The sequence below is a fragment of the Amblyomma mixtum genome, chromosome 3 (genome assembly GCF_055824585.1).
Source record: "Amblyomma mixtum isolate Tamu chromosome 3, ASM5582458v1, whole genome shotgun sequence".
In the NCBI taxonomy this organism is placed as follows: domain Eukaryota; kingdom Metazoa; phylum Arthropoda; class Arachnida; order Ixodida; family Ixodidae; genus Amblyomma; species Amblyomma mixtum.
Window position 1 is genome coordinate 221,870,613 of NC_143014.1, and position 119,362 is coordinate 221,989,974.

General features: G+C 48.6%; 1 protein-coding gene and 11 pseudogenes across 1 annotated transcript; 11 read left to right on the forward strand and 1 right to left on the reverse strand.

Annotated features, from left to right (window-relative positions):
- Positions 1 to 2,173: 2,173 nt before the first annotated feature.
- LOC149353770 (uncharacterized) lies at positions 2,174 to 9,259 on the reverse strand (annotated as a pseudogene).
- Positions 9,260 to 9,309: 50 nt separating this feature from the next.
- LOC149353771 (uncharacterized) lies at positions 9,310 to 10,479 on the forward strand (annotated as a pseudogene).
- Positions 10,480 to 11,658: 1,179 nt separating this feature from the next.
- Positions 11,659 to 13,283, forward strand: LOC149353772 (uncharacterized; annotated as a pseudogene).
- Positions 13,284 to 14,745: 1,462 nt separating this feature from the next.
- LOC149353773 (uncharacterized) lies at positions 14,746 to 16,091 on the forward strand (annotated as a pseudogene).
- A 2,238-nt stretch (positions 16,092 to 18,329) lies between these two features.
- On the forward strand, positions 18,330 to 21,690 carry LOC149353774 (uncharacterized; annotated as a pseudogene).
- Positions 21,691 to 23,153: 1,463 nt separating this feature from the next.
- On the forward strand, positions 23,154 to 32,672 carry LOC149353775 (uncharacterized; annotated as a pseudogene).
- A 4,792-nt stretch (positions 32,673 to 37,464) lies between these two features.
- Positions 37,465 to 38,277, forward strand: LOC149353776 (uncharacterized; annotated as a pseudogene).
- A 12,256-nt stretch (positions 38,278 to 50,533) lies between these two features.
- On the forward strand, positions 50,534 to 53,283 carry LOC149353777 (uncharacterized; annotated as a pseudogene).
- A 1,669-nt stretch (positions 53,284 to 54,952) lies between these two features.
- Positions 54,953 to 55,764, forward strand: LOC149353778 (uncharacterized; annotated as a pseudogene).
- A 22,467-nt stretch (positions 55,765 to 78,231) lies between these two features.
- On the forward strand, positions 78,232 to 82,044 carry LOC149353779 (uncharacterized; annotated as a pseudogene).
- Positions 82,045 to 86,119: 4,075 nt separating this feature from the next.
- Positions 86,120 to 94,078, forward strand: LOC149353780 (uncharacterized; annotated as a pseudogene).
- Positions 94,079 to 95,628: 1,550 nt separating this feature from the next.
- Positions 95,629 to 113,803, forward strand: LOC149353781 (uncharacterized). Its single transcript, XM_089575862.1, has 3 exons — positions 95,629 to 95,824; positions 103,705 to 103,767; positions 113,223 to 113,803. Exons 1-3 carry the CDS (start codon positions 95,629 to 95,631, stop codon positions 113,801 to 113,803), a joined length of 840 nt encoding a protein of 279 aa, XP_089431988.1.
- The last annotated feature ends 5,559 nt before the right edge of the window (positions 113,804 to 119,362 follow it).

Consider the following 119,362-nt stretch of genomic DNA (forward strand, 5'->3'; position numbering starts at 1 on the left):
GCACTCCGAGAAACCCTGTTCACTTCCATTTTGTCCGCTGTTTTCTGATTAAACATGCGTGCAATAGGGACTCATAAAAGATATAAAAAAGCCCGATCGGGGGCGAAGAGGTTCAGTGGTTACCAAATAACTGTTTTAGAACAAAAAAAAAGCGCTCCACGGCGAGTTGCGAGGCGCAAAGAGAATCGCAGCAACAATGAAGGTCAGTCTTTTATACCTTTCACACGACTGCTTATAGCTGCTTTAGTATTGGTCATGCTTAGTTCTGTGTGGGTGCATGTATAAGTGCTATTCGGAGTGCCTAATTTAATTGCTTTTGTTCTTAACGTCTGCTATAGCGCTTTATTGAGCTTTCTTTAGCACACGTGCTAAGAGAAGTACCTTTTAGCTAACTTTCTCTCGAACAGGGACATTGAAAATACGCATTGCATATTACGACTGCCGTCTCGAGGCAGCATGCAAATTGTTTTCGATAGTACTGAAATGTAATGGAAAAAAGAACACGGGACCTCATGTAAAAGTTGAGAATATTGACACTGTGGCCCCAAATCAAGAATTTTCTTCTTGTGTGGGAGTCGGAAACTCCACAGTTTGACCTAGATTATAGCAGTGGCCGGTATTCAGATTCATTTCTTTCTTATTATTTCTCCCAATCAGCCGAGTTATTGTCAAATATTCATTTGGAGTGTAGATAACAATATGCAGAAAATAGGGTATTCAATTAAATCCCTTGCAATCCAGTTGTGAAGGAAAACTGAGGAAAATGGAAAGAATTCAGACGAAGTTGCCGTTTTTTGAAGAGCTTCAAGCGGTTTTCGACAGCTCTCAGCCATCATGTTAGTAAAATTAGGATGGTAACCTCCGCAAAAGCGACTAACCCACCCAATCGCGCATCTTGCCCTACAATTTTGACACCACACATGAAACCGTCTCACATCGTTTAAAAAAAGAAACAAATTGGAGGGACGCCGCAGTCCTTTTCCTCGCGTGTCGAGCGGGAACCTCGTTAGAGCTCATACATTTATGAACCCTGGCGGTTCCAACGCGCTGGTCATGACGGTAAACCGAAGGGTCACTGCCGTGCAAGCTCCTTCTTGGAGGGGGGGGGGGGGGGGGGGGGTCTTTGTTGCGCCCCGTAAAAACTAACGCTGTCGGCCGCATTGCAACCTTCCCGAAATTTAAATTTAGAGACAGGCCACTTTTGACGGTGGGCGCGGCAGGGCAAAGCGGTCCGTCCATATGTGCCTGCCTCGCCACTCGTCGTTGTCTCCACAACCCATGCAGGCTTGCGCTAAACCTTGTCCCCGAGAACGCGCCGCTCTTTCTTGTAGGCAACCTTGTCCGGTCCAATCTGAGCGCGTCGAGCTGGCGTCTGAAGGGACGCGTTCGTCTCGTCGCGACTTCTTGCGGAGAACGGGATATCACGCTGTAGCCGGAGGTTTCTTGAAGGTGCAGTCGCGGGTCGAGGTTAGTTTTTCGACTGCGCACAAAGGTAGTGGCCCTGCCATTCCTCATAGTTTCTGACGATCTGTTGATCACCACCCACACTGTGGCGCCTGTCTCCACAACGGCTTTCGGCTTTGTGCCACAGTATGGCACCCACATACGCCCGTCTGTTACAAGCCACATAGCCCCGCACCGTCCTGCGCGTCGCATGCTGACCTATTCACCCCTCACAATATTTTTCTTTTTTCAACAAGTGATGTGTTTTCTCGCTAAGCACCACACTTGATATAATTTTTCTTAGTACACATTCCGGACGTTGAAGGGGTCCGCATTATTATCGGTTCTTCATTATGATGAAGTTTATTAACGAGCTGCAGTTGATAATAGTTCCCATCTCTTATCAACAGACAGTTCAGCCGCAGAAGTTTTATAATGGCGCACTCTTTGCGGTTCCTGCGCCTAAACTGACAGAAGTTCAAATTTCATGCATTCAGGTCAACAACTCACCAAGAAAAAATCCTCTTCTTCTCTAACTCATGCCTGGTTACGTGAATTTTGGCTAAAGAAAATTTCGGTGCATGTCAACCATGATATTAGGTAAGATCAAAAATGTCTTTTTATTGCCACTCCAGCTGCAGATCTTCGCCGCCGCTGCAGCCGCCGCCCTTCTTACCAGTTTTGGTTTTGCCGAAGACCCTGCAAAGAACAGTGTCAGCAGAAGGACGAGCTAAAAGACGTTTAGGCACGCGGAGGCTTCTAAGATGGCGACGTAGGACTCAGCGGCGTCGGTGTTCACGGCGCAGGCGTGGGCGCCGGGCTCGTCGCAGTCCGTTCGGCTGGAGCTGGCCTTGATGGAGTTGGTCTTGGGGCAGCTGACCTCGGGGCAGCTGGCATAACTGGTGCCGGTTACCGTGGCGCTGATCTCTGTGGTGCTGGTCTTGCCACAGCTGTGCTTGGAATCCCCGCCCTCATCGGCAGTGGAGTCGCGGATCCTGGAGTTGTGGGCCCCGGAGTTATTGGTACCCCAGGACTCGTGGGAGCCGGTCTTGGGATTGCCATAGGTGGCGGTTTACAGTCAGGATACGGCTCTTCTAATGGAGATACCACAACAAGGTGGTGCATCTGGCGGAGCTTCGCTGGCGGAGCTTCAAGCAGAAAATTTAACGCATACAGTAACAACCGCGCTTACAGCCACAGCTCGTGGTTTCCTTCTGGCGATATCCAGAGCGTCGGCTAAGGCCACAAGCAGGGTTCGTCCGGATTGGAAACACGGCGCGTCCGGACACGATGCCGGCTTCAGACAGTCCTCGTTCGGAAAGGGCGTTGGTTTGCATGGCTGAAGGCAAGAACGTCTAAGGACACAACACTCCCGCTCCAGTGGTGACAGAGGTATTGATCAAGTAGAGGAGAAACTGAGAGTTGGGTTATTATATTATTGATATGGTTTTGTCAGGAGCGCGAAGAGGAGGTCACATTTAGAGCGCAACTTTTAAGCACCCGTTCGTGTGTTCCGCATCGTAGTCGGCGTCGGCGTATTCGTCGGCGTTGTCGGCGTAAGCGGTTGTTCAAATGGCAGAGCGAAGCGCGACCTGGAAGGCGGCTGCCATGGAAAGATCCCGGATAGTGTCAGTGGGGGCAGCGATGGCACCTGCCAGCGGTGGCAGCTTACGTGTAAAGAGCTGCGCGCAAATTTTGGGCCTACCGACTATCGCAGTCATCTGCAATTTCTTTTTCGGGCACTTGAAAAGTGAGCAATGCAGCCGTGCTGCAACTTGCACTTTCGATTGCCGAAATTGGTTTTTCTGTTCATCATGCTGTAGTGCACACATTCAATTGCGTAATGAAGTATCTTTTTTTTTTGGGAACCTCCTCGTTCACTTAATATGCTAGTGGGCGAGCAAATCTTTAATAAATGGTTGTTACGTTTATCGCTGGGTTATTTATTAAAAACTAGTGCCCTGTAACAGGCAGCGCGCAGTGTATTCTTGATGTCCTTTTTTGAGAAAGAAATTTTCGGCAATCTGTTCTAGGGCGCCGTGCGTGGCCGCAGACTCTTCTTTCTTTCCTCTCAGGACCTTCTGGAATCCAGCTCGGCTTGCTGAAGACATTCTGCATCTAATCTCAGTCACTGGGATCTTTTGTTGTAGCGAATAAAGTTGCTTTTCGGCATCTACTTATTGTAGGTTGTCACATAAAATTGCTTCTGTAAATGATGGCGATAAAGCCTTCATTTATATATGTTGTTTTTTCATTGAAGCAGCTATTTCCAGCGGGGCACTTCAATTTCCTATTCCTTACCACGCACTATGTGACATTCAACTAAATTGAATGAAGTGGTACGGCGTTTAGTGTTAAAAACTATTAAATTTCGGAAACATCCTACTGGTTCATGACACGAAATGCAGGACGCTGGAATGATTTTCGTTATTGCCGCTATGTACTACGCCTTAGCGCTGTGCTTCGTGAACAAACCTGCCATCTGCCGCATTGCACTTTTCCCGAATTTTGCGGACCGGTCACTTTTGACTGAAGGCGCGGCAGAGGAAAGATATGTGCCTGCCTCTTCACTCGTCGTAGTCTCCACAATCCGTGCAGGCTTGCGCTGACGTTTGTCCACAGCGAACGCGGCGCCCTCTTGTAGGCAGCCATGTGCAGTATATTCTGAGCGCGTCTAGCTGGCATCACAAGGGACACGTGCGTCTCGTCACGACCTCTTTCGGATTACAGGATGCCACTGCTGCTATCGGCGGTTTCTTCAAAGTACGGTGTCAGGTCGAGGGTAGTTTTTGACTGCGCAGAAAGGTAATCTCCCTGACATCAGTTTTAGTTGGTGACGATCCGCCGCTCACCACCCGCACTGTTGCGCCTTTCTCCCTGACGGCTTTCGGCTTTGTCCAACGGTCTGGCGCCGACATACGCCTGTCTGTTACAAGCCACACATCCCCGCACCGTATTGCGCGTCGCATGCTGAGCTATTGACTCGTTACAATATTTTTCTTTTTCATCAAGGGAAGTGTTTTCTCACCCAGCACCACAGTTCTAATAATTTTTAAGTACATATTCCGGACGTTAAAGGGTTCTGCATTATAATCGGTTCTCCATTATGATAAAGTTTATTAAAGAGGTGCACTTGATAATATTTCCCATTTCTTGTCAGCAGACAAGAGTACTGTCTGTCGTAGCGGCGTCCGGCCGCTATCAGGGTGAGCGTTCCAACCCAACGAAGACGCACAGAGAAGAAGCGAGGTCCGTGTCAAAGCCCAGAGCGAAAGACACCCGTCTCTTTATTGCAGCCAATTATATACAGGCAATGACGTCACGATTCTCACGTGACTCGAACGCAGACGCATGTCAGCACATCCCCCTTTCTGGACAACATCAGAAATCCCGTTATCACATTTGAGACATTCACTACATCACAGGCAAATGTGTGCACTTCACAACCAGATAACTTTGTTCTGTTCAACAAAAAGAAACACTCCGCATGGCTCAACCCGAGAACGCGCACACACACAAAAGGTTACTCATCATATCCCCAGCGAACGGGAGGGCGAACTTCTCTTCCCGACCTGGTCACCGTGACTGGAGCCGAAGGCACCTGGCGTTCGGCTTTTGCCTCGGCCGGACAGCTGTTTACACTGGTAGGCGCATCCCTGACTGACACACCTGGCTCCTCCTGACCATGTTCATTGGGGAATTCATAACTTCCTTTTGCTTTCCCAATAATTGGCAAGCGGTTTAACATTCGTCGATTACGACGCAACAGAGCACCTTGTTCTGTGCGTACTACGAAGGACCGCGGGGTAGCTGCAGCACAAACTACAGTGGCCCTGGTTTTCAAGTCTTGAACCCACACAGGATCACCGACCTTCAACGGAATGAGATCCCTAGCACGATGACGTTTGTTGTAGTAACGCGCTTGCATTTTTTTATTTGAATGATCCTTAGCTGTAACATGTCATTCTACTCTGTGATGGGCCTCGCAGCTGAGGTGCCATCGGAACGCGAGTCCTTAGAGGTCGGCCAATCAGGACTTCTGCAGGATTGTAGCCCAGCACTCCTGGTGTCGCCCTGTATGCGACTCAGGGTTGCATTCCCGCCTATAATCTAAGTTTTCTGTGCGCGCCCTCTGTCCCTGTGACATAGTGGTCGATGGACACTTGACAGACTCATTTCTTTGCCGCTCTTTTTCCTTTTTTCCCCTTTGTTCCCCTCCCCAAGTGTAGGGTAGCCAACTGGGCATCGCCTGGTTAACCTCCCTGCCTTTCCGTCTTTTTCTCTCTCTCTCTCTCTGTATGCGAGAAGTGCGAGGTAGGGGTCTTTCGATTTAAGTAGAAGACGCTTGATTGTTTGTACCATTCTTTCCACTTCCCCATTAGCTTGCGGGAGCCTTGGGCTTACAGTCACGTGACTAAAACCATACTCAACAGCAAAAGTTTCAAACTCAGAGCATGAAAATTGCGGTCCATTATCTGTCACTACCGTTTCCGGAATGCCATGACGAGCAAAAATGCTCTTCATCCTTTCTATAACGGTTAGAGCTGTAGTTGAAGGCAGAAGCGCAATTTCCGGGTAGCGAGACATAATCGACCAGCACTAAATAGTGGCGATTATTGATAACGCACAAGTCAACACCAACTCTTTCCCATGCAAAATTCATAGCAGCCGTGGGCATCAACGGCTCTGCATTCTGAGTAGCACAACGCGCGCAAGTTTCACAATCTTTCACCTGCTGCGCAAGTTGTTCGCTAAGGCCTGGCCACCAAACCAACTCTTTAGCCAATGCTCATCTTCTAGAAATGCCTTGATGCCCGTCGTGCAACTTTTCGAGCACTTCTTTTCTCAGGGACTGAGGCACTATGAGTGTGGTTCCTTTTAAAAGCAACCCGTTGCCTTCAACTATAAAGGCGCGCTCTTTCCAATAAGGGGCGAGGTGAGAAGGAAGCCTCGGTTTTTCTGGCCAGCCTTCGCGACACAACAATCGGAGGGCTTTGCAAACTGCATCGGTTTCTTGAGCCTTTCTGACTCTTTTCAGGAAATTATCTCCGGTTTCCAGTCCCTCAATGCACGATTTTGCATAGGAAGAAACTTCAGACACAGTCAATTCTCCGGCTATCCGCTTGTCTCCAGTGATTGGCGCTCGCGAAAGAGCGTCGGCAGTGACTAAGTGTTTTCCCGGAACATAGACAACCTCAAAACGATAGCGCAAGAGCCGCAATCTGAACCGCTGAATTCTTGGCGGGACCGTATCAACGGGCATTTTTCCTAGTAAGGAAACAAGAGGCTTATGGTCCGTTTCGAAGAGTATGTCCAGAGCTCTGAGGTATTCATCGAATCTTTCGGCAGCCCAAGTCAAGGCTAACGCCTCCTTTTCGATCTGCGCATAGCGTTCCTCAGTTTTCGTGAGGGAACGCGAGGCGAACGCTACTGGGCGTCGCTCACCGTTCCGTTGCGTTTGAGACAGGACTGCGCCCAGGCCGAAAGACGAAGCGGCTGCCGACAGAATCGTGGGAAGGCGAGGGTCGTACAAAGCCGTGCATTTCGCGGAGCAGATAAGAGATTTCACACTTTCAAACGCAGCGTTCTGCGCTGGGCCCCATATCCAGGCCCTATATTTACGCAAAAGTTCGCGCAAAGGAGCTGTAGTGTGAGTAAGGTGCGGCAAGAAGCGCCCCAAATGGTTTGCCATGCCCAGAACGCTGCGCAATTCCGCTACATTGCTCGGTGGCTTCCTTTCTTTCACAGCATTTACCTTAGCTGGATCGGGTTGTACGCCTTCCTCACTCAGAACATGACCTAAAAAAGTGAGCCTTTTAACGTCGAAGACACACTTGCATTTGTTTAACGTAACGTTCGATTCTGCCAACCTGGTCATGACCAGGGTGAGCTCACGGGCTAGTTGGTTATTCATTATAATTTTTTCAACAGCGCATGCTACACAAGGACACAAGACGAGGAAAGGCACACACGAGCGCTGGTCATGACCTTTGCAAGTCTAGAATCATGTTGTTGCTTATTGTTTCCAAAGACTAAAATATCGTCTATTACGTTGACGACTCCAGGCATGCCTGCCAGGATTTCCGACATTCTTTTCTGGAAATACTCAGGTGCTGAAGTAATTCCGAAAGGCAACCTGGTGAAACAATACCGCCCGAACGGAGTAATGAAGGTAGTAAATTCCTCCGAAGCCTTGCTTAGGCCTACTTGATAGAAACCAGAATTTGAGTCCAGTTTAGAAAACAGTTTTGCACCGGCTATAGAACCTAGAGCTTGATCCACTGTGGGGAGGGCGAACTTCTCTCGCAGAACGCACTTATTCAGTTGGGTAAGGTCTACACAGATCCTGACATCCCCACTCGGCTTTACCACTGCTACAATGCCGGCACACCACTCCGTAGGCCCGTCAACGTTACGAATAACGCCCATTTGCTCCATTTTTTCGAGTTCAACGCGGACGCGTTCCCTGAGCAGAATTGGAATTCTGCGTGGAGCAGTTATAGCATACGGAACCGCGTCTGGGCGAAGCCGAATCTGATACTCTCCTGGCATTGCGCCCAGGTTACTGTAAACTTCGGGGCCTGGAACGCTACCGGTAGAACTCTTCTGCGCGACTGAATCGACAAACGTCACGGCACCTAGTGCCTCCAGAGCGGGCAAACCGAGAAGAACATGCCGTAGCGGGCTGACGACATAACATGTTTGGCGAGAACGTTTCCCCTTCCAAGCGATTTCTGCCTCGAATTTGCCCAAAACATAGAGGCGTGAGCCACTCGCGCCTGACAAAACCTCATTTGCTCTCGTTAATTTAACAGGGAGACTAGGAAAAGATGATGAAGCACGGTAACTTCGGCCCCGGTATCAACTTTTGCAAACACTGGAACAGAGTTAACACATTCTTGAATGTATCGCGCTTTTGCACCTGGCGTTCCAATATCTCCCACAAAAATTTGTCCCGTGTCCGCTTGCACAGAAGAAACTAGTACCTTGCGTTCGTTGCCCGTGGAAGTCTTTTTGATGCACGCTTTAGCAAAGTGTCCCTTTACGCCGCAGTAATTGCACTTCACTGTCCTCGCTGGGCAAAATGTTCGTGGATGCAGGGAGTTACCGCAGTAGAGGCAGCGCCCGTCATGACGCACTGAAGAGCTGGCGTTCCCGCGTTGAGGCTTTTTGCAGCGTCACACGGCGTCGACTGTTGCTGCGGAACCAACTGCCACATTTTCACAGGGAAGAGGTTCCCTCGAGACTTGGTTTGCCGTCAAGTTGCGAAGGAGTTCCTGCTGCTGCTGAACCGTCTCCTTAAGGCGTGCTTTTGCAAGGGCGGACGCAAGAGACCGCTTAGAGTCCATCTGTAGCGATTCTGAGAGTTTTTCGTCTGTCAGTCCGACGACGAACCTGTCTCTGATGAGTCGTTGCTTGGATTCGCCAAAATCGCAGCGGTCTGCTAAGACATGCAACGCCGTCATGAACTGGTCTACTGACTCACCGGGCATTTGATGTCGCTTGTGAAAGCAAGCGCTCTCGTTCACGACGTTGACCTCTTTTATGATATATATGTCGAACTTCTTCTTGACGACGTCGAACTTCTTCGAGTACTCGTCTGGAGACCGAAAGTGGCAAAAATATCCCGAGCTTGAGGTCTCATAGAGTAGAGAAGCGTTCGTGCCTGTGCTTCCTCTGAGCGTTCGTTGAGGCCCGATGCAACGCGATAGTCATCGAAATGCTGAATCCATGCCGGCCACTTCGATGTGTTGTCGAAGTCCAGCGGTGGTGGCTGTTGAAGGCCCGGAGAAGTGAAGATTTTGGCTCCGTCCATCTCTCGACGCTATGCTTCTCTCCCAGGTTCCAGCTTATACTTCTGACACCATGTCGTAGCGGCGTCCAGCCGCTATCGGGGTGAGCGTTCCAACCGAGCAGACACGCACAGAGAAGAAGCGAGGTCCGTGTCAAAGCCCAGAGCGAAAGACGCCCGTCTCTTTATTGCAGCCAAATATATACAGGCAATGACGTCACGGTTCTCACGTGACTCGAACGCAGACGCTTGTCAGCACACTGTCTCTGATGTTTTAAAATGACAGACCCTTTGCGGTTCCTGCGCCTGAACTGAAAGCACTTCAAACTTCCTGCATGCAGGTGAACAACACAGCAAGAAAAAACGCTTTTGTCTAACACATGCCTGGTCACATGATTTTCCGGCTAAAGAAAATTTCGGTGCATATACACCAAGATATTAGGCAAGATCTCAAATGGCTTTTTATGGCCACTCAGGCCGGAGATCCTCGCCGTCGCTGTAGTCACCGCATATATAACCAGTGGCGTTTTTGCCGAAGGTGCTGCCCAGAACAAGATCAGCAAGAAGGACGAGGTAAAAGACGTTTATTCACGCGGAGGCTTCCAAGATGGTGGCGTAGGATTCGGTGGTCTCGGTGTTGACGGCGCAGGCGTGGGCGCCGGGCTGGTCAGCGCCGGTCTGGCCGGTGATGGCCTTGGTGGAGTTGGTCACGGGGCAGCTGGTTTCGGAGGAGCTGGTACAGCTGGTTCCGGTTGCGGTGAAGCCAGTCTCGCTGGAGCTGGTCTCGGCGGTCATGGTCTTGACAGTACTGGGCTAGGAAGCCCCGGTCTCATCGGGAGAGGAGTCGCGGGTCCTGGAGTTGTAGGCCCCGGAGTCGTTGGCACCGCAGTACTCGTGGGAGCCTGTCCTGGCAGTGACATCTGTGGCGCTTTCAAGGCAGGATATGGCAGTTCTGCTGCAGCTACTCTGACAAGGTACAAGGGTGGTGCATCTGGGCACAACCAGGGATCCCGAGAGTTCTCTGGCAGAGCTTCAAGCAGCTACTTAACGCATACAGTAGCAACCGCGCTTACAGCCACAGCTCAGGATTCTCTTTTGGCGATAGCTAGTGCTTCGGCTAAGGCCACAAGCAGGGCTCGTCCGATTGAAACAACGGCGCGTCGGAACACAAGGCCGTCTTCGGGCAGTCCTCGTTCGGAAAGAGAGAAGCAGTTGGAGTTGGAGGCGTTGGTGTGCATGGCTGAAGGCAACAACTTCCTTAGGGCACCACAGCCACGCTTGAGTGGTGATTGAGGCATTGATCAAGTAGAGGAGGCACTGCGAGCTAAGTTCTTATATTACTGCTATGGTTTCCTCAGGAGCGCGCAGACAAGGTCACACTTAGAGCGCAGCTCTTAAGCGCCCGTTCCTGCGTTCCGCGTCGTAGTCGGCGTGGGCGTAGTCGTCGGCTTTCTCGGCGTAAGTGGCAGAGTGAAACGCGACCTGGAAGGCGGCTGCCCTGGGAAGATCCCGGATAGTGTCAGTGGTGGAAGCAGTGGCAGCTGTCAGCGTTGGCAGCTGGCGTGTAAAGAGCTGCGTGAAAATTTTGGACCTACCGACTATCGCAGTCATCTGCATTTTTTTTAGACTCTTGAAAAGTGAGCTTTGCAGCCCTGCTGGAACTTGCCTTTTCGATTGCAGAAATTGTTTTTTCTCTTCATCATGCTGTAGTCCGCACCACACTCTATTGCGCAATGAAGTATCTTTCTTCTGAAAACCTCGTCGTTCACTTTTATACGCTATTCGGCCACCAAAACATTAATATGTGGCCCTTGCGTTTACCGCAGGGTTACTTAATAAAAACTAGTGCCCTGTAGCAGGTAGCGCGCAGGGGTTTCTTGATGTCCTTTTTTGGCAAAAATTCTCGGCAATCTGTACTAGGGCGCCGTGCGTGACCGCAGACTCTTCCTTCTTTCCTCGCAGGACCTTCTGGAATCCAGCTCGGCTTGCTGATGACGTTCGGCATCTAAGCTCATTCAATGGGATCTTTTGTTGTAGCGAATAAAGTTGCTTTTCGGCTTCTACTTTTTGCAGCTTGTCACATAAAATTCCTTCTGTAAGTTCTGGTTATAGGGCACTTTTTTATCTGCTTTTTTTTTCATTGAAGCCCCTATTCCAGCACTGCATTTCTTTTTGGTATTCATTACCGCGCACAACGTGATGTTTAAGGAAAATAAATGGAGTTGTACGCAGTTGAGTGTTAAAAGTAGTAAATTTCGGAAAAATGCTATTGGTTCATGATACGAAATGTAAGACGCTGGAGTGATTTTTGTTATGGCCGCTATTTACTACGCCTTGCTGCTTTCCTTCGTGAAAAAAACCCGCTGTCTGCCGCATTGCACTCTTCACGAATTTCACGGACCGGCCACTTTTGACTGAGGGCGATGTGGAGGAAAGTGGTCCGTCCATATGTGCCTGCCTCGCCACTGTTTGCCGTCTCCACAAGCCGAGCAGGCTTGCGCTGTCCCTTGTCCCCGCGAACGCGGCACTCTCTTATAGGCAGCCTTTACGGTCTGATCTGAGCGCGTATAGATGTCGTCTGAAGGAGCACGTGCTTCTCGTCACGACTTCTATCTGAGGACAGGATGTTATCGCTGTTGCTCGCGGTTTCTTGAAGCTGCAGCGTCGGGTCGAGGGGAGTTTTTCGACTGCGCACAAAGGTAATGTCCCTGCCATTACTCTTGGTTTCTGACGATCCGTTCATCATCACCCGCACTGTAGTGCCTGTCTCCCCAACGGCTTTCCGCTTTGTCCCAGTCTGGCGCCCACTTATGCCTGTCTGTTACCAGCCACATACCCCGCAGCTCCCTGCGCGTGGCATGCTGACCTATACCGCTTACAATATTTTTCGTTTTTCAAAAAGTGGAGTGTTTTGTCGCCCAGCACCACATTTAATATAATTTTCCAAGTACACATTCCGGACGTTGAAGGGTTCAGCATTATTATCGGTTCTTCATTATGATGAAGTTTATTACACAGGTGCAGTTGTTAATATTCCGCACTTCTTATCAGCAGACAAGAGTACTGCCTCTGAAGTTTTATAATGACAGATCCGTTGCGGTTGCTGCGCCTAAACTGAAAGCAGTTGAAACCTCCTGCATTCAGGTGAACAACACTCCAAGAAAAAACTGCTCTTCTCTAACACATGCCTGGTCACGTGGTTTTCCGGCTAAAGAAAATTTCGGTGCATATTAACCACGATGTTAGCTAAGATATAAAATGTCTTTTTATTACCACTAAAGCCGGAGATCCTCGCCTTCGCTGTAGTCACCGCATTTATAACCAGTGGCGTTTTTTCCGAAGATGCTGCCCTGAACAAGGTCAGCAAGAAGGACGAGGTAAAAGACGTTCATTCACGCGGAGGCTTCCAAAATGGTGGCGTAGGATTCTGCGGGCTCGGTGTTCACGGCGCCGGCGTGGGCGCCGGGCTCGTCGGCGCCGGTCTAGCCGGTGATGGGCTTTGTGGAGTTGGTCATGGGGCCCCTGGTGTAGGGGGAGCTTGCGCAGCTGGTGCCGGTTGCGGTGAAGCCGGTCGTGCTGGAGCTGGTCTCAATGGTGCTGGTCATGACAGTGCTGGGCTAGGAAGCCCGGCTCTCATCGGCAGTGGAGTCGTGGGACCTGGAGTTGTACGCCCCGGAGTCGTTGGCACCGCAGGACTCGTGGGAGCCTGTCCTGGCAGTGGCATCGGTGGCGCTTTCCAGGCAGGATACGGCAGTTCTGCTGGAGCTACTCTGACAAGGTACAAGGGTGGTGCATCTGGGCACAACCAGGGATCGCGAGAGTTCGCTGGCAGAGCTTCAAGCAGCTACTTGACGCATACAGTAACAACCGCGCTTACAACCACAGCTCGGGATTCTCTTTTGGCGATACCTAGTGCTTCGGCTAAGGCCACAAGCAGGGCTGGTCCTATTGAAACAACGGCGCGTCCGAACACAAGGCGGTCTTCGGGCAGTCCTCGGTCGGAAAAGAAGCCGCAGTTGGAGTTGGAGGCGTTGGTGTGCATGGCTGAAGGCAAGAACTTCCTTAGGGCACCACATTCCCGCTTGAGTGGTGATTGAGGCATTGATCAAGTAGAGGAGGCACTGCGAGCTAAGTTCTTATATTACTGATATGGTTTTCTCAGGAGCGCGGGGATGAGGTCACACTTAGAGCGCAGCTCTTAAGCGCCCGTTCCTGCGTTCCGCGTCGTAGTCGGCGTGGGCGTAGTCGTCGGCTTTCTCGGCGTAAGTGGCAGAGCGAGACGCGACCTGGAAGGCGGCTGCCATGGGAAGATCCCGGATATTGTCAGTGTTGGAAGCGGTGGCAGCTGTCAGTGTTGGCAGCTGGTGTGTAAAGAGCTGAGTGCAAATTTTGGAAAGACCGACTATCGCAGTCATCTGCAATTTTTTTTTAGACTCTTGAAAAGTGAGCTGTGCAGCCGTGCTGGAACTTGCCTATTCGATTGCAGTAATTGGTTTTTCTGGTCATCATTCTGTAGTCTGCACCACACTCTATTGCGCAATGAAGTATTTTTCTTCTGAAAACCTCGTCGTTCACTTGTATACGCTATTCGGCCACCAAAACTTTAATATGTGGCCCTTGCGTTTATCGCAGGGTTATTTAATAAAAACTAGTGGCCTGTCGCAGGTAGCGCGCAGGGGTTTCTTGATGTCCTTTTTTGGCAAAGAAATTTTCGCCAATCTTTACTAGGGCGCCGTGCGTGACCGCAGACTCTTCCTTCTTTCCTCGCAGGACCTTCTGGAATCCAGCTCGGCTTGCTGATGACATTCGGCATCTAAGCTCATTCAATGGGATCTTTTGTTGTAGCGAATAAAGTTGCTTTTCGGCTTCTACTTTTTGCAGCTTGTCACATAAAATTCCTTCTGTAAGTTCTGGTTATAGGGCACTTTTTTATCAGTTTTTTTTTTCATTGAAGCCCCTATTCCAGCACTGCATTTCTTTTTGGTATTCATTACCGCGCACAACGTGATGTTTAAGGAAAATAAATGGAGTTGTACGCAGTTGAGTGTTAAAAGTAGTAAATTTCGGAAAAATGCTATTGGTTCATGATACGAAATGTAAGACGCTGGAGTGATTTTTGTTATGGCCGCTATTTACTACGCCTTGCTGCTTTCCTTCGTGAAAAAAACCCGCTGTCTGTCGCATTGCCCTCTTCACGAATTTCACGGACCGGCCACTTTTGACTGAGGGCGGTGTGGAGGAAAGTGGTCCGTCCATATGTGCCTGCCTCGCCACTGTTTGCCGTCTCCACAAGCCGAGCAGGCTTGCGCTGTCCCTTGTCCCTGCGAACGCGGCACTCTCTCATAGGCAGCCTTTACGGTCTGATCTGAGCGCGTATAGATGTCGTCTGAAGGAGCACGTGCTTCTCGTCACGACTTCTATCTGAGGACAGGATGTTACTGCTGTTGCTCGCGGTTTCTTGAAGCTGCAGCATCGGGTCGAGGGGAGTTTTTCGACTGCGCACAAAGGTAATGTCCCTGCCCTTACTCTTGGTTTCTGACGATCCGTTCATCATCACCCGCACTGTAGTGCCTGTCTCCCCAACAGCTTTCCGCTTTGTCCCAGTCTGGCACGCACTTATGCCTGTCTGTTACCAGCCACATACCCCGCAGCTCCCTGCGCGTGGCATGCTGACCTATACCGCTTACAATATTTTTCGTTTTCCAAAAAGTGGAGTATTTTGTCGCCCAGCACCACATTAAATATAATTTCCCCAGTACACAATCCGGACGTTGAAGGGTTCAGCATTATAATCGGTTCTTAATTATGATGAAGTTTATTAAACAGGTCCAGTTGATAATATTCCAAACTTCTTATCAGCAGACAAGAGTACTGCCTCTGAAGTTTTATAATGACAGATCCGTTGCGGTTGCTGCGCCTAAACTGAACGCAGTCGAAACCTCCTGCATTCAGGTGGACAACACTGCAAGAAAAAACTGCTCTTCTCTAACACATGCCTGGTCACGTGGTTTTCCGGCTCAAGAAAATTTCGGTGCATATTAACCACGACGTTAGGTAAGATATAAAATGTCTTTTTATTGCCACTCCAGCCGGAGATCCTCGCCGTCGCTGTAGTCAGCGCATTTATAACCAGTGGCGTTTTTTCCGAAGATGCTGCCCTGAACAAGGTCAGCAAGAAGGACGAGGTAAAAGACGTTTATTCACGCGGAGGCTTCCAAAATGGTGGCGTGGGACTCTGCGGGCTCGGTGTTCACGGCGCCGGCGTGGGCGCCGGGCTCGTCGGCACCGGTCTAGCCGGTGATGGGCTTAGTGGAGTTGGTCATGGGGCTCCTGGTGTAGGGGGAGCTTGCGCAGCTGGTGCCGATTGCGGTGAAGCCGGTCGCGCTGGAGCTGGTCTCGGTGGTGCTGGTCATGACAGTGCTGGGCTAGGAAGCCCGGCTCTCATCGGCAGTGGAGTCGTGGGAACTGGAGTTGTACGCCCCGGAGTCGTTGGCACCGCAGGACTCGTGGGAGCCTGTCCTGGCAGTGGCATCGATGGCGCTTTCCAGGCAGGATACGGCAGTTCTGCTGGAGCTACTCTGACAAGGTACAAGGGTGGTGCATCTGGGCACAACCAGGGATCGCGAGAGTTCGCTGGCAGAGCTTCAAGCAGCTACTTGACGCATACAGTAACAACCGCGCTTACAGCCACAGCTCGGGATTCTCTTTTGGCGATAGCTAGTGCTTCGGCTGAGGCCACAAGCAGGGCTGGTCCTATATAAACAATGGCGCGTTTGAACACAAGGCGGTCTTCGGGCAGTCCTCGGTCGGAAAGGAAGCCGCAGGTGGAGTTTATGGCGTTGGTGTGCATGGCTGAAGGCAACAACTTCCTTAGGGCACCACAGTCCCGCTTGAGTGGTGATTGAGGCATTGATCAAGTAGAGGAGGCAGTGCGAGCTAAGTTCTTATATTACTGATATGGTTTTCTCAGGAGCGCGGAGATGAGGTCACACTTAGAGCGCAACTCTTAAGCGCCCGTTCCTGCGTTCCGCGTCGTAGTCGGCGTGGGCGTAGTCGTCGGCTTTCTCGGCGTAAGTGGCAGAGCGAGACGCGACCTGGAAGGTGGCTGCCCTGGGATGATCCCGGATAGTGTCAGTGGTGGAAGCGGTGGCAGCTGTCAGCGTTGGCAGCTGGCGTGTAAAGAGCTGCGTGAAAATTTTGGACCTACCGACTATCGCAGTCATCTGCAATTTTTTTTGAGACTCTTGAAAAGTGAGCTTTGCAGCCCTGCTGGAACTTGCCTTTTCGATTGCAGAAATTGGCTTTTCTCTTCATCATGCTGTAGTCCGCACTACGCTCTATTGCGCAATGAAGTATCTTTTTTCTGAAAACCTCGTCGTTCACTTGTATACGCTATTCGGCCACCAAAACTTTAATATGTGGCCCTTGCGTTTATCGCAGGGTTATTTAATAAAAACTAGTGCCCTGTAGGAGGTAGCGCGCAGGGGTTTCTTGATGTCCTTTTTTGGCAAAGAAATTTTCGGCAATCTGTACTAGGGCGCCTAGCGTGACCGCAGACTCTTCCTTCTTTCCTCGCAGGACCTTCTGGAATCCAGCTCGGCTTGCTGAAGACATTCGACATCTAAGCTCATTCAATGGGATCTTTTGTTGTAGCGAATAAAGTGTCTTTTCGGCTTCTACTTTTTGCAGGTTGTCACATAAAATTCCTTCTTTAAATGCTGGTTACAAGGCCCCTTTTTTTCTGTTTTTTTTCATTGAAGCCCCTATTCCAGCGCTGCACTTCTTTTTGGTATTCATCACCGCGCACAACGTGATGTTTATGGAAAATAAATGAAGTTGTACGCAGTTGAGTGTTAAAAGTAGTAAATTTCCGAAAAATGCTATTGGTTCACGATACGAAATGTAAGAATTTTTGTTATGGCCGCTATTTACTACGCCTTGCTGCATTCATGCGTGAAAAAACCAGCTGTCTGCCGAATTGCACTCTTCACAAATTTCGCGGACCGGCCACTTTTGACTGAGGGCGATGTGGAGGAAAGTGGTCCGTCCATATGTGCCTGCCTCGCCACTGTTTGCCGTCTCCACAAGCCGAGCAGGCTTGCGCTGTCCCTTGTCCCCGCGAACGCGGCACTCTCTTATAGGCAGCCTTTACGGTCTGATCTGAGCGCGTATAGATGTCGTCTGAAGGAGCACGTGCTTCTCGTCACGACTTTTATCTGAGGACAGGATGTTACCGCTGTTGCTGGCGGTTTCTTGAAGCTGCGGTGTCGGGTCGAGGGGAGTTTTTCGACTGGGCACAAAGGTAATGTCCCTGCCATTACGCTTGGTTTCTGACGATCCGTTCATCATCACCCGCACTGTAGTGCCTGTCTCCCCAACGGCTTTCCGCTTTGTCCCAGTCTGGCGCGCACTTATGCCTGTCTGTTATCAGCCACATACCCCGCAGCTCCCTGCGCGTGGCATGCTGACCTATACCGCTTACAATATTTTTCGTTTTTCAAAAAGTGGAGTGTTTTGTCGCCCAGCACCACATTTAATATAATTTTCCCAGTACACATTCCGGACGTTGAAGGGTTCAGCATTATAATCGGTTCTTCATTATGATGAAGTTTATTAAACAGGTGCAGTTGATAATATTCCGCACTTCTTATCAGCAGACAAGAGTACTGCCTCTGAAGTTTTATAATGACAGATCCGTTGCGGTTGCTGCGCCTAAACTGAAAGCAGTTGAAACCTCCTGCATTCAGGTGAACAACACTGCAAGAAAAAACTGCTCTTCTCTAACACATGCCTGGTCACGTGGTTTTCGGGCTAAAGAAAATTTCGGTGCATATTAACCACGATGTTAGCTAAGATATAAAATGTCTTTTTATTGCCACTCCAGCCGGAGATCCTCGCCGTCGCTGTAGTCAGCGCAATTATAACCAGTGGCGTTTTTCCGAAGATGCTGCCCTGAACAAGGTCAGCAAGAAGGACGAGGTAAAAGACGTTTATACACGCGGAGGCATCCAAAATGGTGGCGTAGGACTCTGCGGGCTCGGTGTTCACGCCGCCGGCGTGGGCGCCGGGCTCGTCGGCGCCGCTCTAGCCGGTGATGGGCTTGGTGGAGTTGGTCATGCGGCCCCTGGTGTAGGCGCAGCTTGCGCAGCTGGTGCCGGTTGCGGTGAATCCGGTCGCGCTGGAGCTGGTCTTGGTGGTGCTGGTCATGACAGTGCTGGGCTAGGAAGCCCGGCTCTCATCGGCAGTGGAGTCGTGGGACCTGGAGTTGTACGCCCCGGAGTCGTTGGCACCACAGGACTCGTGGGAGCCGGTCCTGGCAGTGGCATCGGTGGCGCTTTCCAAGCAGGATACGGCAGTTCCGCTGGAGCTACTCTGACAAGGTACAAGGGTGGTGCATCTGGGCACATCCAGGGATCGCGAGAGTTCGCTGCCAGAGCATCAAGCAGCTACTTGACGCATACAGTAAAAACCGCGCTTACAGCCACAGCTCGGGATTCTCTTTTGGCGATAGCTAGTGCTTCGGCTAAGGCCACAAGCAGGGCTGGTCCTATTGAAACAACGGCGCGTCCGAACACAAGGCGGTCTTCGGGCAGTCCTCGGTCGGAAAGGAAGCCGCAGGTGGAGTTGATGGCGTTGGTGTGCATGGCTGAAGGCAACAACTTCCTTCGGGCACCACAGTCCCGCTTGAGTGGTGATTGAGGCATTGATCAAGTAGAGGAGGCACTGCGAGCTAAGTTCTTATATTACTGATATGGTTTTCTCAGGCGCGCGTAGACGAGGTCACACTTAGAGCGCAGCTCTTAAGCGCCTGTTCCTGCGTTCCACGTCGTAGTCGGCGTGGGCGTAGTCGTCGGCTTTCTCGGCGTAAGTGGCAGAGCGAGACGCGACCTGGAAGGCGGCTGCCCTGGGATGATCCCGGATAGTGTCAGTGGTGGAAGCGGTGGCAGCTGTCAGCGTTGGCAGCTGGCGTGTAAAGAGCTGCGTGAAAATTTTGGACCTACCGACTATCGCAGTCATCTGCATTTTTTTTAGACTCTTCAAAAGTGAGCATTGCAGCCCTGCTGGAACTTGCCTTTTTGATTGCGGAAATTGGTTTTTCTCTTCATCATGCTGTAGTCCGCACCAAACTCTATTGCGCAATGAAGTATCTTTCTTCTGAAAACCTCGTCGTGCACTTTTATACGCTATTCGGCCACCAAAACTTTAATATGTGGCCCTTGCGTTTATCGCAGGGTTATTTAATAAAAACTAGTGCCCTGTCGCAGGTAGCGCGCAGGGGTTTCTTGACGTCCTTTTTTGGCAAAGAAATTTTCGGCAATCTGTACTAGGGCGCCGTGCGTGACCGCAGACTCTTTCTTCTTTCCTCGCAGGACCTTCTGGAATCCAGCTCGGCTTGCTGAAGACATTCGGCATCTAAGCTCATTCAATGGGATCTTTTGTTGTAGCGAATAAAGTTGCTTTTCGGCTTCTACTTTTTGCAGGTTGTCACATAAATTTCCTTCTGTAAATGCTGGTTATAGGGCCCCTTTTTTTATCTTTTTTTTTCATTGAAGCCCCTATTCCAGCGCTGCACTTCTTTTTGGTATTCATTACCGCGCACAACGTGATGTTTAAGGAAAATAAATGAAGTTGTACGCAGTTGAGTGTTAAAAGTAGTAAATTTCCGAAAAATGCTATTGGTTCATGATACGAAATGTATGACGCTGGATTGATTTTTCTTATGGCCGCTATTTACTACGCCTTGCTGCTTTCCTTCGTGAAAAAAAACCCGCTGTCTGCCGAATTGCACTCTTCACGAATTTCACGGACCGGCCACTTTTGACTGAGGGCGATGTGGAGGAAAGTGGTCCGTCCATATGTGCCTGCCTCGCCACTGTTTGCCGTCTCCACAAGCCGAGCAGGCTTGCGCTGTCCCTTGTCCTCGCGAACGCGCCACTCTCTTATAGGCAGCCTTTACGGTCTGATCTGAGCGCGTATAGATGTCGTCTGAAGGAGCACGTGCTTCTCGTCACGACTTTTATCTGAGGACAGGATGTTACCGCTGTTGCTGGCGGTTTCTTGAAGCTGCGGTGTCGGGTCGAGGGGAGTTTTTCGACTGGGCACAAAGGTAATGTCCCTGCCATTACTCTTGGTTTCTGACGATCCGTTCATCATCACCCGCACTGTAGCGCCTGTCTCCCCAACGGCTTTCCGCTTTGTCCCAGTCTGGCGCGCACTTATGCCTGTCTGTTATCAGCCACATACTCCGCAGCTCCCTGCGCGTGGCATGCTGGCCTATACCGCTTACAATATTTTTCGTTTTTCAAAAAGTGGAGTGTTTTGTCGCCCAGCACCACATTCAATATAATTTTCCCAGTACACATTCCGGACGTTGAAGGGTTCAGCATTATAATCGGTTCTTCATTATGATGAAGTTTATTAAACAGGTGCAGTTGATAATAGCCCTCATTTCTTATCAGCAGACAAGAGTACTGCCTGTGAAGTTTTATAATGACAGATCCGTTGCGGTTGCTGCGCCTAAACTGAAAGGAGTTGAAACCTCCTGCATTCAGGTGAACAACACTGCAAGAAAAAACTGCTCTTCTCTAACACATGCCTGGTCACGTGGTTTTCCGGCTAAAGAAAATTTCGGTGCATATTAACCACGATGTTAGCTAAGATATAAAATGTCTTTTTATTGCCACTCCAGCCGGAGATCCTCGCCCTCGCTGTAGTCACCGCATTTATAACCAGAGGCGTTTTTTCCGAACATGCTGCCCTGAACAAGGTCAGCAAGAAGGACGAGGTAAAAGACGTTTATTCACGCGGAGGCTTCCAAAATGGTGGCGTAGGACTCTGCGGGCTCGGTGTTCACGGCGCCGGCGTGGGCGCCGGGCTCGTCGGCGCCGGTCTAGCCAGTGATGGGCTTTGTGGAGTTGGTCATGGGGCCCCTGGTGTAGGGGGAGCTTGCGCAGCTGGTTCCGGTTGCGGTGAAGCCGGTCGCATTGGAGCTGGTCTCGGTGGTGCTGGTCATGACAGTGCTGGGCTAGGAAGCCCGGCTCTCATCGGCAGTGGAGTCGTGGGACCTGGAGTTGTACGGCCCGAAGTCGTTGGCACCGCAGGACTCGTGGGAGCCTGTCCTGGCAGTGGCATCGGGGGCGCTTTCCATGCAGGATACGGCAGTTCTGCAGGAGCTACTCTGACAAGGTACAAGGGTGGTGCACCTGGGCACAACGAGGGATCGCGAGAGTTCGCTGGCAGAGCTTGAAGCAGCTACTTGATGCATACAGTAACAACCGCGCTTAGAGCCACAGCTCGGGATTCTCTTTTGCGATAGCTAGTGCTTCGGCTAAGGCCACAAGCAGGGCTGGTCCTATTGAAACAACGGCGCGTCCGAACACAAGGCGGTCTTCGGGCAGTCCTCGGTCGGAAAGGAAGCCGCAGTTGGAGTTGGAGGCGTTGGTGTGCATGGCTGAAGGCAAGAACTTCCTTAGGGCACCACATTCCCGCTTGAATGGTGATTGAGGCATTGATCAAGAAGAGGAGACACTGCGAGCTAAGTTCTTATATTATTGATATGGTCTTTTCAGGAGCGCAGAGACGAGGTCACACTTAGAGCGCAGCTCTTAAGCGCCCGTTCCTGCGTTCCGCGTCGTAGTCGGCGTGGGCGTAGTGGTCGGCTTTCTCGGCGTGCGTGGCAGAACGAAACACGACCTGGAAGGCGGCTTCCGTGGGAGGATCCCGGATATTGTTAGTGTTGGAAGCGGTGGCAGCTGTCGGTGTTGGCCGCTGGCGTGTAAAGAGCTGCGTGCAAATTTTGGACCTACCGACTATCGCAGTCATCTGCAATTTTTTTTTAGACTCTTGAAAAGTGAGCTGTGGAGCCGTGCTGGAACTTGCCTATTCGATTGCAGAAATTGGTTTTTCTGGTCATCATTCTGTAGTCTGCACCACACGTACTCTATTGCGCCATGAAGTATCTTTCTTCTGAAAACCTCGTCGTTCACTTGTATACGCTATTCGGCCACCAAAACTTTAATAAGTGGCCCATGCGTTTACCGCAGGGTTATTTAATAAAAACTAGTGCCCTGTAGCAGGTAGCGCGCAGGGGTTTCTTAATGTCCTTTTTTGGCAAAGAAATTTTCGGCAATCTGTACTAGGGCGCCGTGCGTGACCGCAGACTCTTCCTTCTTTCCTCGCAGGACCTTCGGGAATCCAGCTCGGCTTGCTGAAGACATTCGGCATCTAAGCTCATTCAATGGGATCTTTTGTTGTAGCGAATAAAGTTGCCTTTCGGCTTCTACTTTTTGCAGGTTGTCACATAAAATTCCTTCTGTGAATGCTTGTTAAAGGGCCTTTTTTTAATTGTTTTTTTCATTGAAGCCCCTTTTCCAGCGCTGCACTTCTTTTTGGTATTCATTACCGCGTACAACGTGATGTTTAAGGAAAATAAATGAAGTTGTACGCAATTGAGTGTTAAAAGTAGTAAATTTCCGAAAAATGCTATTGGTTCATGATACGAAATGTAAGACGCTGGAGTGATTTTTGTTATGGCCGCTATTTACTACGCCTTGCTGCTTTCCTGCGTGAAAAAAACCCGATGTCTGCCGCATTGCCCTCTTCACAAATTTCACGGACGGGCCACTTTTGACTGAGGGCGATGTGGAGGAAAGTTGTCCGTCCATATGTGCCTGCCTCGCCACTGTTTGCCGTCTCCACAAGCCGAGCAGGCTTGCGCTGTCCCTTGTCCCCGCGAACGCGGCACTCTCTTATAGGCAGCCTTTACGGTCTGATCTTAGCGCGTATAGATGTCGTCTGAAAGAGCACGTGCTTCTCGTCACGACTTCTATCTGAGGACAGGATGTTACCGCTGTTGCTGGCGGTTTCTTGAAGCTGCGGTGTCGGGTCGAGGGGAGTTTTTCGACTGCGCACAAAGGTAATGTCCCTGCCCTTACTCTTGGTTTCTGACGATCCGTTCATCATCATCCGCACTGTAGTGCCTGTCTCCCCAACAGCTTTCCGCTTTGTCGCAGTCTGCCGCGCACTTATGCCTGTCTGTTACCAGCCACATACCCCGCAGCTCCCTGCGCGTGGCATGCTGACCTATACCGCTTACAATATTTTTCGTTTTTCAAAAAGTGGAGTGTTTTGTCGCCCAGCACCACATTTAATATAATTTTCCCAGTACACAATCCGGACGTTGAAGGGTTCAGCATTATAATCGGTTCTTAATTATGATGAAGTTTATTAAACAGGTGCAGTTGATAATATTCCGCACTTCTTATCAGCAGACAAGAGTACTGCCTCTGAAGTTTTATAATGACAGATCCGTTGCGGTTGCTGCGCCTAAACATAAGCAGTTGAAACCTCCTGCATTCAGGTGGACAACACTGCAAGAAAAAACTGCTCTTCTCTAACACATGCCTGGTCACGTGGTTTTGCGGCTAAAGAAAATTTCGGTGCATATGAACCATGATGTTAGCTAAGATATAAAATGTCTTCGCCGTCGCTGTAGTCAGCGCATTTATAACCAGTGGCGTTTTTTCCGAAGATGCTGCCCTTAACAAGGTCAGCAAGAAGGACGAGGTAAAAGACGTTTATTCACGCGGAGGCTTCCAAAATGGTGGCGTAGGACTCTGCGGGCGCGGTGTTCACGGCGCCGGCGTGGGCGCCGGGCTCGTCGGCGCCGGTCTAGCCGGTGGTGGGCTTAGTGGATTTGGTCATGGGGCTCCTGGTGTAGGGGGAGCTTGCGCAGCTGGTGCCGGTTGCGGTGAAGCCGGTCGCGCTGGAGCTGGTCTCGGTGGTGCTGGTCATGACAGCGCTGGGCTAGGAAGCCCGGCTCTCATCGGCAGTGGAGTCGTGGGAACTGGAGTTGTACGCCCCGGAGTCGTTGGCACCGCAGAACTCGTGGGAGCCTGTCCTGGATGTGGCATCGGTGGCGCTTTCCAGGCAGGATACGGCAGTTCTGCTGGAGCTACACTGACAAGGTACAAGGGTGGTGTATCTGTGCACAACCAGGGATCGCGAGAGTTCGCTGGCAGAGCTTCTAGCAGCTACTTGACGCATACAGAAACAACCGAACTTACAGCCACAGCTCGGGATTCTCTTTCAGCGATAGCTAGTGCTTCGGCTAAGGCCACAAGCAGGGCTCGTCCGTTTGAAACAACGGCGCGTCCGAACACAAGGCGGTCATCGGGCAGACCTCGATCGGAAAGGAAGCCGCAGGTGGAGTTGATGGCGTTGGTGTGGATGGCTGAAGGCAACAACTTCCTTAGGGCATCACAGTCCCGCTTGAGTGGTGATTGAGGCATTGATCAAGTAGAGGAGGCACTGCGAGCTAAGTTCTTATATTACTGCTATGGTTTCCTCAGGAGCGCGGGGATGAGGTCATACTTAGAGCGCAGCTCTTAAGCGCCCGTTCCTCCGTTCCGCGTCGTAGTCCGCGTGGGCGTAGTTGTCGGCTTTCTCGGAGTAAGTGGCAGAGCGAAACGCGACCTGGAAGGCGGCTGCCCTGGGAAGATCCCGGATAGTGTCAGTGGTGGAAGCGGTGGCAGCTGTCAGCGTTGGCAGCTGGCGTGTAAAGAGCTGCGTGAAAATTTTGGAGCTATCGACTATCGCAGTCATCTGCAATTTTTTTTTAGACTCTTGAAAAGTGAGCTGTGCAGCCGTGCTGGAACTTGCCTATTCGATTGCAGAAATTGGTTTTTCTGGTCATCATTCTGTAGTCTGCACCACACTCTATTGCGCAATGAAGTATCTTTTTTCTGAAAACCTCGTCGTTCAATTGTATACGCTATTCGGCCACCAAAACTTTAATATGTGGTCCTTGCGTTTATCGCAGGGTTATTTAATAAAAACTAGTGCCCTGTCGCAGGTAGCGCGCAGGTGTTTCTTGATGTCCTTTTTTGACAAAGAAATTTTCGGCAATCTTTTCTAGGGCGCCGTGCGTGACCGCAGACTCTTCCTTCTTTCCTCGCGGCACCTTCTGGAATCGAGCTCGGCTTGCTGAAAACATTCTGCATCTGAGCACAGTCACTTGGATCTTTCGTTGTAGCGAATAAAGTTGCCTTTCTGCTTCTACTTTTTCCAGGTTGTCACATAAAATTGCTTCTGTAAATGCAGGTTATAGGGGATTTTTTTCTGTTTTTTTTCATTGAAGCCCCTATTTCCAGCGCTGCACTTTTTTTGCTATTCATGACCGTGCACAACGTGATGTTTAATTAAAATAAATGAAGTTGTACTCAGTTGAGTGTTAAAAGTAGTAAATTTCCGAAAAATGCTATTGGTTCATGATACGAAATGTAAGACGCTGGAGTGATATTTGTTATGGATGTTATTTACTACGCCTTGCTGCTTTCCTGCGTGAAAAAACCCGCTTTCTGCCGTATTGCTCTCTTCCCGAATTTTAAGGACCGGCCACTTGACTGATGGCGCGGCACAGGAAAGTGGTCCGTCCATATATGCTTCCCTCTCCACTCATCGTCGAGTCCATAATCCGTTAAGGCTTGCGCTGACTCTTGTTCCCGCGAACGCGCCGCTCTCTTGTAGGCAGCGTTGTCCGGTCTCATCTGAGCGCGTATAGCTGGCGTCGGAAGGGACACGTGCTTCTCGTCGCGACTTCTTTCGGATTGCAGGATGCGCTGCTGTTGCCGACGGTTCGTTGAAGGTACAGTGTCGGGTCGAGGGTAGTTTTTCGACTGCGCACAAAGGTAATGTTCCTGACATCACTCTTCGTTTCCGACTATCCGTTGATCATAACCCGCACTGTAGTGCCTCTCTCCCCAACGGCTCTCCGCTTTACCCACAGTCTGGCGCCCACGTATGACTCCCTGTTACTAGCCACATAGCCCCGCACCGTCCTCCGCATCGAAAGCTAATGTATTGACCTCTTACAATAGTTTTCTTTTTTGAACAAGTGAAGTATTTTCTCACCCAGCACCACACTTGAAAAATTTTCTGAGTACACATTCCGGACGTTGAAGGGGTCAGTATTATTACCGGTTCTCCATTATGATGAAGTTTATTAGAGAGGTGCAGTTGATAATAGCCCTCATCTCTTATCAGCAGGCAAGAGTACTGCCGCTGAAGTTTTATAATGACACACCCTTTGCACTTCCGGCGCCTAAACTGAAAGCAGTTCAAATTTCATGCACTCAGGTCAACAACGCAGCTAGAAAAAGTGCTCGTCTTCTCTAACTGGTGCCTAGTCACGTGAATTTTCGGTGAAAAAAATTTCGGTGCATATCAACCATGATATCAGCTAAGATCACAAATGTGTTTTTATTGCTACTCCAGGTGCAAATATTCTCTGTGGCTGTACTCACCACCCTTGTGGCCAGTAACGTTTTTGCCGGTGTTGTGCTAGCTTGCCGAATTTCTCCTTCTTGTTTTCTGTGCCTGCTCCTGTTATAGGGTGATTGGGGGCGGGACGACGGCTTAATGTCTACCTCTTCTCCCGGCCAAGGGTTTTCCCCTTGGTCGGCCTCTCTTCCACAGGACCAGCTCCCAATCGATGTCTTTTTTCGCAGTGGAGTAACCAGCATTCCTGTGGCTTTAGTTCCTGCTGATGGAGGCTCGATTCGTTTGAACAACCCGGAAGCAGTGCAGGTGGCCCTTCAGACTACATCGCCTCACTACATGCGAATCACAGAAGTGCGGCAGTTCGGCAGGGGTGGGATATTGTGCAGGTCACCGGACAAGGATTGTGTCGCCGACCTTTTGAAGTGTACCTTCTTCGCCAACCACCCGGTGAGCGCATTTATTCCGCCTCATCTAGCATGTTCCAAGGGCTTAGTCCGAGGTGTTGACTCTCGATTGAGCCCTTCGGAAACGCTGGAGAACCTCTCGTCTGCGGGCGTCATTGCGGTCCATCGTTGCAGCAGAATGGTAGAGGGGGTGAAAATACCTACAGAGTCCGTCATAGCCACTTTCGCAGGAGTAGTGTGCCCTTCAGAAATCAAAGTGTGGCCACTAGTGTTTCGAGTTGACGCATTTAACTCTCGTCCCCTTCAGTGTCAGAACTGTTGGAGATTTGGCCACAGCGCCAAAGCCTGCAAATCGGGCTCACGATGCTGTGCATGCGGCGAAAGCCATGCTAGAGAAGAATGCCCTGAACAGCAAGAAAAATGTTGCCTGTGTGGTGGTGCCCACTCTGCCAACTGTCCTGATTGTCCTGCACGAGCTCAAGAAGTGCAAGTTTTATAGATTATAGATAAACGTCGATGCACGCGACGAGAGGCCTTTGCCGCAGTCAAAGATAGAGCCTCATGTTATTCTAGTGCGGCTGCCAAATATCCACCTGCAATGGACGCCTTTTGGACACAAGCCATTACCGCTGCGGTTGAAAAAGCAGTGGCGAATGCAATGGAACGCATTGTGGAAACTGTATCCACGTGCATTTCACAGGTAGTAGCTACCCAGATGACTAATCTGCTGCAAGCGCACGCCGCTCCGCTCTTGTCCTCTATGGTTTCGGCTGCTCCTCCACCATCTGTAGACATCAATAGCGCTCTACAGGGCCAAAGTCAGCATGAGCGACAAATGACTCCTGAAAAACCTCTCCCGAACAGCGTTAAGGACGCATCCTCTGATGAATGTGTTGAGATGGAATTCGATACCCGCGCCCAAAAACGAAGTGGGTCTCCTTTGAGTGTTCCGGATCCATCTTGTCACCAGTCCAAGTCCAAGAAAAGTCATGCAAATCAAAATCCTAAGACCAGGATTCTCGAAGCGGCAGTTGCCGCTGCAGCACTCCCGCCAAGATAGGGTCGTTAAGTGTTCTCCAATGGAATTGCCGATCTATATCCTCAGCTTCAACAGATTTAATATGCCTATGCAATCAACTTCAACCGGATGTAATTGCGTTACAGGAAACATGGCTTACTACAGATATTAATTATCATCTTAAACATTTCCGTTCGTTCCGGCTAGACAGGTCTTCACGAGGGGGAGGGTTGTTGTTGCTGATTTCCTTAAAGTTTTGTCACAGGGCCTTGATTTCTTTTCAGTATGCGGACAGTCAGTGCGAAATACTTGCGGTTGATCTCAATATCCCAGGTCAACAGCCCTTTACTGTAGCTAACGCATATTTCCATTCAGGTGTGCATGACACTCGGCCCCTTGACTCATTGATGTCTAGCAGCAGATCTCAGGTTTTATTAGTTGGGGATTTTAATTCGCACCACGTGACGTGGGGGTTTAAAACAGATTGTTTCGGCTCTAGACTATTTGATTGGGTTTGCGACAACAACATAGTCTGCAACAACTCAGGAATCCCTACATTTGTACGTGATATGTGCCGGTCTGTGTTAGACTTAACTTTTTCCTCCCCAGGAGTCTCTGTCACGTCTTGGGCGCCTGTTGACTGCGCGACAAACAGTGATCATCTACCGATTAGTTTCAGGGTTGCGTGTAACTTAACTCTTCCCGAACGACAACAGCGCACCTTCATAAATTACAGTCGCTTTAAAGACACTCTCAAATCAGCTCTCACAAGCGATTCGGACCGAAACACCCCTACAAATTCCGAATGTAAAGCTACACATATATGCACAGTGTTGGAACGCGCAAGACAACAGTCTCAATTCATTGTCACAGGATCCAAGGATGCATTCACCAATAATTGGTGGAATGCAGAGTGCACGCGTGCCTATAGACGGCGGAAAGCAGCCTGGAAGAAACTCCTCCTAAATCAATGCCCGAAAAATTGGTTAGATTATAAGTATTTCGCAGCAACATTTAAGCGCACTATCTCCCGCGCGAAGGAGGAGTATATTACAAGTCATTATGATTTCCTTTCTCAGTCAGGGAATAAACGGGCCTTGTTTAATTTTATGAGGAGAAGGAAAGTGATTCCACCGGCTGTCAATATTGAATCCCTCGTTCAATCCCCTGCTGACATCGCTAAGGCCTTAGAGGGAATTGCGGGTGGCCTAGAACGTCGATTCACATCTGAACTTCATTCTCCACCTACATTCTCATGCATCTCAAGTGATTTCATTGAGGTCACTATGTCTGAGCTTTCGCAAATCGTTCTGCGCTTATCACCAGCGGCTCCTGGCCCCGATAAGGTCACTACATCTATGATTAAAATTTTGTTTACCGAATCTCCTGAAGATCTATTGGCTCTGGTTAACCATTCCCTTAAAGGTCCATGGATACCCCATGAGTGGCGTCTTGCGGAAATAGTTCCACTACTTAAAAAACAAGGGGAGGGTTTCACTTCTGACAACATACGCCCGATTTCATTAACATCGAATTTAGTGAAATTGGTGGAACGGGTCCTGCTTCGTCATATCATGTATTTCATTTCTGCAAATGATATCTTGAATCCTTGTCAAATTGGTTTCAGGCCGGGCTGTTCGATTTGGTGTGCTCATACTGACCTTGAGAGCCGTATTAAATTAGCTCGCAGCACTAAACAGTTTGCCGCGCTTGTCACTCTGGATATCAGTAAAGCCTACGACAGCGTCGAGTACTCGATGCTGTTACACAGATTACAGGTCCTTAATTTCCCAAACTATTTCGTAGCCTGGATCTTTGCTTTCCTGGAAAACAGAGAATTTTATTGCTGCCGAAATGGTGTTTCTTCAAGGAAATTTCGACAGACAAGAGGTGTACCGCAAGGCTCAGTTCTTTCCCCTGTTCTTTTTTACATTTTTCTAAGCTCCATTCCATGCATCCATAATGTGACAACTTACGTGTACGCTGACGACATCGCATTTTTTGCTTCTGCAAAAGATATTCACTCTCTGTATCAGATCTTGCAGGATTACCTCAATATTCTTGACAACTGGTTAGGAAGTATTCATCTGTCCCTCAATGTGAACAAATGCGCCTTGTTGGTCTTCCCGGTTTCTCATCCTGTACATATCTGCGTTGCTTATAGAAATCATATAATTCCTCAGGTTCAAACAGTGAAGTATCTTGGAGTGATATATGACTCTACTCTTTCCTGGCGGGCTCACATTGAGCGAGTTTCTGTAAAAGCAGTTCGGGCCATTGGCATCCTGCGTCGGCTTTGCAGCGCTAGGTCAGGGATGAGAAGGCACACACTTCTGCTGATCTATAAAATGTATGTCCGCCCAATTTTGGAGTTAGGATGTGTTTTGTTCTCAGGAGCTCCTGCCTATAAACTGCGACCGCTTGTGCTTTTGGAGCGTGAGGCGTTGCGCCTCTGCTTGGGACTTCCAAAGTATGTAGCTAATGTTGTCCTGCACCTTGAGGCGCGAATTCCATCTTTATTAGCCAGATTTCGCCTTTTAACAGTCCAAACCTTTTTAAAATTGTGCGACTCTCCTCTCCACACATATAATGTAATATTTCTTAGTCAACCCGCAGTCTTTTTAAATGCCACCTGGTCTCGTTTGCATACTCCGCAGATATGTTTCGTGCAATCTCTCCTCGATCCCTTAAACATTAAGCTCACAGATATCCATCCACTGCATAACATCTCACCTTCAGTCAAGATTGCATTTGATAACATTTTCCCATTGAATGCCAAGCTCCAGCCCTTTCCTCTCCTTCACGGTTTGTTACAGGACCACCTAAGGTCCTTTCCTTTTCATATTCTCATTGCTACCGATGCCTTGCAGGATCGTGAAAAGGCAGGTGTGGGCATTTTTTCACCTGCATTGGGATGGTCCTTTTCTCTCCGTTTCCCTGACTTCACTCCAATTTATCTGGCCGAATTATTAGCTGTCATTCTAGCCTTACGTAAATTAGATCCTGCCGTTTCCCAAGTCATGGTTATGACGGACTCTCTATCTATTTACTTTTCATTATCATCACCCTCTGAGTCTCGGGCATTACGCCTCTTTAAGCAGCTGATCCCGCTCCATCTAAATTCGGTGAGGTTGCTTTGGGTACCGGGTCATGTGGGCATTCAGTTAAATGAGGTTGCTGATTCATTAGCAAGGGCCTCTCTCTGTGGCCCAATAAATGCTGTCCTGCCAACCTGCGCATATACAGCTGCGGTGAGGTTTCGCAGTTACACAATATTTCAGGAATTTTCAGCCTCGGCGCTTACTTCATCTCCCGAATATAACCACCTTCTGCACCCTTGGAGCAGCAAAGACTGGAGTTCCCGCAGACTGGAGGTCTCTTTCACGCGTTTGCGATGCCGAGTTCCTCTGCTAAATTTCTACCTTCACAGATCTGGTCTGGCGGTTTCTCCACTGTGCCCATTTTGTGCCGAGCCTGAGAGAGTGGATCACTACCTGCTGTTCTGCCGCCGATTCTCTTCTTTGAGGAGGCGCCTATTAGAAATTCCGTTTCACCAGCTGGGTCTGCCTGTGACCACTGCGGTTGTTCTTTCCTTTGGCGCTACTTCGCTTGGACGAAGCAACAGGAGTGCGCGCTGTGCAGTTCAAAAATTTCTTGTAGGAACACAGCGACTCCCATGGTAATGTAAATTTTATTTATTTATTTTTCTATTTGTTTTCATTTTTCTGATTATCAAACAGTTCATTTATTATTATTATTATTATTATTATTATTATTATTATTATTATTATTATTATTATTATTATTATTATTATTATTATTATATCTCTTTTTTTTCTGTCTCTCTTTCAGTCAATACAAAATTGAACCATTCCATATGATGCATTCAAATTTGCACACAAAGCCGTCGTCCCATCTTCGATCTCCCATCTAACAGGACCCCTTTCGTTGCGTCGTCCAATTTGTCAGCATATACCCTATTAATTCTCCTTTTCCTCTAAAGCTCCTAATCATTCCAACAGTTCTCCGCCTGTGTCTTGGCCACTCCCCCGTAGTGGGTATGTGCCATTCTACTTGAGGCCAACCAACAAACCAAGGTCGTGGCGTAGGACTCGGAGGCGTCGGTGTTCTGGGCGCAAGCGTGGGCGCCGGTCTGGTCGGCCCCGGTCTGCCTGGAGCTAGCCTGGATGGAGTTCCTCCTGGAGCAGCTGCTCTCCGGGGAGCAGGCCGAGCTGGCGCCGGTTTCTGGGGAGATGGTATCGGTGGAGCCGATCTTGGTGGTGCTGGTCTTACCAGTGCTGGGCATGGAAGCCTCGCCCGCAACGGGAGTGATGTCGCGGGTCTTGGATTTGTGGGCCCTGGAGTGATCGTCGCACGAGTACTCGCAAGCGCCGGTCATTGAAGTGGCATCGGCGGTGGTTTCCACCCAGGATCTGCCTCTTCTGCTGAAGCTACCCTGACAAGGTACAAAGGTGGTGCATCTGGGCACGACCAGGGATCGGGAGCGTTGGCTGGTGGAGCTTCAAACCGCAACTTTAATGCCTACAGTCACAACCGCGTTTGCAGCCGCAGCTCCGGCTTCTCTTCTAGCGATAGCAAGAGCTTCGGCTAAGGCCACAAGCAGGGCTCGTCCGGACTAAACAACGGCGCGACCGGACACCACGCCAGCTTTGGGCAGTCCTCGATCGGAAAGGGAGCCGAAGTTGGTGTTGGTGGCGTTGGTGTGCATGGCTGAAGGCAAGAACTTCCTTAGGGGACAACAGTCCCACTTTTGTGGTGATATAGGCATTGATCAGGTAGAGGAGGCACTGAAAGCTAGGTTATTGTATTATTGATATAGTTTTGTCCGGAGCGCGGAGAGGAGGTCAAATTTTGAGTGGAGCTCTTAAGCGCGCATTCGTATGTTCCGCATTGTAGTCGGCGTCAGCGTTGTCGGCGTAGCCGGATGTTCATATGGCTAAGCGAAACACGATCCGAAAGATGGCTGCCATAGCAAGATCTCGCATAGTGTCAGCTATGGCAGCGATGGCAGCTGTCAGCGGTGGCAGCTGGCGTGTAAAAAGCTGCCTGGAAATTGTGGGACCTACCGACTATCGCAGTCATCTGCAATTTTTTTTTTGAGACGCTTGAAAAGTGAGCTTTCCAGCCCTGCTGCAACTTCCTTTTTCGATTGCAGAAATATGTTTTTCTCTTCATCATGCTGTAGTGCACACCAGACTCTATTGCGCAATGAAGTATCTTTTTTCTGAACACCTCCTCTTTCACTTGTATACGCTATTCGGCCACCAAAACTTTAATATGTGGTCCTTGCGTTTAACGCAAGCTATTTAATAAAACCTAGTGCCCTGTAGCAGGTAGCGCGCAGGGGTTTCTTGATGTCCTTTTTTGACAAAGAAATTTTCGGCAATTTGTTCTAGGGCGCCGTGCGTGACCGCAGACTTTTCCTTCATTCCTCGCCAGGACCTTCGGGAATCCAGCTCGGCTTCTGAAGACATTCTGCATCTAAGCTCATTCACTGGGATTTTTTGTTGTAGCGAATAAAGTTGCTTTTCGGCTTCTACTTTTGCAGGTTGTCACATAAAATTGCTTCTGTAAATGCTTGTTATAGGGCCTTTTTTATCTGTTTTTTTTTTTTCATTGAAGCCCCTATTCCAGCGCTGCACATCTTTTTGTTATTCATTACCGCGCACAACGTGATGTTTAAGGAAAATAAATGAAGTTGTACGCAGTTGAGTGTTAAAAGTAGTAAATTTCCGAAAAATGCTATTGGTTCATGATACGAAATGTAAGAATTTTTGTTTTGGCCGCTATTTACTACGCCTTGCTGCATTCATGCGTGAAAAAACCCGCTGTCTGCCGAATTGCACTCTTCACGAATTTCACGGACCGGCCACTTTTGACTGAGGGCGATGTGGAGGAAAGTGGTCCGTCCATATGTGCCTCCCTCGCCACTGTTTGCCGTCTCCATAAGCCGAGCAGGCTTGCGCTGTCCCTTGTCCCCGCGAACGCGGCACTCTCTTATAGGCAGCCTTTACGGTCTGATCTGAGCGCGTATAGATGTCTTCTGAAGGAGCACGTGCTTCTCGTCACGACTTTTATCTGAGGACAGGATGTTACCGCGGTTGCTGGCGGTTTCTTGAAGCTGCGGTGTCCGGAAGAGGGGAGTTTTTCGACTGGGCACAAAGGTAATGTCCCTGCCATTACTCTTGGTTTCTGACGATCCGTTCATCATCACCCGCACTGTAGTGCCTGTCTCCCCAACGGCTTTCCGCTTTGTCCCAGCCTGGCGCGCACTTATGCCTGTCTGTTATCAGACACATAACCCGCAGCTCCCTGCGCGTGGCATGCTGACCTATACCGCTTACAATATTTTTCGTTTTTCAAAAAGTTGAGTGTTTTGTCGCCCAGCACCACATTTAATATAATTTTCCCAGTACACATTCCGGACGTTGAAGGGTTCACCATTATAATCGGTTCTTCATTACGATGAAGTTTATGAAACAGGTGCAGTTGATAATATTCCGCACTTCTTATCAGCAGACAAGAGTACTGCCTCTGAAGTTTTATAATGACAGATCCGTTGCGTTTCTGCGCCTAAACTGAAAGCAGTTGAAACCTCCTGCATTCAGGTGAACAACACTGCAAGAAAAAACTGCTCTTCTCTAACACATGCCTGGTCACGTGGTTTTCCGGCTAAAGAAAATTTCGGTGCATATTAACCATGATGTTAGCTAAGATATAAAATGTCTTTTTATTGCCTCTCCAGCCGGAGATCCTCGCCGTCGCTGTAGTCAGCGCATTTATAACCAGTGGCGTTTTTTCCAAAGATGCTGCCCTGAACAAGGTCAGCAAGAAGGACGAGGTAAAAGACGTTTATTCACGCGGAGGCTTCCAAAATGGTGGCGTAGGACTCTGCGGGCTCGGTGTTCACGGCGCCGGCGTGGGCGCCGGGCTCGTCGGCGCCGGTCTAGCCGGTGATGGGCTTTGTGGAGTTGGTCATGGGGCCCCTGGTGTAGGGGGAGCTTGCGCAGCTGGTTCCGGTTGCGGTGAAGCCGGTCGCATTGGAGCTGGTCTCGGTGGTGCTGGTCATGACAGGGTCTGGGCTAGGAAGCCCGGCTCTCATCGGCAGTGGAGTCGTGGGACCTGGAGTTGTACGCCCCGGAGTCGTTGGCTCCGCAGGACTCGTGGGAGCCTGTCCTGGCAGTGGCATTGGTGGCGCTTTCGAGGCAGGATACGGCAGTTCTGCTGGAGCTACTCTGACAAGGTACAAGGGTGGTGCACCTGGGCACAACCAGGGACCGCGAGAGTTCGGTGGCAGAGCTTGAAGCAGCTACTTGACGCATACAGCAACAACCGCGCTTAGAGCCACAGCTCGGGATTCTCTTTTGCGATAGCTAGTGCTTCGGCTAAGGCCACAAGCAGGGCTGGTCCTATTGAAACAACGGCGCGTCCGAACACAAGGCGGTCTTCGGGCAGTCCTCGGTCGGAAAGGAAGCCGCAGTTGGAGTTGGAGCCGTTGGTGTGCATGGCTGAAGGCAAGAACTTCCTTAGGGCACCACATTCCTGCTTGAGTGGTGATTGAGGCATTGATCAAGAAGAGGAGACACTGCGAGCTAAGTTCTTATATTATTGATATGGTTTTTTCAGGAGCGCAGATACGAGGTCACACTTAGAGCGCAGCTCTTAAGCGCCCGTTCCTGCGTTCCGCGTCGTAGTCGGCGTGGGCGTAGTCGTCGGCTTTCTCGGCGTAAGTGGCAGAGCGAAACGCGACCTGGAAGGCGGCTGCCCTGGGAAGATCCCGGATAGTGTCAGTGGTGGAAGCGGTGGCAGCTGTCAGCGTTGGCAGCTGGCGTGTAAAGAGGTGCGTGGAAATTTTGGACCTATCGACTATCGCGGTCATCTGCAATTTTTTTTTGGACTCTTGAAAAGTTAGCTGTGCAGCCATGCTGGAACTTGCCTATTCGATTGCAGAAATTGGTTTTTCTGGTCATCATTCTGTAGTCTGCACCACACTCTATTGCGCAATGAAATATCTTTTTTCTGAAAACCTCGTCGTTCAATTGTATACGCTATTCGGCCACCAAAACTTTAATATGTGGTCCTGGCGTTTATCGCAGGGTTATTTAATAAAAACTAGTGCCCTGTCGCAGGTAGCGCGCAGGTGTTTCTTGATGTCCTTTTTTGACAAAGAAATTTTCGGCAATCTTTTCTAGGGCGCCGTGCGTGACCGCAGACTCTACCTTCTTTCCTCGCAGCACCTTCTGGAATCGAGCTCGGCTTGCTGAAGACATTCTGCATCTGAGCACAGTCACTGGGATCTTTTGTTGTAGCGAATAAAGTTGCCTTTCTGCTTCTACTTTTTCCAGGTTGTCACATAAAATTGCTTCTGTAAATGCAGGTTATAGGGGCTTTTTTTATCTGTTTTTTTTTATTGAAGCCCCTATTTCCAGCGCTGCACTTTTTTGCTATTCATGACCGTGCACAACGTGATGTGTAATTAAAATAAATGAAGTTGTACTCAGTTGAGTGTTAAAAGTAGTAAATTTCCGAAAAATGCTATTGGTTCATGATACGAAATGTAAGACGCTGGAGTGATTTTTGTTATGGATGTTATTTACTACGCCTTGCTGCTTTCCTGCGTGAAAAAACCCGCTTTCTGCCGTATTGCTCTCTTCCCGAATTTTAAGGATCGGCCACTTGACTGATGGCGCGGCACAGGAAAGTGGTCCGTCCATATATGCTTCCCTCTCCACTCATCTTCGAGTCCATAATCCGTGTAGGCTTGCGCTGACTCTTGTTCCCGCGAACGCGCCGCTCTCTTGTAAGCAGCGTTGTCCGGTCTCATCTGAGCGCGTACAGCTGGCGTCGGAAGGGACACGTGCTTCTCGTCGCGACTTCTTTCGGATTGCAGGATGCGCTGCTGTTGCCGACGGTTTCTTGAAGGTACAGTGTCGGGTCGAGGGTAGTTTTTCGACTGCGCACAAAGGTAATGTTCCTGACATCACTCTTCGTTTCCGACTATCCGTTGATCATAACCCGCACTGTAGTGCCTCTCTCCCCAACGGCTCTCCGCTTTACCCACAGTCTGGCGCCCACGTATGACTCCCTGTTACTAGCCACATAGCCCCGCACCGTCCTCCGCATCGCAAGCTAATGTATTGACCTCTTACATTAGTTTTCTTTTTTGAACAAGTGAAGTATTGTCTCACCCAGCACCACACTTGAAAAAATTTCTTAGTAGACATTCCGGACGTTGAAGGGGTCAGCATTATTATCGGTTCTCCATTATGATGAAGTTTATTAGAGAGGTGCAGTTGATAACAGCCCTCATCTCTTACCAGCAGGCAAGAGTACTGCCGCTGAACTTTTATAATGACACACCCTTTGCACTTCCGGCGCCTAAACTGAAAGCAGTTCAAATTTCATGCACTCGGGTCAACAACACAGCTAGAAAAAGTGCTCGTCTTCTCTAACTGGTGCCTAGTCACGTGAATTTTCGGTGAAGAAAATTTCGGTGCATATCAACCATGATATCAGCTAAGATCACAAATGTGTTTTTATTGCTACTCCAGGTGCAAATATTCTCTGTCGCTGTACTCACCACCCTTGTGGCCAGTAACGTTTTTGCCGAAGATGCTGTAAAAAACAAGGTCAGCAAGAAGGACGACGTAAAAGACGTTTAGGCGCGTGGAGGTATCCAAGGTCGTGGCGTAGGTCTCGGAGGCGTCGGTGTTCTGGGCGCAAGCGTGGGCGCCGGTCTGGTTGGCCCCGGTCTGCCTGGAGCTAGCCTGGATGGAGTTCCTCCTGGAGCAGCTGCTCTCCGGGGAGCAGGCCGAGCTGGCGCCGATTTCTGGGGAGATGTTATCGGTGGAGCCGATCTTGGTGGTGCTGGTCTTACCAGTGCTGGGCATGGAAGCCCCGCCCGCATCGGGAGTGATGTCGCGGGTCTTGGATTTGTGGGCCCTGGAGTGATCGTCACACGAGTACTCGCAAGCGCCGGTCTTTGAAGTGGCATCGGCGGTGGTTTCCACCCAGGATCTGCCTCTTCTGCTGAAGCTACCCTGACAAGGTACAAAGGTGGTGCATCTGGGCACGACCAGGGATCGGGAGCGTTCGCTGGTTGAGCTTCAAACCGCAACTTTAATGCCTACAGTCTCAACCGCGCTTGCAGCCGCAGTTCCGGCTTCTCTTCTAGCGATAGCAAGAGCTTCGGCTAAGGCCACAAGCAGGGCTCGTCCGGGCTAAACAACGGCGCGACTGGACACCACGCCAGCTTTGGGCAGTCCTCGATCGGAAAGGGAGCCGAAGTTGGTGTTGGTGGCGTTGGTGTGCATGGCTGAAGGCAAGAACTTCCTTAGGGGACAACAGTCCCACTTTTGTGGTGATATAGGCATTGATCAGGTAGAGGAGGAACTGAGAGCTAGGTTATTGTATTATTGAAATAGTTTTGTCCGGAGCGCGGAGAGGAGGTCAAATTTTGAGTGGAGCTCTGAAAGGGACACTGAGGAGAGCACTATTAATATTTTTTTTATAGTAAAATCCGATAGTTCGGCATGTCATGGCTTTGTTGCCACTTGGCCGGCAGCGAAAGATGCATTTATTTCTAAGAAATTTGGATTCGAAGTTGAAAAAGTTTTTCCCACCGCTCTGATTCAAACTTGGGATTCGTCTATGACGGCAGAGGACTAAGGGACGTGAAACATGACGTGCACATGATGTACGCAGACTCCGTGATTTCTGGCTGCCAGCAGTGCGGCCTAGCAGCAGCCGAAAGGAAAGCTACCGCCGGCCGCACGTTGAAGGCATCTATCGGCTATTGCGGCCCTCGCTACAGTCGCTTCGATTACGTTTGCACTGGCGTTTTGCCAGCGTTACGATGGATCTCGTTCTCGAAGTCGTCAACGAAGTTCTCGCAAATAGACACCTTTAGCATACCGTGTACCTTATTACCGCTAGCGGAATGCCGGGAGCCCGCCTACCGCCGGAAAACAGGCGCTGATTTGTCCCGATGCTTCAGGAGCGCGCGTAGCAGCCGGGCACGTGGCGCCATCTGGCGACGTCAAGGAGATTTGCGCATGCATTGGCTGCGCCTCAGTGATGCATGGTTTCTCGGTTCCTGGTGTTGCTAGAACCATTCGTTCTAGCAACACTGTTTTGTTCTATGATCTCATCACGCTTGTACTTGCGAGTTTGGCCTGTGGCGGCGATACCTGCATTTTGGTTCTTGCTCATTTCTACGTTACAAGAGCTTTGTTGTCAGTATGAGTGGCATTTTTGTAATCAGGAGCTGGTATTCTGTCGATACAAGCCAACTTCAATTTCTCCTCAGTGTCGCTTTAAGCGCGCATTCGTATGTTCCGCATCGTAGTCGGCGTCAGCGTTGTCGGCGTAGCCGGATGTTCATATGGCTGAGCGAAACGCGATCCGAAAGATGGCTGCCATAGCAAGATCTCGCATAGTGTCAGCTATGGCAGCGATGGCAGCTGTCAGCGGTGGCAGCTGGCGTGTAAAAAGCTGCCTGGAAATTGTGGGACCTACCGACTATCGCAGTCATCTGCAATTTTTTTTTTAGACTCTTGAAAAGTGAGCTTTCCAGCCCTGCTGCAACTTCCTTTTTCGATTGCAGAAATTTGTTTTTCTCTTCATCATGCTGTAGTGCACACCAGACTCTATTGCGCAATGAAGTATCTTTTTTTCTGAAAACCTCATCTTTCACTTTTATACGCTATTCGGCCACCAAAACTTTAATATGTGGTCCTTGCGTTTATCGCATGGTTATTTAATAAAACCTAGTGCCCTGTAGCAGGTAGCGCGCAGGGGTTTCTTGATGTCCTTTTTTGACAAAGAATATTCGGCAATTTGTTCTAGGGCGCCGTGCGTGACCGCAGACTTTTCCTTCATTCCTCGCAGGACCTTCTGGAATCCAGCTCGGCTTCTGAAGACATTCTGCATCTAACCTCATTCACTGGGATTTTTTGTTGTAGCGAATAAAGTTGCTTTTCGGCTTCTACTTTTGCAGGTTGTCACATAAAATTGCTTCTGTAAATGCTTGTTATAGGGCCTTTTTTATCTGATTTTTTTTCATTGAAGCCCCTATTCCAGCGCTGCACATCTTTTTGTTATTCATTACCGCGCACAACGTGATGTTTAAGTAAAATAAATGAAGTTGTTCGCAGTTGAATGTTAAAAGTAGTAAATTTCCGAAAAATGCTATTGGTTCAGGACACAAAATGTAAGACGCTGGAGTGATTTTTGTTATGGCCGCTATTTACTACGCCTTGCTGCTTTCCTGCGTGAAAAAACCCTCTGTCTGCCGCATTGCCCTCCTCACAAATTTCACGGACGGGCCACTTTTGACTGAGGGCGGTGTGGAGGAAAGTGGTCCGTCCATATGTGCCTGCCTCGCCACTGTTTGCCGTCTCCACAAGCCGAGCAGGCTTGCGCTGTCCCTTGTCCCCGCGAACGCGGCACTCTCTTATAGGCAGCCTTTACGGTCTTATCTGAGCACGTATAGATGTCGTCTGGAGGAGCACGTGCTTCTCGTCACGACTTCTGAGGACAGGATGTTACCGCTGTTGCTGGCGGTTTCTTGAAGCTGCGGTGTCGGGTCGAGGGGAGTTTTTCGACTGCGCACAAAGGTAATGTCTCTGCCACTACTCTTCGTTTCTGACGATCCGTTGATCATCATCCGCACTGTAGTGCCTGTCTCCCCAACGGCTTTCCGCTTTGTCCTGTTACCAGCCACATACCCCGCAGCTCCCTGCGCGTGGCATGCTGACCTATTGACTGGTTACAATATTTTTATTTTTTCAAAAAGTGGATCGTTTTGTCGCCCAGCACCACATTTAATATAATTTTCCCAGTACACATTCCGGACGTTCAAGGGTTCAGCATTATAATTGGTTCTCCATTATGAAGAAGTTTATTAAAGAGGTGCAGTTGATAATATTCCCCACTTATCAGCAGACAAGGGTACTGCCTCTGAAGCTTTATAATGACACACCCTTTGCGGTTCCGGCGCCTAAACTGAAAGCAGTTGAAACCTCCTGCATTCAGGTGAACAACACTGCAAGAAAAAACTGCTCTTCTCTAACACATGCCTGGTCACGTGGTTTTCCGGCTAAAGAAAATTTCGGTGGATATCAACCACGATGTTAGCTGAGATATAACATCTTTTTATTGCCACTCCAGCCGGAGATCCTCGCCGTCGCTGTAGTAACCGCATTTATAACCAGTGGCGTTTTTGCCGAAGGTGCTGAACTGAACAAGGGCAGCAAGAAAGACGAGGTAAAAGACGTTTATTCACGCGGAGGCTTCCAACATGGTGGCATAGGACTCTGCGGGCTCGGTGTTCACGGTGCAGGCGTGGGTGCCGGCCTCGTCGGCGCCGGTCTGGCCAGTGATGGGCTTGATGGAGTTGGTCATGGGGCCCCTGGCGTAGGGGGAGCTTGTGCAGCTGGTGCCATTGCGGTGAAGCCGGTCTCGCTAGAGCTGGTCGCGGTGGTGCTGGTCATGACAGTGCTGGGCTAGGAAGGCCGGCTCTCATCGGCAGTGGAGTTGTGGGACCTGGAGTTGTACGCCCCGGAGTCGTTTGCACCGCAGGACTCGTGGGAGCCTGTCCTGGCAGTGGCATCGGTGGCGCTTTCCAGGCAGGATACGGCAGTTCTGCTGGAGCTACTCTGACAAGGTACAAGGGTGGTGCATCTGGGCACAACCAGGGATCGCGAGAGTTCGCTGGCAGAGCTTCTAGCAGCTACTTGACGCATACAGAAACAACCGCGCTTACAGCCACAGCTCGGGATTCTCTTTTAGCGATAGCTAGTGCTTCGGCTAAGGCCACAAGCAGGGCTCGTCCGTTTGAAACAACGGCGCGTCCGAACACAAGGCGGTCATCGGGCAGACCTCGATCGGAAAGGAAGCCGCAGGTGGAGTTGATGGCGTTGGTGTGGATGGCTGAAGGCAACAACTTCCTTAGGGCACCACAGTCCCGCTTGAGTGGTGATTGAGGCATTGATCAAGTAGAGGAGGCACTGCGAGCTAAGTTCTTATATTACTGCTATGGTTTCCTCAGGAGCGCGGGGATGAGGTCACACTTAGAGCGCAGCTCTTAAGCGCCCGTTCCTGCGTTCCGCGTCGTAGTCGGCGTGGGCGTAGTCGTCGGCTTTCTCGGCGTAAGTGGCAGAGCGAGACGCGACCTGGAAGGCGGCTGCCCTGGGATGATCCCGGATAGTGTCAGTGGTGGAAGCGGTGGCAGCTGTCAGCGTTGGCAGCTGGCGTGTAAAGAGCTGCGTGAAAATTTTGGACCTACCGACTATCGCAGTCATCTGCAATTTTTTTTGATACTCTTGAAAAGTGAGCTGTGCAGCCGTGCTGGAACTTGCCTATTCGATTGCAGAAATTGATTTTTCTGGTCATCATTCTGTGTCTGCACCACACTCTATTGCGCAATGAAGTATCTTTTTTCTGAAAACCTCGTCGTTCAATTGAATACGCTATTCGGCTACCAAAACTTTAATATGTGGTCCTTGCGTTTATCGCAGGGTTATTTAATAAAAACTAGTGCTCTGTAGCAGGTAGCGCACAGGGGTTTATTGATGTCCTTTTTTGACAAAGAAATTTTCGGCAATCTCTTCTAGGGCGCCTTGCGTGACCGCAGACTCTTCCTTCTTTCCTCGCAGGACTTCTGGAATCGAGCTCGGCTTGCTGAAGACATTCTGCATCTGAGCTCAGTCACTGGGATCTTTTGTTGTAGCGAATAAAGTTGCCTTTCAGCTTCTACTTTTTGCAGGTTGTCCCATAAAATTGCTTCTGTAAATGAAGGTTATAGGGCCTTTTTTTATCTGTTTTTTTTTTCATTGAAGCGCCTATTTCCACCGCTGCACTTTTTTTGCTATTCATTACCGTGCACAACGTGATGTTTAAGTAAAACAAATGAAGTTGTACGCAGTTGATTGTTAAAAGTAGTAAATTTCCGAAAAATTCTATTGGTTCATGATACGAAATGTAAGACGCCGGAGTGATTTTTGTTATGGCCGATTTTTACTACGCCTTGTTGCTTTCCTGCGTGAAAAAACCCGCTGTCTGCCGTATTGCACTCTTCCCGAATTTTATGGACCGGCCACTTGACTGATGGCGAGGCAGTGGAAAGTGGTCCGTCCATATATGCTTGCCTCTCCACTCATCGTCGAGTCCTTAATCCGTGTAGGCTTGCGCTGACTCTTGTTCCCGCGAACGCGCCGTTCTCTTGTAGGCAGCCTTGTCCGGTGTCATCTGAGCGCGTATAGCTGGCGTCGGAAGGGACACGTGCTTCTCGTCGCGACTTCTTTCGGATTGCAGGATGCGCTGCTGTTCCCGACGGTTCCTTGAAGGTACAGTGTCGGGTCAAGGGTAGTTTTTCGACTGCGCACAACGGTAATGTTCCTGACATAACTCTTCGTTTCCGACGATCCGTTGATCATCACCCGCACTGTAGCGCCTCTCTCCCCAACGGCTCTCCGCTTTACCCACAGTCTGGCGCCCACCTATGCCGGCCTATTACTAGCCACAAAGCCCCGCACCATCCTCCGCATCGCATGCTGATGTATTGACCTCTTACAATATTTTTCTTTTTTGAACAAGTGAAGTATTTTCTCACCCAGCACCACAACTTGAAAAACTTTTCTTAGTACACGTTCTGGACGTTGAAGGGGTAAGCATTATTATCGGTTCTCCATTGTGATGAAGTTTATTAGAGAGGTGCAGCTGATAATAGCCCTCATCTCTTATCAGCAGGCAAGAGTACTGCCTCTGAAGTTTTATAATGACACACCCTTTGCGGTTCCGGCGCCTAAACTGAAAGGAGTTCAAATTTCATGCATTCAGGTCAACAACACAGCAAGGAAAAGTGCTCTTCTTCTCTAACTGAGGTTCGGTCACGTGAAGTTTCGGGTGAAGAAAATTTATGTGCATATAAACCATGATATTAGCTCAGATCACAACTGTCTTTTTATTGCTACTCCAGGTGCAAATATTCGCTGTCGTAGTAGTCACCGCCCTTGTGGCCAGTAACGTTTTTGCCGAACATGCTGTAAAAAACAAGGTCAGCAAGAAGGACGACGTAAAAGACGTTTAGGCGGGCGGAGGCATCCAAGGTGGTGGCCAGGACTCGGAGGCGTCGGTGTTCTGGGCGCAAGCGTGGGTGCCGGTCTGGTCGGCCCCGGTCTGCCTGGAGCTGGCCTCGGTGGAGCTCCTCCTGGGGCAGCTGCTCACCGGTTTCTGGGGCGATGGGATCGGTGGAGCCGAGCTTGGTGGTGCTGGTGTTACCAGTGCTGGGCATGGACGCCCCGCCCGCATCGGGAGTGAAGTCGCCGGTCTTGGAGTTGTGGGCCCTAGAGTGATCGGCACTCGAGTACTCGAAAGCGCCGGTCTTGGAAGTGGCATCGGCGGCGGTTTCCACCCAGGATCTGCCTCTTCTGCTGAAGCTACCCTGACAACGTACAAGGTTGGTGCATCTGGGCACGAGCAGGGATCGGGAGCGTTCGGTGGTGGAGCTTCAAACCGCAACTTTAATGCCTACAATCACAACCGAGCTTGCAGCCGCAGCTCCGGATTCTCTTCTAGCGATAGCAAGAGCTTCGGCTAAAGCCACAAGGAGGGCTCGTCCGGATTAAAAAACGGCGCGACCGGACACCACGCCGGCTTCGGGCAGTGCTCGTTCGGAGAAGGAGCCGGAGTTGGTGTTGTTGGCGGTGGTGTGCATGGCTGAAGGCAAGAACGTCCTTAGGGCAGAACAGTCCCGCTTTTGTTGTGATATGGGCATTGATCAGGTAGAGGAGACACTGAGAGCTAGGTTATTATATTATTGATGTGGTTGTGTCAGGAGCGGACAGGAGGGCACATTTTGAGTTGAGCTCTTCAGAGCCCATTCGTGTGTTCCGCGGCGTAGTCGGCGTCGGCATCGTCGGCGTAACCGGTTGTTCATATAGCAGAGCGAAGCGCGATCCGGAAGATGGCTGCCATGGGAAGATTAGGCATAGTATCAGCGATGGGATCGATGGCAGCTGCCAGCGGTGGCAGCTGGCGTTTTAAGAGCTGCCTGGAAATTGTGGGACCTACCGACTGTCGCAGTCATCTGCAATTTTTTTTAGACTCTTCAAAAGTGAGCAATGGAGCCCTGCTGGCACTTCCCTTTTCGATTGCAGAAATTGGTTTTTCTTTTCATCATGCTGTTGTGCATAGCACTTTCCATTGCGCTGTGAGCACGGATGCATTTATTCTACCGTCGAACAACAGTTACAAACAAAGGGCTAGAAATACAGACGGCGGCGTCTCCGCTCGCGGCTGAAGGCTCTCTCCCCGCCTCGGCACTCCGAGAGGGAACGCACGGAGCCAGTCAGGGTTGCCAGGCCACTTATGAGTTTGGCTGTTCCAGGCGGCGAGGGGCTTGCACCTCACATCCCACCCCGCCTGCAAGTCCAAGTCCTCTTGGACAGGAACATTAGTCTACTAAGGCAAAGTCGTAGTCAAGCAGTCGCTTGGGTGGTGCACGGTGACGCTGAGGTCGCTGACTCGCTGAACCAGTTGGCTGATCCGGCTCATTGGTCATAGGTGGCCTTTGCTCGGCATTGTCTTCATCAGGACTCGGGATAGGTTGCACGGCTTCGCATGTGGGCTCCACTAGCACTGGGTCAAAGTACGGAGGGTGGTACAGTTTCATTTGACTTATGTGCACTGTACGCGCATCTGGTGAGGGTGTGGCGGAGTTCGTTATGCGCCGAACGTCGTAGGTGACGGGTGTCCTTTTCCGTGTCACCTGGTAGAGTCCCTTGAACTTTGGCGCGAGCTTTTCAGTTCCGCCAAGTACTGGCTCTTGTCTTCGCACCCAGACAAAGTCTCCGACGTCAAATGAGGCGCTGCGGTGGGTGCGGTCGTAGATTCTCTTGCGGTTCCTTTGAGCTTCCTGGGAGTTGCTCGCAGTCTCGCTGCGAAGGTCTGGCAAGTTCATAAGCCTTTCACGAATGTCGGCGGCTTGCGTTGTGCGGACTTTCTGATATGGGAGTTTCGGCATAAATCCAAACAGAAGCTCGAATGGCGAAAATCCTGTACTTCTCTGGCGGGTTACATTGACAGCGAAAGCTGCTTCATCGAGTTTGGAGACCCACAGTGCCTGATCATTTTTGCACAGTTTTCGGAGGACGGTCACAAGTGTGGCATTGGCACGTTCCACCAGTCCGTTGCTAGCTGCCCTGTAAGCTACTGCGAAGTGTATGTTCACACCATGCATATGCATGAAGTTCTTGAACAGGTGTGATTGAAATGACTTGGCATGGTCACACAAACAATGGTCAGTAGCACCGAACCTGTAAAACACTGAGTGGAGATGTTTCAAGGCATCTTTTGTAGAGGTTGTAGGCACAGCAGTTTCATTGCGGAAGTGTCCCAGTATAGGTGCTGTTGTAAGTGCGGCACGAAGGGCTTCAAAGGCTTGTTGACACTCAACTGTCCACTCGAAGTCAGCCTTTCGGATGACAGCTTGCAGAGGTGCGGCAACTTTCGAGAAGTTCGGGATGAAGCGACTCTTTTTGTCTTTCTGCGTCACGACAATGGCAGGAAATCCCCAAGGTCTAGATGAAGAACGGATGATGTCATTTTGAAGAAGAGATGCTGTTTGGGCTTCGAGGAACTTGCAATCACTGGCTGTGTAGCGGTACGGTTGCCGTCCATAAGGCTTTGATTCCGGCAGTAAGTTGATCTCGTGCTCGATGCCTTCATAAAGGCCAATGTCATCAGGACTGGTAGCGAAGAGACGTGAGTGGCGGTGCACTATTTGCTTCACTGCTTGCTGTTCTTCGGGCTTGAGTTGGGTCCCGATGATGATATCAGGGAAACTGTTGGGCGTGGATGAACATGGCTCAGTAGGAAATACGCTGCATGAGGCTGGCTGGGCTGGGCTCTTGTAGTCTGCTGGCTGAGTTTGAGACTGGGCTGCCTTGTTGAGCTTGCTCCACACGGGCTCGTGTTCGTCTGGTTCAAAATCCACTTGTAGGGGTTCGCTGGTGGTATACGGTGGGTCAAAGCGAGACAAAGTTGATGTTTTAAGTATCACTGCATTGGACATACGCGGTAACAGTTCCTCTTTGCACAGCACGACAGTGTTTGTAGAGGGCTGGCAGATAACAGGAAGGTGTGGTGGTCTGAAATGAAGTTCCGCTTGAGCAGCATAAAACCAGTCCTCTCCCAGAATAAGGGGAAGGGCATTTCTCTGAAGGACTGCTGCTTCCACAATTGCAGAGAGGGGGCCTACGCTGATTTGCAAGAAGACAGATCCCTGAGGCGCGACGGAGGCTCCTCCTACGACGAGAAGGGGTGGCTTTGTCCACGGCTCTATGCTGAGGTTTTCAGCTAGGCTGGCAGCGAGGATAGTGACGTTCGAACCACTGTCTGGGAAGGCATTGATCTCTCCAAGGCCCTTGACGTGAGCAGTGATAACCGCACACCTGAGCATGGATCCAAGCAAAGGGTCCTCAGTGCGGCCAACACAAGCTGTTGGCGTTTTAGGGATTGTTTGCGTCTTGTCTCGGGAGGGCTGTCCTTTCTCAGTGCAGTTGCTAGCCAGATGGCCCTTTTTCTTGCAGCTATAACATACTGCTTCGCTTAGGTCTTGCCCTCGTCTGTAGGCAGGTGCACCATACTTGGAAGAGATTGCCTCGTACCGATGTTCTTGGTTAGCAGGTGGCAGGTTGGATATTCTTGAGGGCGGCAGCCTTGCACGGTTTGGTTGCTGGTAGGTGCTATTTATAGGTTGGGAAGGCTGGCGGATATCTGCAGTGCTCTCGGTCGTAGCTTTAGCACTGGAGGTGATAGGATGCGGCTGTCGACTTGAAATTGGGGCGGATGGCTTTGACAGTCTAGTCATGCGGGAGTGGTCCATGGCACGATCAACTTCTGAAGCGATGCTGACGAAATCCTGGACAGTCTTCGGGCGTTGAACGACGATCGCTGTAGCCACTTGCTCATCACGGATGCCCTGAATTAAATATTCGATGCGCTCTTTGTCAGTCAATGAAAGTGGGCACCTTCCAATTATCTTGAGCTTGGCGAGAGTATAGGTAACCAGGCTCTCTCCGGGGCTTTGCTCACGCGCACCGACAAGTTCCTGCCACTGTATAAGCGACAGTCGCTCGCCGAACTGCGCTATAAGCGCTTCCTTCCACTCTGACCAAGTCTTTAGCTGGTGGCCAGTGATTTCCTTCCAGTCAGCGGCTGGGCCACGAAGTTTTGAGAGGGCGATGGCTAGCAGGGTAGCGGGTTCCCAAGAGGCAAGCTGTTGGGTGCGCTCGAGATCGTCTATCCATCGGGTTACGGATAACCCTCCGTCGCCACTGAACGTCGGAAGCGTTGATGACAAGTCCTGCAAAGTTGTTACGTGCACTGCTCTCGTAGAGGCTTGTGACAGTGACAAAGCTAGTTGATTTTGAAGGTAGGCGGTCAAAATCTGCATATTCTGTACGGGGTCGGCGCTGAACACTGGCATAGGTTGGAAAAACTGGTCACCTTGAGTTGGAGCGGGCTGCGTCTCGGTGACTGATCCAGTTGTTTCCGGTAGCAGGACTCGTTTTGCGGCAGTGTCAGCAAGGATGCGAGAAATAAGTTCGTCCTTGGAACCAGTATTGTCCAAATTGCGTTGCGATAGTTCATCTCGCAAGAAGTCCACTGTAAAACCAGCGAGGTCCGAGGCGGTGGCTTCCTCCCAGTTTATCAGCGGCATGGCGGCGGCGGCGGCGGCGGTGAGACGGGCGTTGGGCTTTGGCTGCTGGTGCTCGACACACGTTGACTCTGGCTTTCGGTGAAGTGGCTTGCGGCTTCGAATGGGCGGGCTGCACCGAGGTTCGGGACGTCGACTGCGCCATATGTGAGCACGGATGCATTTATTCTACCGTCGAACAACAGTTACAAACAAAGGGCTAGAAATACAGACGGCGGCGTCTCCGCTCGCGGCTGAAGGCTCTCTCCCCGCCTCGGCACTCCGAGAGGGAACGCACGGAGCCAGTCAGGGTTGCCAGGCCACTTATGAGTTTGGCTGTTCCAGGCGGCGAGTGGCTTGCACCTCACAGCGCAATGCAGTATCTTTTTTTGGGGTAACCTCCTCGTTCACTCGAGGAACCTCCTGTGGGCCAGGAAATCTTTAATAAATGGTTGTTCCGTTTATCGCTGAGTTATTTATTAAAACTAGTGCCCTGTAACAGGCAGCGCGCAGTGTAATCTTGATGTCCTTTCTTTTACAAAGAAAATTTCGGCAATCTGTTATAGGAAGCCGTGCGTCACCGCAGACTCTTTCTTTTTCTCCCAGAATCTCCTGGAATCCAGCATTCTTTCTGCGGCCCATTTGAATTGCAACATCGTAAATCGGATTTATGTTTTCACGAATAAAGTTGCTTTTCGGCATCTACTCATTGCTGGTTATCCCATAAAATTGATTTTGTATATGCTGGGGATAAAGTCTTTGTTTTGTATATGTTGTTTTTTTATGGAGGCACCAATTTCCAGCCCTGCACTTCTTTTTGGTATTCATTAGCGCACAATGTGATCCACAAGTAAAATAAATGCAGTGGTACACAGTAACGTGTTAAAAACTGTTAAATTTCCAAAAAATGCTACTGGTTCATGATACGAAATGTGAGACGCTGGAATGATTGTCGTTATCGCCGCTATTTGCTACGCCTTGCCGCTTTGCTCCGTGAAAAAAACCCCGCTGTCAGCCGCATTGCACTCTTCCCGTAAAATTTCCGTTTTGACTGAGGGCGCGCCAGAGGAAATTCGTCCGTCCATATGTGCCTGCCTGGCCACTCGTCGTCGTCACCGCAGTCCGTGCAGGCTTGCGCTGACCCTTGTCCCCGCGAAGCGGTGCTCTATATCTTAGGCAGCCTTCTCGGGTCTAATCTGAGCGCGTCTAGCTGAATTCTCAAGGGACAAGTGCGTCTCGTCGCCACTTTCTTCGGAGGACAGGATGTTACCGCTCTTTCGGCGGTTTCTTGGAGGCACGGTGTCTGGTCGAGGGGAGTTTTTCGACTGCGCACAATGGTAATGTCCCTGCCATTACTCTTGTTTTCGGACGATCCGTTGATCACCACCCACACTGTAGCACCAGTCTTCCCGACGGCTTTCGGCTTTGTCCCAAAACCTGGCGCCCACAAATGCCGGCTTCTTATCAGCCACTTTGCCCCGCACCGTCCATCGCGTCCCATGTTTACCTATTGACTGCCTACAATATATTTTTTTTTCAACAAGTGATGTGTTTTCTCGCCCAGCCCCACACTTGATACAATTTTTCTTAGTACACATTCCGGACGTTAAATTGGTCAGCATTATTATCGGCTCTCCAATATGATGAAGTTTATTAACAGTTCATAATACTCCCCTTATCTTCTTACCAGACAACTGTACTACCTCCGAAGTTTTATGACACACCCTTTGGGGTTCTTGCGCCTGAGATGAAACCAGTACAAATTTCATGCATTCAGGTCATCAACACAGCAAGAAAAAATGGTCTTCTTTTGTAACATATGCCTGGTCACGTGAATTTTCGGGTAAAGAAAGTTTCGATGCATATCAACCATGATGTTAGCTAAGATCACAAATGTCTTTTTATTGCCACTCCAGCTGCACATCTTTGCCACCGCTGGGGTTACCGCCCTTGTGGCTAGTAGCGTTTTTGCCGAAGATGCTGCAAAGAACAAGGTCAGCGAGAAGGACGAGGTAAGAGAGGTTTAGACACGCGGAGGCCTCCAAGGTGGTGGCGTAGGACTCGGAGGCGTCGATGTTCTCGGTGCAGGCGTGGACGCCGATCTTGTCTCTGCCGGGGAGCTGGAATAGCTGGTGCCGGTTACGGCGGCGCTGGTTTTGCAGGAGCTAGTCCCGGTGGTGCTGGTCTTGCCCCTGCTGGGCTCGGAAGCCCCGCTCTAATCGGCAGTCGTGATATCCAAAATGCGAAATCCAAGTAAAATAATTGAAATGGTAGGCAATTGAGTATTAAAACTATTAAATTTCCGAAAAATGCTACAGGTGCATGATACGAAATGTAAGACGCTGGAGTGATTTTCGCTATGGCCTCTATTTACTACGCCTTGCCGCTTTGCAGAGTGAAAAAACCCGTCGTCTGCCACATTGCACTCTTCCCGAATTTTACGGACCGGCCACTTCCCTTATGGCGCGGCAGAGGAAAGTGGTTCGTCCCTATATGCTTGCCTCTCCACTCATCGTCCAGTCGATAATGCGTGTAGGCTTGCGCTGACTCTTGTTCCCGCGAGCGCGCCGCTCTCTTGTAGGCAGCCTTGTCCGGTCTCATTTTAGCGCGTATAGATGGCGCCGGAAGGGATACGTGCGTCTCGTCGCGACTTCTTTCGGATTGCAGGATGCGCTGCTGTTGCCGACGGTTCCTTGAAGGTACAATGTCGGGTCAAGGGTAGTTTTTCGACTGCGCACAAAGGTAATGTTCCCGACATCACTCTTCGTTTCTGACTATCCGTTGATCATCCCCCGCACTGTAGTGCCTCTCTCCCCAACGGCTCTCCGCTTTACCCACAGCTGGCGCCCACCTATGCCTGCCTATTACTAGCCACAAAGCCCCGCACCGTCCTCCGCATCGCATGCTAATGTATTGACCTCTTACAATATTTTTCTTTTTTCAACCCGTAAAGTATTTTCTCACCCAGCACCACACTTGAAAAAATTTTCTTAGTACACATTCCGGACGTTGAAGGGGTCAGTATTATTACCGGTTCTCCATTATGATGAAGTTTATTAGAGAGGTGCAGTTGATAATAGCCCTCATCTCTTATCAGCAGGCAAGAGTACTGCCTCTTAAGTTTTATAATGACACACCCTTTGCGGTTCCGGCGCCTAAACTGTAAGGAGTTCAAATTTCATGTCTTCAGGTCAACAACACATCAAGAAAAAGTGCTCTTCTTCTCTAGCTGGTGCCTGGTCACGTGAATTTACGGCTCAAGAAAATTTCGGTGCATATCAACCATGACATCAGCTAAGATCACAAATGTCTTGTTATTGCTACTCCAGGTGCAAATATTCGCTGTCGCTGTACTCACCGCCCATGTGGTCAGTAACGTTTTTGCCGAAGATGCTGTAAAAAATGCTGAGGCTTAACTTGGTTAAGCCTGGAGTATGCGAAGCATCATCGTGTCGCGTAATTTGGAGGCGCACAACCACAGCGAAGGCGCGAGGTGGGCCCCCGTTTCTCCACTGTCGTGACGTCATCGTGTCACGTGGTGTGACGTCATGTATCACGTGATTTGGAGGCGCACAACCACAGCGACGGCGCGAGGTGGGCCCCCGTTTATCCACTTTCGTGACGTCATCGTGTCACGTGGTGTGACGTCATGTATCACGTGATTTGGAGCCGCACAACCACAGGGACGGCGCGCAGTGGGCTCCAGTTTCTCCAGTGTCGTGACGTCATCGTGTCACGTGGTGTGACGTCATGTATCACGTGATTTGGAGGCGCACAACCACAGCGACGGCGCGAGGTGGGCCCCCGTTTCTCTACTGTCGTGACGTCATCGTGTCACGTGGTGTGACGTCATGTATCACGTGAATTGGAGGCTCATAACCACGGTGAAGGGCTGAAGTGGTAGCTAAAGTAGTATGCTTCGCATAAAAACAAGATTAGCAAGAAGGACGACGTAAAAGACGTTTAGGCGCACGGAGGCATCCAAGGTCATGGCGTAGGACTCGGTGGCGTCGGTGTTCTGGGCGCAAGCGTGGGCGCCGGTCTGATCGGCCCCGGTCTGCCTGGAGCTAGCCTCTATGGAGTTCCTCCTGGAGCAGCTGCTCTCCGGGGAGCAGGCCGAGCTGGCGCCGGTTTCTGGGGAGATGGTATCGGTGGAGCCGATCTTGGTGGTGCTGGTGTTACCAGTGCTGGGCATGGAAGCCCCGCCCGCATCGGGAGTGAAGTCGCCGGTCTTGGAGTTGTGGGCCCTGGAGTGATCGGCACACGAGTACTCGCAAGCGCCGGTCTTGGAAGTGGCATGGGCGGCGGTTTCCACCCAGGATCTGCCTCTTCTGCTGAAGCTACCCTGACAAGGTACAAGGGTGGTGCATCTGGGCACGACCAGGTATCGGGAGCGTTCGCTGGTCGAGCTTCAAACCGCAACTTTAATGCCTACAGTCACAACCGCGCTTACAGCCGCAGCTCCGGATTCTCTTCTAGCGATAGCAAGAGCTTCGGCTAAGGCCACAAGCAGGGCTCGTCCGGATTAAACAACGGCGCGACAGGACACCACGGCAGCTTTGGGCAGTCCTCGATCGGAAAGGGAGCCGGAGTTGATGTTGGTGGCGTTGGTGTGCATGGCTGAAGGCAAGAACTTCCTTAGGTGGCAACAGTCCCGCTTTTGTGGTGATATAGGCATTGATCAGGTAGAGGAGACACTGAGAGCTAGGTTATTGTATTATTGATATAGTTTAGTCCGGAGCGCGGAGAGGAGGTCAAATTTTAGTGGAGCTCTTAAGCGCGCATTCGTGTGTTCCGCATCGTAGTCGGCGTCGGCGTTGTCCGCGTAGCCGGTTGTTCATATGGCTGAGCGAAACGCGATCCGAAAGATGGCTGCCATAGCAAGATCTCGCATAGTGTCAGCTATGGCAACGATGGCAGCTGTCAGCGGTGGCAGCTGGCGTGTAAAGAGCTGCCTGGAAATTGTGGGACCTACCGACTATCGCAGTCATCTGCAATTTTTTTTGAGACATTTGAAAAGTGAGCTTTCCAGCCCTGCTGCAACTTCCTTTTTCGATTGCAGAAATTTGTTTTTCTGTTCATCATGCTGTAGTGCACACCACACTCTATTGCGCAATGAAGTATCTTTTTTCTGAAAAACTCGTCGTTCACTTGTATACGCTATTCGGCCACCAAAACTTTAATATGTGGTCCTTGCGTTTATCGCATGGTTATTTAATAAATCTTAGTGCCCTGTAGCAGGTTGCGCGCAGGGGTTTCTTGATGTCCTTTTTTGACAAAGAAATTTTCGGCAATTTGTTCTAGGGCGCCGTGCGTGACCGCAGACTCTTCCTTCTTTGCTCGCAGGACCTTCTGGAATCCAGCTCGGCTTCCGAAGACATTCTGCATCTAAGCTCATTCACTGGGATCTTTTGTTGTAGCGAATAAAGTTGCTTTTCGGCTTCTACTTTTGCAGGTTGTCACATAAAATTGCTTCTGTAAATGCTTGTTATAGGGCCTTTTTTATCTGTTTTTTTTTTCATTGAGGCCCCTATTCCAGCGCTGCACATCTTTTTGTTATTCATTACCGCGCACAACGTGATGTTTAAGTAAAATAAATGAAGTTGTTCGCAGTTGAGTGTTAAAAGTAGTAAATTTCCGAAAAATGCTATTGGTTCAATACACAAAATGTAAGACGCTGGATTGATTTTTGTTATGGCCGCTATTTACTACGCCTTGCTGCTTTCCTGCGTGAAAAAACCTGCTGTCTGCCGTATTGCACTCTTCCCGAATTTCACGGACCGGCCACTTTTGACTGAGGGCGATGTCCAGGAAAGTGGTCCGTCCATATGTGCCTGCCCACCCACAGCTGGCGCCCACCTATGCCTGCCTATTATTAGCCACAAAGCCCCGCACCGTCTTGCGCATCGCATGCTAATGTATTGACCTCTTACAATATTTTTCTTTTTTCAACAAGTGAAGTATTTTCTAACCCAGCACCACACTTGAAAAAATTTTCTTAGTACACGTTCCGGACGTCGAAGTGGTCAGCATTATTATCGGTTCTACATTGTGATGAAGGTTATTAGAGAGGTGCAGCTGATAATAGCCCTCATCTGTTATCAGCAGGCAAGAGTACTGCCTCTGAAGTTTTATAATGACACACCCTTTGCGGTTGCCGGCGGCTAACCTGAAAGGAGTTCAAATTTCATGCATTCAGGTCAACAACACAGCAAGGAAAAGTGCTCTTCTTCTCTAACTGATGTTTGGTCACGTGAAGTTTCGGGTAAAGAAAATTTAGGTGCATATCATCCATGATATTAGCTCAGATCACAAATGTCTTTTTATTGCTACTCCAGGTGCAATTATTCGCTGTCGCTGTAGTCACCGCCCTTGTGGCCAGTAACGTTTTTGCCGAACATGCTGTAAAAAACAAGCTCAGCAAGAAGGATGACGCAAAAGACGTTTAGGCTTGCGGAGGCATCCAAGGTGGTGGCCAGGACTTGGAGGCGTCGGTGTTCTGGGCGTAAGCGTGGGCGCCGGTCTGGTCGTCCCCGGTCTGCCTGGAGCTGGCCTCGGTGGAGCTCCTCCTGGGGCAGCTGCTCTCCGGGGAGCAGGCCCAGCTGGCGCCGTTTTCTATGGCGATGGGATTGGTGCAGCCGATCTTGGTGGTGCTGGTCTTACCAGTGCTGATCATGGAAGCCCCGCCCGCATTGGGAGTGAAGTCGCTGGTCTTGGAGTTGTGGGCCCTGGAGTGGTCGGCGCACGAGTACTCGCGGGAGCCGATCTTGGAAGTGGCATCGGTGGCTGTTTCCACCCAGGATCTGGCTCTTCAGCTGAAGCTACCCCGACAAGGTACAAGTGTGGTGCATCTGGGCACGACCAGTGATCGGGAGCGTTCGGTGGTGGAGCTTCAAACCGCAACTTAAATGCATACAATCACAACCGAGCTTGCAGCCGCAGCTCCGGCTTCTCTTCTAGCGATAGCAAGAGCTTCGGCTAAGGCCACAAGCAGGGCTCGTCCGGATTAAAAAACGGCGCGACCGGACACCACGCCGGCTTCCGGCAGTCCTCGTTCGGAGAGGGAGCCGGAGTTGGTGTTGGTGGCGGTGGTGTGCATGGCTGAAGGAGAGAACTTTCTTAGGGTACAACAGTCCCGCTTTTGAGTTATATGGGCATTGATCAGGTAGAGGAGACACTGAGAGCTAGGTTATTATATTATTGATATGGTTGTGTCAGGAGCGCGGAGAGGAGGGCACATTTTGAGTGGAGCTCTAAGAGCCCATTCGTGTGTTCCGCGTCGTAGTCGGGGTCGGCATCATCGGCGTAACTGGTTGTTCATATGGGAGAGCGAAACGCGATCCGAAAGATGGCTGGCATGGGAAGATTACGCATAGTGTCAGCGATGGCAGCGATGGCAGCTGTCAGTGGTGGCAGCTGGCGTTTTAAGAGCTGCCTGGAAATTGTGGGACCTACCGACTGTTGCAGTCATCTGCAATTTTTTTTTAGACTCTTCAAAAGTGAGCAATGGAGCCCTGCTGGCACTTCCCTTTTCGATTGCAGAAATTGGTTTTTCTTTTCATCATGGTGTAGTGCATACCACTTTCCATTGCGCAATGCAGTATCTTTTTTTGGGGGAACCTCCTCGTTCACTTATATATGCCTTTGGGCCAGCATATCTTTAATAAATGGTTGTACCGTTTATCGCTGGGTTATTTATTAAAAACTAGTGCCCCGTAACAGGCAGCGCGCAGTGTATTCTTGATGTCCTTTCTTTGACAAAGAAAAATTCGGCAATCTGTTAAAGGAAGCCGTGCGTGACCGCAGATTCTTCTTTCTTTTTCTCGCAGAATCTCCTGGAATCCAGCATTCCTTTCTGCGGGCCATTTGAATTGCAGCCCCGTCAATCGGATTTATGTTTTCACGAATAAAGTTGATTTTCGGCATCTAGTCTTTGCAGGTTATCACATAAAATTGATTTTGTATATGCTGGTGATGAAGTCTTTGTTTTGTATATGTTGTTTTATTATGGAGGCACCAATTTCCAGCCCTGCACTTCTTTTTGGTATTCATTGGCGCACAATGTGATCCACAAGTAAAATAAATGCAGTGGTACACAGTAAAGTGTTAAAAACTGTTAAATTTCCGAAAAATGCTACTGGTTCATGATATGAAATGTGAGACGCTGGAATGAATGTCGTTATCGCCGCTATTTGCTACGCCTTGCCGCTTTGCTCCGTGAAAAAAACCCCGCTGTCTGCCGCATTGCACTGTTCCCGATATTTACGGACCGGCCACTTTTGACTGAGGGCGCGCCAGAGGAAAGTCGTCCATCCATATGTGCCTCCCTCGCCACTCCTCGTCGTCTCCGCCATCCGTGCAGGCTTGCGCTCACCCTTCTCCCTGCGAAGCGGTGCTCTATCTTGTAGGCAGCGTTCTCGGGTCTAATCTGAGCGCGTCTATTGAATTCTCAAGAGACAAGCGTCTCGTCGCCACTTCCTTCGAGGGCAGGATGTTACCGCTCTTTCGGCGTTTTCTTGAAGGCACGGTGTCCGGACGAGGGGAGTTTTTCGACTGCGCACAATGGTAATGTCCCTGCCATTACTCTTGTTTTCGGACGATCCGTTGATCACCACCCACACTGTAGCACCAGTCTTTCCGACGGCTTTCGGCTTTGTCCCAAAACCTCGCCCCCACAAATGCCGGCTTCTTATCAGCCACTTTGCCCCGCACCGTCCAGCGCGTCGCATGTTTACCTATTGACTGCCTACAATATATTTTTTTTTCAACAAGTGATGTGTTTTCTCGACAACACCACACTTGATACAATTTTTCTTAGTACACATTCCGGACGTTAAAGGGGTCAGCATTATTATCGGCTCTCCAATATGATGAAGTTTATTAACAGTTCATAATACTCCCCATATCTTCTTACCAGGCAACAGTACTACCTCTGAACTTTTATGACACACCCTTTGGGCTTCTTGTGCCTGAGCTTAAAGGAGTACAAATTTCATGCAGTCAGATCAAGAACACTACAAGAAAAAATGCTCTTTTTTTCTAACATATGCCTGGTCATGTGAATTTTTGGGGTAAAGAAAGTTTCGATGCATATCAACCATGATGTTAGCTAAGATCAGAAATGTGTTTTTATTTCCACTCCAGCAGCACAGCTGGTCTCGAGGGAGCTGGCATAGCTGGTGGCGGTTACGGCGGCGCTGGTCTCGCAGGAGGTAGTACCGGTGGTGCTGGTTTTGCCACTGCTGGACTCGGAAGCCCCGCCCTTAACGGCAGTCGTGATAACCAAAATGTGATATCCAAGTAAAATAATTGAAGTGGTACGCAGTTGAGTATCAAAAACTATTAAATTTCCGAAAAATGCTACTGGTGTATGCTACGAAATGCAAGACGCGGGAATGATTTTCGCTATGGCCTCTATTTACTACGCCTTGCCGCTTTGCTGCGAGAAAAAACCCGCTGTCTGCCACACTGCACTCTTCCCGAATTTCACGGACCAGCCACTTGACTGAAAGCGCGGCAGAGGAAAGTGGTCCGTCCATATGTGCCTGTGTCTTGCTCGTCGTTGTCTCCACAATCCGTGCAGGCTTGCGCTGACACTTGTCCACGCGAAAGCTGCGCTCTCTTGCAGGCAGCCATGTCCGGTATAACCTGAGCGCGTCTAGCTGGCATCAGAAGGGACACGTGCGTCTCGTCGCGACTTCTTTCGGATTACAGGATGCCGCTGGTGTTGCCGACGGTTCCTTGAAGGTACAGTGTCGGGTCGAGGGTAGTTTTTCGACTGCGCACAAAGGTAATGTTCCTGACATCACTCTTCGTTTCTGATGATCCGTTGATCTTCACCCGCACTGTAGCGCCTTTCTCCCCAACGGCTCTCGGCTTTACCCACAGTCTGCCGCCCACATATGCTTGCCTGTTACTAGCCACAAAGCTCCGCACCGTCCTCCGCGTCGCATGCTGATCTATTGACCTCTTACAATATTTTTCTTTTTTCAACAAGTGAAGTGTTTTCTGACCCAGCACCACACTTGAAAAAATTTTTCTTAATACTCATTCCGGACGTTGTAGGGGTCAGCATTATTATCGGTTCTCCACTGTGATTAAGTTTATTAGAGAGGTGCAGTTGATAATAGCCCCCATCTCTTATCAGCAGGCAAGAGTACTGCCTCTGAAGCTTTATAATGACACACCCTTTGCGGTTCCTGCGCCTAAACTGAAAGCAGTTCAAAATTTCGTGCATTCTGGTCAACAGCACAGCAAGAAAAAGTGCTCGTCTTCTCTAACTGATACCTGGTCACTTGAATTTTCGGGTGAAGAAAATTTAGGTGCATATCAATCATGATATTAGCCAAGATCACAAATGTCTATTGCTAATGTTTTATTGCTACTCTAGGTGCAAATATTCGCTGTCTCTGTTGTCTCCGCCCTTGTGGCCAGTAACCTTTTTGCCGAACATGCTGTAAAAAACAAGGTCAGCAAGAAGGACGACGTAAAAGACGTTTAGGCGCGCGGAGGCATCCAAGGTGGTGGCCAGGACTCGGAGGCGTCGGTGTTCTGGGCGCAAGCGTGGGCCCCGGTCCGGTCGGCCCCGGTCTGCCTGGAGCTGGCCTTGATGGAGTTCGTGTTGGGGCAGCTGCTCTCCGGGGAGCTGGTACAGCTGGTGGCGGTTTCTGGGCCGATGCTAACGATGGAGCTGGTCTCGGTGGTGCTGGTCTTACCAGTGCTGGCCTTGGATGCCCCGCCCTCATTGGCAGTGGAGTCGCGGGTCCACGAGCTGAGGTCCCTGTAGTCGTCATCACGACACGACTCCGGGAAACCGGTCCTGGAAATGTCATCGCTGGCGGTTTCCACTGAGGACCCGGCCTTTTGCTGAACCTACCCCGTAAAGGTACAAGGGTGGTGCATCTGGGCACGACCAGGGATCGCGAGAGTTCGCTGGCAGAGTTTCAAGCCGCTACGTAACGCATACAGTAACAACCGCGCTTACAGCCACTGCTCGGGGTTCACTTTTGGCGATAGCAAGTGCTTCGGCTAAGGCCATTAGCAGGGCTCGTCCGGATTAAACAACGGCGCGTCCGAACACAACGCCGTCTTTGGGCAGTCCTCGTTCGGAAAGGAAGCCACAGTTGGAGTTGGTGGCGGTGGTGTGCGTGACTGAAGGGAAGAACTTCTTTAGGGCACCACAGTCCCGCTTGAGTGGTGATTGAGGCATTGATCAAGTAGAGGAGACACTGCGAGCTAAGTTCATATATTATTGATATGGTTTTCTCAGGAGCGCGGAGACGAGGTCACACTTAGAGCGCAGCTCTTAAGCACCCGTTCCTGCGTTCGGCGTCGTAGTCGGCGTGGGCGTAGTCGTCGGCTTTTTCGGCGTGAGTGGCAGAACGAAACACGACCTGGAAGGCGGCTGCCATGGGAAGATCCCGGATATTGTCAGTGTTGGAAGCGGTGGCAGGTCTCAGTGTTGGCAGCTGGCGTGTAAAGATCTGCGTGGAAATTTTTTACCTACCGACTATCGCAGTCATCTGCAATTTTTTTTGAGACTCTTGAAGAGTGAGCTGTGCAGCCGGGCTGGAACTTGCCTTTTCGATTGCAGAAATTTGTTTTTCTGGTCATCATGCTGTACTCTGCACCACACTCTAGTGCGCAATGAAGTATCTTTTTTCTGAAAACCTCGTCGTTCAATTGTATAGGCTATTCGGCCACCAAAACTTTAATATGTGGTCCTTGCGTTTATCGCTTGGTTATTTAATAAAAACTAGTGCTCTGTAGCAGGTAGCGCGCAGGGGTTTCTTGATGTCCTTTTTTGACAAAGAAATTTTCGGCAATCTGTTCTAGGGCGCCGTGCGTGACCGCAGACTCTGCCTTCTTTCCTTGCAGGACCTTCTGGAATCGAGCTCGGCTTCGGAAGACATTCTGCATCTGAGCTCAGTCACTGGGATCTTATGTTATAGCGAATAAAGTTGCCTTTCGGCTTCAACTTTTTGGAGGTTGTCACATAAAATTGCTTCTGTAAATGAAGGTTATAGGGCCTTTTTTTATCTGTTTTTTTATTGACGCCCCTATTTTCAGCGCTGCACTTTTTTTTGCTATTCATTACCGTGTACAACGTGATGTTTAAGTAAATCGAATGAAGTTGTACGCAGTTGAGTGTTAAAAGTAGTAAATTTCCGAAAAATGCTATTGGTTCATGATACGAAATGCAAGACGCTGGAGTGATTTTTGTTATGGCCGCTATTTACTACGCCTTGCTGCTTTCCTGCGTGAAAAAACCCGCTGTCTGCCGTATTGCACTCTTCCCGAATTTTACGTACCGGCCACTTGACTGATGGCGCGGCAGTGGAAAGTGGTCCGTCCATATATGCTTGCCCCTCCACTCATCGTGGAGTCCATAATCGGTGTAGGCTTGCGCTGACTCTAGTTCCCGCGAACGCGCCGCTCTCTTGTAGGCAGCCTTGTCCGGTCTCATCTGAGCGCGTATAGCTGGCGTCGGAAGGGACACGTGCTTCTCGTCGCGACTTCTTTCGGATTGCAGGATGCGCTGCTGTTCCCGACGGTTCCTTGAAGGTACAGTGTCGGGTCGAGGGTAGTTTTTCGACTGCGCACAAAGGTAATGTTCCTGACATCACTCTTCGTTTCCGACTATCCGTTGATCATCACCTGCACTGTAGCGCCTCTCTCCCCAACGGCTCTCCACTTTACCCACAGTCTGGCGCCCACCTATGCCTGCCTATTACTAGCCACAAAGCCCCGCACCGTCCTCCGCATGGCATGCTAATGTATTGACCTCTTACAATATTTTTCTTTTTTGAACAAGTGAAGTATTTTCTCACCCAGCACCACACTAGAAAAAATTTTCAAGGTACACGTTCCCGACGTTGACGGGGTCAGCATTATTATCGGTTCTCCATTGTGATGAAGTTTATTAGAGAGCTGCAGTTGATAATAGCCCTCATCTGTTATCAGCAGGCAAGAGTACTGCCTCTGAAGTTTTATAATGACACACCCTTTGCGGTTCCGGCGCCTAAACTGAAAGGAGTTCAAAATTTCATGCATTCAGGTCAACAACACAGCAAGGAAAAATGCTCTTCTTCTCTAACGGATGTTTGGTCACGTGAAGTTTCGGGTGAAGAAAATTTAGGTGCATATCAACGATGGTATTAGCTAAGATCACAAATGTCTTTTTATTGCTACTCCAGGTGCAAATCTTCGCTGTCGCTGTTGTCTCCGCCCTTGTGGCCAGTAGCCTTTTTGCTGAACATGCTGCAAAAAACATGGTCAGCAAGAAGGACGACGTAAAAGACGTTTAGGCGCGCGGAGGCATAAATTATAAATTCATAAATTCATAAATTATAAATTCATAGCAGCCACCTTTAAACGCACAGTTTCTCGTGCGAAAGAGAAATATGACTCTGAACATTTTGATTTTCTTTCAAAGTCAGGCAACCGACGGGCATTATTTGGCTTTTTACGGTCCAGGAAACAGGTCCTGCCTTCTCGTGATTTACAGTCATTAGTTATGTCTCCAAAGGAAGCTATCGAGGTGGTTGAATCAATTGCCGCGGGCTTGCATAAGCGGTTCTCGTCTCTATTTCCTTTGCGTCCCATGTTGTTTGCGCACAGGAAGCCAGATAATTATTTCACTAAAGTCACTCTTTCGGAGCTTTCTCAAGTTGTTCAAAGATTACCAGCTTCTGCTTCCGGTCCTGATGGTGTTACTTCAAAGATGCTCAAGATTCTATTTGAGGCGTCTCCGAACTCTTTGTTACACCTGGTCAACTATTCTTTCAAACTCGCTTGGATCCCTTCTGAGTGGAAGCTGGCCAAGGTGATCCCTTTACTTAAAAACCAGGGCGGAGGCTATGAATTGGAAAGTATTAGGCCTATTTCTCTAACATCAAACGTGGTAAAATTAATAGAAAGGGTGTTACTTATGCGGGTTTCTGCCTTTGTGGACCGCAGAACTATTCTCAGCCCGTGTCAACTCGGCTTCCGGCCGCGATGTTCGATATGGAATGCACATGTAGATCTTGAGAGTCGTATTCTTCTAGCTCGTCGTCAACGCCTGTATGCTGCTTTGGTTACGCTCGACGTCTCTAACGCTTATGACAGTGTAGAGCATTCCATCCTAATACACAGGTTACAGTCCCTCCAGTTTCCGGAATATTTAGTTGCTTGGATATCTGCGTTTCTCTATAACAGGGAATTCTTCTGCGTCCATAATGGGGTAAAATCCGAGAGGTACAAACAGACGAGAGGTGTTCAGCAAGGAGCTGTCCTTTCGCCTGTGCTGTTCAATATTCTCATGAGCTCCATTCCTCTCCACCACCATGTTCGCACTTACGTCTATGCGGACGACATAGCATTTTTTGCGGCTGCGCCTGATATACATTCCCTCTATGATCAGTTGCAATCATATTTGAGTTCTCTTGAGCTCTGGTTGAGCAGTTTACACCTCTCATTAAATGTTAACAAGTGTGCTGTCCTTGTTTTTCCTCTACAGGATCCTGTCGTGCTCTCTCTTTCATGCAAATTTCAAGCAATTCCTCAAGTTCGATCCCTAAAATACCTGGGCGTCATTTATGACGACAAACTCACCTGGCGGCCTCACATTGACCATGTTGCTGTAAAAGGGACTCGTGCCGCAGGCATGTTACGGAGGTTATGTAGTCACAGGTGCGGCATGCGCAGGGATACGCTCCTAATGATTTACGTATTGTATGTTAGGCCAATTTTAGAATTTGGCTCTGTGTTGTTTTCAGGCTCGGCTTCATACAAACTTCGTCCTCTCATCCTTTTGGAGAGGGAGGTGCTTCGGATGTGCCTTGGCGTCCCCAAATTCGTGGCTACCAATGTGCTGTACCTTGAGGCCCGCATTCCTCCTCTTTTAACCCGATTTCACTTTCTAACTGTGCAGACTTTCCTCAAAATTTTTGAATCCCATTTTCACCGTTCGCAAAGCATTTTCTGTTGCCAGCCGACCTCCTTTTTTGGTGTCCACTGGCCTCGTTTTCATACCCCACAGGTTGTGTTCGTGCAAAGGCTGCTTGAGCCTTTAAACGTGCAGATTTACAACATCCTTCCAGCATTAAGCAGTGGGTCCTCTGTCCACATTGTTTTCGACAACATTTTTCCTCAAAACGCGAAACTTTTACCACCCCGTATTTTAAATGGTCTATTAGAGGATCATTTAAGGTCCCTACCTACAAAAATTGCAATAGCAACCGATGCCTCTCAGTGCAACGAAAAGGCAGGGGTGGGAATTTACTGTCCGAGTTTAGACTGGTCCTTTTCGCTGCGCCTTCCGGATTACACCCCTATTTTTCAAGCTGAGTTTCTGGCAGTAGTTCTTGCTCTGCGCAAGCTTGATCCTTCTATTTCTGCAGTGGCAGTCATTACCGATTCTTTATCTTTGTGTTCATCCCTCGCGTCGCATGTTGACTGTCCCACTTTAAGCACTTTTTTATCGCTTCTTCCTTCGCATTTGAGCCTTGTTCACTTGATATGGGTACCCGGCCACAGCAGCGTAACTGTCAATGAGATCGCGGATAACCTTGCAAAGGCTTCCCTAGGCGGCCCTGTGTTGCCCATCATCCCGGCTACAGCGTATATCACAGCATCTAGGTTCCGGCGTCGAGCGTTATTAAGCGTGCAAGACACAACACTTTTAACATCGGTGGAATATCAGCATCTGAAATATTCATGGAGCAGGAAAATTTGTCCATCTCGGCAGCTAGAAGTATCTCTGACGAGGTTGCGCTGCCGCATCCCCCCTCTAAATTTCTATCTGCACAGATCTGGTTTGGCGCTATCTCCCCTCTGTGCATTTTGCCGTGAGCCTGAATCTATCGATCATTTTTGGCTCCATTGTCGTCGTTTCACCTCTTTGAGAAGAAGACTGCTGGAGTTGCCCTTACAGCAACTTGGCCTCAGTTTGAGCAGCCCACACTTGCTATCATTTGGTGCCACCACACTTGGGTTCAGCCACAGGTCTGTTTGTGATGCTGTTCAAAATTTCTTGCTAGAATCTCATCAACTACCTTGCTAACGCTTTCAGTATTTTCTTTTTATGCTTCATTTTTTTTTTCTTCGAATTATTCTCTTTTCTCTCTTTCTCTCTCTCTCCAATCCAATCTCCTTTATATATATATATATATATATATATATATATATATATATATATATATATATAGATAGATAGATATATATATATTATGATTATTATTATTCTTATTATTTGTTTTCAGTTTTGTTGATTTTTTTTTTCATTCTCTCCGTGCCCTTCTTGTGGTAGACTCCCCCGGTGTTCCTCTCCCGTGTGGTTTCCTTTTGCCTTTACTACGTACAGGTGAATACCAACCTTTTCCACCCGATTCTTGGCCGATCCCCCAGAGTGGGTATGTGCCATTCTGTCGTAGGCTACAACAACAACAACATCCAAGGTGGTGGCCAGGACTCGGAGGCGTCGTTGTTCTGGGCGCAAGCGTGGGCGCCGGTCCGGTCGACCCCTGTCTGCCTGGAGCTGGCCTTGGTGGAGTTCCTGTGGGGGCAGCTGCTCTCCGGGGAGCTGGTACAGCTGGTGCCGGTTTCTGGGGCGATGGTAACGATGGAGCTGGTCTCGGTGGTGCTGGTCTTACCAGTGCTGGCCTTGGATGCCCCGCCATCATTGGCAGTGGAGTGGCGGGTCCACGAGTTGTGGGCCCTGTAGTCGTCATCACGCCACGACTCCGGGGAACCGGTCTTGGAAATGTCATCGCTGGCGGTTTCCACTGAGGACCCGGCCTTCTGCTGAACCTACCCCGTAAAGGTACAAGGGTGGTGCATCTGGGCACGACCAGGGATCGCGAGAGTTCGCTGGCAGAGCTTCAAGCCGCTACGTAACGCATACAGTAACAACCGCGGTTACAGCCACTGCTCGGGATTCACTTTTGGCGATAGCAAGTGCTTCGGCTCAGGCCACTAGCAGGGCTCGTCCGGATTAAACAACGGCGCATCCGAACACAACGCCGTCTTTGGGCAGTCCTCGTTCAAAAAGGAAGCCGCAGTTGGAGTTGGTGGCGGTGGTGTGCGTGACTGAAGGGAACAACTTCTTTAGGGCACCACAGTCCCGCTTGAGTGGTGATTGAGGCATTGATCAAGTAGAGGAGACACTGCGAGCTAAGTTCGTATATTATTGATATGGTTTTCTGAGGAGCGCGGAGACGAGGTCACACTTAGAGCGCAGCTCTTAAGCGCCCGTTCCTGCGTTCCGCGTCGTAGTCGGCGTGGGCGTAGTCGTCGGCTTTTTCGGCGTGAGTGGCAGAACGAAACACGACCTGGAAGGCGGCTGCCATGGGAAGATCCCGGATATTGTCAGTGTTGGAAGCGGTGGCAGGTGTCAGTGTTGGCAGCTGGCGTGTAAAGAGCTGCGTGCAAATGTTGGACTTACCCACTATCCCAGTCATCTGCAATTTTTTTTGAGACTCTTGAAAAGTGAGCTGTGCAGCGTGCTGGAACTTGCCTTTTCGATTGCAAAAATTGGTTTTTCTCGTCATCATGCTGTACTCTGCACCACACTCTAGTGCGCAATGAAGTATCTTTTTTCTGAAAACCTCATCGTTCAATTGTATACGCTATTCGGCCACCAAAACTTTAATATGTGGTCCTTGCGTTTATCGCAGGGTTATTTAATAAAAACTAGTGCTCTGTAGCAGGTAGCGCGCAGGGGTTTCCTGATGTCCTTTTTTTACAAAGAAATTTTCGGCAACCTGTTCTAGGGCGCCGTGCGTGACCGCAGACTCTTCCTTCTTTCCTCGCAGGACCTTCTGGAATCGAGCTCGGCTTGCTGAAGACATTCTGCATCAGAGCTCTCCGGGGAGCAGGCCGAGCTGGCGCCGGTTTCTGGGGAGATGGTATCGGTGGAGCCGATCTTGGTGGTGCTGGTCTTACCAGTGCTGGGCATGGCGTATAGCTGGCGTCGGAAGGGACGGGTCGGGTCGAGGGTAGTTTTTCGACTGTGCACAAAAGTAATGTTCCTGACATCACCCTTCGTTCCTGACGATGCGTTGATCATCACCCGCACTGTAGCGCCTCTCTCCCCAACGGCTCTCCGCTTTACCCACAGTCTTGCGCTCACCTATGCCTGCCTATTACTAGCCACAAAGCCCCGCACCGTCCTCCGCATCGCATGCTAATGTATTGACCTCTTACAATATTTTTCTTTTTCGAACAAGTGAAGTATTTTCTCACCCAGCACCACACTTGAAAAAATTTTCTTAGTACACGTTCCGGACGTTGAAGGGGTAAGCATTATTATCGGTTCTCCATTGTGATGAAGTTTATTAGAGAGGTGCAGTTGATAATAGCCCTCATTTCTTATTAGCAGGCAAGAGTACTGCCTCTGAAGTTTTATAATGACACAGCCTTTGCGGCTGCGGCGCCTAAACTGAAAGGAGTTCAAATTTCATGCATTCAGGTCAACAAGACAGCTAGGAAAAGTGCTCTTCTTCTCTAACTGATGTTCGGTCACGTGAAGTTTCGGGTGAAGAAAATTTATATGCATATCAACCATGATATTAGCACAGATCACAAATGTCTTTTTATTGCTACTCCAGGTGCAAATATTCGCTGTCACTGTAGTCACCACCCTTGTGGCCAGTAACGTTTTTGCCGAACATGCTGTAAAAAACAAGGTCAGCAAGAAGGACGACGTAAAAGACGTTTAGGCGGGCGGAGGCATCCAAGGTGGAGGCCAGGACTCGGAGGCGTCGGTGTTCTGGGCGCAAACGTGGGCGCCGGTCTGGTCGGCCCCGGTCTGCCTGGAGCTGGGCTCGGTGGAGCTCCTCCTGGGGCAGCTGCTCTCCGGGGAGCAGGCGCAGCTGGCGCCAGTTTCTGGGGCGATGGGATCAGTGGAGCCGATCTTGGTGGTGCTGGACTTACCAGTGCTGGGCTTGGAAGCCCTGCCCGCATCGGGAGTGAAGTCTCGGGTCTTGGAGTTGTGGGCCCTGGAGTCGTCATCACGCCACGACTCGGGGGAACCGGACTTGGAAATGTCATCGCTGGCGGTTTCCACGTTGGACCCGGCCTTCTGCTGAACCTACCCCGTAAAGGTACAAGGGTGGTGCATCTGGGCACGACCAGGGATCGCGAGAGTTCGCTGGCAAAGCTTGAAGCCGCTACTTAACGCATACAGTAACAACCGCGCTTACAGCCACTGCTCGGGATTCTCTTTTGGCGATAGCAAGTGCTTCGGCTTAGGCCACAAGCAGGGCTCGTCCGGATTAAACAACGGCGCGTCCGAACACAAGGCCGTCTTTGGGCAGTCCTCGTTCGGAAAGGAAGCCGCAGTTGGAGTTGGTGGCGGTGGTGTGCGTGACTGAAGGGAAGAACTTCTTTAGGGCACCACAGTCCCGCTTGAGTGGTGATTGAGGCATTGAACAAGTAGAGGAGACACTGCGAGCTAAGTTCGTATATTATTGATATGGTTTTCTGAGGAGCGCGGAGACAAGGTCACACTGAGAGCGCAGCTCTTAAGCGCCCGTTCCTGCGTTCCGCGTCGTAGTCGGCGTGGGCGTAGTCGTCGGCTTTCTCGGCGTGAGTGGCAGAACGAAACACGACCTGGAAGGCGGCTGCCATGGGAAGATCCCGGATATTGTCAGTGTTGGAAGCGGTGGCAGCTGTCAGTGTTGGCAGCTGGCGTGTAAAGAGCTGCGTGGAAATTTTTTACCTACCGACTATCGCAGTCATCTGCAATTTTTTTTTGAGACTCTTGAAGAGTGAGCTGTGCAGCCGGGCTGGAACTTGCCTTTTCGATTGCAGAAATTGGTTTTTCTGGTCATCATGCTGTACTCTGCACCACACTCTAGTGCGCAATGAAGTATCTTTTTTCTGAAAACCTCGTCGTTCAATTGTATAGGCTATTCGGCCACCAAAACTTTAATATGTGGTCCTTGCGTTTATCGCAGGGTTATTTCATAAAAACTAGTGCTCTGTAGCAGGTAGCGCGCAGGGGTTTCTTGATGTCCTTTTTTGACAAAGAAATTTTCGGCAATCTGTTCTAGGGCGCCGTGCGTGACCGCAGACTCTGCCTTCTTTCCTCGCAGGACCTTCTGGAATTGAGCTCGGCTTCTGAAGACATTCTTCATCTGAGCTCAGTCACTGGGATCTTTTGTTGTAGCGAATAAAGTTGCCTTTCGGCTTCAACTTTTTGCAGGTTGTCACATAAAATTGCTTCTGTAAATGAAGGTTATAGGGCCTTTTTTTATCTGTTTTTTTTTATTGACGCCCCTATTTTCAGCGCTGCACTTTTTTTTGCTATTCATTACCGTGTACAACGTGATGTTTAAGTAAAACAAATGAAGTTGTACGCAGTTGAGTGTTAAAAGTAGTAAATTTCCGAAAAATTCTATTGGTTCATGATACGAAGTGTAAGACGCTGGAGTGATTTTTGTTATGGCCGCTATTTACTACGCCTTGCTGCTTTCCTGCGTGAAAAAACCCGCTGTCTGCCGTATTGCACTCTTCCCGAATTTTACGTGCCGGCCACTTGACTGATGGCGCGGCAGTGGAAAGTGGTCCGTCCATATATGCTTGCCCCTCCACTCATCGTGGAGTCCATAATCGGTGTAGGCTTGCGCTGACTCTAGTTCCCGCGAACGCGCCGCTCTCTTGTAGGCAGCCTTGTCCGGTCTCATCTGAGCGCGTATAGCTGGCGTCGGAAGGGACGGGTCGGGTCGAGGGTAGTTTTTCGACTGTGCACAAAGGTAATGTTCCTGACATCACCCTTCGTTTCTGACGATCCGTTGATCATCACCCGCACTGTAGCGCCTCTCTCCCCAACGGCTCTCCGCTTTACCCACAGTCTGGCGCGCACTTATGCCTGCCTGTTACCAGCCACATACCCCGCAGCTCCCTGCGCGTGGCATGCTGACCTATTGACCGGTTAGAATATTTTTATTTTTCAAACAGTGGAGTGTTTTGTCGCCCAGCACCACATTTAATATAATTTTCCCAGTACACACTCCGGACGTTGAAGGGTTCAGCATTATAATTGGTTCTTTATTATGAAGAAGTTTATTAGAGAGGTGCAGTTGATAATAGCCCTCATTTCTTATCAGCAGGCAAGAGTACTGCCTCTGAAGTTTTATAATGACACACCCTTTGCGGTTCCGGCGCCTAAACTGAAAGGAGTTCAAATTTCATGCATTCAGGTCAACAACACAGCTAGGAAAAGTGCTCTTCTTCTCTAACTGATGTTCGGTCACGTGAACTTTCGGGTGAAGAAAATTTATGTGCATATCAACCATGATATTAGCACACATCACAAATGTCTTTTTATTGCTACTCCAGGTGCAAATATTCGCTGTCGCTGTAGTCACCGCCCTTGTGGCCAGTAACGTTTTTGCCGAACATGCTGTAAAAAACAAGGTCAGCAAGAAGGACGACGTAAAAGACGTTTAGGCGGGCGGAGGCATCCAAGGTGGTGGCCAGGACTCGGAGGCGTCGGTGTTCTGGGCGCAAACGTGGGCTCCGGCTGGTCCGCCCCGGTCTGCCTGTAGCTGGCCTCGGTGGAGCTCCTCCTGGGGCAGCTGCTCTCCTGGAGCAGGCCCAGCTGGCGGCGTCTTCTGGGGCGATGGGATCGGTGGAGCCGATCTTGGTAGTGCTGGTCTTACCAGTGCTGAGCATGGAAGCCCCGCCCGCATCGGGAGTGAAGTCGCCGGTCTTGGAGTTGTGGGCCCTAGAGTGATCGGCACACGAGTACTCGCAGGAGCCGATCTTGGAAGTGGCATCGGTGGCTGCTTCCACCCAGGATCTGGCTCTTCTGCTGAAGCTACCCCGACAAGGTACAAGGGTGGTGCATCTGGGCACGACCCGGGATCGGGAGCGTTCGCTGGTGGAGCTTCAAAACGCAACTTTAATGCCTACAATCACAACCGAGCTTGCAGCCGGAGCTCCGGATTCTCTTCTAGCGATAGCAAGAGCTTCGGCTAAGGCCACAAGCAGGGCTCGTCAGGATTAAAAAACGGTGCGACCGGACACCACGCCGGCTTCTGGCAGTCCTCGTTCGGAGAGGGAGCCTGAGTTGGTGTTGGTGGCGGTGGTGTGCATGGCTGAAGGCAAGAACTTCCTTAGGGCAGAACAGTCCCGCTGTTGTGGTGATATGGGCATTGATCAGGTAGAGGAGACACTGAGAGCTAGGTTATTATATTGTTGATATTTTTGTGTCAGGAGCGCAGAGAGGAGGGCACATTTTGAGTGGAGCTCTTAAGAGCCCATTCGTGTGTTCCGCGTCGTAGACGGCGTCGGCATCGTCGGCGTAACTGGTTGTTCATATGGGAGAGCGAAACGCGATCCGAAAGATGGCTGCCATGGGAAGATTACTCATAGTGTCAGCGATGGCAGCGATGGCAGCTGTCAGTGGTGGCAGCTGGCGTTTCAAGAGCTGCCTGGAAATTGAGGGACCTACCGACTGTCGCAATGATCTGCAATTTTTTTTAAACTCTTCAAAAGTGAGCAATGGAGCCCTGCTGGCACTTCCCTTTTCGATTGCAGAAATTGGTTTTTCTTTTCGTCATGATGTAGTGCATAGCACTTTCCGTGTCGCAATGCAGTATCTTTTTTGGGGGGAACCTCCTCGTTCACTTATATATGCCTGATGGCCAGCAAATCTTTAATAAATGGTTGTACCGTTTATCGCTGGGTTATTTATTAAAAACTAGTGCCCTGTAACAGGCAGCGCGCAGTGTATTCTTGATGTCGTTTCTTTGACAAAGAAAATTTCGGCAATCTGTTAAAGGAAGCCGTGCGTGACCGCTGATTCTTCTTTCTTTTTCTCGCAGAATCTCCTGGAATCCAGCATTGCTTTCTGCGGCCCATTTGAATTGCAGCCCCGTCAATCGGATTTATGTTTTCACGAATAAAGTTGCTTTTCGGCATCTAGTCTTTGCAGCTTATCACATAAAATTGATTTTGTATATGCTGGTGATAGTCTTTGTTTTGTATATGTTGTTTTTTTATGGAGGCACCAATTTCCAGCCCTGCACTTCTTTTTGGTATGCATTAGCGCACAACGTGATCCACAAGTAAAATAAATGCAGTGGTACACAGTAAAGTGTTAAAAACTGTTAAATTTCCGAAAAATGCTACTGGTTCATGATACGAAATGTGAGACGCTGGAATGATTGTCGTTATCGCCGCTATTTGCTACGACTTGCCGCTTTGCTCCGTGAAAAAAAACCCGCTGTCTGCCGCACTGCACTGTTCCCGAGTTTTACGGACCGGCCACTTTTGACTGAGGGCGCGCCAGAGGAAAGTCGTCCATCCATATGTGCCTCCCTCGCCCCTCCTCGTCCTCTCCGCAATCCGTGCAGGCTTGCGCTCACCCTTCTCCCTGCAAAGCGGTGCTCTATCTTGTAGGCAGCCTTCTCGGGTCTAATCTGAGCGCGTCTAGCTGAATTCTCAAGGGACAATCGTCTCGTCGCCATTTTCTTCGAGGACAGGATGTTACAGCTCTTTCGGCGGTTTCTTGAAGGCACGGTGTCCGGACGACGGGAGTTTTTCGACTGCGCAGAATGGTAATGTCCCTGCCATTACTCTTGTTTTCGGACGATCCGTTGATCACCACCCACACTGTAGCACCAGTCTTTCCGACGGCTTTCGGCTTTGTCCCAAAACCTCGCGCCCACAAATGCCGGCGTCTTATCAGCCACTTTGCCCCGCACCGTCCAGCGCGTCGCATGTTTACCTATTGACTGCCTACAATATATTTTTTTTCAACAAGTGATGTGTTTTCTCGACAACACCACACTTGATACAATTTTTCTTAGTACACATTCCGGACGTTAAAGGGGTCAGCATTATTATCGGCTCTCCAATATGATGAAGTTTATTAACAGTTCATAATACTCCGCATATCTTCTCACCAGACAACAGTACTACCTCTGAAGTTTCATGACACACCCTTTGGGGTTCTTGTGCCTGAGCTGAAAGGAGTACAAATTTCATGCATTCAGATCAAAAACACAGCAAGAAAAAATGCTCGTCTTTTCTAACATATGCCTGGTCATGTGAATTTTTGGGGTAAAGAAAGGTTCGATGCCTATCAACCATGATGTTAGCTAAGATCAGAAATGTGTTTTTATTGCCACTCCAGCTGCACAGCTGGTCTCGAGGGAGCTGGCATAGCTGGTGGCGGTTACGGCGGCGCTGGTCTCGCAGGATTTAGTACCGGTGGTGCTGGTTTTGCCACTGCTGGGCTCGGAAGCCCCACCCTTAACGGTAGTCGTGATATCCAAAATGTGATATTCAAGTAAAATAATTGAAGTGGTACGCAGTTGAGTATAAAAACTATTAAATTTCCGAAAAATGCTACTGGTGTATGCTACGAAATGCAAGACGCTGGAATGATTTTCGCTATGGCTTCTATTTGCTACGCCTTGCCGCTTTGCTGCGTGAAAAAACCCGCTGTCTGTCACACTGCACTCTTCCCGAATTCTACAGACCGGCCACTTGACTGAAGGCGCGGCAGAGGAAAGTGATCCGTCCATATGTGCCTGTGTCTTGCTCGTCGTCGTCTCCACAATCCGTGCAGGCTTGCGCTGACACTTGTCCACGCGAAACCTGCGCTCTCTTGTAGGCAGCCATGTCCGGTATAACCTGAGCGCGTCTAGCTGGCATCAGAAGGGACACGTGCGTCTCGTCGCGACTTCTTTCGGGTTGCAGGATGCCGCTGGTGTTGCCGACGGTTCCTTGAAGGTACAGTGTCGGGTCGAGGGTAGTTTTTCGACTGCGCACAAAGGTAATGTTCCTGACATCACTCTTCGTTTCTGATGATCCGTTGATCATCACCCGCACTGTAGCGCCTGTCTCCCCAACGGCTCTCGGCTTTACCCACAGTCTGCCGCCCACATATGCTTGCCTGTTACTAGCCACAAAGCCCCGCACCGTCCTCCGCGTCGCATGCTGATCTATTCACCTCTTACAATATTTTTCTTTTATGCGAAGCATACTACTTTAGCTACCACTTCAGCCCTTCACCGTGGTTATGCGCCTCCAAATCACGTGATACATGACGTCACACCACGTGACACGATGACGTCATGACAGTAGAGAAACGGGGGCCCACCTCGCACCGTCGCTGTGGTTGTGCGCCTCCAAATCACGTGGTACATGACGTCACACCACGTGACACGATGACGTCACGACAGTGGAGAAACGGGGGCCCACCTCGCGCCGTCGCTGTGGTTGTGCACCTCCAAATCACGTGACACGTGGCTCGTATTCCCGACCTTAAAGGGACTATGAAACAAATTAATTGAGATTACGTAAAGATAGGCAATCCATCACTCGTCACCCCAGCGAAAGAATTTTCGAGCTAGCATGAATAACAACGAAGTTATAGACGATTAAAAATCACGCTCCTCCTTTCCCCCCTCAACTCATACGCGCGGAGCACCATGAAAAAATAAAGAAAACAGCTCCGGGACTGGGCTCCGCCCATGAATACGTCATTCGCTGACGTTCGGTTTACGGCTTCCGGTTGTAGCACTCCTGAGGAGCAGCGTGCGTCGGCAGCGTCTCTCCGGTCTCGGCGCTTTCTTTGCTCCCGAACTCCCGGCAGAAAGAGGCGGCAGAGGTAAATTGGAAACATGCGTGAAGGCAATGCCCTGGCCCGCGATTGCCCGAGGGGGTCGCGCGGTGCCTCAAGCAGACGATTTTCACCGCTACCGGAAGTGTGCCCGTGACGTCGTAGCTGCCGCGGCTCGAGCGAATGACAGCATGTGGTGGCCTACCGACGTCATGGGACTAGTGACGTCTGTTTTCCCGGTTTTGGTTTCAAAATCGCTCCCTACAAAGACACCAATCGGCCCGCGAATTTTAAAAAACGCGATTTTTAAAAAGCCATAATAAATTGCCGGCTCAGTTCCGAAGACTCATACTTGGTGTCAGTGCTTCTGAGCATAACTTCTAACATTTACAAGCGTCTTTTAATTCTTTTCATGGTCCCTTTAACTCTCGTTTTCAGCTATTAACTGTCAGGACTTTTACGGGCATTTGAGTCTGCTTCTGGTGTGGCTACACCTATTTTTGTTCCCCACCCGGCTCTCTTTTTTAGTCATCATTGGCCAAGGTTTCGCCTCCCTCAGGTCATTTTTACTAAAACCTTTTATCGGTCATTGGTATAGATCTCAGTTCTGTGTGTAGAGTAGGTTCTGCAACGTCCCCTGTGGATATTGCTTTTGATTATATTTTCCCACCTAATGCAAAGCATCTGCCGTCCAGGACCCTACTTAGTGTCCTCTCAGAACACCTTGACTCTTTCCCCCACCACAGTGTGATTGCTACAGATGTGTCCGGGGCTGGCCAGAACGCAGCCGTTGGCATTTTTTCTGAGGATCTCTCTTGGAGTTATTCACTTCGAGTCCCGGATTACACTCCCATATTTCTAGCGCAGTTTATGGCTCTTGGGTTGGCTGCTTTAAGGATTCCCCCCAGTGTCTCAAATGTGATCTTCCTGTCAGATTGCCTCTCTGTGTTGTTGGCGCTGGATTCTAAACGGGACGATCTATTGAGCCGCTCATTGAAGTCTTTCATTCCTGGATGGGTGAAAGCGGTGCGCTTCGTCTGGATCCCAGGTCACTGCGGTATTTGTCAAAACGATGCAGCAGACTTTTTAGCGCGTCTAGCTGAATCCTCAAGGGACAAGCGTCTCGTCGCCACTTTCTTCGAGGACAGGATGTTACCGCTCTTTCGGCGGTTTCTTGAAGGCACGGTGTCTGATCGAGGCGAGTTTTTCGACTGCGCACAATGGTAATGTCCCTGCCATTACTCTTGTTTTCGGACGATCCGTTGATCACCACCCACACTGTAGCACCAGTCTTCCCGACGGCTTTCGGCTTTGTCCCAAAACCTGGCGCCAACAAATGGCGGCTTCTTATCAGCCACTTTGCCCCGCACCGTCCAGCGCGTCGCATGTTTACCTATTGACTGCCTACAATATATTTTTTTTTTAACAAGTGATGTGTTTTCTCGACAACACCACACTTGATACAATTTTTCTTAGTACACATTCCGGACGTTAAAGGGGTCAGCATTATTATCGGCTCTCCAATATGATGAAGTTTATTAACAGTTCATAATACTCCGCATATCTTCTCACCAGACAACAGTACTACCTCTGAAGTTTCATGACACACCCTTTGGGGTTCTTGTGCCTGAGCTGAAAGGAGTACAAATTTCATGCATTCAGATCAAGAACACAGCAAGAAAAAATGCTCGTCTTTTCTAACATATGCCTGGTCATGTGAATTTTTGGGGTAAAGAAAGTTTCGATGCCTATCAACCATGATGTTAGGTAAGATCAGAAATGTGTTTTTATTGCCACTCCAGCTGCACAGCTGGTCTCGAGGGAGCTGGCATAGCTGGTGGCGGTTACGGCGGCGCAGGTCTCGCAGGAGGTAGTACCGGTGGTGCTGGTTTTGCCACTGCTGGGCTCGGAAGCCCCGCCCTTAACGGCAGTCGTGATATCCAAGTAAAATAATTGAAGTGGTACGCAGTTGAGTATCAAAAACTATTAAATTTCCGAAAAATGCTGCTGGTGTATGCTACGAAATGCAAGACGCTGGAATGATTTTCGCTATGGCCTCTATTTACTACGCCTTGCCGCTTTGCTGCGTGAAAAAACCCGCTGTCTGCCACACTGCACTCTTCCCGAATTTTACGGACCGGCCACTTGACTGAAGGCGCGGCAGAGGAAAGTGGTCCGCACATATGTGCCTGTGTCTTGCTCGTCGTCGTCTCCACAATCCGTGCAGGCTTGCGCTGACACTTGTCCACGCGAAAGCTGCGCTCTCTTGTAGGCAGCCATGTCCGGTATAACCTGAGCGCGTCTAGCTGGCATCAGAAGGGACACGTGCGTCTCGTCGCGACTTCTTTCTGATTACAGGATGCCGCTGGTGTTGCCGACGGTTCCTTGAAGGTACAGTGTCGGGTCGAGGGTAGTTTTTCGACTGCGCACAAAAGTAATGTTCCTGACATCACTCTTCGTTTCTGATGATCCGTTGATCATCACCCGCACTGTAGCGCCTGTCTCCCCAACGGCTCTCGGCTTTACCCACAATCTGCCGCCCACATATGCTTGCCTGTTACTAGCCACAAAGCCCCGCACCATCCTCCGCGTCGCATGATGATCTATTGACCTCTTACAATATTTTTCTTTTATGCGAAGCATACTACTTTAGCTACCACTTCAGCCCTTCACCGTGGTTATGCGCCTCCAAATAACGTGATACATGACGTCACACCACGTGACACGATGAAGTCACGGCAGTAGAGAAACGCGGGCCCACCTCGCACCATCGCTGTGGTTGTGCGCCTCCAAATCACGTGATACATGACGTCACACCACGTGACACGATGACGTCACGACAGTGGAGAAACGGGGGCCCACCTCGCGGCGTCGCTGTGGTTGTGCATCTCCAAATCACGTGACACGATGATGCTACACCACGTGACACGATGACGTCACGGCAGTGGAGAAACGGGGGCCCACCTCGCGCCGTCGCTGTAGTTGTGCGCCTCCAAATCACGTGATACATGACGTCACACCACGTGACACGATGACGTCACGACAGTGGAGAAACGGGGGCCCACCTCGCGCCGTCGCTGTGGTTGTGCACCTCCAAATCACGTGACACAATGATGCCACACCACGAGACACGATGACGTCACGGCAGTGGAGAAACGGGGGCCCACCTCGTGCCGTCGCTGTACTTGTGCGCCTCCAAATCACGTGATACATGATGCCACACCATGTGACACGATGACGTCACGGCAGTGGAGAAACGGGGGCCCACCTCGCACCATCGCTGTGGTTGTGCGCCTTCAAATCACGTGATACATGACGTCACACCACGTGACACGATGACGTCACGACAGTGGAGAAACGGGGGCCCACCTCGCGCCGTCGCTGTGGTTGTGCACCTCCAAATCACGTGACACGATGATGCCACACCACGTGACACGATGACGTCACGACAGTAGAGAAACGGGGGCCCACCTCGCGCCGTCGCTGTGGTTGTGCGCCTCCAAATCACGTGATACATGACGTCACAGCACGTGACACGATGACGTCACGACAGAGGAGAAACGGGGGCCCACCTCGCGCCGTCGCTGTGGTTGTGCGCCTCCAAATTACGCGACACGAAGATGCTTCGGATTCTCCAGGCTTAAAGAAGTTAAGCCTGAGCCATTTTTTTCAACAAGTGAAGTGTTTTCTCACCCAGCACCACACTTGAAAACATTTTCTTAATACTCATTCGGAACGTTGTAAAGGTGAGCATTATTATCGGTTCTCCACTGTGATTAAGTTTATTAGAGAGGTGCAGTCGATAATAGCCCCCATCTCTTATCAGCAGGCAAGAGTACTGCCTCTGAAGCTTTGTAATGACACACCCTTTGCGGTTCCTGCGCCCAAAACTGAAAGCGGTTCAAAATTTCGAGCATTCTGGTCAACAGCACAGCAAGAAAAAGTGCTCTTCTTCTCTGATACCTGGTCACGTGAATTTTCGGGTGAAGAAAATTTAGGTGCATATCAACCATGATATTAACAAAGATCACAGATGTCTTTTTATTGCTACTCCAGGTGCAAATCTTCGCTGTCGCTGTTGTCTCTGCCCTTGTGGCCAGTAACCTTTTTGCCGAACATGCTGTAAAAAACAAGGTCAGCAAGAAGGACGACGTAAAAGACGTTTAGGCGCGCGGAGGCATCCAAGGTGGTGGCCAAGACTCGGAGGCGTCGGCGTTCTGGGCGCAAGCGTGGGCGCCGGTCCGGTCTGCTCCGGCCTGCCTGGAGCTGGCCTTGGTGGAGTTCCTGTTGGGGCAGCTGCTCTCCGGGGAGCTGGTACAGCTGGTGCCGGTTTCTGGGGCCATGGTAACGATGGAGCTGGTCTCGGTGGTGCTGGTCTTACCAGTGCTGGCCTTGGATGCATGAAGGCGCTAGACACCGCAGCGGACACGGGACAAGAAAGAAGACGACACAGGGCGGTACTTGCAACTCTGTGGGACAAGAAAGAAGACGACTGTGTCGTCTTCTTTCTTGTCCCGTGTCCGCTGCGGTGTCTAGCGCCTTCATGTCTCACCAACTGGCCTACACAGCTACCCTCCTAAGCCTTGGATGCCCCGCCCTCATTGGCAGTGGAGTCGCGGGTCCACGAGCTGAGGTCCCTGTAGTCGTCATCACGCCACGACTCGGGGGAACCGGTCTTGGAAATGCCATCGCTGGCGGTTTCCACTGAGGACCCAGCCTTTTGCTGAAGCTACCCTGTAAAGGTACAAGGGTGGTGCATCTGGGCACGACCAGGGATTGCGAGAGTTCGCTGGCAGAGCTTCAAGCCGCTACTTAACGCATACAGTAACAACCGCGCTTACAGCCACTGCTAGGGATTCTCTTTTGGCGATAGCAAGTGCTTCGGCTAAGGCCACAAGCAGGGCTCGTCCGGATTAAACAACGGCGCGTCCGAAGACAAGGCTGTCTTTGGGCAGTCCTCGTTCGGAAAGGAAGCCGCAGTTGGAGTTGGTGGCGGTGGTGTGCGTGACTGAAGGGAAGAACTTCTTTAGGGCACCACAGTCCCGCTTGAGTGGTGATTGAGGCATTGATCAAGTAGAGGAGACACTGCGAGCTAAGTTCGTATATTATTGATATGGTTTTCTCAGGAGCGCGGAGACGAGGTCACACTTAGAGCGCAGCTCCTAAGCGCCCGTTCCTGCGTTCCGCGTCGTACTCGGCGTGGGCGTAGTCGTCGGCTTTTTCGGCGTGAGTGGCAGAACGAAACACGACCTGGAAGGCGGCTGCCATGGGAAGATCCCGGATATTGTCAGTGTTGGAAGCGGTGGCAGCTGTCAGTGTTGGCAGCTGGCGTGTAAAGAGCTTCGTGGAAATTTTGGACCTACCGACTATCGCAGTCATCTGCAATTTATTTTGAGACTCTTGAAAAGTGAGCTGTGCAGCCGTGCGGCAACTTGCTTTTTCGATTGCAGAAAGTGGTTTTTCTGCTCATCATGCTGTAGTCTGCACCACACACTATTGTGCAATGAAGTATCTTTTTTCTGAAAACCTCGTCGTTCAATTGTATACGCTATTCGGCCACCAAAAGTTTAATATGTGGTCCTTGCGTTTATCGCAGGGTTATTTAATAAAAACTAGTGCTCTGTAGCAGGTAGCGCGCAGGGGTTTCTTGGTGTCCTTCTTTGACAAAGAAATTTTCGGCAATCTGTTCTAGGGCGCCGTGCGTGACCGCAGACTCTTCCTTCTTTCCTCGCAGGACCTTCTGGAATCGAGCTCGGCTTGCTGAAGACATTCTGCATCTGAGTTCAGTCACTGGGATCTTTTGTTGTAGCGAATAAAGTTGCCTTTCAGCTTCAACGTTTTGCAGGTTGTCACATAAAATTGCTTCTGTAAATGAAGGTTATAGGGCCTTTTTTTATCTGTTTTTGTTTTTATTGACGCCCCTATTTCCAGCGCTGCACTTTTTTTTGCTATTCATTATCATGCACAACGTGATGTTTAAGTAAAACAAATGAACTTGTACGCAGTTGAGTGTTAAAAGGAGTAAATTTCCGAAAAATGCTATTGGTTCATGATACGAAATGCAAGACGCTGGAGTGATTTTTGTTATGGCCGCTATTTACTACGCCTTAGTGCTTTCCTGCGTGAAAAAACCCGCTGTCTGCCGTATTGCACTCTTCCCGAATTTTACGGACCGGCCACTTGACTGATGGCGCGGCAGTGGTAAGCGGTCCATCCATATATGCTTACCACTCCACTCATCGTCGAGTCCATAATCCGTGTAGGCTTGCGCTGACTCTTGTTCCCGCGAACGCGCCGCTCTCTTGTAGGCAGCCTTGTCCGGTCTCATCTGAGCGCGTATAGCTGGCGTCGGAAGGGACACGTGCATCTCGTCGCGACTTCTTTCGGATTGCAGGATGCGCTGCTGTTGCCGACGGTTCCTTGAAGGTACAGTCTCGGGTCGAAGGTAGTTTTTCGACTGCGCACAAAGGTAATGTTCCTGACATCACCCTTCGTTTCTGACGATCCGTTGATCATCACCCGTACTGTAGCGCCTCTCTCCCCAACGGCTCTCCGCTTTACCCACAGTCTGGCGCCCACCTATGCCTGCCTATTACCAGCCACAAAGCCCCGTACCGTCCTCCGCATCGCATGCTAATGTATTGACCTCTTACAATATTTTTCTTTTTTTGAACAGGTGAAGTATTTTCTCACCCAGCACCACACTTGAAAAAATTTTCTTAGTACACGTTCCGGACGTTGAAGGGGTCAGCATTATTATCGCTTCTCCATTGTGATGAAGTTTACTAGAGAGGTGCAGTTGATAATAGCCCTCATTTGTTATCAGCAGGCAAGAGTACTGCCTCTGAAGTTTTATAATGACACACCCTTTCCGGTTCCGGCGCCTAAACTGAAACGAGTTCAAATTTCATGCATTCAGGTCAACAACACTGCAAGGAAAAGTGCTCTTCTTCTCTAACTGATGTTTGGTCACGTGAAGTTTCGGGTGAAGAAAATTTAGGTGCATATCAACCATGATATTAGCTCAGATCACAAATGTCTTTTTATTGATACTAAAGGTGCAAATATTTGCTGTCGCTGTAGTCACCGCCCTCGTGGCCAGTAACGTTTTTGCCGAACATACTGTAAAAAACAAGGTCAGCAAGAAGGACGACGTAAAAGACGTTTAGGCTTGCGGAGGCATCCAAGGTGGTGGCCAGGACTCGGAGGCGTCCGTGTTCTGGGAGCAAGCGTGGGCGCCGGTCTGGTCGGCCCCGGTCTGCCTGGAGCTGGCCTCGGTGGAGCTCCTACTGGGGCAGCTGCTCTCCGGGGAGCAGGCCCAGCTGGCGCCGTTTTCTGGGGCGATGGGATCGGTGGAGCCGATCTTGGTGGTGCTGGTCTTACCAGTGCTGGGCATGGAAGCCCCGCCCGCATCGGGAGTGAAATCGCCGGTCTTGGACTTGTGGGCCCTGGAGTGGTCGGCGCACGAGTACTCGCGGGAGCCGATCTTGGAAGTGGCATCGGTGGCTGTTTCAACCCAGGATCTGGCTCTTCTGCTGAAGCTACCCCGACAAGGTACAAGGGTGGTGCGTCTGGGCACGACCAGGGATCGGGAGCGTTCGCTGGTGGAGCTTCAAACCGCAACTTTAATGCCTACAATCACAACCGCGCTTGCAGCCGCAGCTCCGGATTCTCTTGTAGCGATAGCAAGAGCTTCGGCTAAAGCCACAAGCAGGGCTCGTCCGAATTAAAAAACGGCTGACGGGACACCACGCCGGCTTCGGGCTGTTCTCGTTCGGAGAGGGAGCCGGAGTTGGTGTTGGCGGCGGTGGTGTGCATGGCTGAAGGCAAGAACTTCCTAAGGGCACAACAGTCCCGCTTTTGTGGTGATATGGGCATTGATCAGGTAGAGGAGACACTGAGAGCTAGGTTATTATATTGTTGATATGGTTGTGTCAGGAGCGCAGAGAGGAGGGCACATTTTGAGTGGAGCTCTTAAGAGCCCATTCGTGTGTTCCGCGTCGTAGTCGGCGTCGGCATCGTCGGCGTAACTGGTTGTTCATATGGGAGAGCGAAACGCGATCCGAAAGATGGCTGCCATGGGAAGATTACTCATAGTGTCAGCGATGCCAGCGATGGCAGCTGTCAGTGGTGGCAGCTGGCGTTTCAAGAGCTGCCTGGAAATTGAGGGACCTACCGACTGTCGCAATCATCTGCAATTTTTTTTTAAACTCTTCAAAAGTGAGCAATGGAGCCCTGCTGGCACTTCCCTTTTCGATTGCAGAAATTGGTTTTTCTTTTCGTCATGATGTAGTGCATACCACTTTCCATGTCGCAATGCAGTATCTTTTTTGGGGGGAACCTCCTCGTTCACTTATATATGCCTGATGGCCAGCAAATCTTTAATAAATGGTTGTACCGTTTATCGCTGGGTTATTTATTAAAAACTAGTGCCCTGTAACAGGCAGCGCGCAGTGTATTCTTGATGTCCTTTCTTTGACAAAGAAAATTTCGGCAATCTGTTAAAGGAAGCCGTGCGTGACCGCAGATTCTTCTTTCTTTTTCTCGCAGAATCTCCTGGAATCCAGCATTCCTTTCTGCGGCCCATTTGAATTGCAGCCCCGTCAATCGGATTTATGTTTTCACGAATAAAGTTGCTTTTCGGCATCTAGTCTTTGCAGGTTATCACATAAAATTGATTTTGTATATGCTGGTGATAAAGTCTTTGTTTTGTTTATGTTGTTTTTTAATGGAGGCACCAATTTCCAGCCCTGCACTTCTTTTTGGTATGCATTAGCGCACAACGTGATCCACAAGTAAAATAAATGCAGTGGTACACAGTAAAGTGTTAAAAACTTAAATTTCCGAAAAATGCTATTGGTTCATGATACGAAATGTGAGACGCTGGAATGATTGTCGTTATCGCCGCTATTTGCTACGACTTGCCGCTTTGCTCCGTGAAAAAAACCCCGCTGTCTGCCGCACTGCACTGTTCCCGAATTTTACGGACCGGCCACTTTTGACTGAGGGCGCGCCAGAGGAAAGTCGTCCATCCATATGTGCCTCCCTCGCCCCTCCTCGTCGTCTCCGCAATCCGTGCAGGCTTGCGCTCACCCTTCTCCCTGCGAAGCGGTGCTCTATCTTGTAGGCAGCCTTCTCGTGTCTAATCTGAGCGCGTCTCCCTGCGAAGCGGTGCTCTATCTTGTAGGCAGCCTTCTCGTGTCTAATCTGAGCGTCTCGTCGCCACTTTATTCGAGGACAGGATGTTACAGCTCTTTCGGCGGTTTCTTGAAGGCACGGTGTCCGGTCGAGGGGAGTTTTTCGACTGCGCACAATGGTAATGTCCCTGCCATTACTCTTGTTTTCGGACGATCCGTTGATCACCACCCACACTGTAGCACCAGTCTTCCCGACGGCTTTCGGCTTTGTCCCAAAACCTGGCGCCCACAAATGCCGGCTTCTTATCAGCCACTTTACCCCGCACCGTCCAGCGCGTCGCATGTTTACCTATTGACTGCCTACAATATATTTTTTTTCAACAAGTGATGTGTTTTCTCGACAACACCACACTTGATGCAATTTTTCTTAGTACACATTCCGGACGTTAAAGGGGTCAGCATTATTATCGGCTCTCCAATATGGTGAAGTTTATTAACAGTTCATAATACTCCCCATATCTTCTCACCAGACAACGGTACTACCTCTGAAGTTTTATGACACACCCTTTGGGGTTCTTGTGCCTGAGCTGAAAGGAGTACAAATTTCATGCATTTTGATCAAGAACACAGCAAGAAAAAATGCTCTTCTTTTCTAACATACGCCTGGTCATGTTAATTTTTGGGGTAAAGAAAGTTTCGGTGCATATCAACCATGATGTTAGCTAAGATCAGAAATGTGTTTTTATTGCCACTCCAGCTGCACAGCTGGTCTCGAGGGAGCTGGCATAGCTGGTGGCGGTTACGGCGGCGCTGGTCTCGCAGGAGGTAGTACCGGTGGTGCTGGTTTTGCCACTGCTGGGCTCCGAAGCCCCACCCTTAACGGCAGTAGTGATATCCAAAATGTGATATTCAAGTAAAATAATTGAAGTGGTACGCAGTTCAGTATAAAAACTATTAAATTTCCGAAAAATGCTACTGGTGTATGCTACGAAATGCAAGACGCTGGAATGATTTTCGCTATGGCTTCTATTTACTACGCCTTGCCGCTTTGCTGCGTGAAAGAACCCGCTGTCTGCCACACTGCACTCTTCCCGAATTTTACAGACCGGCCACTTGATTGAAGGCGCGGGAGAGGAAAGTGATCCGTCCATATGTGCCTGTGTCTTGCTCGTCGTCGTCTCCACAATCCGTGCAGGCTTGCGCTGACACTTGTCCACGCGAAAGCTGCGCTCTCTTGTAGGCAGCCATGTCCGGTATAACCTGAGCGCGTCTAGCTGGCATCAGAAGGGACACGTGCGTCTCGTCGCGACTTCTTTCGGGTTGCAGGATGCCGCTGGTGTTGCCGACGGTTCCTTGAAGGTACAGTGTCGGGTCGAGGGTAGTTTTTCGACTGCGCATAAAGGTAATGTTCCTGACATCACTCTTCGTTTCTGATGATCCGTTGATCATCACCCGAACTGTAGCGCCTGTCTCCCCACCGGCTCTCGGCTTTACCCACAATCTGCCGCCCACATATGCTTGCCTGTTACTAGCCACAAAGCCCCACACCCTCCTCCGCGTCGCATGCTGATCTATTCACCTCTTACAATATTTTTCTTTTATGCGAAGCATACTACTTTAGCTACCACTTCAGCCCTTCACCGTGGTTATGCGCCTCCAAATCACGTGATACATGACGTCACACCACGTGAGACGATGACGTAACGACAGTGGAGAAACGGTGGCGCACCTCGCGCCGTCGCTGTGGTTATGCGCAGTAAAATGTTATAAACTATCAAATTTCCGAAAAATGCTAATGGTGTATGCTACGAAATGCAAGACGCTGGAATGATTTTCGCTATGGCCTCTATTTACTACGCCTTGCCGCTTTGCTGCGTGAAAAAACCCGCTGTCTGCCGCATTGCACTTTTCCCTAATTTTACGGAACGGCCACTTTTGACTGAGGGCGCGTCAGACGAAAGTCGTCCGTACATATGTGCCTGCCTCGCCACTTGTCGTCGTCTCCGCAATGCGTGCAGGCTTGCGCTGACGCTTGTCCCCGCGAAGCGGTGCTCTATCTTGTAGGCAGCCTTCTCGGGTCTAATCTGAACGCGTCTAGCTGGCTTCTGAAGGGACAAGTGCGTCTCGTCGCGACTTCCTTAGGAGGACAGGATGTTACCCCTGTTGCCGGCGGTTTCTTGAAGGCACGGTGTCTGGTCGAGGGGAGTTTTTCGACTGCGCACAAAGGTAATGTCCCTGCCGTTACTCTTCCTTTCTGACGATCCGTTGATCAGCACGCACACTGTGGCGCTTGTCTTCCCGATGGCTTTCGGCTTTGTCCCAAAATCTTGCGCGCACAAAGCCTCCCTATTATCAGCCATATAGCCCCGCACCGTTCTGCGCATCGCATGCTTACCTGTTGACTGCTTACAAAATGTTTTTTTTTTTCATCAAGTGATGTGTTTTCTCGCCCAGCACCACACTTGATATAATTTTTCTTAGTACACATGCCGGGCGTTGAAGAGGTCAGCATTATTATCGGCTCTCCAATATGTTGAAGGTTATTAACAGTTCATAAGGCCCCCCCATCTTGTCAGCAGTCAAGAATACTGCCTCTGAAGTTTTATAATGACACACCCTTTGCGGTTCTTGGGCCTGAGCTGGAAGCAGCACGAACTTCAAGCGTTCAGATCAAGAACACAGCAAGAAAAATGCTCTTCTTTTGTAACATATGCCTGGTCAGGTGAATTTTTGGGTGAAGAAAATTTCGGTGCATATCAACCATGATATTAGCTAAGATCACCAATGTCTTTTTATTGCCACTCCAGCTGCACATCTTCGCCATCGCTGGGGTTACCGTCCTTGTGGCTAGTAGCGTTTTTGCCGAAGATGCTGCAAAGAACAAGGTCAGCAAGAAGGACGAGGTAAGAGAGGTTTGGACACGCGGAGGTCTCCGAGGTGGTGGCGTAGGATTCGGCGGTGCCGATGTTCTCTTTGCAAGAGTGGGCGCCGATCTTGTCCTTGTCGGTCTGGCTGGAGCTGGCCTTGGTGGAGTTGGTCTTCGAGCAGCTGGTCTCGGGGGAGTTGGCATGGCTGGTGCCGGTTACGGCGGCGCTGGCCTCGCAGGAGCTAGTACCGGTGGTGCTGGTTTTGCTCCTGCTTGGCTCGGAAGCCCCGCCCTATTCGGCAGTCGTGATATCCAAAATGTGATATCCAAGTAAAATAATTGAAGTTGTACGCAGTTCAGTATCAAAAACTATTAAATTTCCGAAAAATGCTACTGGTGTATGATACGAAATGTAAGACGCTGGAATGATTTTCGCTATGGCCTCTATTTACTACGCCTTGCCGCTTTGCTGCGCGACAAAACTTGCTGTCTGCCACATTGCACTCTTCCCGAATTATACAGGCGGGCCACTTGACTGATGGCGCGGCAGAGGAAAGTGGTTCGTCCATATATGCTTGCCTCACCACTCATCGTCCAGTCCATAATCCGTGTAGGCTTGCGCAGACTCTTGTTCCGCGATGGCGCCGCTCTCGTGTAGGCAGCCTTGTCCGGTCTCATCTGAGCGCGTATAGCTGGCGTCGGAAGGGACTCGCACGTCTCGTCGCGACTTTTTTCGGATTACAGGAGGCCGCTGGTGTTGCCGACGGTTCCTTGAAGGTACAGTGTCGGGTCGAGCGTAGTTTTTCGACTGCGCGCAAAGGTAATGTTCCTGACATCACCCTTCGTTTCTGACGATCCGTTGTTTATCACACGCACTGTAGCGCCTCTCTCCCCAACGGCTCTCCGCTTTACCCACAGTATGGCGCCCACCTATGCCTGCCTATTACTAGCCACAAAGCCCCGCACCGTCCTCCGCATCGCATGCTAATGTATTGACCTCTTACAATATTTTTCTTTTTTCAACAAGTGAAGTGTTTTCTCACCCAGCACCACACTTGAAAAACATTTTCTTAGTACACATTCCGGACGTTGAAGGGGTCAGCATCATTATCGGTTCTCCATTATGATGAAGTTTATTAGAGAGGTGCAGTTGATAATAGCCCTCATCTCTTATCAGCACGCAAGAGTACTGCCTCTGAAGTTTTATAACGACACACCCCTTGCGGTTCCTGCGCCTAAACTGAAAGCAGTTCAAATTCCATGCATTCAGGTCAACAACACAGCAAGAAAAAGTGCTCTTCTTCTCTAACTGATGCCTGGTCACGTGAATTTTCGGGCGAAGAAAATTTCGGTGCATATCAACCATGATATTGGCTAAGATCACAAATATCTTTTTATTGCTACTCCAGGTGCAAATCTTCCCTGTCGCTGTACTCACCGCCCTTGTGGCCAGTAACCTTTTTTCCGAAGATGCTGTAAAGAACAAGGTCAGCAAGAAAGACGACGTAAAAGACGTTTAGGCGAGCCCGAAGCGCTAGCGCCGCCCGTAGATCTACCTCTTGTTGTTGTTGTTGTCCTCTAAATAATGGCGCGTACCCACTGTGGGGGATTGACCAAGCACAGGCGGCAACTGATAGGTGCACAAAATGTTAAACAAGAAAATAATGATGGGACAACAACAACAACAACTTAGTTTTTTTCCCGCTTTTTTTTTCCTTGGCATTCACCACCGTACCCTGGCCAATCTCCCCGCGTGGGTATGTGCCATTTTCATATGGTGAAGAAGAAGAAGAAGAATATCTACCTGCGAGCCCTGCTACTACTCGTACTGCCTGCCTATCTGCTTTGGTTCCTGGTGGTGCCGGGCGTTTCTGTTTGGTGAGGCCGTTCCACGTTCGGGGATTTTTTGGTCAGGATTCAGGGTAGCACTGTACATTTGACTAATGTGAGGTTGCCTTTGTGCTGGCTGTAGGCATGGCTTTCACCTCCCCGGGTGGGGGCTCGGAAGCTTGGTTCGCCAGCCTGCCGGTCGAAAGCTTGCCTGTGACTTCATTTGGGAGGAATGGTGTAGATGCAATTCCGGTGGCGCTCTTACCTTTAGGTGATAGAGTACTAAAAATGAAGAATTCCAAAGCGATAGAGCACGAACTGAAGAGTCTGTCGAATTACTATCTCAACATCTCTGAAGTGCGACCTTTAGGGAGGCGTTGTATTCTTTGCAAGTCGGCAAACATTGAGTGTGTGTCGGATCTGCTTCGGTGTCGTACTTTTACTGCAGTTCCAGTTAAGGCCTTCATTCCGGAACAGCTTGCGTGCACCAAAAGTATTGTCCGTAGAGTGGACCCGTCATCTTCCGCCCAAGAAATTCTGGAGGAATTCCAGGACGCAGGAGCCGGGGTTATTTCTGTATATCGCTGCTCGCGCGAGGTCGCGGGAGTGCGTGTTGCTAGAGTCAGTAATTACAACTTTTGCTGGTCGCACCTGCCCCTCTGAGCTGAAAATATTGCCTATTGTATATCGCGTGGACCCGTTGCATCCTCGTCCTCGGCAATGCACAAACTGTTGGCGATTTGGACATAGTGGTAAAGCCTGTAAGTCGGCGACAAGATACCGGGTGTGTGGTGAAGGACACTCTTCCGACAGCTGCACTGCTGGTGAACCCATCTGTTGCTTGTGCAGTAACGCCCACAGTGCTGATGATGCCACTTGCGAAAGACGGTCACAGGAGCAGAGTTTATTGGAATTAATTGAGCAAAATAGATGTTCCCGAGCAGACGCTCATGCGCTACTTAACCGCAGAAATCATTCTTACGCCAGCCTTGTGCGTTCCTCTGCTCCCGACCTTGAAGCCACGCTGTCTGCCAAGATTGTGTCAAGCGTCGAAAAAGCACTGTCAGTTGTGGTAGAGCGTATGCTCAGCAGCTTTACTCAGGCTTTGTCTGAGATTGCTGCGAGTCAGGCAGTTTGTCATCCCCCACCTGCAGTGCCGCCAGTGGCAACTTCACTTCAACCCTGTGCTGAAAGTTTGATTGGGATCATCATCTTCCAATATACCGACTCCCGTGCCACCTCTTGATAGCGTCCCAGTTACTCTTCCTCGCAGCAGTGTCTGTACTACTGATGTGGAAATGACCTGCCCTACACAGAAGCGTCGTGCTTCCAACTCTCCTTCTAAGTCCTTCGTTCCCCAGTTCAAGACTAGAAAAGGGCCTGCTAAAGTCTCCTCGAAGTCTGATATGCTGAAGGAGGCTGTTTCAGCCTCTATTCTCGACTAGTTATCATGGCTGGTGTAAAGGTTCTACAATAGAATTGCCGATCTCTTGCTTCTTCTCTTACACATTTAAAACTTCTTTTATCTTCCCATAATCCAGATATAGTGCTCTTACAAGAAACTTGGCTCTCCTCTGTAAAATCATTTTCATTAAATAGGTTTCCTGTTTTTCGAGCGGACCGCATAAATGGTAGGGGCGGTGGGTTAGTGACCCTGATTTCTTCAAAACTGTGTCACCGCGCATCAATTAATAAAAAGGTTATGCTTCCCGACTGCGAGCTCTTAGCTGTTGATCTTATTTCGCCGCACTGTGCTCCTGTCACAGTTGCTAACGTATATTATCCAGCAGGAGTGAACAGAACAGACCACCTGGACAGCTAGCTTGGCAACTCTAATAGGGTCATTATTGCTGGAGACTTTAATTCACATCACGTTGTCTGGGATACCTACACTGAGTCTCATGGTCAGATGTTATGGACATGGATATCGGCAAATAATGTGCGGTGCTTCAATTATCGGGCCATAACCTTCATCCGTAGAAATTCGAGTTGAGTTCTCGATTTGTCCTTGGCAGCAGGTGGGGTAGGTATAGGGGCATGGTCCACAGTTGACAGTGGTACGTCTAGTGACCACTTGCCAATTATTTTCACCATCTTGGTGCGCTCACTCCATGATCAGGGTTCTGCCCGAAAGTTAGGTAATCTTGCAGCCTACAAATCATCTTTACGCGCTTCCCTTTCATCTGATGTTTGTTCCGACGGAAATGACAGTGCTCAGCGAGTGTTTCATTCTGTTTTGAAGGCTACAGAGAGTCCACAGTTCATTGTGCGGTCTGGTGTTAGCAATAAATCACCATCCCCATGGTGGAACGCAGCGTGTGAGACAGCCTTCCACCGTAGGAAAGCAGCATGGAAGAGTCTTTCACATAACCAGAGCCCTGCTAATTGGATCAACTATAAATTTTTCTCGGCCTCGTTTAAGAGAACAATAGCAAAGGCAAAGGATGACTACAATCAAAATTTGAATACCTATTTGTCAGCCCCAAACAATAGGAAGGCTTTGTACCGTTTTATGGAACGGAATATCCACTCATCAGCCATGCAGTTAACAAGCTCGGCTGTACTGTCTCCGCATGAGGCCAAAGATAAGTTAGAGCGAATCGCACAAGGGCTCGCGTTACGCTTTCAGGAGCAGCGCAGAGTGCCCCTGTTCGACCCCTTCCCCTGTTCAGACTATGTGGCGGTTGATAAATCAGAACTACTAACTGTAGTTTCTTCGATGCAATCTTCGGCTCCGGGTTCGGACGGTATTACGGTCGGTATGTTGAAAATCTTAGCTCAAGAATTCACTCAGGACCTCCTCGATCTGGTCAACGCTTCATTGGAAGCTGCATGGCTGCCGCACTCCTCGAAGGTGGCGAAAATAGTATTACTCTTAAAAGATTCAAAAAAAGGATTCCATCTTGATAACATTCGGCCGATAGCTCTAACATCCAATTTGGTAAAGCTCGTGGAAAGAATTGTGCACAGCCGCCTGTCAAAGCATGTTTCAGAGACCAATGCATTGTGTCCAGCCCAGATTTGCTTTCGCCGCTGATGCTATATATGGTCTGCCCATGTTGATTTAGAGAGCAGAATCCGCCTTGCTATGCGAAACAACGAAGTATCAGCGTTAATAAAGCTTGACATTACTAAAGCATATGACAGTGCCGAACATTCTATCCTTCTCACGGAATTGTCAACACTACACCCGCCGTACTATGTTTATGCTTGGATCCGTGAATTTTTAGCGGGACGGCAGTTTTTTTGCAGTGACGGCTCCTTCACTTCAGACACCTACACGAAGACCAGAGGTGTGCCACAAGGTTCTGTGCTTTCGCCACTTCTTTTCAATATTCTGATTTGTGACATTCGCATCCACCCTGACGTTACAGTTTATGTTTATGCAGATGACATTGCCTTCTTTGCCTCGGCAACCGACATTCATGCCCTGTATCGCTGTCTTCAGACTTACCTCAATGCTCTCGAGGTTTGGCTTAATAACATTAATCTGGTGTTAAATCTGCATAAAAGCAGTGTGTTAGTTTTTCAATCCAACATGCCCTTATATATATCGTTACAATATCGCACGGACAATACACCGCAGGTGGAATCCTTGCGGTATCTAGGCTAATTTATTATGCTAGTATGGACTGGCGGCCCCACTTCAAGAGTAACGTTGAGAAAGGAGAGCGTGCGCTGGATCGGCTACTTCGAATAAGCAATAGGAGATTTGGCATGCGTCGGGACACGCTCCTACTCCTTTACAAGGCCTATGTCAGACGAATTTTGGAATTTGGCTGCATACTCTTTTCTGGGTCCGCCAAATACAAGCTCCGTGCGTTGCAGCTGTTAGAAAGGCATGCACTGCGCCTCTGCCTTGGTCTCCCTCAGTCAGTTTCCACCGCAGTTCTTTACCTGGAGGCTCGTATTCCGGACATTAACTCTCGTTTTCAGCTATTAACTGTCAGGACTTTCTTACGGGCAGTTGAGTCTGCTTCTGGTGTGGCTACACCTATTTTTGTTTCCCACCCGGCACTCTTTTTTTTAGTCATCATTGGCCAAGGTTCCGCCTCCCTCAGGTCGTTTTTACTCAAACAATTTTATCGATCCTTGGTACAGATCTCAGTTTTGTGTGTAGAGTAGGTTCTGCAACGTCCCCTGTGGATATTGCTTTTGATTATGTTTTCCCACCTAATGCAAAGCATCTCCCGTCCAGGACACTACTTAGTCTCCTCTCAGAACACCTTGACTCTTTCCCCCACCACAGTGTGATTGCTACAGATGCGTCCGGGGCTGGCCAGAACGCAGCCGTTGGCGTTTTTTCTGAGGATCTCTCTTGGAGTTATTCACTTCGAGTCCCGGATTACACTCCCATATTTCTAGCGGAGTTTATGACTTTTGGGCTGGCTGCTTTAAAGATTCCCCCCAGTGTCTCCCAGGTGATATTCCTGTCAGATTGCCTCTCTGTGTTGCTGGCGCTGGATTCTAAACGGGATGATCTCTTGAGCCGCTCATTGAAGTATTTCATTCCTGGATGGGTGAAAGAGGTGCGCTTCGTTTGGATCCCAGGTCACTGCGGTATTTTTCAAAACGATGCAGCAGAATTTTTAGCAAAATCTGCTCTCAATGCACGGGTCGCCTGTAGCGTCCCTAATCTGATTATTTTCGGAATATCTCGCTTTCAGCGCTTTCAGCATATTACCACTATGTGCAACAATCCCTTGCTCTCTACTGTTGACTACCACCATCTCACATACCTATGGAAGGTTCGTGCATGTAAATCCCGGCAGTGTGAGGTTGCAATGACACTCCTGCGGTGCAGAATTCCCCGCTTAAATCTTTATTTATACACATGCGGGTTCAGTCCCTCAAACCTTTGTGCGACTTGTGGAGAGGTGGAAACACTGGACCATTTCCTACTGTATTGGCGGAGGTTTGCATTTCAGAGAAGGACGTATCTCGAAATTTCAATTTCTCGAATGGGCCTCACTTTGTCGGTTCCGCTTCTTCTCTCCTTCGGTGCTAGCGCCACAGGTTTCGCATTGCATCAAGTTTGCGATTTCCTCCACAATTACGTAATTGCTACCGGCAGGTTTCCTTGCTAATGGTACCCAAAATGTCCGCATTGCAAAATCATTCAAAATTTTTCTTGTATTCAATTCTCTAATCTTTATGCCCGTTGGTTTTTTTTTCATTCATTTCTTCCCGTAATTTCTTTTTATCCATAATTCCACCTTTAATTCCTCGGTATATGTACCCAAAGTTAAATCATTAGCTTGGCACCACAAGGTAATCCATTAGCTTGGCAACAATTTGCCTTCTTTGGGCTCTCCTCACTGAACCCTGGCCAATCCCCTGTCGTGGGTATGTGCCATGCCACCAAGGCAACAACAACAACAACAAGGTGGTGGCGTACGACTCGGAGGCGTCGGTGTTCTGGGCGCAAGCGCGGGCGCCGGTCCGGTCGGCCCCGGTCTGCCTGGAGCTGGCCTTGGTGGAGTTCCTGTTGGGGCAGCTGCTCTCCGGGGAGCTGGTACAGCTGGTTCCGGTTTCTGGGGCGATGGTAACGATGGAGCTGGTCTCGGTGGTGCTGGTCTTACCAGTGCTGGCCTTGGAAGCCCCGCCCTCATTGGCAGTGGAGCCGCGGGTCTTGGAGAATGTGGAGCCTGGAGTGGTCGGCACCCGAGGACTCGCAGGAGCCGGTCTTGGAAGTGGCATCGGTGGTTGTTTCCACTCAGGATCTGGCTCTTCTGCTGAATCCACCCCGACAAGGTAAAAGGGTAGTGCCTCTGGGCACGACCAGGGATCAGGAGCGTTCGCTGGCGGAGCTTCAAACCGCAACTTTAATGCTTACAGTCAAAACCGCGCTTCTAGCCGCAGCTCCGGATTCTCTTCTAGCGATAGCAAGAGCTTCGGCTAAGGCCACAAGCAGGGTTCGTCTGGATTAAACAACGGCGCGTCCGGACACCAGGCCGGCTTCGGGCAGTACTCGTTCGGAAAGGGAGCCGGAGTTGGTGTTCGTGGCATTGGTGTGCATGGCTGAAGGCAAGAACTTCCTTAGGGCACAACAGTCCCGCATAAGTGGTGATATAGGTATTGATCAGGTAGATGAGACACTGAGAGCTAGGTTATTGTATTAATGATATGGTTTTGTCAGGAGCGCGGAGAGTAGGTCAAATTTTGAATGGAGCTCTAAAGCGCCCATTCGTGTGTTCCGCGTCGTAGTCGTCGTCGGAGTTGGCGGCGTAGCCGGTTGTTCAAATGGCAGAGCGAAACGCGATACGAAAGATGGCTGCCATGGGAAGATCCTGCATAGTGTCAGTGGTGGCAGCGATGGCAGCTGTCAGCGGTGGTAGCTGGCGTGTAAAGAGCTGCGTGCAAATTTTGGATCTGCCGACTGTCGCAGTCATCTGCAATTTTTTTTTGAGGCTCTTGAGAAGTGAGGAATGGAGCCCTGCTGGCACTTCCCTTTTCGATTGCAGAAATTGGTTTTTCTGTTCACCATGCTGTAGTGCACACCACACTCCATTGGGTAATGCAGGATCTTTTTTGGGGGGATCCTCCTCATTTAATTATATATGCTAGTGTGCCAGAAAAATTTTAATAAATGGTGGTTCCGTTTATCGCAAGGCTATTTGTTAAAAACTAGTTCCCTGTAACAGGCAATGCGCAGTGTATTCTTGATGTCCTTTCTTTGAGAAAGAAATTTTCGTCAATCTGTTCTAGGGAGCCGTGCGTGACCGCGGACTCTTTTTTCTTTTCTCGCACAATCTCCTGGAATCCAGCACTCCTTTCTGCGGACAATTTTTGTTTTAACGAATAAAGTTTCTTTTCGGCATCTGCTTATTGTAGGTTGTCACATAGAATTGCTTTTGTATATACTGGTGATAAAGCCTTTATTTTATATGTGTTGTTTTTTTATGGAAGCACCAATTTCCAGCGCTGCACTTCTTTTTGGTAGTCATTAGCGCACAATGTGATGCTCGGGTAAAATAAAAGAAGTGGTACGATGTAAAGTATTAAAAACTGTTAAATTTCCGAAAAATGCTACTGGTTCCTGATACGAAATGTAAGACGCTGGAATGATTGTCGTTATCGCCACTATTTACTACGCCTTGCCGCTGTGCTCCAAGAAAAGCCCGATCAATTCCGCATTGCACTCTTCCCGAATTTTACGGACCGGCCACTTTTGACTGAGGGCGCGCCAGAGAAAAGGTCGTCCATCCAAGAAAAAGTGCTCTTCTTCTCTAACTGATGCCTGGCTACGTGAATTTTTGGGTGAACAAAATTTCGGTGCATATCAACCATGATATTAGCTAAGATAACAAATGTCTTTTTATTGCTACTCCAGGTGCAAATCTTCGCTGCCGCTGTAGTCACCGCCCTTGTGGCCAGTAACTTTTTTGCCGAAGATGCTGTAAAGAACAACAACAACAAAGCCGTGGCGTAGGACTCGGAGGCGTCGGTGTTCTGGGCGCAAGCGTGGGCGCCGGTCTAATCGGCGCCAGTCTGCCTGAAGGTGGCCTCGGTGGAGTTCCTCTTGGGGCAACTGCTCTCCGGGGAGCTGGTACAGCTGGTGCCGGTTCTGGGGCGATGGTATCGCTGGAGCTGGTCGCGGTGGTGCTGGTCTTACCAGTGCTGGGCTTGCAAGCCCCGCCTGCATCGGCAGTGAAGTTGTGGGCCCTGGAGTGGTCGGCACCCGAGGACTCGCTGGAGCCGGTCTTGGAAGTGGCATTGGTGGCGGTTTCCACTCAGGATCTGGCTCTTCTGCTGAAGCCACCTCGACAAGGTACAAGGGTTGTGCGTCTGGGTACGACCAGGGATCGGGAGCGTTCGCTGGTGTAGCTTCAAACCACAACTTTTATGCCTACAGTCACCACGGCGCTTACAGCCACAGCTCCGGATTCTCTTCTAGCGATAGCAAGAGCTTCGGCGAAGGCCACAATCAGGGCTTATACGGTTTAAACAACGGCGCGTTCGGACACCACAATCTAAAATAATAGGTGTGATCTTAGTCTTTTTGCGGGGGCAAGTCTTTGTTGCTGAGCTGTCACCTTTTTGGAGATAAGGTTACGCTGTTTCTTGGAGACTAAGTATTTAGGTTCTTGGACATAGCGTAATTTATGCTTCTAAAAGCCTAAACTTGTACTGCCGTAAGAAGAGTAACTTTGGGCCAGTTAGGTATAACATTGCACCTTTCTAAGATGGGTAAGTGTTTGTCTGAGGACAGCATAAACGTTTCTTGGCATGAAAGTTGCAAGTTCGCAATTTAATGGGTAAATTTATGCTACCTCTAGAAGTGCAAAGTAACTTTGTGGAATGCTAAACTTATACAGTCATAAACGAGGCAATGTTTGCACCCCTGCAGTGCAAGCTTATACCATCACATGATGGATAAATTTATCGTACTGGAACAAGGTAATGTCCTATTGCAAAGACTGTCTGTACACTGTTCTGTGGTACATATATACCGTCAACACAACAGTGTTATTGCCGTTCTGTAGCGTAAACATGCCCACTGAACGCAGGACTAAAGTTGACCCATATGGTATAAGCCGTAGTCTTTCTTGAAGTGCAGGCAGTATCGAAATGTTGCGATAAATCTCTCATGTAAATGGTCTGTGTCATCTGATTTTCGCGTGCAGGTACTACTGTAAAGTGCACAAACGATTCATCAAACAACTGAAGAAACATACCATCAAATTTGTTTTGCCGCATGCTACAAAATAATACAGCAATGACCCTGGCAGTCTTCCTCATACAGGTGGGGCAGTATGTATCCTGTATTTGACCTGCACAGAAAAAAACATGTAATAAATTTTGCAACCACAAAGCTCAGTACGACATGGCCATGGGCTTAATTAATTCAGGTCTAAAAATGTAAACTGCACAAAAGGCAGGGATACAGGGAGAGGCATGACTACAATGCCACAAGTTCAGGCTTTTGTTTATTATTGAGAATCAATATCAGAAAATATATGCAAGAAAAACAAAACCTGTCCTAAATAACAGCTGCTTAATCACTCACATATGCTGACATAATCACAGGGACACTGGGTTCTCGGGAAAAATTTAATGCTGTGGCCAACTATAGCAAAAACACTAAGGAATCAGAAAATCTAGAGTAATGTTCTCAGCTGCAAGGCCAAGCTGTAGGCATCCCGGATGCCAGACTAGTGGGATGGCCGTGTCAAGAGAAAGAAAAACACATGCACGAAATGGAAGCTACTAAAACGTGAGAAAATGACACACAATTTCACAAACACTTCCCTCCATTCTCATGCATTTAGTTCTTCATATTTAGAGTTATTAAGGTTTCATACAGCCCCTTCTAACAATATGGCTCTGCTCTCTGATGCCACTATATATTTTGTAGCCCATAGTGCGAATTTTCTTCCTAAAAGGGTATTGTACATGATTATCAGAGCGTCAGTGAGTGATACCTCCAGCTGTAATTTTTCAGTGTGTTGTGCTTTCCCTGCATATATTACCTTTGTATTCATTTCCTATGAGTAAACAGCATAAAGCTTGTGCTTGTGATGGCATTTCTGGGTACATTCCATTGTCACAGCCTTTTCATACAGTTTAAATTTCTGGAGAAAGACCTGGACATGCCACAAAGGCTATGCATTATAAATTTTAGTGTACCGCTTCTAGAAACAAGAAAAAGCTTTACGCTAAACGCGAAATAACAGCAAGGCCAACTTACAAATGTAAAAATTTTTTTACACTCATGTAGTAATGAGGTAACGTCACACACACAAAATAATATGGACCACATTATAATAAAGGTACCTTTTTTCACGTTCATAGCCTGTTTCATACTACACCTCTACATTATACCTGCGCAAAAAGCTTTGATTAAGGACCGGCCTTCACTGAAAGACTGCATTAACTACACAAGCAGCATAAAACTGTCTCCTTCTAAAGCACTATATTTGTTTGAGCAAATTACAAACTTCGACCTTTTATATAGATAGTGCTGCTTTATCCAATGCTTGCAGCATATGCAGCAGCAGTAATTCTCATGAATTAAATTTTGCTGGCACAGTACAATGCAACCTTTTTTAAACATCTTTTCAGATGCTTAGCTTAATGAAATTGTAAACGCTGACTTACAGCATGCAATAATGGCTATTAAAACGGTTGCCTTCCATATCTGCTGTCACGTGCAGGCCACGTGAGCTTAATTAAATTTTATGCTCACTCCAATGTGAAAATAAAACTACTATGGGTTCATGCGAGTTACTGGAAATTATTCGAGTCAGTGAACTTTGCGTTCCTACTGAAAAGGGAAGTGTAAACAGTGCAAAGAAGACTAACTACCTCACACAGCTGCAAATCACTACAAGATTTGTATGCATGCTAGTCATATTAGCTTGATAGTATGCCAGCCTGCCAAGCATTACCATAACGGTGCATGATTTTTTTCTTACCCTTCCAACAACACGAATTTTAGGCAGCACCCCTCAAACTAATTAAATATGAAATCTTTGCTGAAGTCCAGCCTACTTTTATAAAAAAAACTGCATTGAAACTTCATGCAGTAAAGAGAGGTCAGAAATATTAAAACCATTATTCAAAAATTATTTCACAACTAAGTCCTCAAAAACTGAAGAGCTCCAAAATCTGTGCAATAGAATGGCTGTAGCTGCACAACATAGCACACTACGTTCATTGATGGACATCAAGCAATGATGAACTTGCGACAATAACACAATTACATAACATACATAAAGGGCTTTCCTTTAACCCTTTTAACTGCTGTGGCTGATACGATGTTGCAAAAATCTAAGAGGAAACCAGCGGTGGATGCAGCAGATAAGGAAGGGAACGAAAGGGCAAGAATGAAAAGGCCTCAAGTGATACCATACTCTCACCGCGTGGCCTACAACTTAAAAAAAGTGGCCAACAAATACGACATTCCAGTTGTTTTTTCAGCGCCCTGCAGGCTGAAAGCCTATGCCCTAGAGTGACTGGTGAGGAGAGAAATAAGGGATGCCTAAAGAAGCACCAATTCCGGCATGTTGGTTGCAGTGTCCGAATCGTCTATGAGATACCCTTCAGTTGTGGAAGAGTGTATATTGGCCAGTCTCGACGTTGTTTGAATAAGCGCTTGCGGGAACACGAAAGATGCCTTGAGCAGGGGACCGGAACAAACTTGGCTGTTCATTGTAGATCCTGTGATCGGGTAGGGACATGCGTGCCATTATTAAAACATACACGGGTTATCGGAAGTGACAATGATGAGGCTTCTCGGGTGTTGACAGAGGCGTTCCACATCAGAAAGAAGGGATCTGTGTGTGTCAGCAGCCCCTCGGTGAAGTTGTACTCTAACGAGTACAAGTTTTTAGATAGGATTATCTAACAAGATGTGTGATCAACAGCGTCACTTGGCCTGTGCGCATGTACGCAGACTTCGGAATGTGAGAAGATTCTGAACTGGAACCAGTGTATAAAATGTCTGTTTCCTCTGGCAATAAATTTAGTTGAGAGTAGCGCTCCTTTGTATCAGTGTTCTTTCCCCGTTCATTCTTAGTTATTTTGCACTAAAAGCTTTTACTTTACTAATAACATACATACCACATAGTCTCGACCCCGTGCGGTTTTGAAGAAGTCAGGGTTAACTTAGGTGCCACGAGTGACAGTGCTTGCGCATCTTTACATCCCACCTTCTGCCAGGTGCACTGCAATACAGGCATAATTGATAGCATTAGTGTAACGGTTAGTGATAACTTGTTTATTAAACCACATAATGGCAGCACACATGCTCAAAAAACAACAGAATATTTTGAAAATGAGAAACTGCAACTTTTTAATCCAAATTTTTTCCACTGCAGCACTTGCCACATATTTATAAGAGGCGTAATTGTCGCAGTGCACTAGTTCATGCCAGACACCTGCTGGCACAGTAAGCCGAGACAAACTTCTATTGCACAATGGCTGAGTGCCAGCAAATTGTCACTAAGTTGTTAACATAATTAACATATTTTCTAACAGCAACTGCAGAAAGAAGAAAGAACTATACTGTTACTAGTGCTTACGAGATTGGCAGTATTCATAACAGAATTTCTTTTCCGTTGACAAATTACCCAAGCTCTATGGAACACGGAATAAAGTAGACATGCAAGACACGACAGGCACTGTCGCCTTAGTTTTAGCAAAGCTAAAACAGCGCTCATCCTGTCTTGCGTGTAAAAGTGTACAGTCTATGTCACCTCTCTTTGTGGTCTTGCATCTTGCTGAATACACCATAATTTGATGGCAGGAAACAGCTGGTATGAACAAACGAAAACGTCACTTACGTGTACATTTGAATTCGGCTCAAATAATCCGTACGATGAGTTCCGCCGCAAAGATCTGGTGTGCGCCGTTTCTTTCAGGCGTCGACTCTTTCGCGAAGATGGCGCTCACTGCAGCGTCACACATCGATGAAGCGTGCACAGTTAATTAATCTCTGAACACAACCGAACAGGAAACGCACAGGGGCCCGTAGAACACAAAAAGAGGAACGAGCGCCGCGACTCGCACGCACGGCATCCTGCAAAAAAACGTGGTAAACAGCGGCTTTGTCTTCGACTCTTGGGGACCAAGTAGCCAGTCCAAATAGGCAGGCACGGGACCTAACGAAAGACGGAATGCGTTTCTTTCTGAGAGAAGGAAATAACTACGAACCATTGCTTCGCGCCTTGGTTTCGTTCGGCCGGGGGACGTGCTTCCCTCTTCCCTTTTCTCCGCTGACTGGGGTAATGTCTGCATTCTCAGCAGTGTTCCAAGGTAAAGCCGCCCGCGTGCAGGGCGACCATGGTACCATGAGGCGACGGCCTTCGGTACTTACAGTGTGCGGGTTGCCTGCATTCTTTTCGCGTGCGCCTGTCTTCCATGCTCTCTGCCCATGTAGCACATATTTTGCCGCGCTTTCGGCATGCTCACAGCGCTTTCTTTCTCAGAGGCAAAAGCGCGGCGAGACTTGTCCTGGCAAGACTTGTGCTCCTCGTCCTTGCACGATGCATTTGAAGCTTTTAGGGCAGCCAGCTATTATGCATTATGAATTACGGAGATGCTTTCGTAAAACTGTGGTGTAGGCAACAGAATAGTTTTCAGAGTAGCTGCAGCTTTATGTTGCGAGCATCGTTGGGAAGTCCTCGATAGCTCTCATTTACTGCCGCATGTCGAAGGCACCGTGAAATAAGTATCATTAAACTGCACTTCTTGTACTTCTAAATCATTCATAGAACTGGCTAAGAAAGCGATGTAAATGCTAAAGCATTACTGATTCCACGTCGGATACAGTACTGATATGAAGTTTCAACTTTCTTTTTTGGTTCGGTCAGGCGAATCCGAAGAGAGCAAAAACCCACCTCTGTTCAAAGGTAGTTTAATTCAAGAAAAATAGATACAGCTATAGAAATAGCGATTTAATAAACCCGCACCGAGTGATCAGAAGTTTCAGGCGAGCAAAGGGGATTCAAGGCATTTGAACTTTTGAAGAAGATGGCGCAGAAGAGGGTTTCAAACGGCAGTCACCTCTGCTGATGGAGCAGTTCTCACCTCTCGTCGCTCGAGTGTGCGCGAACTTCCCGAAATATTTTCAAATATCGGTCAACTGAGCCAAAATTAGGCACTGCGATATGCCAGCCCAGGCACCCATTGAGACGCTTCAACCGACGTGTGATTCGAGCGATTCCGTCTATTACACGCATTTTCATTTCATTCAATATCGGAAACTACCACCGCTGAATTTATGTTTTTGTTAAAAATTGGTTCATCAGTGCGACACAATGTGTCCTTTAGCTCAATGTTATTTAGCTCAAGATAAAAGTCTCAGTCATCCGAAGCAACTTAGGATGATGACGAAAAACCGGTCTGTTTATACGTTTTAGTTTCATTTATTTACGAGCTTGGGTCTTCTGGTTGAGCCTATCGAGTGGAATGTACTGTTTAGTTCTTTAAAAGAAAAAGTTATTTCTTGACCCCTGAACCATTCCATCAGAATACACAATGCACTGCCGTAATATTAGCGCCTTGATTACTATTTCCTGTGGCACCCGGGTTGTCGCTGAATTCGATGCTTTCATAATGCTACAATTCTGGAAAAAAATTGGAGGCAATCAACTATATTTCTGCCTATCAATACCACTTGACTGCATTAAAGCTGCGCCAAACAACCAAAAAGCTTAAATTTACGTACCCTGAGTTTAAGCTAATCTCTTCTCTTCTAAGCGTGCAGCACAATTTCAGCCGCAAGAGAGGTTCCTAATAGACTTAAATTGGGTTGGTCACCTCGCTCCCTGTTCATCAATTTAAAATAAGCTGAAATTGAAGAGGTTCTATGGGATTCAACACTTGTACGCGCCAAAACGTGATCAGGAAATGCAGCTATCTCGAAAACTGATTATTGTGGGCTTCGCTACCTTGTGCCGAGAGAAAGGATCCGTAAACTTGTTGGAAAGGAAACGTCGGAATGTCTTTTACGCTGCGTTCAGGAGTTTCCGAGCAGCTGTACAAATGCTGGTGATCTCATAGCAGTTCAGCAAAAATGCAGCTCCGAGACCTGGCTCGTGTCGTATTAAAAGTACTCTAAACAAAAAAGTAGTTATATATATGGAATGTTCAGTCCACGTTCACAATGCAGTTTAGCTGCAGAATTATGCTTTCCCTAGTTTCTCGCATTTTTGTTTTCCAGCGTTGTCAGTATTAGTGGTGAAGATGACGCATTTATCAGCGAGTAGGGCTCATTTTCGTTGAAATGGAGCAGAATTATGAGAGTGAAATTTATTCCGGGTTTGCCTTGCATTGCAATATATCTACAGTTATTGTAAAATTACTGGGTCAACAGTCTCGCTCATTCGGCAGATTTTGGTTTATAACTTGTATGCATGTTAACTCGAAACCTTTTTTGTTATTTTTCTGGCATCACTGATATTTCAGTTTGGACCCGAGTGACTGCAACGAGCAACGCACTACCGATAACATTCTTGACGGGTGCAAGGTACGATTTGGCTCGTGTCTCATGAGTCTCGTGAGAGAGCATCGTTCAGATTTCGTGCAACGCTGTGTCGTTTCATTTGCTCAGGAACACGAGCCACAACCAGGGTTTGCATGAAACGCAGTGCACGTAATTCTAAACTGTACGGTGGGAATATTTTCATGCGTGAGAGTTGTCGTGGCCGATCGCGGCCAATGCACCTTTTTCCAGTAACGTTCTGTGCATCCGCCAAGCTTCCTCGTCCGCCATTATTGCAGGCCATGTTAGGCGGAAATGGGGAGAAGATCGCTGCACGTGTTCTTCCAAGAAGGAGCTTCCGATCTCTCGTAGAAGCGAGGGGGCGCTATCAGTTTCACCAGCGCGGATGAAAAGGATCAATGCAGTGGAGAGCGTGTGTCCACAGAGGACTCACGCCTACCTATTCTGGCTAGGCGAAGCCAGCGTAGCTCTTAACAATTGTCCTCAAAATAACACCGCCACCACGCTTTCGGAAGAGGAGCGTCTTCAAAAGAGAGGAGGCGTTGAGAGCTGATTTTAACAGAGCAAAAACAGAGTGGAAGTTTTCTGAAAGAGACTAACGGCCTCCCCGTGGGTGTTAACAGAGTGCATCGTTAATCCATGCGTCTTTAGATAGCATAACTAGTGCAGATTCACCCTTTTTACCCCCTTTTTTTTTTTAGTGCAGGCCGGCTTCGGGCAGTCCTCGTTCGAAAAGGCGGCCGGAGTTGGTGTTGGGGGCGTTGGTGCGCATGGCTGAAGGCAAGTAGTTCCTAAGGGCACAACAGTCCCGCTTGAGTGGTGATTGAGTCATTGATCAAGTAGAACAAACACTGAGAGCTAGGTTATTATATTATTCATATGGTTTTGTCAGGAGCGCGGAGAGGAGGTCAAATTTTGAGTGTAGCTCTTAAGCGCCCATTCGTTCTGGAATCCAGCTCTGCTTTCTGCGGACATTGTGCACTAAACCCAATCACTCGGATTCGTTGTTTCAGCGAATAAAGTTGCTTTTGGGCATCTACTTTTTCTAAACTGTCATATAAAATTGCTTGTGAGAATGCTGGTGATAGAGGCTTTATTTTATATATGCTGTTTTTTCATTGAAGGTGCTATTTCCAGCGCGGAACTTCTTTTTGGTGTTCATTACCGCGCGCATTGTGATATTCAAGTAAAATAAATGAAGTGCAACACAGTAAAGTGCTAAAAACAATACATTTCCGAAAAATGCTACTCCTTCATGATACGAATTGTAACGGCGTCTCTCATAGCCTCAGTCGCTTTGGGACGTTAAACCCCAATAAACCAAACCAAACCTAAGACGCTGGAATGATTTTCTTTATGGCGTCTATTTACTAAGCTTTGCCGCGTATGCAGAACAAGAAATATTACCGACAACGTATCACTGAAACCTGGAAAAATTTATTCAGTCACGAAGTTGAGAGAAGGCTGGACATTTATTATCGACGATTAAAGCCTATGTAACTTGCAGCAGCAACTGAGTTTTGCGACTTCCATCACGGAAGCTTCCAACTCATAACACACAGCCTCGAGAGCACCTATTCTTTCGTCACCTCACTTTTCAGCAGACTGCGTTAGCTAATAAATGATGTAGCGTTGGGTGCGTTCTCAGGCTGCCTTGTGGGTGGTCCTCGTGACAGGAGGTATCGCAGCCTTTTAACCTGATAAAGAACTCGACAATATAAAAAGACGCTCTGTGAGAAAAGCAGCCCGACACGGAAACGATGCAAGAAATCGACCATTTATTGTCGAAGAATTTCGATCACTACGATGAAATTACGTTCACTTGTCAAGCATTCTTGGAGAAACATTTTTAATATTAGAAGAACAATTCGAAAGCATTCCTGTCCCATGAGTGGGGTGTACATGAACTGCCATCAGAGCGTGTCATGAGAGCATGTCCGCACGAGAATGGCCATTCGAAAAAGATATTCGCTGGCATTGCGCTTCGAACCAAGGCCCTCTGTGTGCCAGGCGGGAAGCAACGCTTCCGCCACGAAGCGTTTTCTTTCAAACGTAGTATTTATTACATGAACTATCTGCGAACGTTAAGAAAACAGTGGAAAATCAACACACCTACGCAACGAACCACGACAGAAGAGTGAAGTAGGAGCACATAGCTAATACACCATAAAACGACACATTTAAGTAACAAAGAACTTGAAAAAAGGCATGTGCCACGAAGGGTCGCTGGTTCAGGCGTGTTAGACGGACACTAAGTGAACGCGATGTGGTGTGTACGACGGTAAAATGCGTCGGGAAGGTGTGCTCATGTTAGACAAGAATGACTTACAAAAAAATGTTGCTGACGTCATCCAATGATGACATGAAAAGCGTAACGTGGCAACTTTTATTTGCAACAAAAAAGTTGCCGACGTTCAAACGCAAATTCTTTGGTATTTCTCCAATGCAGCAGACAGCAGTGCTGTAAGATAGTGTTATGCAAATATTGAAGGTAATGGTCCGTTCTTCTATACGATTAGAGACATCTTTTATTGCGAAGCAATACTACTTTAGCTACCACCTCAGCCCGTCAAAACGCGAGGCGGTGGTAGGCACGGTTGACCTTTAGCATGACGTCTGGTGTGACGTCAGACCATTTGTGTAAAAACGGGGCCCCATCTCACGCCGTCGCGATGCGAGGCGGTAGGCAAGGAGCGGCGGTCTAACTCCCGCTCCTCTCACCAGGGGCGCCTCGTTCGGAGTGACGTAACACCATCTGTGTAAAAACGAGGTAGGGTCTAGCCACCCTAAAACGGGGCCCCATCTCACGCCGTCGCGATGCGAGGCGGTAGGCACGGAGCGGCGGCCTAACTCCCGCTCCTCTCACCAGGGGTGCCGCATTCGGAGTGACGTCACACCATCAGTGTAAAAACGGGGGCCCGGCTCGAGCCGTCGCAGTGCGAGGCGGTAGGCACCGACTGTGGTTCGGCCTCTCGTGAGGCTTGAGAGATGCCGCCTCAAGCAAGCAAGACACTTCGGCAGAATGCAAAGAGGAAGCAACAGCGGTACAATAGCAGAACCCACGTATTGCTTCGCAATTACCAGGCTTAACCAAGCTAAGCCGTCACCAATTTTCTTTTCAAGCTTTCCGATCGCTCACATCGAGCAGTTAAGACCACCACCATAGAAGACCAATGGGGAAAGTTTTTGACGATAACACGAACGATAATAGCAAAAAAAAATTCAATCCTGCTCAGCGGAGACCTGCGAATATAGTGTTGTTTGTTACAGTGAAATCTTACAATATATGAAAAAATTGCGTTCATAAACTTTTCTCGTTGACAGAAACTTTGGTCCAGAACTGTTCCAGAGAAATGCTGTCAAGAAGGTGTATTCCACTCATGAACGCAATTCATGACTTTATGACGGTCTAGGATACCTTAACTTAAATATATGTGCTAAAAATAGAAGTTATCCCACTTTGATATAAAGCGCCATACTATAAATAATGAACTATTTTTTATTGCTGCGTTGTCTATAATATAGATAAATAAGATAATTGATCCCTGTAAGCTGCAGTAAGGCTACACTCCCTGGAATTGCAAGCATTGGCTTAAATTTAAGCGTCTTGGTTTAGAAAATGAAGATTAAGTACTACAACGTCGGAGCATTGTTGTTATACACGAGCAATGCAACTATCAAACAGTCAAAAAGATCAATTTTTTTTAGGTGTAGTAGCTTCGATGCGATAACAGTGAAGAGTGGCGCGTTGTCACAAGCACAACCCACCTTAGAGCCTCACTCGTCCACGTTGTCACGAGGTCGGAAAGGCGCTGTAGTGCTGTAGCAATTTCCCCGATGATCTTGACGGCACGTAGAAGATTGCTTGCAGTAGTCCGAACAATGCTCCGATTCTTCAGTTTTTTTTTTTTGCAAAATGAGAAGGCTGTAATGTTCCTAACGAAAGGCCGTCGGCCCGGTTCTAATTACTGGCCACATGACGATGAACTGGTAGTATATAGTTAATGTGAATTACAGGGCGAGTAACTTTATTGCAAGTAACGATAGCACAAATATGAAAATGGCAGGATAAAGCTTGGTATTTTAGTGATTTTGCTGTATTTTGATTTATAGGTGCATGAGAATACAGTGCCCATAACAGTACCATAATTAACAGATTTTATCTGTTGTCACGAGTTCCTCCTTCAAATCCGGTTAAAATAAGCATGAAAAGAAATAACAAAGGGGTCTAGCGAATATGACCTTCCGTATTTAGAAGCTCCAAAGCTGTAACGAACTACATTAAATTACACGCCGTTACAACAGACTACACTCGATTAAGACTTTTCCGTCTATACACTAGTAGAAGACCGGTTATGTTCTTCATTCCTAAGCAAATATGCCGTATTCCGCAAAAATGTACGATTACCCAAACTGCGAAACCAATGATAGTATATATATGTACAATTACCCAAACTGCGAAACCAATGATAGTATATATGACTGCCCCTCAGGATTCAACCCGCGTCCTAGGCTTACAAGACAGCGACAAAATATCAGGAAGCGGAACCTCACAGTAGCTCCCATTAAAAGCACATATTAGCATGCAACGGAGTGAGGGGTTGAAACGTCGGTGCTTCGAATGCCTATACCTGAAGCTGACTACGCAACGAACCGATTTTCAGCCTTTCGCGAGTTCCCCTGCGTGCTTATATAACCTTGGCATATTGTGTTTAAAGCAGCTGCTCCGGAGTGCTATAGACCTATATTTAGGTAAATCTCGCCACAAGGCTGGCTACGTTTTCCCGCTCACACGCTACCCAATAAATGGTGGGCTTGCACTTCAAGCTCAAGAAAGCTGCGTTAAGCTTGGAAGCCAAAAATAACTGCCTCCATCACTTTCGCGACGCACTCCATGGAATAGAAGTGTGGGCTGTACGTGGTGCCCTATTTCACGGACCACAGCAGTTCTGACCGCTATAAAGATTGCGCAGTAGGAATATGTCCAACGTTCTTGGACAAAAGTTTCGAATATTGAAAAATTGTGAGATTCTTTTTTAAAACTATTGAAGTTAATGATCCATTTTTCCTATGTGCAGCAAAATCTTTTAAAGTTTTTGAATCACTGGCATCCAGCAGTGAAGTTTGCAGTAGAAAACCAATGGGCAACGCTTTCGGCAACAGCAAAAACGTTAATAGGAAAAAAATGTAAGCCTGTCCAGGGTGTGTTGCTGGGCAAGTTGGTTCCACATCCTCAACATGCCGCGCTGACAGACGAGGGACGAAGGAGAGACGAGACACACAGGGCGCTGAACTAACAACTAATTTCGAAGGAGGCCGATCCGCATGTTTTATACAGCACAAAAAAATAACCGTGATTGTACGGAACACGCGGAAATCAAGGCAAAGAAAAATAAAACCAAAGGAAACAGGGTAAACGCGCAGGCGCATATTGACTCATATACAATACAGAAGCAAAAAAGCATTCTGGTCGGCCAGGTGCCAGGCCGACCAGAATAAATGAATCCTTCCTGGGATTTTTTGCTTCTGTATTGTGTGAGTCAATATGCGCCTGCGTGCTTACCCTCTTTCCTTTGGTTTTATTGTTCTTTGCCTTGATTTGCGCATGTTCTCTACAATCACGGGTTTCTTTGTGCTGTATAAAACGTGCCGATCGCCCTCCTTTGAAATTAAGGTTGTTAGTTCAGCGCCCTATGTGTCTCGTCTCTCCTTCTTCCCTCGTCTGTCAGCACTGCATGTACTATCGGCAGCAAAAGTTTACAGGACGTGGGCATGCGGAAAAAAATTTATTCCGCCGCAGTTGTCCCAAGCCAGTCGCTGAAAAGTATGAAGATGTCAAGAAACATACGTGTTCCTTCCTCTGGTAATAATACCTGGCGATTTGGTCGCGAGGTACAGCTGTAATAAATGTTCTTCCGAAAACTCGCGTCCCGCAGACTTTTGCTGCCGATAGTACAGTAAGCCTGTCGAAGGGAGATGTGCGAATATAGTGATTATTACAGCGAAATCTTGCTATATGTGAAAAACTACGTTCATAAACTCTTAACCGTTCAAAAATTCTTTCTTTCACGATTGTTGGGTATTATCTGATTAATATAAAGCTAGACCATTCTGAAAATCATTAGAAGTGACCGAGTACAATGAAATTACGAGTGTTGTAGTCTGCATAAAAATCATGAGCAGACTACCATGTTTCACAGCCTTAAAGTACGTTTTTTTTTCGCGCTCCTGGATTATTTACTTAGCGTAGACGCATCATTAACAGTAGCCACGCTCTGGCCGTATTATTTCTCACTAATTCGTGTATCGCTCCTTAAACTCCATGCGGCCTCGAGTCCATCCTCGTAAAATAAGTTATGTCCTCCTCATGCTGTATCGGTTCTATGGTTACTTCCCTGGCTGCACAAATGGCGGATTTTTTAATATTCTGCGAGGTGTAGAATCTGTGCGTTAGCGACTGTACCTGCTACAAAGCAACCAAATCCTAATATACAAGAGAAACGAAAACATTCTCCTGCTGGGAGCTTAGCTGATGCCTTGCGCAGCCGGTTCTGGAATTTTGGCCCCGCGTTCTTCCTGCTTTTTTTTTTCAGGTCTGCTATATGCTGATGTGAAGGCTGAGTATTCATAAACTGCAGTTAACTCCTGAGAAGCGCCTAATTCAGTCGGGTCTTGCCTCTAACTGCATACGTGGGCATGCCTGCATGCCCACGCATGCACGCATGCATACCTTCCCGCCGGAACTGGCGCTGCGGCTTCGACATAGCCGATGGTTTTCGGCCGTTAGTGAAGAGATTCAGAGAACATTCGCTTATCAAATATGTGGAGCACGTACGCTTTATCACTGTGCATGTTGCTACCGTTCTTAGAGAGAGAGAAAGCTACTTCAGCTGCTAGCCGAATCGATCGTGGCGAGACGCTTGGTTACTTGATTTGATAGCGCCCTGTCATAAATGTAAATAAGCGATAAAGATTAGCCGGTGGGGTCTCAGGTAATACTCAAAGCAGCAAACTCGGCCTAGGTATTCTGAAAGGGATGACATGGCACTTTTGGAGTTTGGTTAAACCGGTCGCTGCTAGGTAGATCTCAAGAAAGCTCTCCGCGACGGAAGAAGTCACCGCGCAGCGGTCAGTGTTATTTGTGAATTAAAACAAGGTAAACAAGTGGAACGCTCATTCTCCGCCGCTCAGGAAGGAAGGAGCAGCGAGTGGTACTTGTAGTGCATGAAGTGCGTGAGTGGTGTATGCAGTGCGTGATTTTGTTGTCAAGTATGAAACAAAAGCAATTGGTTGTGCAACGTCCCAAAGAGACTCAGGCTATGAGAGATGCCGTAGTGAAGGGCTCCGGAAATTTCGACCACCTGGGGTTCTTTAATTCTGTAAACTGTAGTCATTCTACATTCCCTAGAATTGTAAGCATTGCCTAAAAAACTTGGTCCACACAAAGGATGGGTGCTTCCTGTCACTGCAACGAGACTGTGTGCAAAACGCAGCATCTTGGTTTAGGAAATGATAGGTAATTACTACAACCTCGGAGCGTTGTTGTTGAACGCAAGCAATGCCACTATGAAACAGTCAAACAGATTAAATCTTTCGAGGTGTAGTAGCCTGGTTTAGTTGGTTTACGGGGGTTTAAAGTCCCAAGGGAACTGAGGCTATGAGAGACGCCGTAGTGAAGGGCTCCGGAAATTTCGTCCACCTGGGGTTGTTTAACGTGCACTGACATCGGCCAGAACACGGGCCCCTAGAATTTCAGCTCCATCGAAATTCGACCGCCGCGGCCGGGATCAAACCCGCGTATTTCGGGTCAGCAGCCGAGCACCATAACCACTGAGCCACCGCGGGGGACGAAATAAAAGCAATTGCACTGATATGTGACATTACACTGTCCCGCGGAGACACTCTTAACAGGTATCTTTTGCGTATAGCTTGGTGTGATTTACGTTCACAAGACGAAATGTGCTCAACTTGCTTGCGGCGTTTCCTGGAGCACCACTCGTAAGAGGTTAGTGGTGACTGAAACTGCTCCCCAAATAGCGTTCTTTATGAAAGCTACGACTGTTTTCGTATGGCAGGCTAGAAAATTCAAAGAGCAAAATACGCAAAATTATTAAACTAGGTGCAGAGAAATTTTTGCAGCGGAGATGAGCAGCCTGTTGATGTTTCGCATTTGTTTGTGAAGTGTTCAATAGAACTAACACCTGTTTCGAATATCTAGTGTAGCCTTGGAAATGGCTTCAACTTGTACAATCGATGCAGACATGAGCGAAAATATAGTTGTGACTAGTGCGTAACAGTTTTCTGCTAGTCTGTGGAATGAATAAAACGTTATGCAGGTATGTATTGTGCTTCGAGGCTTCGTTTGACTAAGCGTGTGTAAAGTGATTAACGGCTTAGATTTTTTTCACGTTTTCAATTACGTTTTTTAACAGACCAGAGCAACACTGTGGGCTTTCAAGTCCCGCCGTAGGGGAACCCTGAAGCAGATGTATGAAGATCGTAAGCGTACAATGAAGTTTTTGAGTACATGAGGTCCTTTGCAGTTCTTTTCTGTCAGAATTACTAGTCTGGTCCTTGCGTGTGTCCAATGTTTCTTTATGCGAGACATTCAATTCAATTGTTTTTTTTTAATATTTCACATCTGATTATGGGACCGCTTACTTTTCCCGTCAGTGTTACTGCCAAAGCATGATAAGATGTTGGTGTAAAAGCAAGAACAGAGAAACCTCTCTTTAGGGTGTGCACCGTTGCAAGGCAAAACAGTGTGAGATCGCGGGAAACATGATAAACAGCACATTACGCCGGAGCAGTCCCATATTACCATTTTCATGCCGCCAGGAGAACGGGTGGCACTACTGACGCTGGAAAAGAGGAGCAGGTGAAGCGATGAGTAAGCAAGGGGAAGAGTGAAAACCGTTTCGCTTCTGACGCAAATGGAATAGAGGCAGAGCAGACAGGTGGAGGGTAACCTTGCGAGGGCCAAGGATATCTTGCGTAGGCCGGCCTAAACGTGCTGGTCATGAACGTAGCACGTAGTGTTTGACAGGATTCGTCACTGCGTTGTGACTTTTTTGTGTTTTTCTTTCTTGTGAAAGCCTGGCCTCTTGGGTAGATGGTATAAATAGTGGAGTCCGCACAGTGCGGCAAGTCAGTGCTTACCAAAAGCCAGCACCGGTGGTACTAGGAGTTGGTGTTCCACAGGGACGTTGACAACAGGCCCCATTTTCAACCATGAAGGTAAATATTGGAATCTACGTTCGTTGTCTCGGTGTTTTGACGAAGCACTGTGTTATGTCGTCTTGTTTCCCGGAGGTACTGTATATTTTCTCTAATATAGCCGGCATATATAACTGCAATAGCTGCATTCGAGAATTCATCTTTTGCTGTGACCTGTTCGAAAAGTGCGTTTATGCGTGTTTGAATGTTGGAAAATGCAGTCATTTTAAGGTTAGTGAAGACACACGTATCGTACTTATTTCTTTGTAGCGTCGACATACGGGTGCTGCCATTACTTGCGCTTTTCATCTCAAAAATCTATCCACGTTTCAAGTACCGTGCCCCTAAGGTAGCTCAGTTTCATTCTCTTTTCTTTCACTCACATTTACACGCTTGATTATGTAAAGAAGAATTTGATAAGGTTGTACGGCTGTTAAAAAAAAAGACTGATAGTACTATTCCGCTACCTAAATATACTAAAAGATGTGTTCAATCTCAGGCAAACGAAATATATCAACTCAAACGAGCATGAAAGGGATGGAAAAATCAATATGTTATGCTCTGGAGCCGCCCTAGTCCATGTGAGCTCGCTTTTTTGCGAACCTCGAAAGAAAGCTCGTAGCCATGCTTATAAGTGATGGACCACTTAATACGTTTGGCTGGGCTGGTTGCGGCTGGCATTAGATATACCATGGAAGAAAACATGATAGAAATTTCGCTAGAAAGCTTTCACCCACAAAACCGCATTTTAGCGTTTTTTTTTACATCACCCTAGTGAATGTAGTGCGCACGCAATCTGTACGATAAAGAAAGTGATGAGAGGCTCAGGGTTGCGATTTTTTACATGATAACAACGCCCAGTGTAGTGATCACGTAAAGATATGAAGAAAAGTTTGGCGCGACGCTAGCAGACCTGAACAAACATGGTGTGTGTACCCTCAGTCTCTCAACGTTCAAAAAAATGCGTCATTGTCATGTTATCAACATTTAACACATTTAACAGTATTCATTCACCCTGAACCACACAGTTACGAGTTGTACTTTCTCACTGCTCAGTTCTTCGCTACTCTCGCTCTCATGGGCTTCATGGTGTGCACTGCCTTCGCTGAAGAAGTGATCATAAAAGACGTCAAGGAAGTCAAAGAAGGCCCTGAAGAACCTGCTGTCCTCCTGGGAGGCTACGACGTCGTTGTGGTCCCCAACCTAGTGGCCCCCGGACTGGTAGGCTACCCCGCGCTGGTTGGACCCGGCCTCGGTTACGGCATTGACTTCCAGTCGGGATACGATGCTTTTGCCCGTGGACATAAGTCTGGATTCCAGAAGGACGCTGCAGCGCACAACCAGGGATCCAGCGATTTTGCTCGCGGCACGTTGCACAGGACCTACAGCGCCTACAAGAACAACCAGGGATACAGCCACAGCTCCGGTTTCTCGGCCACTGATAGCAAGAGCTACGGGGCTGGCCGTCAACAGGCATCTTCGGGACATAAGGGTGGTGAAGCCGGCCATCACTCCGGATTCGGTCAGTCCTCCTTCGGAAAGGCTGCTGGTGTTGGCCCCGCGGCAGTCGCACTGCAGGGGTAAAGGTAGGCACCATTCGTCCAATATTAAGAGCAATGAATAGTGGTGATTGAGGCCATTCGGTTGCTTGTACTTGAAAAGCGCTAGAAGATGTAAACAACTAGCGAAGTAAGCCATCATGAAATTAGAGAAAACATAATTCAGTGCAAGTTAACAAGAAACTAGCGCAAGTTATATCCAATTATACACAGTAAAACGCTGGCTTGGCTACACTGGCTTTTAAGTGTCCACGAAATCGCCACGTACAATCATTTACTGTCATCCTGTGACATCGTAAACAGGAATGCGTCTTCATAGCATACATGCCGAGGACCTAATAGCACCTTGGCCAATATTTTTTTCTTTGTCGCTTCGTAGAAGCCTTCTTTGAAATATGTGACAATCCAACAATCTTAGAAATATATGGTGTGAGAAAATCGCCTTCCTAACCCATTATAATTACTGCCTTGTATATTTGTACTTTTATCTTTGCTGCTATATTTCGGTAAAAAAGTTACAGCTACATTCTCATTGAAGTCATCAGGTCCTTAGATGTTCGAGCACCAGCAAAACCGTAGCATGAACCCTGCATCGGTAATATCTATGTTCGGTGTCCTGTATCACTGGTACTGAACTTCAGCTCGGGCCACTTAACCAGAAAACAGATTCTCCAAGCCCTTCTGCCATAAGCAGCTAACGGGAGCAGAAGTGTAAATCGCTCACGCCTTGCTGCGGCATGTAAACAGCTTTGGGAACGCGGCTTCAACTACTATAGCCACTACTACGCCATCTACTTCTACTACCAAAGCTTCTACTGAAGATTCTACTGCCGCTCCAGGACATTGCGACGCATTACAGACTTACCATCTTTTGCTCAAAAGTCATTAAATTGTTGTGTTGCCTGCCCGTTTTCTTAAGCTTAAGAGCAGCCTGGTTACGGACCGAGTAAAATTCTAAACCTCGTGTTTCCCTGTGCCTCTCCCTCTTTGTTTTTCAGAAGTTCCACCGGGCCACGGCTGTCTCCGTTTCGGTGCTGTTCTCAAGCTAGTCCAAAGACAATAAAGCTTACTTCTGGAATTCAGTGCTTTGCTATCATTTCACATCACTTTCCTTTATTCCCTTAATAAACATGGTTTGGGCTGTTACGTCGGGAGAATGATTTGCAATATGCAGGATGTTACATCAGTCGCAATGTCTGCCGAGATGATGGCAGCGTTGTGGTGGGGTAGCCGTTACGGCCACTACGCAGCAGTACGTTCACATGGGCGCGAAGCATGAAGCATATTTATATGCGTAAGGAGGGGATGCCCAGGCATACGGTTCTCACCTGAGTGGAGAATAAAAAGGGTTCCAAAACCAGACAAGACTAGCAACGCACCGAAGATGAGAAATGCTAGAGGAATCATTTTGTTATTTCAGTGGTGATTTAATTACTAACGTCATAGGAGTCTGAAGTGTGAAGGACCGTCCATTTCACAGTCATTTTTAAGCATCATTTGCAGCGACAGATGTATGAGTGCTGTCTACCTGGGTAGCGGAGTTCGTTTTGTAGTATGCTGCAGTAGAAAAAAAACTCGCGTTCGCGAGCAGCAGGCTTTCTAAATAAAAGTTGTTCTCTCTCTCTCTCTCGTTCGCGAGCTGCCCGCAAGGAGTGCTGCCCATGTCTGCCAAAGAGGTTGAAGTGGGTGCTCTCGATAAGTCCTGCCTGTGGTCGCGTGATTTAGGTGCATGCTTGAAGGAGGTAAGGGCAGAAGATAGGGAAAAATTGTACGTGTTTCTTCATCTCAAGGGAGGTTAGAAAAACTGAAACTTCTTTTTCTGCGCGCGCGCAAAATTTTTTTCAGAAGCGATGTGTTTAACACGGCTCTAACCTTACAGAAGCGGCATAGTGGCCTTCGTGAAGATAAGTGCGCTAGCCCGCAGTGTCGCGTCAAGCTTGCCAAAAGCAGCCTGAGAGGCACGTAACGCCCACACTTTCACGCAACTCTCCTGACACGAATGACAGCACATGCCTTTTTTCTCAGATGGCTGCGCAACCGGCGTGCGGGCGGCTGAAAGTGGAATATTTCATCGCCGCCTTTTACTTTATATCCAGTAGCGAGCAGCTCGCATAGAAGCCCCCATTGGATTAAGAAACAATTTAAGAGAAGTGCAACGGCATACGCCGGCACGGTGCCACAAGGCAGGTAGGTAGTCGTGCTGTCCCTTCGTGCTCGCTGCACCGATGGCCTTGTATAAAGAGCGTAGTTTTCAAAGTAAATCTTACTGAAAATGATAGAGTCATGGAAAAAAAGTTTTCAGGCTAGAGATTCACTGGAAAAATTATATTTTTCAGCAGCCCGGCAGAGGAAATCAATGAATTGTATACAAGCGCCAGAAGACACGTGGGTTCCATCCCCGGAACGAATACGACCTCACTGGCTAACGAGGAAACCCAAAAATAATTCAAACTTTGTATCCGTGAAAGGAAGAGGCATAGCGGTGAAAACAACACGCACGACTGAAGAAAGGCACACATAGACTTTGACCACTACCAAATGAAAACGGGTTTATTTTCGTGCGCAATAAGTACCGCCGAGAAGCGGCAGCTCCTTCTAGACGGTACTTATTGCGCACGCAAACAAAACCGTTTTCAGTTAGTAGTAGTCAAAGTGTGTGCTTGCCTTTCTTCAGTCGTCCGTGCTCTTTGCACAGCTTTGCCTCTTCGTAATGAACCAACTAGGCCAAACTGCCACTCTTGATCACTTTGATCCATGACTGCAAATGCATGAGTTAGAGACGCAGCAGCAGCTGCAATATATGAAAACACATTGCGAATTTATTTTTGGCTGATGAGGTGATGAGATTCATTAGCCTCGACGCTGTCGGAAGTACGTATGATTGCTCACCGATTCCCTTTCTAATGCATAAAAGAATATGGCTGAGTATTTAATTTTGCCCCAAAATGCAAAAAAGGCGCTCATTTAAAGAAAAGTTATTTGCGTGCACCATCACTTCCTATCAAAAAACAAAAATCACCTACGATTGAAGAGAGATCACCTACGATTACCAACTCATTCATTTGCAGTAGGCTTGATAACTGGCTTCATCCAAGTATATACCATCCTCTCGGCGAATTCATTATTTATTTTGGGTTTCACTCGCCGTCTATGCGTAGTTTAAACAAAAATACTTTGCAAAGACTCAAAAAACTTGTTTCAATATTTCGGTAAGGAACAGTATATGGCTGTATAAGTAAATAAATAAATAAACAAATTAGTTTGCTGTCTTTTACAGGCTAAATAATATATCCCGGAGAGGTTCATGGGCTAAAAGCTACTACAAAGAGCCTGACTGCGCCAAAGGACCTCGCAAACCTGAGCCTTCGTTTCGTTTTGCCATACACACAAAATTATCAAAGCATAAACAACCCAAGCATCTTAACCGCCCTCATTACAGACTTCAAGTTATATTCCATGAATGCCGCTGTCTTTTTGCTCTTTGCCTAGGTGCGCATTGTCATGTGTACTCACTATTTATAGGTTCAACCACGTTGCCTGCGTACTGCTTGACGATCACTGACCGTTAATTGTTGTCTTTATTCTAATGTGCTTGTTTAATCAGCGCAAGTATTTCTCCCATTTTTGCTGTTTTCTATACTACATAATTTCATTCTCTATAAGTATGTTCACCTTGAATGAGCACATGCTCTGTTGGTCTTTACCGGACCTCGGGCATCTCTCAAGCTACCCTAGTAGCTTTTCGCTCTAGGCCCATTCCCTGTATGTCTGAAAATAAACTTTTTTCAATTCAATTAAATCGCAGTGAACGACGCAGGGCACACTACTGGATGAGAGCGAACAGCGCAGGAATATGTAAAGCAAACGTAGTCAAATTGTCGTCAGATTTCAGGAGCAGTTAACAAATGCGGGAGAACATCTATTTACACAAACCAAAGCAAGCGGAAGCAGATTGTATCGTAAGGTAGCAAATGAAAGCGAGAAGAAATAAATAAAGGTCTATGGCCTTGAGAAGTGCACTTCCTTTACTCGTAACGATATATATATATATATATATATATATATATATATATATATATATATATATATATATATATATATATATATATATATATATATATGTCGAAGTATACGCTTCGTTAAAGGAAACATATTTATTCGACTCGACGTTTCGATCGGAAGACCGATCTTCTTCAGGAGTGATTTTACATTGTTAATGCATCCCCTTTTATAGGGGTGGGTACAGAACAGGTAAGTGGGAAACACAAAGCACATAGCAGAAAAATACACTTAAAAAATTATTAGAGGCAGTGCGACCCACACGAAAAAAAAACAGAAACAGGAGAGTGCGAGGAACAGGAAGAAAATACAACGTCCATATGCGGCCTCTCCTTTGTTAAGTACCACAGGCTTGCTTATTGACAGGCGTGTCCAGCTCGGAGGTGCTTGACAGGTGCGTGGCCGTGCAGCAAATTTCGTCTGTCGAGCACCTCCGAGCTGGACACGCCTGTCAATAAGCAAGCCTGTTTTGCTTAACAAAGCAGAGGCCGCATCTGGACCTTGTATTTTCTCCCTGTTCCTCACACTGTCCTGGTTTTTTTTTGTTTTTTTTTGTCGTGTGGGTCGCACTGCCTTTAATAATTTTTTAAGTGTATTTTTCTGCTATGTGCTTTGTGTTTCCCACTTACCTGTTCTGTACCCACCCCTATAAAAGGGGATGCATTAACAATGTAAAATCACTCCTGAAGAAGATCGGTCTTCCGATCGAAACGTCGAGTCGAATAAATGTTTCCTTTAACGAAGCGTATACTTCGCTATATACTCTTGTAAGCAGTCAAGTACTCCATGGTTTCGCAACCTATATATATATATATATATATATATATATATATATATATATATATATATATATATATATATATATATATATATATATATATATATATATGACAGAAGCCACAGAAACCTGAGGTAGAGCACAGAGGTAGAGCACCGGACGCGTAATTCGGAAGTCGTGGGTTCGGATCCCACCGGCGGCATGTGGTTGTTTTTTCTTCTGCTTTTCTGATTAATTATCTTTAAGCGATAACATATTTAGTAATATTCTAAATTGATCAACACCACAAAATAAATAAATTAAAAAAAAAATCCCCTGTGCCCCTTGGTTTCTGTGGCTGTTGGCTTCTGTCATATTTATAACGAGCCCCTCATTACCCTTCCCTTGTTTGCTATATATATATATATATATATATATATATATATATATATATATATATATATATATATATATATATATATATATATATATATATATATTGTAGTGTAGCAGCCGCGCTCGCTCACTGTGATGAACTGTGGTAGTGAAAGACGACGACGATCCTTAGGTGTGAAGCTCGCTGAGGCACCTGCTCACTACACTGGGGGAAAAGCTGACTGATGATGAAGTGGAGTAGCTCCTTGGTGGCCAGGAGGACTCGCAAGGAAACGTCCACTATGAAGACTTCGGGAGGATGGTGATGAACGGCTGAAGCCTTCTGCAGATCACCTCCAGGGTTGGCGTGCACCAAGGAGTCTTCAATTTCGA

Coding starts and splice junctions, on each gene's coding strand:
- LOC149353781 (XM_089575862.1), top strand. CDS start 95,629: ATGGTATCGCTGGAGCTGGTCGCGGTGGTGCTGGTCTTACCAGTGCTG. Junction 95,825..103,704: donor GCTGAAGCCACCTCGACAAG/GTACAAGGGTTG, acceptor TTTTTTTTTTAG/TGCAGGCCGGCTTCGGGCAG. Junction 103,768..113,222: donor AGTTGGTGTTGGGGGCGTTG/GTGCGCATGGCT, acceptor CACATTTAACAG/TATTCATTCACCCTGAACCA.